Here is a 144,179-nt window from a genome sequence, read left to right as displayed (position 1 = left end):
GACTCCTCAGTCCACAAGTAGCTCGATGGCTGAAGGAGGGGATCTTAAACCCCCTACACCAGCATCCACCCCACACAGCCAGATGCCTCCTATGCCAGGCATGAGGTGAGCTTTGTCAATAATATATTAAAAGGTATTCCCATTTCAGCAAGTAAATGTAATTGTTTGAATAATGAAAAGTTATACAATTTTCCAATATACTTTCTGTATCAATTCCTTCAGATCTTTTCTAGATCTGTTTGCTGTCCTTCTATAGAAAGCTTCATTGTTTATTTCAAAACAAATCTGACCATGGTCATAAAGGTGCACGGCTTGTTATTTGTCCACTTGATTAACAATGATGCTTTCTATAGAAGGACAGCAAGCAGAGATGTACAAAACTAAAACGAAAGTAGATTGAATTTGCGTATAACTTTTCATTTTACAAACCATATCTATTGATGAAATGGGAATACCCCTTTAAGTCTGTTCACAAAAAACAAGAGGAACTCCATTACTTGAAGGTAGGTTAACAAAATCTACCTCAACATGTTTTTTTTTTTTATCTGCTGATGGAACCAATTACAGGCATACGATAGGTTCTGCAGGTTTGTTCTTAAGTTGAATTTTTATGCAAGTCGGAACTGTAAATTTTATAATTGTAACCCCAGACAATTATTTTGGTCTCAGTAAATTACCAATATCCAGGGGCCGTCTGCAAGTCGGGGTTTTAAGTAGGGGACCGCCTGTACTATAAAGGCAACAAATACTGCAGAAGTTAATGGATGACGTTAAAGATTTATCCATTCACCATCATGAACACCTGATGGGGATACCTTTTGGTTTTAACTTCACAGAACACCAACTTTATCCCACACACATAAGATTGAAACTAAAACATTGGAAGCTCATTTTTTAAGTTGCTGTTAAAGAAATCCAAGTTTTTCTTTGTTTTCAAGTTTCATACAATGCATATCTGTGACCCATCTGGTACTGTCCAAAAAAAGCCAATAGAAACTGAAGTTGTAGGTTGCAGTGCACAATCTCATTAGGTTAACTAATATTTATATTGCCAGTGAAGAGTTTGTCACATTTGGACCTCTGGTGTTCACATGTCTTTTGCTTATTTCATGTCTCTACAAAAGGAATAACTCTGTGGGTCTCCAAGATGCATATGACGGTTCAGATCCTTCCTACCAGAAACGGAATTCCATGACGCCAAATCCTGGTTACCAATCAGACATGATGGGCAGAATGCCTTACGATACTAGTAAGGATCCTTATGGTGGTATGAGGAAAAGTTAGTATCAGTTTCTTGGATTAGATGCTGAAATGTGAATAAAATGGGTAAATTGTAGTGGGTTAATTTACATCCTTGTCTCATTCAGGCGATCCTTTCATGTCTTCAGGTCAGGGACCCAGTGGGACCATGGGAGATCCTTATAGTAGGGGTACAGGCCCAGGTATGCCAAATATGGCTCAGCGTCAGCATTATTATGGTGGTTATGACAGAGTGAGGTAAGAATATTGCAGTGTCATAATATTCTTATATATTTAATGTTACATTGCCTAAATAAAGCATACATTTTTTTTCCTTGTGTTCTGCTAAAGGTCTGAACCCGGACTTGGTCCAGAAGGGAGCATGGGAAGTGGGGGCACTCAGCCAAATATGATGCCTTCCAACACAGATAGCGGCATGTACTCGCCAGGGCGCTACCCACAGCAAAGGTATGATGAATTGCAAAATCTTGGTTCCACTTCATACTTGCTACAATGTAGCCATGGTGACCCTTAGAAACAAGATTGTTGTCCTTGGATATGACGTTTGCTGGAAAGGTTTTGCAAAAAACAGATTTGTTTGTTCATGTGTTATGGCGGGAAGTTACTGCATGTCCTAAAGGTGGCCTGTGCTAATGAACCAGGTGGTCAGTCAGGTTTCAATGGTGGATACCTACCTGTGAAGAAATATATATGAGGGTACTGTCAAACCCTCATGTTCTTGGACCGTTCTTGGTGGGTTCTAACCCCTTATCAGCACCGCTTGTTTTTAGCTAAGTGACCACACTTGACTTTTAGAATCTGACATGTCATGATATTTGGTTATAACTTTGGAACACTTCCAGTTGATTTTGAGATTTTCTCATGACACATTGTACTTCATTTTTATTGTGAAAAAAATCTGAAAAATTCTTTATTTTATGTTTTGCCACTTGGAAGACGGCAATGCAAAAATGAGGGGTTTTTTTTCCACTTTAGGGTTTTATTTGACAAATTTAGTAAAACGTAAGAAAAAATATTCTTCATGTATGGTATCCCCGTAATCATACTGACCCATAGAATAAAGATAAACATGATTATTATGCTAAACGGTGAACACCAAAAGAAGGTAAAAAATCCAGTACAGAATTGATGCTTTTCTACTTCTGCTCTCAAAAAAAAGTTTCTAAATTTTCAACAATAGGGGGCCAACCCCAAAATGGTAACACTGGAAAAGGCATCTCAAATCTCAAAAAGAAATTCCGTCACATGGCCCCAATAACGAAAATTTTATAGCCTACAAAAGGAGGCAATGAGGAGACTAAAATCCTGGCAGCTGCAGGGCGCTCCTTCCCTTCTGCGCCTCGCTGTGCGCCCCTACAACAAGTAACGGCCACATGAGGGGGGGTCTCTGTATTCAGGAGGATTTTTTTTTTTTTTTTGGAAATGTGTAAATTTTAGGGCTAATTGAACGTATAACCATCAAAATTTGACCATTCTAAATTTCCCCTCTATTTTGATGCAATTACTATGAAGATCTCAAGGGGTTAACAATCTTCCTAAAAGCTGTTTCTGATAGTTTGAGGGGTGCAGATTTGAAAATGGATTGATTATATGGGGGGGGGGGGGGGTTGATGCTAAATATGTAATATTTCATTCAAAACAGTATTTATCCCCAAAATATAAATTCTGAAAATACGGAAAAGCGATATTCGATTTGTAATGGCATGTGACGTCAAAATATATTATCCAGAGATTTCAAAAATGATGAAAATGTAAAGTAGACATATGGGAAATATTATTCAGCAACTTATTCAGGTGGTAAATCTGCCTGAAAACACTATCATTTCGAAATTGGCAAATTTTTTAAAACAATCTCAGAATCGCTTTGATAAGTGTTCAAAAGTTATAACCCTATAAAGCGACAGAATCCAAAAAATGGGTCTGAGCCTTAAGCTACAAACTGGCTGCGTCCTTAAGAGGTTAAAAGCCTCTTTGTTTAAAAGCAAGGCAATAAGAAGATAAACAAAGAGCAGAGAGGGTGCACACCAGTATGTTGGTTCACAATCCTTCCTAATGGTAGATGTACTTTAAATGTTTGTTCCCAGATGAGAATACCCTTTAAAGCCAACCAGGTTATTTGAACATGGAGTGTTTTAATAATTTTCCATTTTTCTCTACTTTTGCACCTACTTTCTAGACATGACTCCTACAGCAATCAATACCCCACACAAGGAACATCAGGTAGTCCCTATCAAGGTCAACAGAATACAATGTATCAACAGGTAAGCCAAGTGTAAACACTTTCTTCATTGACAGACGTTACGATATGCATTTTTTACCCTTTGAGGTTCCTAAACTCTTCTTGCCAAGAAGTATTTTTCTATTATTTAATGCTTGTTTGTTGTTATGCATTCTTAAAAATAATCTGTTTATTTATTTTATTTATTTTTAGAACTACAAACGTCCCCTGGATGGTAGTTATGGCCCATCATCTAAACGACATGAAGGGGAAATGTACAATGCTCCTTATGGTGGGGCTCAGAGTGGACAAAGTCAACAACAGCCACAACCTCAACCGCAACAGACACCTGGGTCAGGTGTGCAACCTCCTACTGGACAGCCTTCTCCAGCTCCAAGTTCACAGCCTACTCAAGACCCATACAGTCAATATGGCAGTAGTTATCCACAGAATGCTGGGGAGCGCAGGCCTACACCTACAGGGCAGAATCAGTTTCCGTTTCAATTTGGACGAGAACGGGTGTCATCAACTCCAGGGAGCACCACACAGCCACCTCTACCGCCTAGTGGAATTGGAAGCTCTACTGAAGGAACCCAACCTGCAGCCATGTGGCAAGGTCGAGGAGATATGGGCTACAGTTATCAGGGGAGACCTGGTCCTCCTCCAGCCAGCACACAAGGACCTAGTTATCATTCTGGGCCGCCTCGTGGAGATGATTTGGTGCATTCAGACCAGAGACTTAGCCATGAGGGTCAGTGGCCGCCCCATGTTAACAGGCAACAGCCTCCCTATGTGCCTGCCCCTGGCCCACCCATGAGTAGAGCTCCACCACAGTCTGGATACCAAGCCTCCTCAAGCATGCCTAACCATCTGCCTCAGGTAGCTAGTCCAGCCACCCCTCGGCCACTGGAAGCCCACACCTCACCCAGCAAGTCCCCATTCCTGAAGATGCAGAAAGCTGGACCCCCTGTGCCTGCATCACATATTGTGCCCACCCCAGCCCAGCCACCTCTTATTCGCAGGGATATAACTTTCCCTCCAGGTTCGGTGGAAGCTACACAGCCTATACTGAAGCCACGGAGGCGCCTAACGGCAAAGGAAATTGGTATGTTTCTTGGGAAAAAATACTGAAACTAAACTATGATGCACACTTTATTTCATAAATTTATGAGATGCCTATCTTTGGATATCAGCATATCAACCAAAATTTTGTAAGATGTGGGGTCCCCCCCCCCCTCCCGACGTTGAAAGTATAACCAATAGATCCAGATTCTTGGACATGTATTCTTTACATTTTAACTTCAAAAACTTTAAAGTGGCATAACTTGTTACAAGCTGGCCACCCTTACTCAAAATTTGAGAATTGCACATTTGATTTTATTAGTTATACATTCATTTAAGATGGCAGGGTGCAGTATTCTTGATTTGTTTTAGGCTATTTGTGAACATCTGAGGGTGGATTGTACATGGCATCGGGCAAGAAGCTGTCTTTTACTGACCTAAGGTCAATACAGCTTAACCCCAGGGGGATAATAGGCAAGCAGTTTTATACACTTCTCATTTGGCCCTATGTTATCTGAGGAGCTTTACTCTGCTCTGGTGATATTGTATAATTCTGACAATTTTCTTTGATTTATCAATTTTAATTTTATCAAAGTTCCGATTAGCAAATGTTAACTAAATGGTAAGAGAGGTTTAAGTAGCATTTTTGTCACAATATATTGATGTCGAGTGGTTTTTCCTGAAAACTTGTTAATGTATGACTCCTCAATCCACTATTTTGTTAGGGACTCCTGAGGCTTGGCGTGTGATGATGTCATTGAAGTCTGGCCTCCTTGCTGAGAGCACCTGGGCACTGGACACCATTAACATTCTCCTTTATGATGACAACAGTATCATGACTTTCAACCTCAGTCAGGTATGGCTTTACATTTAACAATATTCTGTGGATTTTTTTCCTTTTGTCAACTGCAAGCTCAGAATTATCTCTTTGTTCATACAGCTGCCTGGGTTACTGGAGTTGTTGGTGGAATATTTCCGACGATGCTTGATTGAAATCTTTGGGATTCTCCGGGAGTATGAAGTTGGAGAGCCTGCACAAAAGACCCTTCTTAACCCTTCCACTCATGGCTCTCACAGCCCACTTATATGTGATGCGGAGTCCAGTGATGAGGATTTCCAACCATTTACAGATGGTGATACCCAAAGTGAGGATGAGGGTGAAGAGGAAAGGAAAGCCTATTCGGCTCCCTGCAATCCAAGTGAAGATACTCCGCGGCATGCCAGCAAATTCGACAAACTCCCTGTAAAAATAGTTCAACGCGAAGACGCCTTTGTATTGGACTGCTCGCATCAGTTGGGTCGTCGACAAGAATTTGATAGTGGCCTCTTGCACTGGCAAATAGGTGGGGGTGACACAACTGAGCATATCCAGACTCACTTTGAAAGGCGTCTAGAGCTCTCTTGTCGTAAACGTCCCCAAACAAAGCGCCGTTCGAAGGAGCTGCAAGTTTCTGCTGCAGAGGATACATCTGCCACCATAGATGATGTCTTGTGTTCCAGGTCCAGTTCTTTGCCACCAGATTCAGGAGAAATTGCAGAAGAGGACTCTGAATTTCAATTAGGGGGTGGTCCCCCACCATGCAGCAGACACGGGCTTAAAATTCTTGAGGATGAACCACGCAGCAAAGATGAAACCCCATTGTGCACACTGGAAGATTGGCAAGATGCTCTCTCTCGACGTTGTGTGTGCATATCAAATATCTTGCGGAGCTTGTCTTTTGTGCCAGGCAATGACCTGGAAATGTCAAAGCACCCAGGACTGTTACTTCTCCTTGGGAAACTTGTGCTTCTTCACCATAAGCATCCAGAAAGGAAGCAAGCGCCCCTCACCTATGAGAAAGAGGAGGATAGAGACCAGGGGGTCAGTAGCAATAAGGCTGAATGGTGGTGGGACTGCTTGGAAATGTTGCGAGAGAACACACTGGTCACCCTTGCCAATATATCTGGTCAGCTTGATCTTTCCCCATACCCTGAAAGCATTTGTTTGCCCATCCTTGACGGTCTGCTACACTGGGCGGTGTGTCCATCAGCTGAAGCTCAGGATCCGTTTGTAACATTGGGGCCCAATGCAGTACTTTCTCCCCAGAGACTGGTTTTGGAAGCCCTTAGCAAACTGAGCATTCAAGATAGCAATGTGGACCTAATACTCGCCACCCCACCTTTCAGTCGTCTCGAAAAGCTGTATGGGACCCTGGTGAGGTTCCTAAGTGACAGAAAAAACCATGTGTGCAGGGAAATGGCAGTGGTGCTCCTAGCAAACTTGGCACAGGGTGATAGTTTAGCAGCAAGGGCTATTGCCCTTCAGAAAGGCAGCATTGGTAACCTGTTAGGTTTTCTTGAGGATAGTCTGGCAGCAACTCAATTTCAGCAAAGTCAGGCTGCCCACTTACATGGACCCTCTGCGCCCTTTGAACCCACAAGTACGGACATGATGCGACGGGCTTCTCGTGCCCTGCTTGCTTTGGCAAAAGTTGAGGAGAACCATTCTGAGTTCACACTGTATGAGGCCCGTCTACTGGACATCTCAGTGTCTCCACTAATGAACTGCTCCGTGTCACAGGTCATCTGCGATGTTCTCTTCTTGATTGGCCAGTCATGACAGCTGCAGTGGAAAAATTCCCAGAATGGTTTGCTCCTCCCTTCTCCGTAGAAAGGAATTCTCCCTGACTGTTGATTCCATACCCTCTTCCTTTTCTCCCTTTTTATTTATGCAAAAACTACGTCTCAATCCACTGTCCGCCCCAGAGAGGAAACCTGGTCACCCTTGTGGATTTTCCCACCCACTCTTCCTCTCTGTGTTTTGGTATTAACCAAAGCTACTGTATTTCAGTGATTTATTATTTTTTTTAATCTAGGGGAAGGGGCTCCACTGTAACTACACTTCCCTCCCCAAAGTCTACTGTTTTGTTAGGCCCACAACAGCCAAGGGATGGGCTCTGTATTCTAAGGAGATAAAGACTTCTGAATCCTAAAGGATGGAGAAGGTTTCCCTTCTTTATCCTAATATTAACTTGCCCTACTCTTCACCTTGCAATCTTTAGACTAGAATTTGTGTGCCCTGAACCTTTAAACAGAAGAGAAACAAAAAAAAAACAAAAAAAAAAAACCCTGAAGAGACATTACCTTTTTAACTGTGCTGAGAAACCCCGCAGAATCCAATCGGAGCTGGAAAAACCCACAACCTCAGAGACTCCAGATGTAGGTTTTTAAATGGAGAGCGGAAAAGATTGCTTTTAGTTTCCGGAGGAGAGAAAGACGCAGAGAAGTCGCTTTTCCCCCAAAGTTTCATGTGAAGCAACACCCTTACCTCTTTAAACTTAGATTGTAATAATCGGAGATCGCCTCTTATAACTGGTTTTAACCTTTAGCTTGTAGGTTGCAAGCTGCGATGTCTGTATATATATGATGATGTACATTAAAGACACACCTCTTGTATTCCCCTCAATATTTCCTCACTTAACCCTCACCACCCTCACAAGCTCGCTCTTGGATATATGGAAAATACATGGAAGAAGGGTCACGGTTACTTATCCCAAAGGCCCTTCCAGCCACCTTCCCAAAGGAGGAACATCTTATAGATGGTTTGACCCACAGAGCATCAACCCCACCAATCACCTCTTCCCTCTTTCACCCTTTGTATATCCAGCAATCCTATCAACTTTTACTTTTTTCCATTTCCAATCAAGGTGTGAGTTTGTTTTTGTTTTTTTTTTGTTTTTTTTTTAGTTTCAGTTCCAACAATTTGACAATTTTTTTCCAGCGATTTCTGCATATTTGTAGCTCTGAAAAAATGTAAATTTCAGCCTATTCCTCCTTTTATTTTATTTTTATTTTTTTGCTTAATGATATATCATTTATTCAGTATGAAATCTTTATACTCTATGTTCCCGTGTTAAGAATAAATGTACATTAAATCTTGTTAACAGAGTTGTGAAGAGCTTTTGTGTGAGGCATCGCAAATCCTGCACAATACCAACTACTGATGTGTTGCAATGATCGCTTAGGATGGTGGAAATACTAAACTACACTTTCAATTTATTTACTTGTGTTGTGTAACCATCCTTTCCCATGCAAGTCCTAACCTCGATGTCCGTGTTTTGTTTTGTTTTTTTAAATATAAAACACACAAATCTGACTATGAAGGATACATGGTAGTATTTGCAGCCGATGGTCACTGAAGAATAGTGTAAATAGAAGTTAGAGATGCAGTAATAACTTGGTGCTCTGTTATCGGCACAATAGTATGTGGCATCATTGGCAAGGACATTTACCATCAGAAATCTGAATATAGACAGAAATGGCCTCATAGAAGAAAGATTTTTTTTAAATATTCAAATGAGCCTGAAGTTCCCTGCAGAGCACCTATGAGCTTGTCTGTTTTTTCTTTTTATTTTATTCACTGCCCTCGTGTTGCCTCCCACCCGATTATGTCACCTGTTCTCTGCACTAGTGTGGACAGGGCAGGAGGCAAGACGAAAGCAGTGAATACATTTAGACAAGCTAGGGGTGTTCAGCAGAGCACCTCAGGCTCATTTGAATATTTTTTAAAAAAATTATTATTCAGCTTTTCCTGTCTATATTGAAATTGGATCACTGTAAAGTGGGCCTGGACGGCGAGTAACCTACCATCAGGAAATCTAATCGTAGATGTCCTTTAAGTTTCTACAAAAGGAAGGAAGGAAGGGAAAGTGTCTAATGGTCTTCACAAGACACATGCCAAAAAGTTTGATCCCCTGCTGTACCTCATGACTTGCTAAACCTTGCAGTAACTGATATTACTAACGTGACAATTTTTATAACTTTTTTGGTTGTGTTGGTTTAGGCTGTGTTCCCACCAAGTGTTTGCATTTTCAATCTCTTTACAATGTAAACTCATTGGGAGAAATTGTGATCAAAACTTGTCTTCTGTATTTCCCAATGTATTTTGTGGGAACACATACTGAAGGATTTTTCTACAGCCCTAAATCACTTGTGAATCTAGTTGTGTGTCCAATGAGGTCAATGGTAACCAATTGCCAAATTTAATGTCTGGGGCTAAGGTTACAGTTTGTAAAGTGGTTGTTTATATAATGCAGTTTTAAAACTTGGTGCACTGCCTGTAGTGGGGTTGCAGATTTGTAGGATCAACTCCTAATCCAAACTTCTATTGTAAGATTGAATTTTTATTCACTGTTAATGCACAACAGCTGCATAATGGCAGAAGTCTGTCCTTCACCCGGTGTGCATAGGGATAACACCCGGTTGTCAATTAGAAAAGGGACATTGTTACCTAGAAATTTAAATTTATGCTGCAGATTTTTATATTGAGGAGATGCAAACAACTTCATCAGATCTTTTAAAATTGTTACCGTGAAATGCAGTCTTGACATTTTCATTCCACTGGTCCCTCATCATTGGCCTGATGTACAGTGATTTACACTGATCCAGTATGACGTATGAGCGGTCATGTTTCCATGCCTAGATGATCACTTCTATCTATGAAGTTATATTGAATGAAAAAAAATTATATATAACTTTTTATGATATGGAACAGCTTACATTGTATTTTTATACATGTTAATACAAAGCTGCTTTTAAAAAGCCACAGAACGGTGATGGTAAAATATAAATTTTCGTAACAAATGTCTTCAAGCTATTGGTAAACTAGGAAGTACTGGTTTATTGCCACGTGGCTTTCTCCAAAATGATATGTTACTTCTGTTGTGGAAATACACCCTAGTAACTTTAAAATTAATTTTGGCCAAGATTGTGCCTGGATAGCCTTGAGTTATTAGAGTGCACCAAAGTCCATGTCCTAAAATAGGCATTAGGGGTACATGACCTTGATGTGTACCAGTACGCAAATTCTGCATCAATTCCACAGATTTTTGATGGCGTTTTATTACCATGTACCGGTTTTTCAATCACATGATCAGGGCTGTTGCAGCCACTCTCAGTTAACATTTCTACAGAGAAGATCTTTAATGTAAGGCATGTTTAACCCATTCCCACCAATACCCTTTTTGTTGTTGAGCTTCCACTTTTTGCTGCCCTCCTTTAAAATACGGGATTTTTAAAATCCGTGTACAGGGCTTGTTTTTTTTGTAACAAATAGGTCTTCCTAATGACAGTATTTAATCGTCCAGGCAGTGTACAGGAAAGTGGGGGTGGGGAATTCTAAATGTTGTGAAGTTTAATTAGATTAAAAAATAATATATATATATATATATATATATATATATATATATATATATATATATATGAAAACCTTTTCTACAAAATTCTTTTCTGATGCCAGTAAGTTTTTCATACCTTTTGTATATAGAGCTGTTTTAAGGTGCACATTTTTGCATGATTAGCTGACTTTAAATTGCTATAATTTTCAATTGTTCAACCTTTTGATCTTTTTATCACAATTTTTGAATTTCAAAAGGGTGGAAAAATGGCACCTGAATGTTAGAATCGCCATTATCATCTTTTCTGTTCATTGCCGGCGTTGCATCTGTCTCTGTTTTTGGATTTTTTTTTTTTTTCCTTACGGATTTGTAGACCCATTGGCTACTTTTTAACCTTACGTTCTCTGATTCCTCCTACCCTATACTGCAGTACAGTGTGCTACCAGCACATTCTTACAGATCTTCAGAAATGGCAGTTTCTGAAGTCTCATACTCCAGACTGCCAACAGATTGTCACACCCCGACAAAATGGCAACGCATACTGCTGGAATTTAAAGGAAATGTACCATCAAAATCAAGCACGTACATTCCATGGAAACGGGCCTCAATGTTGCACTGATCCCACAGGCTGTACATATAATGAAATATAATTCAAGGATGTGCTTGTAGATCCAGTCACTGTGACAATCTTCTATTCATTATCCAGGGCCTCTTTACTTCTAAAATCACCTTTTTAAATTCTACTAATGAGCCTTTGTAGTCTTACTCCCTCAGCACTGATAATACAGCATAAAGTGCTCACTGCACAAGTGCTGGTGGAGTAGGGTTAAAAGTGAGGGGGCTACATAGTGCCTCTGATCTGGCTTTTTAAAGACTCATTAGTGTGATTTCAAAAGTTTATTTTAGAGGAAGGAGGCCATGAGTAACAAATATAACAAGTTTACTCATAGAGCCAGGTGAAGTGCCCCTGGTTTATCCATCTCAGAAGGGCCACAGGCTGCCCTATTCTCTTCTCTTTATTTACCCTCCAGCAATGAGTTTTCTGAGGAAGGTCATATTTTGACTAGCAGATCAAAATGATGTGGATTGCTTTCAATGTAAATAAACATGCATTTCTCATTATTATGGGAGACTTGGTAGACTCCTAGCTGAAACATCAACCGATCGCGGCTCCCCCAATGACATCACGGGTGTTGATCTAGACCAAGATGGCTGCACCCATGTGCTGCCAGCAGTATTTAAATAGTTAACACCAATCATGGGTATAAGCTGCCGTATGCCGCAAAGCCTGTGCCATGCACTTGCACAATGACTTTGGGGAATGTCATGTAGCGGCAAGGGATTAATGACCCTGCAAACAAATGTTTTGTGTGCTACCCATTAATCAAAGGAATGGCACATGGACAAATGCATTTCAATGTTTCTTATGTATGCCTATGGTTTTAACAGCTCTGTGTGATCCAACTGGGCATTGCCTTGTTAAAGGACCTCAGGTGCAGTCAAGACAAACGTTCCAAGCAGATTAGTTTCATGCAAGTGGGAGAAATTGTTAGCATCTGTGTGGGGACACAACGGTATTAAGTTTTATTGTCCCTATCAACAAACTGGGATGTAATTTGATCAGTGGAGGTCCAAATGCTGGGACCTCTTAAAAATAACGAACAGGGATCCTGTTCTTGGCAATTTCCAGTACTCAACCTGCTGCTCCATCAATTCATCAGAATAACACTTGGTTACCTCTGGCACTATACACTGATATAAATACCCTTGAGCAAAGTGGCATCACTTAGTGAGAATGGGACCCCTTTTTTTTTTTTGATTAGTGAGGGTGCTGCACCCCAGATCCTATTCTCTTTCCACAACAAGCTTTTGTTTAGTAAGAGGTAACTAATACAGGATGCTTAAGACGGTATTGTGAAACAAAAAAACCAGTGTGAAGGGTTTTAACTAGGAGACTCTGCCCCACCCCTCCAGACAATCTTCATATTGAGGACATGTGTCTGTCCTAGTAACTGCAGACCACATGGCAGGAAGCTGGAGATGAGATTCCTAGTCGTGCCATCCCTTCCCTGAAATTTGTTATCTGAGTTCCCGGTGCTGTAGTGTAGATGATTTCACGGTTCTATACATATGTATGGTAACTAATGGTGCACATTCGCCATTGTTTAGTGTATCGGATCAGATGCCATAGCATGGCTGTAGTTACATCCAGTGTCAGTGTGCTTATCTGTGAAGTGGCCTCTGAACAGGACTGCTTATACAGTAGTTGGTCTGATGAATGATGGACTCCACAGGTGGCTAGTGGATCCCATTGACTTAGAACTATGAAACCTTTGGAACTACTTCCACAACGTGGGTTTCCAGCCCGCAGCCTGATGGATAATGCTGCAGTTACAGCGCTGCTTTCCACCTTCCCAATGGTAAGTAAATCGTGCAGGTTTAAAGACGCACAGACTGCCTAATGACCTAGTGACTAGGACCCGTGCGGTTACGCTGTAGAGAGTGGTGGTTACGCGGTAGGTGTACAGCAATCTCCCCGGCTGTAATACCTCACACGTTATGGTAGTGACGCTGGCGGCCGGATGTGACGCAGCAGGAAGTGCGCCCTACACCTCGGTGGGGAGGTTAATGCTGCAGTTTCGATGCTGTGTGCTCCTATACTCCCCATTAAAGCAGCAGCTGGGATTTTCTCACTGGGAAAAAATATGCGAATGGTCGGAGCTTGTACACGAAATCTTTCCATTTTTATGACTGGAGCCCCATCTAGTGGTGAACAGTAGGTAAGGACGCATCCATTGATCCCACATCGCAGTACTGTCACACAGCACATGTGTACATGGGCGTCTCCTAGGCAGCACATGTCAAAGGAAATCAACCACTTGCCTTTCCTAGTTTTTAGCTGAACATAGGGGCACATCAGGGTCTTAATGCATCTGCAGGATCATATTTTCGTTCGGCGTAAAACTTTATTATTGCTGAGAGAACTTAGTTTTAAAGTTATTCTAATTGGCATCTGGCACACCTACTTTCCATAATTATTTATGCATCCTTCTTCCACCTATCACCTCCCATTGATTTCCCCTTCCTGAGAGCTAGTGACATCCACAGCCTTTCTGAAAGGTGGTAGTGTCACTCACAGTAGGAGGTGTGAATAATTCCGGTAAGTAGGAGCAGCAAACTGTGTTGTTTACACCGCAAAAGATAATTGGTGTAAAACTAAGTTTCCTCTTCAATAAAGTTTTAATGCCTAACAAAAAGAAGATCCTGCAGCTGCGTCATGTGTCAATGCCAATGTCAATGCCTGCAATGTGTCAATGCCTTTGGTTAAAAACTAGAAAAGGCAAGTGGGTGATTTCCTTTAAAGACTAGATCTCGCTGTACCATTGAGTATTGGCCAATTTACATATTATGTATATCCATTTAGCCAACTTATAACAGAAAGGTGTAGCTATATTCATTCTGGTATTCCTAAACATAGCCAAGGCTGCCTGCTATCATCTGCATTCCTGAACACCTGACTGCACGGTGGTGTGAACCTCTCATGCAAATTAAACCACCCAAAATAAAAGCTTTCAATAAAAACTTTAATTAAAAAGCATTGCGCTTATCCCTAAATTGTTCCTTCATGGCTGCAAGGTTACAAATGTCTGTTTGTAAACATATATGCAACTCGCTCATGTGAGTCATGCATATTAAAATTTACTTGCAATGCCCTGCCTCATTCTTGATTGACAGGCTATGATATTCTGCTGTATGGAGTGCTATTTTACATCATTTGCCACTTAGTCATGTGACCAGGATGGCGGCATCCTGGCCTGTTGTATCTGCAATGTCTAATCCATGAATGTATCTGATCACATGAAATCACAGCAGCCTCCTTGGAGGAGTCTAATTCAATGCAGGCTGCTGTGATTTCATGTGATCATATGTATGCATGGTGTACAGTTTGCTAATGTTAGCAGGCTAAAGAATCTGAGATGATATCACCCTGGTCACATGACGTGCTGAGCAGTATATGTGAGGGACCAGCTGGACAGGACCAGCCTTCTATGATGCCAGGGAATATAGGGTACAGTTGATTTGTGGATGTAACAGACACTATTTTTAGCTAAAGGAAGGGTGTCGGTGAATTAACTGGTTTCCTCCCTACTTGCAGGGGGTAGACCAGCTCCAACGACCCAGGTCCCTATCTCCTCACTGAATCCTCTCCTCCACAATCGTACCCCTCCCTCCGGCTTTCTATTGTAGCGGTGAGATGACTTAAGAGTCCACCTCGGGACTGTCCAGCGGATAAAAACTTGTCCATGTGATGGACAGGCGTGTGCATGAGCCGTTCTTATCACATAGCTCCTATTACTCTCCGTGATAATAATGGCTCGTGCACCTGTATGTCCATCACATCACCATTGACAGATTTCTATCCACTGGAAGTAAACAAAGAAGCTTCCTATAGAATGACAGCAAGCAGAGATCTAAAAAACTGATGAATTGATACAGAAATTGTATTGGAAAATTGTATAACTTTTCCTTAAACCATACCAATTATTTGCTGAAAGTGGACAACCCCTTAAGAGGGTATTTCACTTAAGAGGGTTTTCTAGAAAGGACATTTCTAAAACTAATTGAGTTTTTTGAACAGGTAAAATCTGGTGACATTCTCCTCCCAGCTAAATACTGCTGGAGTGCCAATGAGGATGGCGTGGCTTTTCAAGTGATGCATGTAAAAGCCTGATTTGTTTGTGTTTTTATGCACTGGACCTGTGTTTCTACATTAAAATGAGTTAGTGGGTCTTATTTTTGACATGTCTTGTATAGAGCATAGAGGAAGGTGACTAATTGTCTATACAATACATGATGGCAGATGAAGGATGTTTTTTCTTCTTTGCAAGTTCCTAGTCTGTCCATGGTCTCTCCTCCTAAATACTGACATGGGATGGTCCTGGAGCAACTGGAAAATGTGGTGGAGCCATGACCCTTTTTTGCAGGAGGTTGTACGCTTTTCTCTTTGGTGTCGTGGCATAACTTTTTTCATGCAGGTAAGTGTGTCCACTAGGAGAATTGAGATGGAAAATACACATGCCATGTAATTAACTCTCTCTGGTTTTCTTCTCAAGGTTGCCTTCAATCAATTGATACCAGACCACAATGCTGACGCCTTTTCTCCACCAAGACTTGGGCCAAATACTCTTGGAGACAACATTGTTGAGTTGCTTTTTGGTGGTTTAGGACGGTGGGATGCGGAACACTTTCTTTTCATAGCGGAGCATGGATATGTCTACGAGCATAATATGGCTTTTTTCCCTTTACTCCCACTTCTAATTGGAGGTCTAGCACAAGGACCTCTCCTGCCGCTGGCAGGGCTGTTAAGATTACGTAGCCGATTGTTGATTTCCTCTGCCTTCCTAAACTGTGTGTGTTCTACCCTGGCAGCAGTGTCATTGTACCTACTTGGGTGTGTGACTTTACAGTCACGTCGCTCAGCGTTCCTTAGTGCCCTTCTTTTTTGTATGAGCCCAGTTTCTATCTTTATGGCATCCACCTACTCTGAGAGTCTGTATGTGCTGGCAACGTTCGCTGGCTTATGGCAGCTACAGAAGCACAGAACGATATGTAGCTCTGCATTTTTATCTCTTGCTACCGCAGCACGATCCAATGGGCTGGTTAATGCTGGCTTCTTGCTGCATTCAACAGTAAAGGAAGCGATTCAGAGGAAAAATTATAGTGGAAAGTTGTTGCAGACAATATTTGGGATTGTTTTGATTATTTTACCATTTGTTCTTTTCCAGTGTTTTTGTTTTGTCAGGTCTTGCCTTGAGTCCGATGAAAATCAACAAATACCTCAAGAACTTGTGCAGCTAGCAATAGAAAAGGGATACCGGGTGCACAAGACACATATTCCTGCTTGGTGTTCATTAAGGTTTCCTCTAGCATATTCACATATACAAAGTGAATATTGGGACGTTGGACTTTTTCGATATTTTAAGCTACAGCAGTTGCCCAACTTTCTGCTGGCTTCACCTGTTATGATATTGAGTATATGCACAATATTGGAATATACATCTTCCAATCTAGAGCTTTGTAGGACACTGGGCCTGTGGAAAGTGCAGAGTAAATACACGAATGGATTCTATGGACCTCACGTGTTTGTCTATGTGGCACATCTTGCAGCACTTACAGGCTTTGGATTCCTGTGTATGCATGTGCAGGTAAATAGGTTTCATATTTTAAAATACCTTTTGCTATGATTCAGGCCCATGTAAATCCTGTTAAAAGGCTTTCCTTGTAAAAAAAAAAAAAATAAAAATCTAAAAATAGAAAATTCTATTTACATGAAACCTATAAAATATTACTCTGATGTACTCCACACTACATTAAAAAAACTAAGAGTCTTCTAAGAACCTATGGCAACACAAACCACCGACCAAATTCACCCATGAAATTCTCGTACATGTGTTTCTGCTCTCAATACTTGTGTACACAAGAGTCATTTCAGGACCTTGGAAGGTCCTCCAAAGGTCCTGTGAAAAAAAAAAATAAAAGACAGTAAGGACACATCCTCAATTCCCCAATAAACTGATTCTAGTACCATAGGTAGGAAGAGATTTGTAGGAACTATAATATCTATACATGGCAGTCCTAATCTGAGCCCTCTCCATATAAAGTGGGCATTTGCTGCAATTTGCACCCATGGTCAGTGATTGCCGATCACAGGTGTTAACCCTGTAAAAGCAGGACGCATTTAAATCCCAGTGGCGCGTGAGCACTGCCATCTTGGATTTGATCAGGTACTATGACAACCTCCATTGTTACAAAAACCTGAGGCTGTCTGATTTTAACTCATTCATTACAATGTGCGATTTTATATAAATTTGGTATCCCCCTGATCATACCGACTCAATGAATAAAGCAGACATGTCAATAGTGAAAGCCATAAAATCCAAGCCCACAGGAACACGGCGAAATGTTTTTTTTTTTTACCAATTTCACTGCATGTTGAATTTTTTTCCCGCTTCCAAGTACATGGCATGGAATATTAAGTACCATTACTATAAAGTACAATTTGATATGCAGAAAATAAGCCCTCATACAGCTCTCTACATGAAAATAAAAAGGAATAAAAAAAAGTCATGGATTTTTGAAGGTGGGGAGTGAATAATAAAAACAAACTAAAAAGGGTCTGGTCCGTTGAAGGGGTATTCTCGTCTGGACATTCACATTCAATTTCATTAATCTACATTCAATTTCATTCCAATATTGGCATATATATATTTTTTTTTTCAATTAGATGTTATTAAAAAAGATTTACCTGTGTGAAGATAATTTCTCATAAATGAAGTCATATGGTCTCTTAGAAACCAGACTGTGTCCCTGGATACGACCACCTCTGCTGGAGGTATTGCAGAAAGAAACAAAACGTTTTTGTATATGAAATGTCCGGGAGTTACTGTATGTCCCACAGCTGTCCTGTGGTAAAGAATGATGAATCCATGTGGTCAGGCAGGACTCAATACTGCATGTCTGGCCACCACTGCCAAAATGTGAGGTGGTCGTAACCGAGGAAGCCATCTAGTTTCTAAGGGACGACATGGCCACATTTATGGGAAATTATCTTCACAAAAGAACATGTGTATATATATATATTTTTTTTTTTAATATCCAATTGAAGAAATGTTTACATATGGAAAATGAATTAAATAAATGTGAATGCCCAGAAGGGAATACCCCTTTAACCCCTTTCCGACATTTGACGTAATAGTACTGCATGGCGGGAGGTGCGTTCCCGCAAAATGCAGTATTATTACATCAAGCTTCTATATATTATAGCCGACACCCACGATCAGAGATTTCTCCGATCGCGGGTGTTAACCCCTAACACGCTGTGTTAGCGCTGACCGCGACGTGTTAGGGGCATTTCACAAGAATCGGATAAAACGCCGGATATGGGGTTTTACTTTTATTTAGGCCTCTCAAAGTGACTTGAAACCTGAGCCGGTTTTTGCGTTTTTTATGAAAATGTGAAAAATCGCAGCTAATGTTCAAAGCCCCATACCATCCTACAATAAGAGTATGCATAAAAAACCACGGAGGTATAAAGTAGACATCCGGTTAATGTTAGTTATTAAGTTTTTTGCTGTTATGACTATGTGTGGAAAAAGTAGAACATTTTTCAACTAACATGAAGTACAATGTGTCACGAGAAAACAATTTTAAAATCACTTGGATGTGTTAAAGCATTCAAAAGTTATAACCATTTATAGTGACACAGGGCAGATTTGAAAAAATTGGCCGTGTCAGGAAGGTGAAAAGTGGCTTAGGCGTAAAGGGGTGAATCCAATGCATGGTAGCTTTGTGCCATTACTTCAGCTATGCTCTTTGTGGAAGCTAAAACGCTATCCTGGTGCATCGCCACTACACATGGCATGGAGCCATCTGCTTTGAACTCCGAAAAAAGTTTTGTAAATGTCTTTTAAATACATCTAGACATGAACAATCTCATCAAAGTCAGTAACACAATGGCTGAAAAATAAATGAATTCTGATACACAGAACATAGCCAATGGAAGGGTGCGGTCACACGCCGCGTTTAACAACGCAATGCAACTGCTGAAGATAGATTAACCTAATTAAACAGCTTGTGTTTACTTGTGTTTACAATATGGAAATGTTAACACGTGTTAACAATCACATGTGTTAATGCACTGTTAATGCATGTGTTAACAATGCGTTAATGGTTGTGTTTTTTAAACATAGGTGTTAACAGCTGTTTAATTAGGCTAATCTCTCTGCAGATGTTTTTAAACACACGTGTTAAACACTACGTGTGACCGCACCCAAAATGCCATGGCCAGACTTGACAGTTTTTCATTTTAATAAAAGGGAATTCAAGCTAAGCGTCAATGAATTAAAGCAAAATTGTAAGGAGGAGTGGGATAAAAATTTCTCCACAATCATGGGAGAGGCTAATTGTTACAAGTTACCTATTCATGGAGGATTATTTCTTTTTCAGACATGATTATTTTTAGTAAAAAAGAATAATAGAGCGGATAAACAAAAATAGGCAAATTTATCAACATAGTGCATGTTCATGTAGCCTCAGAGTGATAATCTGAAGATGCAAATCATATCATTTTTCAATACACGTGGTGACATTTATTTAATGTTAGAATGCCACTAGGTTTTCCCAGAGCTAGGGACCACATGTATGGATACCGTTTCCATGATTCTTTAGGGTTAATTTGCACATAAGGGTGATAATTTTAGCACGTCCACTGCACCTCTGCTTCAAAATCTGCATGTAAAATACACGATTGAATGCTGCAGAGAAATCTGCATCACTTATGAATCAACTCTAAAAATACTAAATATAATTTTTTATCTTACTTTTGTAGGTGCTAACAAGGCTACTTTTTTCTTCTTGCCCCGTTCTCTATTGGTTCTGCTCCCATGTGATACACAAGAATGAACCATGGATATTGGGTCTCAAGAGGGGTAAAACTGTCTCCAATCCAGCCCTACAGTTACTTTTGGCCTGGACCTCACTTCAACAAGGGACACGGATTATTCTTGCTTATTTCTTTGGATACTGGGTAATTGGGACAGCCTTACATGTGAATTTTCTCCCATGGACATAAAGGACCAGAGCAGGTTTTTTTGGAAATGTATACATTGTGAAAACATACTCTGTAATTGAACTGTAAATAAAGGTGTATAGATTTGCTTAACCCCTTAAGGACGCAGCCATTTTATAGCTTAAGGCTCAGCCTTATTTGTATTCTGACTTGTGTCGCTTTATATGGTTATAACTTTTGAACACTGTTACTTATCAAAGTGATTCTGAGAGTTTTTTTGAATGTTGGCAGATAAGTTTTGCGTTTATTTACAAAAATAAAAGAAAAAATTATGAATTTTTTTGGAAAAATTTGCCATTTTCAAAATCATCACATTTTCAGGTAGATAGATTTACCACCTAAATTAGTTGAGTTGAGCTGAATAACATTATCCATATGTCTACTTTACATTTTCATCATTTTTGAAATGTCTGGATAATATATTTTCATGTCACGCGGCTTACAAATCGAATAGCGATTTTTTTTATTTTTTTTTTTATTTTATTTTTTCCGTATTTTCAGAATTGACTATTTTGGGGATAAATACTGTTTTGAATGAAATTTTAAATATTTAGCATTGGTTTTAACCACCATACATAATCAAACCATTTTCAAATCTGCACCCCACCAAATCAGAGACCGCTTTTAGATTGTTAACCCCTTGAGATCTTCATAGTAATTGAATCAAAATGGAGGTGAAATTTAGAATGGTCAAATTGCGTCGGTTATGCGTTCATTTAGTCCTAAAATTTACACATTTCCAAAAGATAAAAAGAGAAAACCCATCTTAAAATTTGTTATGCCATTTCTCCCGAGTACAGAGACCCCCCCACATGTGGCCGTTACTTGTTTTATGGGTGCACAGCGAGGCGCAGAAGGGAAGGAGGGACCTGCAGCTGCCAGGATTTTAGTTTTTTCATTGGCTTCTTTTGCAGGCTATAAAATTTTAGCTTTTTCGTTATTGCGTTATAGCATTTCTTTTTTTTTTTAAATCAGAACTTTTTTATTAAGGCAGAGAAAAAAACAAAGCCTTACATTTTTTAACATTTTGAGTTAAAGGCACAGAAAATAAAGAGAAAAAAAAAAAAAAACAGCTGGAGTATGTCATGTAACATCAATTTCCCGGAAGCAGCCGGATTCCATATCTTATTTTCTGGGCACAGCCGGTATTCATATTGATTACAGGAGAAATCACAAAATTTCCATCCTAACAAGGTAAAGGCAAACAGGGATAATGGAGTTACCCCAAAGGGGGTAGAGGGTTCAGTGCCACCCAAGGTAACCAACCCACCCCTGGCAAAAAACAATGAGTCCAGGGTGGTGGGAAGACTATCATTTTTCCTCCCAATGGAATCGTCACACAAAAAATGCTTGGATTGTAGGAATACTGGATACAAGATGGAGCTGAATTCTCTACCTCATCATTTGTGACAACAAAAATTTCCTCACCCCAACTCCATCTCATGTGGGAAGAAGTACAGTCTCTTCTAGCAAAGAATGTAATCTCTCCTGTACCATCTCATCAATTAAAGAAGGGATTCTACGCCCCCCCCCCCTCTTCCTAATCCAGAAGCCAAATGGATCATACAGGATGATCATAAACTTAAAGAACCTAAACAGACACATCAAGTAAAAAAAAAGTTCAAGATTGAGTCTACAACACCTTTTAATTCCTCACAATGCAGCCCTTTGTACCATAGACTTCAAAGTTGCATACTACAACGTTCCAATCCACCCCAACTATCAAAAATACCTAAGGTTTGCGGTTTAATCTCCAGAAAAAAAAGTGCTGCATTATCAATTCAGAAGTCTACCATTCGGGATCTCCTCACGCCCAGGCTATTTTCCAAGATAATGGCAGAGGTAGTATCCAGCTATACTAAGACTAAAGGACATCCTGCTAATTCCTTACCTGGACATCCTTCTATTGGTAGCCAATTCAGAAGAGAATCTAATATCCCAAAGGGACACAACTATAGGAATCCTGGAACATCTGGGCTGGCTCATAAACCACGAAAAATCAAATCCCCAACGCAGCACCAAACTAAAATTTTTGGGCATTCTTCTGGACTCCGTACATTAGTATTTACTCCTTCCAGAGGAGAAAGCTCTCAATCTTATGACCCATATAAAGACCTTTCAAAGAGAACAGGCCTGCTCAGTCAGAGAAGAATGTATAGTTTCTGTCCCTTGGTCCCAAAGCCTCACAAGGGATTTACAGAATTGGATACTCATATCCTGGAACAGGGATTTGAAACCGTTGGAGAAGAAAGTAAAAATGCCTTCCTATGAAAGTTTCTCTGAACTGGTGGGCTGCAAAGGAGAAGCTAGTCAAGGGCTATAAGTGGAACAACTGGCAAATAACTACTATCTTGACAGATGCAAGTAAGACAGGTTGTGGTGCAAAGTTACCAGGGAAATTGGTACAAGTCTTGGAAAACTTAAAGGCCAAGGTCAGAACCTCAAGATACTATCTCAGATACTATCTCAGACGTCCAGGAGGTACATGTTCTCCCATCCTATCCCATCAATCTATCAAAAAATTCCTATGGGCAGAAGAAAATGCATTATCTTTGACTGCAATCCAAATGAACAGGCGTTCTCTCAACTAACCCAGAAACGGCAGACCCCCTAATAGGCTAATTCGCCACCAGGGAGAACAAGAAAGTGGACTGTTTTTCTGTAGAGAGAAATAGTGGTCCAGACTATCTCCTGGATGCCTTCAGCCACAGTTGGGAAGTAAAACAAGCCTATGCCTTCCCCCCATTTCCTTTAATCTCAAGAACAGTTCAAAAGATCACACAGGAAGATCATTCTAGTTGTGCCCCTCTGGCCAAAGAAGGCACTGGCCGATCCGAATCTTCTTCCTCAAAAGAAAGATCTCCTGTACCAAACGGCAGTATATCATTCCAGCCCAGAGATATTTCAACTATCCGCATGGATCCTAAGAAACAGATGCTGAGAGCCAAAGAACTTTTGGACAAAGTTATTACGACTTTACAAGCAAGTAGGCAACTGGTAACCTCGGCTATTTACTTAAAAATATGGAAAAGATTCTTTTCCTTTTGCCACCCTAGGTTCCTAATCAATCTTCTCCCAACATACAGCAGATACTGGAATTACTGCAAGCAGGTCTATCCAAAGGACCAAAGCACATTGAAAGTCCAGGTCTCGGCCCTCAGTGTCTTCTTTGATGTCTCTCTGGCTGAACATAGTTGGGTAAAAAGATTTTTTAAAGCATCATCTAGACTTGAACCTAATATTCCCATCAAAAAACTCCTCCTGGGAGTTATCGATAGTCTTGAGCGGTCTTATGAAAAACCTCTTTGAACACTGCCTTCATTGTTGCTGTAACAACAGCAAGGAGATTAGAAGAAGTTCAAGCACTATCTATAAATGAACCTTATCCTAAAAATTTCTAAAATTTGTAAGGGCTTCATAAGAACCTACTAAGGCCCCTGTCAGTGCAGTAGTCGCATTGCCTCTGTCTTTGTCTATCCACCATTGGGCATACACTAGTTTGGAAGCCAGATAGTAAAAATACAGATCAGGGGTCGCCAGCCCACCCCTAGACTTGGGAGCCTGAAGCAGCACTAAACTAAAGAGTGGAGAGCCAGTAGAAGGACCTGAGAATGCTGTCTATGCGCTTAACCAAGCTCTTGGGGTGTAATATAGACAAGCATGGAATAAGTACAGAGATTTGGGAAGGAAGATCATCTTAAATATGTTGATATGACCGTACAAGGACAAGGGGAGAGCGGACTAGGCTTTTAAGCCCGATTCATTAACAGAAATATTTAATTCCGTATATATCTGAATCTTGCATGATACCTGGACTCCTAGATATTTAAAAATGGACACAACCGAGACAGGAAGAGGGAGGGTGTTCACCCCTTCCTGCGAGAGGGGAAAAAGGGCCAATTTGTCCCAATTGACTCGTAGACCCGAAAACCCCCCATAACATTCTATCAGGGATAATAGTGATACCAGAGATTGGCCCACATCCCCAAGGTATAGGAGTGCATCATCAGCATACAAGGATACTTTTTCCATAATAGTACCTCTAGTAATGCCTTTAATACCATCAGAATGACGGATCGCCACAAATAGGGCCATTCCACAGAGTCAAACGCCTTGCAATTATCTAAGGATAATATAAACCCAGGATCCGATTACCCCTCCACAATATTTAAGTGTAATCTTTGTATGTTTATGTTGGTGCTTAAAACCTGTTTGGTCTGGTTGCACAAGGGACAATTTAACCTTAATGAGCCTTGTTGCCAGAATTTTTGCTAGTATTTTGATATCGGAATTTAGGAGGGAAATTGGGCGGTATGAGTCGGGAAGTAGAGGGTCCTTACCAGGCTTGGAAAGAACTACAATAAAGTGCCTCTCGCAGGGAGTCAGATAGAGAGCCACTTTCCAGCGCAGCAGAGTACAGGCATAGGAGACGGGGGACCAGGCTCCCAACAGCTGTCCCTATACCACTCACCTCCCAACCCCTCAAGTCCAGTTGTCTTACCGGGGGGGGGGGGGGGGATGGTAACAATTGGATGGCCAGTTCCACCTCCGCTGGGAGCAGGGCGTCAAGCTCAAATGACTGCGCCAGTGTAAATCTCCATAGTGGAAGACCAACAAGGTATCGAGATATCTCAACGGAAGAGGTGGACAGTCTGGAGCTGTAAAGAGAAGAGTAGAATTTGTGAAATATGGTGTTTATAGCCTGGGGTTCTGTGATCAAGGCTCCATTACCGTCAAGGCTGGAAGGAACAGAGGCGCAGGGGCACTCAGCCCGCGAGAAATACGCTACCAGTTTCCTATTTTTATCTTCAAATTCGAAGATGGACGCTTCCCTGGCTAGCAAACGCTTACTGGTGCACTCTTTCACTACAGCTAGGTGGTTACTTTGCGCCTGCGCTAAAGTCCTTTTTCTCCCCTGAAGTAGGCTTCTCAAGGTATTCCTTTTCTGCAGTAACCAGTGCAGCATACAGCCTTTCCTCTTGCGTATTTAATGACTTTCTATGCCCTGCTACACCTGAAATAAATGCACCCCTCAATGAAGACTTGTATGAGTCCCAAACTAGGAGAGGGTCAGGGTGAGTTGAGTGTGTGTCCCAGAATTCACCATGCGCTGCCTTAACTGGGGATAGGAGCCAGGCCAGGTGCAGGCACCACAGGCGGGAGTCCCTGAGATGAGCATAGCGGAGTGGTCTGATGCACTGTACGAGCAATACAATACTTGATCAACATGCGGCAACAAATCTGGGGAGACAAAGGCCAAATCATTCCGAGAGAAGCTCTTGTGCATAGAGGAATAGAAGGTCCTGAGGGTGCTTACTACACCAAGCATCAGCGAGGTCTAGATAAAGACCTCATTCAGACGAACTTAGCCCATATCTAGGCCGCTTGTGCAATTCAGGGACGAGTTAGGGACCACATTAAAGTCTCCGATGCAGAGTACTAAGACTAGGAGGCATAGCTGCCAGTTTACTGGATATTAGGTGCAGCACAGCTGGATCAAAGGGAGGGAGGACATAGATTGCGACTACTGTAAAAGTAAAGCCCCACAGGGCACAATGCAGGATCACATACCGGCCAAAATGATCCAGAGATACTTGTATAACCTCTATGGGAAGTGCTTTGGAAATAAGTATAGATACTCCCCTGGCATAAACAGAATAAGAGGAATGAAAACCTCTAGCCACCCATGCCCGATTCATAGACAGGACTTACTCTCCGGTCAGGTGAGTTTCTTGGATACAAACAATCTGAGGGGCCTGTCGTTTTATAACATCTAAGATCAGGGCCCTCTTGAATTTGGAGTTGAGTCCCCTTATGTTCCAACTCATAATTTTGATAGAAGTCATATTAGTGGAAGGGAAATGGATGAGGGGAAGGAGACATGAGCAACCAGACATTCCTCCTTTCATACTATAGAGACATAGACAGACAACAAAAATGATAACAAGTATAACCAGAACCAATTAAACAATCCCAAAAGACCCACTAACAATCAAATAATAGAACAGTTGTCCCTAACTCAAGACAAACCTGCCCCATTTGTCCGGGATCCCAACCCTCAATGTATATATGAACAGGAAATTGTTAGACAGCCGTATTTAGAGAGACCAAAAGAGGAGGGAGGGAGAGGAAGAGGAGGCAGGGAGCAGGAGGAGAGGGGGTTATTCTGGAGAGAGAGGGTAGGAGCAGGGGGGGAGGGGGGTAAACGCGATATGAGGCACAGCAGGCCAAGTTCACCAAAAGAGGAAGCAAATCAGACAAAGGAGGAGTGCGAGAGGCATGAACCCCGGTGAAAACCATTAGCAGAAAAACCAGTGATAGTGAGCCCCTTGACATCTATTCAAGGCAGAGTCCGAGCAGTATCAGAGCAAATAAAAAAAAAGGATATCATTCCAGTCACTCAGGAGGTGCGGGCCTTCCAGCAGTTGCCCGAGGTGCTGCATCGGCCCAATGATGGGCTTCAGTTGGATAAGTGAAGAATCAAGTCTTTTGGCCATCCACAATACGCAGCATGGATGGATACATCATGGAGTATTTATATCTCCCTTGGTACGAACCACTCTGAGAATGGAGTCTCTGTCCCTAAAATGCAGCAGCCGGGCCAGAAAGGGTCTTGGATTGCCCACTGAGGGGCCAGGGAGTGATGGAACTTTTCCACTGTAAAGAACAGGGAGAAGGTATCTGCTGGCAGCATATCAGACATTTGGCGCTGTAACTCACTGATCTGCGTTGGCATAGGCCTCTCGACATCCTCCACCTCAGATATTTTGCGTTCAGTTTCCGTAATTCGCTCTTTGGCTCTATGGAAGTCATGCCTCAGTATAACAAAGTCCTGCCTCAGCTCATCCACTTTCGCAACAAGTTTAGACTGGCACGTTTATGGCCGCCAGCACCTCCGCAGATTTACGGTCCAGAGCTGTGGCCGAGTCATCGTCATCCTCATAGCTCGCAAGTTGTGGCAGGCTCCATCAAAGAGGGAGGGAGAGGAGTTTGGGGACCCCTGAGGATAGCAGGGTTGTGTATGGGAGAATTTCCCCAACTTTTTTGCAGCATTCGACTGTATCTGTGCAAGAACAGCTTGGAATGTGGAGCATTCCTGCGCATCTGGCGGTTCCAGAGACTGGATAGGGGGATCTTCAGGGACGGATTCATTGTCAAAGGGAGGCGCAGATGCCCCAGACGCTGCTTTGATCAATTTAACCGTCTTCCTCCGGTTACCCATGTTGTTAGTCCGGGCAGAGAGAACTGGTGATAAAAAATCGAGGGGCCCAGCAATTGGCAGAGATAAAGTCCAAGCCCACGTGGAAAGGTGCAGCGGCACTGTAATGGGTTAATATAAAGCTGGACCCAGGAACAGAAGGGATCACTGGGAGTGTGGAGGAGGGCTCATAAAGTGCCTGCTTAGCTGCACAACTTGGGGTCCGAAAAAGGTGGGTAGCAGCAGTAGAATATGTCCCTACCTCAGTTCAGACTTCAGTCCAGGGAGGAGGAGGTTAATCCTGTGTGTCCAGGCCTCAGCGCAGAGGAGTCCAGCAAGATGACGCCTCTGGCAGGATGCAGGGCCGACTGGATTATAGCCGCAGTCCGTCCGGTGGTGTGGCGGCTCGGGCTGCTGTGCCGACTGGCTATCGGGGCAGTTAGGATCCGGCCTCCGCGCGGGACACGTGGCGGGCTGCAGGAGATGGAGTGCGGGGGAGCGGCCACATAGCTCAAATTTAATGTATTCTGATTTTTAAAAAAATATGCAAAACTTTGAGTAGATTGACCATTTCTAATGAAGACATATGTCCATATTTTGGTGATATTTTCTTTATATGAAAAAAAAAAATACATTTATGTTCAAATCTTTCTCCAAACAATTACATTTACCACTACATATACAAAATAGAGAGTACTCAAATTTAACACCACGCTGCAGAGTTTTTAAACATGTTTTAAAGCATGGCAGTGTATTGTGAGACCAGACAGCCTTAAACTGCTACAGGTTTACCTCTGAGTGATAGGAGGAATTGTGGCACAGAAAAAACATCCCATCTCAGGCAGTTTTTTCCCCAGTAGAGTTTGCAAGGACAAACCAATCTCTATTGTATATTCTGTATGAGAATTGTAACTGAAGACTAAATGCAGAAAGGGATATGAGGGTAAGCTATTATACAGAAGGCAGACCAAGTTTTATTTCCATTCCAATTAAATTCCTTGTAGGAGTTATGCAGAAATGTATACACTTGTAAGACCTGTGATCACAAGTCCAAAGCTTCTTCTTCAACTGTTCTTTTCTCTTCTTCAACATACTTCTCCTGAAACGCTAGTGTTCTGTCATGTGGGTTAAGGTTTATTTGAAAATAAATCTTTAAGACTTTGGCTTTATGTACATGGAATGACTACAGTTCAGTGTAACCCCAACAAAAGTCTCAGAGACCAGTATTAGAGCTCCATAGAACTTGGAAGTTGCTGATACACGTATGAAACACTGGTTCATACACAATTAAAGAAAAAAAAAAAAAAAAAAAAAAAACCAACCATAATGTACTGGAGAAATCCCAGTTACTGAAGTGAACATAAAGAAAAGCTAATTTAGGTAATGCGATTTGATACAATTTTTAGGAAGTTTTAATCCATCAGAGACCTCATTTACCCATATCAAAATCATATATGTTGGTCAAGGGAGGACCACAAAGTCCTAGAAAACTATACTAGATTACCCACTATTTGCTATACAGCACACAAAAATTAGAAGGCTAAAATAATCAGCTGTAACAGTTATCAGAGGTGCCTGTAATTAAGGTTTATTATTAATCCTGGTTCTTGTGACAATCCAACATTTTTAAATCCAATTGTCACAGAGACTAAAAATATTTTGCCTGGGGTTGCAATGATAAAGTATACAGTTCCAACTTACATACAAATTCAACTTAAGAACAAACCTAGAGAACCTATCCTGTTAGTAACCCGGGGACTGCCTGTATTTGCAACTATTCTGGGCACAGTGGTAGATTTGCACAATGTTGTGTCCGAATTACCTTTGGAATCCAAATCGTATCACTACCCTCCTCCAGTTTTAGAATAGAGTTATTATCCTTCATTCAATACAATAACTACTTCCTTTTCCAGTATGCATTTTACTTATAGGTGTGAGGATCCACAATTCAGTCCACTGTGACCCTCAATATGCAAATTGTTACATGATGGACATCAATGTACAATTTGCCCTAATCACAATTTCCAAAACAATGTTGGAAAAGCTATATTGAAAAATGTATATGCATATAAAAGGTGTGGGGTGGTGTTGTACTCCCTTCTAAATTTCACAAATATTTAAATGGGATATGGCCTGAGCTACAATTAACTCTGAATCACAATTTTCAGAAACTTTTTTGAATACCATGCTAATCAAAGATAATTCCAGTAGATTCCCCACTAATCTCTTCAGTCTTGCCTTATTTCTCCATGTTTGGAGGAGTACAATAGGTTACATATCGTATGGTTTTGTGGGGCAGTAGACTAGGTGTTTTCAACCCATGTGGAAATAGGCTATGCCCTCCCCTGCTTTCCCCTGTTTTTTCTGTTCCTATTTGTTGACATCATAGCAGGGAAGAAAGTTGTTTAAACTCTGGGATATAAGTGTCCGCCAAATCTTAGGGACAAGAGCTTTCTGGGCCCACCAAAAAAAGGGCACATATCCATACCTCAATTGTGCCCAGTGCAATAATGATCAACAGGGGGGCCATATCCAGCATCCTCAAACTGGCAAACACATTCCAATCAAAGGATATTTCAGCTGGGAAAGTACTTATGTTGTGTATCGTATTAAATGCCTGTGTGTCTAACATACGTAGGAGAAACCTCTCAACATGTGAGGTATCGCATATCTCAACATAAATCAGATATACGATGCAGGAATTTTAAAGCTCCTACCATATCACTTCATTAAGGCCAATCATGCGATCTCACAACTTAGATTTTAAGTCCTAGATCAGGTTCCTGTGTCAAGGAGGAGAGGTGGTTGTGTACAGTGTTTAATTTTGAGATAAGCCAATTGGATACACAAGCTCAATTCCCTGACACCTTTGGGTCTAAATAGGTACTTTGATATACAGAGCTTTTGTGATAAAACGGACCGACTAAAACATAATAAATTATAAAAATGTTGACATTGTTTATTTTTGATCTAAGGATTTAGGGCAGGGGCGAGTAACTTTAAGGGTCCACATCAGTAACCAGCACCCTAAATGCACCAAACAACCACAGTATAGTACAAAATGACAACTCAGAAATAATAAATGCAATAAATGAGAGCAACAAAAAAAACTGCAGTACAGCAATAAATAACACCCCAGAAACCAAATACTGTACAAAGAGCAGACAATACTGGAAACTCCCAAAGCAGACAAATACTACAAATCAATTTCCTTTTCTGGCTCCTCTTCTCCTCCATGCACCACACTGCAGCTTCTTCTCTCCTCCATGTGCCGCTCTGTTCTTTGTCTTGTGCTGGTTGTATGTGGCAGCATTGCATCAGAAGCAGGAGAGGATCAGGGAGCAGTACAGTACAGCTGATGAGTACTTACCACTCCTGGTCTTCTTCTGTGGGGATCGCTCTGCTCTGGGTCCTGACCTTGACGTATACAGTGTCAGTGCCAGGACACAGAGCGGAGCAGCAGGGGAGTACCCAGTACCAGTAAGGACTTCACAGTGGCACTCGCTGCTACCGGGCCTCCTGCACTAATGAACCCTTCCATCAGTTATGGATTTGCTCATTGGACCGTCAGCAGGGTGCAGAACGCATTGCTTGACAGGCTGCATGTGGTCTGTTGGCGTGGTTTGTGCAAGCCTAATCCCCCTTTTAGTTGAGATGAATGTGGCTGCACTTTATATACATGCTAAAGAGTTATGCTCCTCTGCTACAGATTAGAGGAATAAGGCACTGAGAAGGAAATCCCGAATGCATCTCACACACTGCTAGAGTGACAAGGAATACAGGATTGTGGAGTTTGAGTCAGTGACTATTGCGGTGGAGCTTTTGTCTGAGGTTGGGAAATTAAGGAGTGGGAAGTTTGGCTGCCGCACACCTGATGCAAGTAGTCGGATGGGAGTGACGGCTTCGGTAGACAAACAGAGGCATGGCAGAGACAGCAGCGCTCTGCGACTACATGAGCTCCAGAGGAGAAAAGAATAAAAATGTTATTGTTTTTATAGCATCCCAGAACTGTTATACATAGTGTACAGCCTAGACTACCCCTTTAACCCAGATAACTCGTCACAGGGCCCAGACATTGTGGAGAGAGAGGAGGAAAGGACCAGTCTTTGCTGTCTTTACCCAGGAAAAACGTCATGGTAGCATGGATCCTGTCAGTGGCATATGTTTGTTTCATAGATTTAGTTTTTTGTCTAAGTACAAACTACTTGTTATAGCAAAATTGTGCATGGTTCATTAAATCAGTTATGGTGTAAATTCTATATTTAATGTTGCTTGGTTAACCAGTAAAATAGACACCAGGCAGTAGGGAACAATACAGTGCTTTCAAAAAAAAATCAGTGATCCTTTGATCATAAAGGAAAGTCATCATGGGGGTAAGGCTATGCAAAATGGATCCAAACAACTGCAAAAAAAAAAAAAAAAAAAGTAGTTAATTAAAAATAAAATCTGAAAATGTAGCAGGGTCCCTTATCAGTATTTAAGACGCAAATCCATCAAGTTAAACCTTTAAAGAATTAAATAAATGTTTTTCCCCTATTTCTCGTGATATTTTTGTTTTCCAGAAAGTCATCCAGAACATGTACAATAGTAGCCGCCATAACAACCTCCTGCGGCAGAGAGTTCCATAGTCTCACTGCTCTTACAGTAAAGAACCTTTGTCTATGGTGATGGTAGAATCGCCTCTCCTCTAGGCGTAGAGGATGCCCCCTTGTCCTGGTCACAGGCCTAGGTATAAAAAGATCTTTGGAGAGATCCTTGTACTGTCCGTTCAGGTATTTGTACATTGTAATGAGGTCTCCCCTCAGCCGTCTTTTTTTTCTAAATTGAATAACCCCAAATTGTATTGCATTATATTCTAGTCACCCCATTCCCCTAATAATCTATGTCCTTTTTATACACTGGTGCCCAAAACTGCTCCTACCATATCCTACCAATGTGTACACTCCATGTGTGGTCTCATTCAAGATAGTTGAGAAGGCAACAGATTGGCCCTTGTATGACATAAAAAAAAAAATTTACAGAAGCATTTGATTCTTCCATTTTCTGTAAAACCAAGTGAAACATAAAGCCACTATTACTTGTGATCAAAGGATACGATGAGAAATGAAAATCTGCTCCCATTGCAACAGACATAAGATTTCCAAGTGATCTATTGTCCTCCCCAAAACAAAAGCCACTGGCTTTATCCACAGCTGTCAAAACCTTCTTCAGACTTTCTTCATCCTAAGCAAAAGAAATCAAGTACATTAATTTGAAATGACAGGTTCCTAGGCTACTCCAGACTACAAAAGGGTACTCCTAAAAAGACAAAATTCTTAAATATGCAGAGTAAGGCAAAATAACATTCTGTTATTTGTTCCCAGTAGCTGTCACCCAGGCCCCACAGTAATGTACTTTTACATGAAGCACAGAAATTCCCTGTCCTGCCCTCCCTAGTAATGGGTGGCCGGGCTGCAGATGGCAGAAGATACTCCTGCTATGCTGCTGTGTGCTGCCCGCTCCTCTGAATGACTCCTCTCATCATTACATATATGATTAGAGGTAACAAACAACCGCAGCATCAGCTCCTCTTTATGACAGCCTTTCCACGGTAGCATTTAAAAATAAAGAATATGCCCACATTTTCCATCTACTGGCCACCCACAGTGCTGACTTTTACACCGAGGAGAGGCAAAAGAGATAAGAGCCAAAGAAGCTAGAACCAGGAACGGATTATAAATGGTTAAAAAGTTATCTTTATCCTGTTAGGATCACTTGGGGATTGAGCTACGAGTTTGTTACAAATGTAATCAAAAGCGATACGAATTCTTTTAGAAGACTATATACAAACCATGTTAAAATGAACATGAAGCTTGACATATGAGAACATGCCATTCAAGAGGTTAAATGGAAATATGCAAATACATATTTGCAGGGTTGGATAAAGAAAGGTTTTTCCTGAGTGCTTTCTTTTAAGGCAGCTCCCTATATATGAAGCATTACTTTTAGGAAACTTAACAACATGATGTTATGTATATCTATTCCAAAATTATCAGATTTACAACTGTGGACACTGATTCCAAGCAGCACATCTCAGCAGATCAGAGAAGAAACTAAACACAAAGGGGGAGAATTTGCTATTTAACCCCTACGGGACTCAGCCTCTTTTGGCCTTAAGGACGCGGCCCCATTCTTCAAATCTGTCCTGAGTCACCATAAGTGGTTATAGCTTTGGAACGCTATGAGATATCCAGGGGATTTTGTGATTGTTTTCTCGTGACACATTGTACTTCAAATTAGTTTAAAAATTTGGATGAAATATTTTGCTATGAAAAAAAACAAAATTTGGAAAAATTCTTTATTTTCAATGTTCTAAATGCTCTACTTTTGATGCAGATGCAGATAGTCAAAGCACCCAAATAAATTCATAACTTACATTTCCCAAATGTCTGCTTTATGTTGGATGGTTTTTTATGATTCCAAATACTTTACTAGAATGTTATGAGGCTCAGAATTTAGGTATCATTTTTCACATTTTTTGTAAAATCACCAAAACCCGTATTTAGATGGACCTGCTCAACTTCTAATTGACACAGAGGCCTAAATAATAGCGAGACTCATAAATTACCCCATTATGGAAACTACACCCCTCAACGTAGGAAAAACCACTTTTAAGAAGTTTGTTAACCCTTTAGGTGTTTTATAGGGGTTAAAACTAAATGGAGGTGCATTTTGGGTGGAAAATTAAACATTTGTAATGGATTAAATGAAAAAAGGCCCCACAAAGTTTAATACCCAATTCCTCCCGAGTACACCGATACCCCATATGTGGTGGTAACCTGCTGTATGGGCGCACGGCCGGGCATAGAAGGGAATGAGGTGCCACCCAGATCAGATTTGCTAAGTCACATTGTACAGGCTATAATTTTTTTTTCTTTTTTTAATGTGGACCTATAGGGGCTTATTTCTTTTTCCACATAAGATGCCCCAAAATTACGTACCAGAAAATTGCATCTATAGCTAATTGGTGAGATTTTATTAACTCTTTGTTAGTGGAGGAAATGAAAATCATCAATTTTTTGGAAAATTTTTATGTTTTTTTTTTTTGGCCGTTAACCATACCATAAAAATAGTATATTATTTTTATTCTATGGGTCGCCATGATTACGAAAAGACCTCATTTATATAGGATTTTTTATTTTTTCCCATTTTTACTGAATAAAAAGTAATTTGGCAAAAGTGTTGTTAATTTTAGCATCACTGACTGTCATATGCATAACTTTTTTATTTTTCGCCTCACAAATCTGTTTAAGGGCTTATTTTTTGCGAGAAGGATTGCTTTTATTAGTGGTCTTATTTTAGAGTGCATAACATTTGTAAATCACTTTTTAGAGCATTTTTTATAGGGTATTAATTGAAAATGATCCTTTTTTGGAGGTTTTTTTTACACAGGGTTCACTTTGCGGTTCTAATAATGATTCTGTTTTATTATGCAGATTGTTACGGACGCAGGGATACCAAATATGTGGGGGTTTTGTGTATTTTATTCAATTGTACTGAATAAAAACTCATTTGGAGAAAATCCTGTTCATTTTTGCATCACCATCTTTTCATGTGCATAACTTTATTTTTTGGCTGACTAATCTGGTTAAGGTCTTATTTTTTGCGAGAAGAGTTGTTCTTTTGAGTGGGCTTATTTTAGGGTTTATTTCACATTTTTAAATCACTTTTTAGAGCATAATTGAACCTTGGAATAAAAAAAACCCAAAACACACATATTTGGTATTGCCGCATCCGTAACAATCTGTACAATAAAACAGAAACATAATTGCACCGGCTCAATGAGCATCGTTTAAAAAAAAAACAAAAAAACACCTGAACTTTTAAAAAAATGTAAATTTTTCATAAAATCCCTTTACAAAAATTCCAAAAAGTGATCAAAAATAAGTTATGTGCACCACAACGGTACCACTGAAAAACAACAAAACGTAAAAAAATAAACCCTAAATCAGCTGTCAACCAAAAAATATAAGTTATGTCTCTGAAAAGATGGAGATACGAAAACATGAGATTTTCTTTATCAGTTTTTCTTCAATAAAATTGTAAAAATATATAAATGAGGTACACCGTAATCCTAGCGATCCATAGAATAAAGATAACATTTCTATGTTATGGTAAGAGGCCCCAAAAAGATGCATGTGCCCATCCAGCAGGTTACCACCACATATAAGGTCGTGTCAGGAAGGTGAAAAGTGGCTTTGGTGGCAAGGGTTAACATCAAGTTCAGGAATATATTCTATACTAATTAGATTATTGAGATATGGATTAATTCTATATCCTTACAAGTTTGTATTTTATATAGATTCTACAATGAATATAATTATATGCTATATAGTGCTAACAGCATCTTATATTTTTTAGATTACTTAGGAAAAACAAAAAACACTTTTCTGGTACTCTCAATTGGTGCTTTACATTTATTTATTTGATCAAGTTAGAAATAACAGGAAGACGACCGCCTGGCCAGAACCTTTGCTCGTAACCTAATATCTATTGGCAAAAGTGAAATAGGGCGATGTAAACTTGGATCCTCAGCATTTTTACCCCACTTCAGAATTTCTATTACTATTACTGCCCCTCTCGTGAATTTGGGCAAACAGCCAGAAGAGTATGCCTCCTGAAATGCCTTAAGCAGGGCGGAATCAACCTACCCATCTGCAATTTGTACAGTTCAGCAGGTAGGCCGCCACAGCCTGACGCCTTGTCATTGGCCCGCTCTGCCAAGGCATCCTCCAACTCCTCAATAGTGATCTGTCCCTTCAGTTGATCCCAGCCCTTGTCAATAAGGCATGGCATGGAGACAGACGAAACAATCTTCCACCGCACTTCTGGGGACAGCCAAATGGGATAGAGGTCAGTATAGTAGTTATAGAAGCAATCTATAATTTTCTCATACATAGTGAGAATAGTCTCATCAATGTTTGCAACACATGCTATATGTGAAGGGCCAATCTGTTATTGGATTCTAGTGGCCAACAAGTGACCAGCACTCTCTCCTTCCATAAAGAACTTGTAAAGAATCCGTTATCAGAAATCAAACTAATATGGTCAGCGTAGAGAATGTGTGCAACCACACACAATTGTTCATTGTCAGTTGTAGGCATGGAGATACACGTCGCCTCTGCAAAGGCAAAGGTGTGTGCTGGAGATTTAACCAGACACCTAGGACTGCTGTTAAGTAGTACCCGTATGATATTCATCCCAATAGGAATGCATGCAGAGGTCGCACTAACATTTTTCCAGAAGGGTAAAAATACTCCTCACACCATTTTTGAGGAGTATTTTTACCCGAGGAGGAGTATGAAAATTTTGGTAATACACCGCACACCCTCGCCGCTCACACAGAACACCGCACACCCTCGCCGCTCACACAGAACACCGCACACCCTCGCCACTCACACAGAACACCGCACACCCTCGCCACTCACACAGAACACCGCACACCCTCGCCACTCACACAGAACACCGCACACCCTCGCCACTCACACAGAACACCGCACACCCTCGCCACTCACACAGAACACCGCACACCCTCGCCACTCACACAGAACACCGCACACCCTCGCCACTCACACAGAACACCGCACACCCTCGCCACTCACACAGAACACCGCACACCCTCGCCACTCACACAGAACACCGCACACCCTCGCCACTCACACAGAACACCGCACACCCTCGCCACTCACACAGAACACCGCACACCCTCGCCACTCACACAGAACACCGCACACCCTCGCCACTCACACAGAACACCGCACACCCTCGCCACTCACACAGAACACCGCACACCCTCGCCACTCACACAGAACACCGCACACCCTCGCCACTCACACAGAACACCGCACACCCTCGCCACTCACACAGAACACCGCACACCCTCGCCACTCACACAGAACACTGCACACACTCACCCGGCACTGCGTCGATCACAAACGTAGGCAGCTGTGGGCAGGGAGAGTTGGAGCAGGACGGGGAGCAGCAACTTCGCGGCCCACGTGTCTTCCCCCGGGGCTGGTGCTCTCACTCCAGGTCTCTCTGTAGCGCGCAGGCTGAGCGGTTCAGCGCGCGCTGCAAATGAGGGAAATGAGGGATCACAGCGCGATCCCGCATTTCCCTCATTTGCAGCGCGCGCTGAACCGCTCAGCCTGCGCGCTACAGGGAATAATTGCCAAGCGTAACTTTACGCATGGCAATTATTTTGGGGGGTAATGGCGCCTCATCACGCGTCTGACGCGTGGTGAGGCGTTAATGCGACCTCTGGATGCATGTAATTATTTTAATCCCCAACCGGGCCGGTTTAGACCAGATCGGAACTGGTGGAGTTAGGGTGGAGTTTTCCGGCAAAGACTAAAGTAAATGTGACGTTCACATAATATCTGCAGGGCCTACAGCCTTTTTTTTATATCAACATATTGTACATACGGAAACACAGAAATACAACTTCCACCGAGTGCCAGGAGATTCCTCTGGATGCACATCGAATTATACCCTAAAGATTCAGGACTCAGTAGTACTGTATAGGAAGTAGGTGTCCCCCTCAACATAGGTGCTCCGAGCGGAAAGCAGTGCAATGTCTCAATGGCAAAGAGAGGAGTCAGCTTATCTTTGCCAAACTGCTTTGTGAAAAAGTTCTCGAAGAACTACGCTGGGTGCTGTCCTTCTACATCCTCCAGTACCCGGATCACTCGCAAATAAATTCTTCGAATAGACGATTCCTACATCATCCGAGTTGAACAATAAGTTGTTAACTTACACACCACTCTACCTATATCACAAAGCATAAATTGTATTTTGTCTTCCAGGGTGCCCACACGGTCTTTAACCTCATGGACCCTTTCATTCACCTTTCACAAATCATGCCTAATGAGGCCAATTTCTTCAGTTAAGCTGTCCACCTGTGCAATTAGTCACAGTAACTATTTCAAAAATATCTTGCAGAGTTGGACCCTCAAGCTGCGTTCACATGATACAATGCGTTTTTGATGAATTTGGAAAAATGCAACAGAAAGCGCAACACTTCATGTGAACATGTCCTCATGTATAACAGTGAACACAGAAGCCTCTGCACCAGAGGGAGATGAGGGGGACTTCCCTGCAGGCACAGACCTGGCCAATTTCTCCAGCCGCGCCTCTACAGCTTTCAGTTCATCCGCAGGACCATGTTGTTTAGCTGACATGGCCGGCGCACTCTCCTCCCTTACTTTCCTGGTGGCTCAACACGGTGTCGCAAGGTACCCATCGGAGGCAGGACACTGGCTTATTTCAGATGCAAAAAATTCACAGGCCTTGAATATTTCAATGGCCACAAGGCATTTCCAAACAGTACACAAAGGGGATTGTTCACACCTTGCGGTAACCGCCATGGAAAAAGTTAAAAAACCAACATGCGGTGGAGATCATAGGCGTAAGCTTATGAACAGGGAATCCTACTGGATCTTTGTACTATAAACTAGATTTCCACTAGGTCTTAATAAAAGACATGACATGATTTTTCAATTGTAAATTTCCTTGATAAATCTTCTATTGTTTGCTTTCTCTATTTAGTGTTTGATGCTTATATCGTGCGTTTTGCCTATTCACACATGACCGGGCACACATGATTAAAACTTTTTAAACATGTAATGTTCCTTTAACGTGATCACATGACCGCAGTTGCGGGTTATTTAAGAATCACCTGTTCATGCCTCACGATATGCCATGATGAAGGATTTACTCGCAGGCATTTACGCTGTGTATGTCTGTGTTCTCCTATATTTTCATCTGCCTCTGTGAATTTTTAGAGAATATGAAATAAATTGCTGCATTTTTACTGACCCTGGATGGTTGTGTGAAGCTGGATCCGCTACATGTTTTTGCCAGGACACTGGCTGGTTCGAGATGTCGGAGGTAGGTGCAAGTGGCCTGAACAGAATAGATGGCAGGAGCCCAGGGAAGATGCATTTGCTCACATCACTCGTCAGGCTCTTCCCTGGTCACTTACATTGTCTCCTCTTATTCCTAATATTGCAAGTTATAGACGAAGCACCCAACAAATGAAAATTTTCATAACTGTTAAAGCACTAAGTGCCACTATAACTGGCAATCAACGAGATTCAATGGCATATTAATATCCAGAGTATTCAGCATGTAACATAGCAGTCAGAAGAAGTTATTTGGGATTGCAGCAGCCAGACTTTAAGCACTAGAAATCTATGAGGCAGCTGACAGATGCTACAGGGATATAAAAGCAAGGACAAAATGTTTATATGAGGATAATAAACCTACAAGTATACTGAAAGGCAAAATAAACAGCAATATCTCATTTTCTTCTGACTGTACATAAATACAATTGCCATTATAGAAGGAATATTTCAACATAGTAGTCTTTCCTAACCTTGACACTAAGTGGCATGAATGAGACCAGCCCATAATCCTCAATGACCTCTGCCAATTTCTCATGAAGACTTCTGTGGCGTCGGAAAAACGGGTCAGATGTTAAATGTTCCACTAAGTAAGAAAGGTCCATAACCTCAGTGTAGTAGTCCATGTTAAAAGCTGCAATGGAAAGAGACAGTTATATTTCTTCAACACCAACACAGCCCAGATCAAATCTGAATGATCCAACTTTACTGGGACACCGATAATGGATGATCTGATTACAAACGTGATGAGAGGATGCAATATTAAGAATGGCCGCAACAGAGAGATTGTTGCATATAGGCAAGAGGGGCCGATGAAGAAGAAAGAAGGGGCATAGGGAAATGCAGGAGTGTTTTTTTTTTTTTTTTTTTTAAGGCGGAGGGGGAGCCACAACAGAGAGAGATGTCCCCATACCCATTATCCAAAGATATTTAGCTTCCTGGGACAGAATTGGCTTCTGGTTTTAAATAAAATAACAAGTTTACCGTATATATACACACCTCAGTATAAGCTGACTCGAGAGTAAGCCAAGGGCCACTAATTTTACCACAAAAAACTGGGAAAACCGAGTACAAACCAAGGGTGGGAAATGCATTGGTCACAGCCTCCCAAGTATATAGCCTGCCAGCCCCGGCGCCAGTGTCTATAGCCAGTATGCAGCCAGCTCCCTGCCCCGTCGTGCAGCAAGTTGATGAATAAGTCAAAACTAACCTTTCCGGCGGCCCCTGCAGGTCTTCAGTGCGATCCATCCATCAGCGGCAGGTCCGTGCGGTGCACAGTTATGACATCAGCCACCACCACAGGCCGGCTGCCAGCACACACAATACCGCCGCTGCTGGACGAATCACACAGAAGACCTACGGAGGCCGGCGGAAAGGTGAGTTTTGATTTCTTTTTTTGACTCCAGTGTAAGCCGCGTTTGAGTTTTTCAGCATTTTTTGTGCTGAAAAACTCGGCTTATACTCGATTATATACGGTATATACTACATAACTGTTTCCTCCCACAGAAAGGTCCTCTAATTTATAAATCAAATTCAGCTGTACTTTAGATATACAAACAAAAGAAGATTTATTTCATAAAAGTTAATTATTAGAGGTTGGTGCCAAAGTCCATGGAAAAAAAACAAAAAAACAACTTAAATAGGAAAAATTAAACAGCAGTATAGTGGTGAAAAAAAAAAATCTAATAAAAATGGTTAACTACAGATCTGAAACCTTTCTGTACTACCCTCTTGAAAAAGTTTGAAATAAACTAGAACCATAATATATTGAAATAGAAAATATTTATAAAAATAGTTTATTGAAGAAAAAAAAAAAAAAAGTCATAAAACAGCCAAGATATATCAAACACATAGCTTTGTATGGAGATATTAGGCGGACATTCTGCAACTTACCGTAATACATTGCCATTAAAGTGAATGTTATGAAAAAGTAATGTAGACAATGCATTTTTTTCCTGCACGCAAATTGTTGCTCAATGCAGGAAAAAAAAAAAATTGATCAAGTCCCTTTTCTTGTGCGCCCTCATGGAAATTTGCATGTGTTTTTTTACATTGAAGTGTATGGGAATGTAAAAATAAGCATCATGATTCAGATTTGATGCACAATTTTACTCTAAATAATGTCAGATGTGGTAAAACAAAAGAAGTAAAAACCGTATGTAATTCTACATCAACAATGCAATACAAAACATGTGTGTATTTGATGCAGATTTGAATGTGGATTTTCTGCGATATGTGCAGATAGCATAAGACTTGGCAATGGGTCGTTTTAGTGGGGAGATTAAATAGCTTGACATGAGTTTTGCCATAGGAATGTGAAATTCAAAGCAAGGTTTCTAGTCCCCCAACTTAAACCATACATGATCATCATTAAGGGTATGTGCTGATCGTACACATTATTCCATATGTACAAATATTGAGTATTTTGTAGGTTTTGGGTCCAATACTTCAATAGATGCATCTTTAGAAAACAAACATGTATCCTCACCCAGTCTACCATACTGCTCAATGAGGTCCACCTTAGATAGGATGTTGACGTGAGGCAGCTCTATGTGAAGCATGGTGCTCAGTGATGTACACAGGACAGAGATGAACTTGGCTGGGTCAGTGCAATAATGGGAATCCACAAGATGTACAGCACACAACTAAAAGAGAAGGTAGAAATGTGATACAAAAGACACCCAAACCTGTAGCCACCTCCCTCTGATCAGGTGTTATAGTAAGTGTAGGATTGTCACTGGCACTATGGTGCAGAATGGAGCAGCCATTTAATAACCAAAAATCAGTTTGACTCTTTCATTGCAAGCGCAGACTTTGGCTGAGTAGATAGTTACTGACAGTACCATCTATGACATCTCCAGGCCATGGCAGTCACAGATGGGTGACCATCACACCCGGCCTTGTACTTCCCTATGACAGCCGCTCCACTCACCCGGAGCCCCCAGCTCTGCAGCTGGCGCAGGATGCTGGGAAGGGCAGGGTGGTGGGTGTAGAGCTCCACTTGTCCCGGGCAGTCAAACAGCAGGTACGACCCCCGTAGACTGAGAAGGCGATCCTTTAACCAGTCCAAGTTCCCCTGTAAGTACTCCATGCAGTACAACAGGGCGCCATTGGGTCCTAGGTGCAGCTCCGACATCACCTCTGTGAGAGCCAGCAGCTCCTGTAGCGTCACCGCTGCCCCGGGCTCGTCCTCCCCGGCAGGGTCCAGATTAATGATGGAAGCCCGGCGGCCCATGCTGGTGAGGAGAGCATGCATGGCGCGGACATACGTGCTCTTTCCGGAGCCTGGGGGTCCGATTACAGCCTGGCCGAAACCAAGAAGTGGCGGCTTAGTACCACCGCTCGCTGCCTCCATGTTGTCGGCGGCTGGAGATGACTTCCTACGCGGCGCCCATTGATGTCGTCATGGATATGATGACGTGCAGCCGTCATCTCCTCGCCTTGTCATATGAGCTGAAGCAAAGGCGGAAATGATATTTAGGCAGTAGTGATGCTGGAGCATCATAAATACTGGACCGTCTGTATATATATCACTACTGCATATAGATCAGACAGTAGGTGTTCTCCTTAAGGAGACAATGCCCATTAAGGCCACCTTAAAGGCATGTGGAGACTTAAAGCCATTAATGCTCCACCAGGGAATTCTGGGAAAAATGCAAATAAGTTTTCCAAGGTGTTAAATGGAAAACAATACCTCCTTTTGCTACCTTGAAAGGCAGCCCCCTTAACATCAAGTATGACCTACAAGAAGTCTAAAAACATGATGTGGGATTAAGCCAAACCAGTATATCTATTCCATAAGGAACAGACTCCCAACTGTAGACAGCACTGTTTCGACCTGGTTGGGTCTCCTCAGTACAGTGTAGGGAACTGATTTGGCTATGTGAGAGGCTATTGACTAGGATCAGACAGTAGGTGTTCTCCTTAAGGAGACAATGCCAATTAAGGCCACCTTAAAGGCATGTGGAGACTTAAAGCCATTAATGCTCCACCAGGGAATTCTGGGAAAAATGCAAATAAGTTTTCCAAGGTGTTAAATGGAAAACAATACCTCCTTTTGCTACCTTGAAAGGCAGCCCCCTTAACATCAAGTATGACCTACAAGAAGTCTAAAAACATGATGTGGGATTAAGCCAAACCAGTATATCTATTCCATAAGGAACAGACTCCCAACTGTAGACAGCACTGTTTCGACCTGGTTGGGTCTCCTCAGTACAGTGTAGGGAACTGATTTGGCTATGTGAGAGGCTATTGACTAGGATCAGACAGTAGGTGTTCTCCTTAAGGAGACAATGCCAATTAAGGCCACCTTAAAGGCATGTGGAGACTTAAAGCCATTAATGCTCCACCAGGGAATTCTGGGAAAAATGCAAATAAGTTTTCCAAGGTGTTAAATGGAAAACAATACCTCCTTTTGCTACCTTGAAAGGCAGCCCCCTTAACATCAAGTATGACCTACAAGAAGTCTAAAAACATGATGTGGGATTAAGCCAAACCAGTATATCTATTCCATAAGGAACAGACTCCCAACTGTAGACAGCACTGTTTCGACCTGGTTGGGTCTCCTCAGTACAGTGTAGGGAACTGATTTGGCTATGTGAGAGGCTATTGACTAGGATCAGACAGTAGGTGTTCTCCTTAAGGAGACAATGCCAATTAAGGCCACCTTAAAGGCATGTGGAGACTTAAAGCCATTAATGCTCCACCAGGGAATTCTGGGAAAAATGCAAATAAGTTTTCCAAGGTGTTAAATGGAAAACAATACCTCCTTTTGCTACCTTGAAAGGCAGCCCCCTTAACATCAAGTATGACCTACAAGAAGTCTAAAAACATGATGTGGGATTAAGCCAAACCAGTATATCTATTCCATAAGGAACAGACTCCCAACTGTACTGCATATAGACAGACACACACCCACTCTCTCCAGGATTTATGATTGTCGAGTACCACCACTACACGACCCAGTTGCTGTCACAGGCTTCTTCTGGGGCTCGTCTCCGGACCAGAAGGCTGAATTTCCTTTAAAGATATCGAACAAAGACGCAGTAATGTGCTTCTGAAGACAGTGTGAATCAATCCCAAAGAAAGTGAAGGATCGAGAGAATGCGTCTTTGCTTTTTATGAACATTTCTCCAGTAATTTCAAGTGTGGTGAGCAACCTATAGCTAAAGCCTACAAACGAGGCAAGAACACACAAATGGCTTCCCTCCTGTACCCACCTAAAAGGACCGGAAGCCTTAACCTTCAAGTTATGTGACATGAAATGTCAATCATTCCACACAAATATTGATCTTTATTAAGAACAGATCCCACTTTGAGACAAATACTCAACCCCCAACCTGCCATAAGTTCCCAATGTGGATGTTATTAGAAAAATTTACTTGTAATAAGTTATTTTAATCCTGAGCCTACCAAAACAATTTTTGGAGCACCCAAACCAAAATGGATCTGGATCCCCCATTGCAAAATGTATAGCATCTCTGAATACAGAGAGAAGTGCAATATTTACTGACTCTAAGGATGCATTCCCCCGTTGGGGGATGTATATACGGCTACCGTATATACATCCCCCATTGGCCGGCAATGGGCGCACGGAGCCTTACGGAGCAGTAAGCGGCACCGTACCGTCATGTCATATTTTTCCCTGTGTTATGTCGCCCTGCACCATGTATGGCTATGGAGAGGGATGGGATGATTCCCTTCTCTCCCATGCGCCACCGGCTGTGTGAATTCTCCAGCGCCGTATGTGCCCGTTTATACGTGGCGTTTTTTCAGCAGTATGTGCACATATTGCACTGTATGTCATCGTATTTTATCTATATAAAATACAGTAGGCTGCCACCTGACCACCCATTTGCATATTAAATCCGGCCTCCCAGCGTGTGTATCATACCGCCTGAGGAAGCATGATTGAAACACGCATTGGGGAGTCCATGGGGGAATCTCATTGTACGGGGAAAAAAACATGGGTAAGACACTGATCTTTGAGATATAAGCTTACTATTCATGTACATGCCGGTGATAATATATTGTGATAAAAAATTGAAATGATATTGTTCTGTTGGTATATTCATTGATAGCTGCTAATCATACCCCTCATTGTGCGTGAGTGATTAAGCCCTGTCGGACCTGTTTATTGGGTTCTCTTATTTGCACCAATTGTATATATTGTAATTTTTAATTGTGTATAATAAAGTTTGCATTGTTTTATAGTAAGATCTGTTTTTCTGTATTAGTATATTTGATATTTTGGAGTAGTTCTATGATTTGAAGGTGGAGGGCTATATGCCTAGTCCCGTAATGTAACAATCATGGAGATTTAGTATTTGATTCTATTATATATTTAATAGGGAGCTGTTCAGGAGCCAGAAGAGCCATCTCACTAAGAAGAGCTGGAATTCCCATCAGTACATTCTAGGAGGTCTCTAAATAGTGTAGAACTTTGTAATTTCAGCTAAAGCTATTGCCTGCTAAGGCAAGAGTTAAGCATGCCAAATGTTATTGTCCAATGATATTCTTTGTAATATTGTAAAGCAATATGGCACTGGGAGCACAGGGTCTGAGGTTTCAGTGAGAGAGCAGAGACTCCATCTTGGAGCACATTGTCAGCAAAGCAAGCAGAGGAGAGTGCAGTTCCCACAGAGCCAGCCAGTTTCATAATACCAGAAAGCAGAGGTGCCAAAGGCCACTGCCTAGCACCCAGGGCAAGTCAGAGAAGACTAAGTCCCAGAGCAGAGGTTCATCATCTGGACTTGGGCTTCATTTTTACCAGCCCAGCCTGAAGCTATTACCAGGCTGTGAGCTAACTTTCCTGCGGACCAGCTTTATTGTATTCTGAAGTTAAGGCCATTGCTGTGTGAAGTTGAATAAAGAACCGTAAATTGATTTGCACAACGTGCCTCCATGTAATCCCTGGATCAGGCTGCTTCACCATCACGGGCCCCCCATCCTCCATCATCCAGGGACTCCCATATACACCTCAGGGGTTGCCCCAGGGAGAAACCTGTTGCATCAGCCTCTCCCTCCATCTTTTCTTGCACACACCACCAGCTGGAGACCTACCACGCTGTGGGCCCCAGCCTCCGGTCCCAATACTAAGCACTGTGACCATAGCGTACCCAATGCCGCATAAGCCAGCCACTTCGGTATTCTGGGACCCAACTGTCTACAGCCACCTAGAAAAGGCTAGGCCCCGGAGGGGGTGTTGCAATTCATATCAACCCCCTTTCCTTAGAACTGATATAAAAATAAATAAACAGTAAAAATCATAAACATGTTGAGTATCACTGGTCCCAAAAGTAACAGGGATACAGGCAGCAGCAAAAGTAAAGGAACCAGCTGTCCTGTGCAGAGCGAAGATATGGTCTGTGGAGACTGAAGCTGACACTTTGAGGGATTGTTAGAGGGAATACAACTTTATGGGAAGAACTGCAGGATTCGTATGGGGATGACAATGACAGCTTAATACACTGCATAATGGGCTATGTTAACTTTTGTACAGAGAATAAGGTACCCACAACAATGGTGAGGTGCTTCTCTAACAACAAATCTAGATTAACCTTGATAATAAAAGCTCTTCTTTAAAAGAAAAAAATGAGGAAAACATGAGGATTGGTCAAAAAGGGAGGGGAAATCCAGATACAAGAGGATGATAGAGGAGCAGATGAAACAGAAATACATCAGAGAGGTCTGGAAAAGTCTCAAATCAATATCTGTTCACAGACAGCCTGTCTCTCAGGTTACAGCAAATAAAGGAGTGGGTTAATGAACTTAATCTATTCTTCAATAGTTTTGATCACACGCCTGCCCCCTCCTACCTTAAAGGAAACCCGTCACCACATTTTTCACAAATACAGGTAATGACAGGTTCTCATCATTACAGATGCCATTTTGAACCTAGCGGACGCCATCTTGTCTTAGCCGGAGGTCATGTTTCCACTCAGAAGCCATATTGTAAAATGCCTATTCAAGTCATGATTCAAACATAATTTTCTGATAAGAGGCAAGTCTGTCCTTGACTCTTGTCCTATATTTTTGCTTCAGCACCTTCTTATCTTATGTTTTGGCTTCACTGAGGAGCCATAGGAGTCTTCTTCTCAGGACTTTTAGTAAAAATATTCTGTCTCCCTGGAGTCTGTGTGAGAAATTATATGTAAAGTTCATCTGCATGTTTTGGGAAAGTAAATTTTTGGGGAGATATTCGATATGGCCAATAGCATTGCAGTATTCTATTACCTTTTCAAGCCCCTATGAAAATTATTTTCTGTGTTTTATATATTCGTCTGCGTGTTAATAGAGGATTGTGATTCTGCATTTTCTAAGAGACTGGTGTGTCTTGGTTTCTGCTCTCATCCCAGTACCGGGAGCCATAAAAGGGTTAATTCGAAAGTCACCTTGCAACTGCAGTTAGGGCAATTTAAGCCCTAGATAAAAATCTCTTACATTGATATTGTCTGGGTCAGCATACTAAAATGGACATTTGACCATCAGGGTGACCTCTGCGGGAGTCCAGGCAGCCAGTCACCAGAATTGACAAAGAGTGCTCAGGGTAAGTTTCCTTTATTGTCTTCCTTGACTGTCACTTCTGTTTCACTGGCTGGATGGACAGGGTAAGGTCATTTAATTGTGTGATATTTAAATGTCCATATAAAACAGTATGCTCACTATAATTGTGGCAAAGAACCACTTTTAAGGTGACTGGACAGTGACAGACAATCAGACAGTCTGTGATGTTAGCTGAAGCTGTGAGACGGGAAGGAGTAACCCATGCTAGAGTGGGAGGTACTCTGTTGGTGATTGTCAGGTTATCATAGTCTCTATAGTACTCTTTGACTAGTGCCAATAGAGTTGCCCATAGAGGTATAGAGCTCAATTTGTGCATGTGCATCGTGGCCAGGTGTGCACGTGCACCTGGCCAGGTGTGCATTCCACTCCCTTCTGGGAGTCTGAATGGCCTTGTGGGACTGTAAGAACTAGTAGTGACTTGGTAAAGAGTCAGTAAGAGAGTAGTGGCTTGGTAAAGAGTCAGTAAGAGAGTTGACTTGGTAAAGAGTCCTCTGTGAAAGTCTGGTATTTAGTTTCTTTGTGGTTGGGAAATCGAGGTGTTAGCATTCGCTGTGTCAGTGGGGACAAGTTTGGCAGTGTTGCAGTTGTAGACATTTATGATGGGTAGTGAACAGAGTAAATTGATTCAAGCGCATTGCGGACAACGCACATGAAGGGAAAGACGCACAGACAGAAGGTTGGCCAGATGTAAGTAGGACTGATGGAAAATTGCAAAGTTAATATAATGGAACAAAAGGACTTGTAGCATTTTGGTGAAAAGAAAAGTAGTAGTGAAGTTTGGAAGGTTTTGGACGTGTCAGATGATCTCTTGAATGTACAAGTAAGAAAACTATCAGATTTCCAAACAGACACTGGCTTTGACGGACGGACCCGGAATGAGTGACAGGAGTCCAGAAAGAGTGCCCGCTGAAGAGAGAGATGGGCAATATGGGACATTTCAAGGTTTTTCATGTGGAGAGAATTTAAGTAAAAAAAGATTTTTTATATTTTCCTCCCTGGAAAAAGGAACAAAAAATATGGTGTCTAGTATCCAGGACAGCACCCTCTTCGACTCCACCCCTGTACCTGGTGGTTAGAGAAGATGACACACCCTACCAGCCTTCAGTGGCGGCCATCTTAGAACAGTTTATTTTCTTAAAGGGGTTGTACGGTCCCTGAACCTCCAAAATAAACTCCTGGGTGTGATAAATACACCCACTACACCATCTATTACAACAACTTATACTTAAATTTTGTGTTAATAGCTATTTTTGCAAAGAATTACCTCTTTATTCCTGCAGGCAGGAACCGAGGAAACAACATGGGCGCCGCACTCTGCATTGAGACTAAAAGTCCCATGATGCTTTGCGTGTGCTCGTGCACAGAATACACAGCACAGCAGCGATTGGCTGCTAGTGCTGTGGGCTTCTGCTTGTAGAGGAGGCGGAGGCAGGCACAGTGCTAGATGCTGTATTGCAGCACTGACTGAAGGCACGTGCACTGTATACTGAGTCGGCTGCTACAAACAAGCGTTACCTCTTGTGGTGCACACAGGAGGAGGGAGTGTGGAACTGGCTGCAGATCACAGGCAGCTGAACACGCATGCGCGGCCAGCGGAGGGTACAGTCTACATGTCGTTTCCCAGGAGATCAGGTAGTATAAACAAAAGCTAACCTTATAAGTTCAGATTTCATTATCTCTAAAAGTACCTAAAATCGCTGATAACATTGTATTTATGTATTGAGGTACTTTTGTTTGTCTGCAACATGCAGGTCAATGTCTCCCACCTTACAACCCCTTTAAGTCCCTCAAGTTAATTGCCTATAACTCTACTCTGTTGGCAGCCATAAAGGCTGGTTGAGGATAATTGTTGTAGAAAACAACTAGTTTTTGTTGTAGTTTAGCAGTTGAGGGTCCTTGGAGAATCTTGATAGATGTCTGGAATAAAAGCTGGCAAAGGTGAATATTTTCACTGATTCCAGATTTCTGCTGATTGGAGTGGGAAGTTGTTTGTTTTATTATGGTCCAGTTAAAACTTATTTGATCCTGATGATTAGAGAAAAATGGCTATAAAAAAATGCTGCAATATCTCTGGTACCTGCTTTTTGGAGTTTGTAGCGTAAATGAGGGAGAGCGAGGGGGCATGAATCTGTGTTTTGTTATCTCATCTCAAAGAACTCACAGGCTGACCTTGTTAATGGTCATTTAAGTGTACTTGACTTTTGATGAGATGTTGGAGTCTGGCCAGAACTTTATAGAAAGCAAGGAACACAGGGCTAGAAATAGTTAAGGGAGAATCCCAGATGTCTAGATGAGATGAAGCAGAGACCTAAACAGTTAGTGGAACAGTTTCTACGAGGAACCGTTTACAGCTTTTGGACACATGGGGAATGACCTGACGGTGTAGTGTACATCTAGTGCATTTTGCCAGCTGTTTTGTAACGGGTTGTTACCAAAGGTGTTAACAGACTAGAGACATCTCTGCCAGACTGTTGAACGGAGGGACCGACGAGACTGTGACAGAAAGCCAGGGGGAATAGAGACCAGGATCGACAGTTTCACAGACCACTGCCAAAGTGAGAGTGAGAGAAGTTCCGGTCCCGTGAGAGCCCAGCTCAAGGGGGCATGTTTCAACTTGTGGGGGGGAGACAATACCAAAGTGACTGAAGTGAGTGGCCACATTCTAGGAAACGAAGATTCCCCCAACAGGGTGGGACTAGGGGGGTTGGTAACAGACGACGTCATCAAGCACACCCTCCCCTGTTAGCCCAGTGATGATTAACCTGGTCAAGAAAAAGACCCAGAAAGGACAGCCAGATACATGTAGGATGGTCCATGACCTCTGAGCTGCCAATGACTGTAATGAAGCTAATCAACACATCTCACTGGCAGCAGTCCATAGAGAATGCCATATTCTTCACTGTTATTTGATTTGGCAAACGTTCTCCTCTCTGTGCCCTTACATGGAGATTTCCAGTACTTTACTAATTTAGTATTCCAGTACACCTGGTGCAGATTCCCACAAGAAGGGGGGGGATAAAACTCACCCAGCCAGTACTCCACGGCCCTACAGGGAGTAGACTGGCAGACTGGCCCCTTACTGCAGTGATTTTCAACCTGTGTGCCGCGACACATGGTTGAGTGTGCCGCGGGGAAAGTTCCCCGAACTATGGTGCCCCGGTGTAGTGCTGCCGCCGCGCCCCCGTGTTTCTGCCCCTTACTTACCTACAAGCCCCGCGTCGGCGATCCGCCCATCTTCTGTAGCTCCTGCACCGCGCGCCTCTGGTCACGTGACTGACGCAACCTGACGTCAGGTTGCGTAAGTCACGTGACCAGAGGCGCGCGGTGCAGGAGCTACAGAAGGTGGGCGGATCACCATTAGGAGTGAAGGTACGCGGAAGAAGACATCAAGGGTAAGTATATAAGGTTATTATTTAACCCCTAGAGGCACCTAGACGTTATAGTACGTCCTGGTGAGAGCTTCATTAGCGCACCAGGACGCACTATAACGTCCTCTCTCCCGGGGCGCACTGTAGCTATACACAGTGCCTGGGACCTGGGAGGTCAGCTGGGACGTATAGCTGACCTCCCAGGCTTGCCGACAATGGACCGTTCCTATTGGTCCATTGTCCACGATTGCTGTGACAGCCGGTTCTATACAGAACCGGCTGTCACAGCATCGGAGCCGGCATCGGAGGTTCCCGGTCTCACTGTCTGTACAGTGTCACATGCTGATTGCCGGTGCCTAGGATCGCTGTCTGCATAGACAGCGACCGGGCACCGGAGATTCTTGACCCCAGACATGTGACCAGCGATGGACCAATAGATGTGGTCCATCGCTGCCTATCACTGTGATTGGTGGATCAGATCGAACCCACCAATCACAGTGAAGCAGGGTCACAGGCGGGCACAGTATCTGTGCTGACAGGCTCTGATCTCTCTGTTGGTTGAGAGAATTTGGAGAGATCAGAGCCTGTCAGCTAGCTAGCTTAGGTGTTAGTGCGTCATCGTCAATTCGTCGCGTTAGTTACTTAGTGTCAGTGCGGCGTCAATTCGTCGCGTTAGTTACTTAGTGTCAGTGTGCCGTCAATTCGTTGCGTTAGTTACTTAGTGTTAGTGCGCCGTCAGTCCGTCGCATTAGTTACTTAGTGTCAGTGCGCCGTCAATTCGTCGCATTAGTTACTTAGTGTCAGTGCGCCGTCAATTCGTCGCGTTAGTTACTTAGTGTTAGTGCGCCGTCAGTCCGTCGCATTAGTTACTTAGTGTCAGTGCGTCGTCAATTCGTCGCGTTAGTTACTTAGTGTTAGTGCGCCGTCAGTCCGTCGCATTAGTTACTTAGTGTCAGTGCGCCGTGAATTTGTCGCATTAGTTACTTAGTGTCAGTGCGCCGTGAATTCGTTGCGTTAGTTACTTAGTGTCAGTGCGCCGTGAATTCGTCGCATTAGTTACTTAGTGTCAGTGCGCTGTCAGTCCGTCACATTAGTTACTTAGTGTCGCTTTAGGTAGATTATCTCTGTTACTGACAGTGGTAGTCATTGTCCGTTAGCTGTATTATTTGTTAGTTACCGTCAGTTTGTCAGTGGTTTAGTGGGTTAGTCAGTGTCTGTAAGTGTAAAAAAAACTTAAAAAAATTTTAAAAAAAAGGTTGTTCGTTCATTAGTGTCAGTCACCGTCTGTCATTGTCATTTGTCATTCCGTCCCTGTCAGTCCATTAGTTAGTCAGCGTCAGTGTTAAAAAAAAAAATAATAATAAAAAAATAATTGTTGTGTCGTGTTTCGTAGTTTATAAAATGGCAGTGAGGATGTACTCCGCTGAGGAAGCGTACGCCATGCTTGCCTCAGATACTGAAAGTGCCAGTGAGGGAGAACCTGAGTTTTTTCGTGATTCCTCCTCCAGCGATTCAGGAGAACCCCCTCGTAGTCGTAGGAGAGTTAGTGCTCAGGTTCTGCCTGAGGATTTAGATTGGGAACCCCTAACAGATTACACCCCCCAAATTCCGGCATTTACTGCAGTAGCAGGGATTAAGGTCCCTACTGAAGGGCTCTCTGCCCTCGGTTTTTTCAAATTAATTTTTACGGACAATTTGGTCCAATTAATGGTAGAACAAACCAATATATATGCTGAAGAATTTATACGGGCAAATCCATCTTCTTTTTATGCCAGGCCTTATAGGTGGCACCCTACAAACTGTGGGGAAATGTTAAAGTATTGGGGCCTTGTTTTAAATATGGGCCTTACAAAAAAAGCCTAAAATAAGATCCTATTGGTCCACGGATATTCTGTACTACTGCCCGCTGTACCACACAATAATGTCCAGGTCCCGATTCGAAGCTATACAAAAATTTCTTCATTTTGTGGATAATTCCTTATGCCTACCCCAGGATGACCCAAACTATGATCGACTTTTTAAAATACGCCCCGTTCTAACATTTTTACAAGAAAAATTTTCAGCTGTCTACACCCCTCAAAGGGAAATCTCAGTAGATGAGTCCCTAATGAGCTTCAAGGGGAGAGTTAAATTCCGACAGTATCTGCCTAATAAGCGAGCCAGATACGGAATAAAATTATATGCCAGGCCTTATAGGTGGCACCCTACAAACTGTGGGGAAATGTTAAAGTATTGGGGCCTTGTTTTAAATATGGGCCTTACAAAAAAGCCTAAAATAAGATCCTATTGGTCCACGGATGTTCTGTACTACTGCCCGCTGTACCACACAATAATGTCCAGGTCCCGATTCGAAGCTATACAAAAATTTCTTCATTTTGCGGATAATTCCTTATGCCTACCCCAGGATGACCCAAACTATGATCGACTTTTTAAAATACGCCCCGTTCTAACATTTTTACAAGAAAAATTTTCAGCTGTCTACACCCCTCAAAGGGAAATCTCAGTAGATGAGTCCCTAATGAGCTTCAAGGGGAGAGTTAAATTCCGACAGTATCTGCCTAATAAGCGAGCCAGATACAGAATAAAATTATATAAATTGTGTGAGGCAGACACAGGATACACATTTTCATTCCGTGTATATGAGGGCAAAGACAGGACAATACAGCCCCCAGAATGTCCACCACACATTGGCACAAATGGAAAAATTGTGTGGGACCTTATATTCCCACTACTTAATCAGGGGTACCACTTATATACCGACAATTGGTATTCAAGCGTTCCCCTGTTTAAATGCCTCATGGACAAAAGTACAATGGCCTGTGGGACAGTGCGAAAAAATCATAAACCCCTTCCCAAAACTTTTGTTAGTCAAACGCTGAGAGCTGGCGAAAGCAGAGCAGTGCAAAATGAGGGGGTGCTGTGCTTAAAATTTAAAGATAAAAAAGAGGTGATGATGCTGACAACAGTTCATGATGCCAGCTGTACCCCTGTCACCCTGCGTGGCACTTCCACCACCATCCAGAAGCCTGTATGTATACAGGATTATAATAAATTTATGGGGGGGGTTGATTTAAATGACCAGATTTTGAAGCCCTACACAGCGACTAGAAGAAACCGAATCTGGTACAAAAAACTAGCAATCCACCTTTTACAGATGGCAATGTACAACTCATTTGTCCTTTTCAGACAGGCCGGCCACCAGGGTAAATACTTAGAGTACCAGGAGAATATCATCAAATCACTCCTCCTGGGTGAAGGGGAAGGGGAAAGCTCTGCCTCATCTATAAATGTTCCCCGAATAGTACCAGGGCAACATTTTCCGTCTGTGGTGCCACCAACGGAGAAAAAGCAAAAACCCCAAAAAAGATGCCGTGTGTGCACAAAGAATGGTATCCGCAAGGATACCATATACCAATGTGACACATGTCCTTCCAAACCTGGGCTGTGTATGAAGGATTGCTTCCGAATCTACCACACAGCCCTGGAAGTGTAATTTGGAAAAATCCCATCAGTGCCATTCTGTTATTTGCCCATTTTTTTTATTTTGCCCATTTTTTAATTTTTATAACAAAACTAAAAGCATCATTATACCCTTAGATGAATACCTAATGATGTTATCTGCACATTTATAGGCCTATGCCAGTGCTGCCCAAAAATTACAAATCCGATGCCACACATAAGATACAGCCTGATAAATGTTACAAAGTATTGTTTCATTTTTATGCGCAGGTCAGTGTCTGAAAAAGTGTCTTATGAATGTAACATTTGTGGAAAAATTAAAAGCTAAAATTTAACCTCAGCTTTTCACTAAATTCTACATAAGTGACCAAGATCAAATTTTATCACTTTCAAAAAGGGATCACATGTTGGGGGCTTTCACTGTACCTTTGGGTATGTGCAAAAATAACATGACTCCGAGATATTTCAGCCAAAACTAAACTTCAAAAATAGCATTCCCTCCATTCTGAACCTTGCTATTTCACTAAAAAAGCAATTTACAACCACATTTGGAGTATTGCCATACTCAGGAGAAATTGTGTGGCATAATTCAGGGTTCTCTTCTACCTTTAACTGCTTTTAAAAATGACATTTAGCTACTTCACCCCTTGTAAAAATGGAATTTCAGGAGCTAAAGTGACATTTGCTTGAACAAATTCTAATTCTTCATTTCCACAGTCATATGCTAATGAATACTGTAAAACTTGACCTGTAGAGTCAAACCATTAACCAAACGCCTTGATATATTCCTTGAGGGGTGTAGTTTCCAGAATGGGGTCACTTTTGGGGATTTATCACTGTTACAGTACTCCAGGAGCTATTCGAACAGGACATGGGGCATGAAAATGATTTCATCAAAATCTGCTCTCCAAAAGCCTTGTTCTCTTTCCAACTCCTGCCATATACCCCTACAGCTATTTACAACCACATGTGGGGTATTGCCGTATTCAGAAGAAATTGTGTGACAAAATTTGGGGTGCTTTTCTACCTCAAACTGCTTTTAAAAATGACATTTTGGGGGATAAAACGAGATTTTCTTGAAAAAAATGTAAATTTTCATTTTCACAGTCTTATGTTCATAAATACGGTGAAACGCCTGTAGGGTCAAACCTTCCACTTTACCACTTGATATATTCCCTGAGGGGTGTAGTTTCCAGAATGGGGTCACTTTTGGGGGTTTATCACTGTTACAGTACTCCAGGAGCTATTCAAACATGATATAGGGCATGAAAATTATTTCATCAAAATCTGTTCTCTAAAAGCCTTGTTCTCTTTCCAACTCCTGCCATATACCCCTACAGCAACTTACAACCACATATGGGGTATTGCCATATTCAGAAGAAATTGTGTGACAAAATTTGGGGTGCTTTTCTACCTCAAACTGCTTTTAAAAATGACATTTTGGAGGCTAAAATGAGATTTTCTTGAAAAAAATGTAAATTTTCATTTTCACAGTCTTATGTTCATAAATACGGTGAAACGCCTGTAGGGTAAAACCTTCCACTTTACCACTTGATATATTCCTTGAGGGGTGTAGTTTCCAGAATGGGGTCACTTTGGGGATTTATCACTGTTACAGTACTCCAGGAGCTATTCAAACATGATATAGGGCATGAAAATTATTTCATCAAAATCTGTTCTCTAAAAGCCTTGTTCTCTTTCCAACTCCTGCCATATACCCCTACAGCAACTTACAACCACATATGGGGTATTGCCATATTCAGAAGAAATTGTGTGACAAAATTTGGGGTGCTTTTCTACCTCAAACTGCTTTTAAAAATGACATTTTGGGGGCTAAAATGAGATTTTCTTGAAAAAAATGTAAATTTTCATTTTCACAGTCTTATGTTCATAAATACCGTGAAACGCCTGTAGGGTCAAACCTTCCACTTTACCCCTTGATATATTCCTTGAGGGGTGTAGTTTCGAAAATGGGGTCACTTTGGGGGTTTATCGCTGTTACAGTACTCCAGGAGCTATTCAAACATGACATGGGGCATGAAAATAATTTCATCAAAATCTGCTCTCCAAAGGCCCAAAAGCCTTGTTCTCTTTCCAACTCCTGCCATATACCCCTACAGCAACTTACAACCACATATGGGGTATTGCCGTATTCAGAAGAAATTGTGTGACAAAAATTGGGGTGCTTTTCTACCTAAACTGCTTTTAAAAATGACATTTTGGGGGCTAAAATGAGATTTTCTTGAAAAAAATGTAAATTTTCATTTTCACAGTCTTATGTTCATAAATACCGTGAAACACCTGTAGGGTCAAACCTTCCACTTTACCCCTTGATATATTCCTTGAGGGGTGTAGTTTCCAAAATGGGGTCACTTTTGGGGTTTATCACTGTTACAGTACTCCAGGAGCTATTCAAACATGACATGGGGCATGAAAATAATTTCATCAAAATCTGCTCTCCAAAGGCCCTAAAGCCTTGTTCTCTTTCCAACTCCTGCCATATACCCATACAGCAACTTACAACCACATATGGGGTATTGCCGTATTCAGAAGAAATTGTGTGACAAAATTTGGGGTGCTTTTCAACCTAAACTGCTTTTAAAAATGACATTTTGGGGGCTAAAATGAGATTTTCTTGAAAAAATTGTAAATTTTCATTTTCACAGTCCTATGTTAATAAATTCTGTGAAACGCCTGTAGGGTCAAGCCATTCACTTTACCCCTTGATATATTCCTTGAGGGGTGTAGTTTCCAAAATGGGGTCACTTTGGGGGGTTTATCACTGTTACAGTACTCCAGGAGCTATTCAAACATGACATGGGGCATGAAAATTATTTCATCAAAATTTGCTCTCCAAAGGCCCTAAAGCCTTGTTCTCTTTCCAACTCCTGCCATATACCCCTACAGCAACTTACAACCACATATGGGGTATTGCCGTATTCAGAAGAAATTTTGTGACAAAATTTGGGGTGCTTTTCAACCTAAACTGCTTTTAAAAATGACATTTTGGGGGCTAAAATGAGATTTTCTTGAAAAAATTGTAAATTTTCATTTTCACAGTCCTATGTTAATAAATTCTGTGAAACCCCTGTAGGGTCAAGCCATTCACTTTAATCCTTGATATATTCCTTGAGGGGTGTAGTTTCCAAAATGGGTCATTTTGTCAGGGGTTTCTACTGTTCTGACACCTCAGGGGATCTACAAAAGCAACATGACACGTGAATGCTTTTTCATAAAATGCTGCTCTTCAAAAGCCCAGTGGCCCTCCTTCTGCTTTGTGCCCTGGCATGTGCCCAAAAACCAGTTCACATCTACATGTGGGATATTTTCTTACTCAGGAGAAATCACATAACATAATTTAGGATGCATTTACTCTTTTACTCTTGTAAATTTAAATTTTTTTGAACTAATTAAACCTGTTATAGAAAAAATATTATAATTTCTTAACTTTACCTCTTTTTTATTTGAATTCCTGTGAGATGCTTAAAGGGTTAACAGACAACCTTATACCCGTTTTGAGTTGTTGAAGAGGTGCAGTTTATAAATGGGGTGAATTATAGGGGTTTCTAATGTATATGCCTTCAAAAAACACTTTAGATATGTACTGGTCCCAGAAAAACTTGGTTTTGGAAATTTTCTCTTATTTTGGAAAATTGCTGTTATATTTTTAAGCCTTCTCAAATCCTAAAAAAGTGAAAGAACTCTGTCAAAATGATGAAAACATAAATTAGAGATATGGTAAATGTTGGATATAAACTTTTTTGTGAAGTAAAATGATTTATCTGGCAAGCCAAAAATTTCAAACTATGAAAATTGAAAATTTTTCTAATTTTTTGCCAAATTTTGTTTTTTTTTTTAAAAAACTACAATACATATTGGCAGACAAACACCACTATCATGATGTACAATATGTCACAAAAAAACAATCTCAAAATCACATAGATAAGTTGAAGTGTTCCAATTTTATAACCATATAAACTGACACAGGGCATATTTGAAAAATGGGTCTGCGTCCTTAAGGCCAAAATAGGATGTGTCCCCTAGGGGTTAATAATAATAAAAATAATCTTTATTTATATAGCGCCATCAAATTACGTAGCGCTTTACAAATTATTTGTATAGGGAAGGCAGCTAGGGTCTTTTTTTTATTAGTAAAGGGAGGCTGGGGCTTTTTATTAGTTAAGGGGGGCCTCTAGGGCCTTTTAATTAGTAAAGGGGGGCCTCTAGGGCCTTTTAATTAGTAAAGGGGGGCCTCTAGGGCCTTTTAATTAGTAAAGGGAGGCCGCTAGGGCCTTTTAATTAGTAAAGGGAGGCCGCTAGGGCCTTTTAATTAGTAAAGGGAGGCCGCTAGGGCCTTTTAATTAGTAAAGGGAGGCCGCTAGGGCCTTTTCATTAGTAAAGGGGGGCCGCTAGGGTTTCTTAATTAGTAAAGGGAGGCCGCTAGGGTCTTTTAATTAGTAAAGGGAGGCCTCTAGGGTCTTTTAATTAGTAAAGGGAGGCCGCTAGGGGCTCTTAATTAGTAAAGGGAGGTCGCTAGGGGCTCTTAATTAGTAAAGGGAGGCCGCTAGGGGCTCTTAATTAGTAAAGGGAGGCCGCTAGGGGCTTTTAATTAGTAAAGGGAGGCCGCTAGGGGCTCTTAATTAATAAAGGGAGGCCGCTAGGGGCTCTTAATTAGTAAAGGGAGGCCGCTAGGGGCTCTTAATTAGTAAAGGGAGGCCGCTAGGGTCTTTTAATTAGTAAAGGGAGGCCGCTAGGGGCTCTTAATTAGTAAAGGGAGGCCGCTAGGGGCTCTTAATTAGTAAAGGGAGGTTGCTAGGGGCTCTTAATTAGTAAAGGGAGGTCGCTAGGGGCTCTTAATTAGTAAAGGGAGGCCGCTAGGGGCTTTTAATTAGTAAAGGGAGGCCACTAGGATCTTTTAATTAGTAAAGGGAGGCTACTAGGGGCTCTTAATTAATAAAGGGAGGCCGCTAGGGGCTCTTAATTAGTAAAGGGAGGCCGCTAGGGGCTCTTAATTAGTAAAGGGAGGCCGCTAGGGTCTTTTAATTAGTAAAGGGAGGCCGCTAGAGGTTTTTATTAGTAAAGGGAGGCCGCTAGGGGTTTTTTATTAGTAAAGGGAGGCCTTTTATGACTGTTTTAGTGTCATTTTGTGCTATTTTGGTTGGTGGTGTGCCCCAGGATTTTCTAAGTATAAAAAGTGTGCCGCGGCTCAAAAAAGGTTGAGAATCACTGCCTTACTGGATGTTCTCCTTTTACAATATGTGGATGACCTACAGTTTTGTGCCTCCATTTTACAGATTTGCCACAATGCATTTATGGACCTTATGTTTTCTGTTCCAGAAGGGTTGCAAAGTTTCTAGAGACAAACTCCAGTACAGCCAGGAGAAGGTGGTCTTCCTATGCCACTGCTTCTCAGCCACTGGAAGGCACCTGACAGAGGAAAGATAGCTGGCAGTCCAGAATATGCCCCTGTCCCGAGGCCCTAAGCCTCTTCACATGTTTCTAGGACTGGCCAGCTCCTGCAGGCCTGGGATAAGGTCTGCTGCCTCCAGCCTGATGCTGCCCCTTTTATGACTGCATTGCCTCTCCCCCATTTGCCCTACATCTGGAGGCAATTGATGCATTCCACAGCCTTAAGCTGGCAATCCTGTCCGCCCCTGCCCTAGGCACACCCCACTAAATCAAACCTTTTGTTTTGTTTTCTAGGCCATGCCACAGGTGTCCTAGCCCAGGAACGTGGTGGCCTCCCCATTGGCCCACTATTAATTCCGGTTAGACTACGTCGTGAGGGAGCCCCTCATGTATCAGTGGCTGGAGCCGGCAATCTGCTCAGCAAGGTCAGTGAGTTGATCCTAGATCACTCAGTTACTGTGCAAACCCCACATGACAGTCCAAGGATCTGAGCAATGGCCACACAGCTCAGACTCCAGTGTGCACTTCTGATGCCCCAGAATGCTCTGAATCCTGTCATTCTGTCATTAGTCTTACAGGATTCAGAAAAAGGGGAGTGCTTAACCCAGAGGTTGAGATTTTTTTCTTGTAGATGGCTCAAGGTCTGCAGGAGAAGACAGACGGTCCTACACTGGATATGCAGTGATCAGTGGCGCACATGAGATAGTAAAAGCAGAACCAATCCCTCCACACAAGTCAGCGCAGGAGTTGGAGTTGATGGCACTCAAGGAAGCGCTACAGGTTACGGAAGGTAAAAGGGCAAGGTATAGTTCTGGGGTCTAAACACGATCATGAAGGCTAGAGATTTCCTCACCTCTGCAGTGACCCGCTCTAAGCATGGCATGCTGATTACAGAGCTCTTGGATGCTCTCTTAATTCCACAAGAGGTGGGGATAATAAAAGTAAAAGCACACACAATTGGTAACTCCACAAGTCAAGGGCAAGTATGTGGCTGACGGGATGGTGAAGGCGGCTGCACAGATGGAACCCAGAGACTGTCCGGTAGTCTCAACGGTGAGTACTGAGTCAAAAAGTTTGATCCACGGGTGTTCCAGTCCCTGGTGGCCCGAGTGTAATCAGAAGAGAAGGAAGTGTGGAGGAAAGCTGGAGCCCAGATGTTGATGGGACCTGGATGCTGGGAGAGAGGGTGTGCCTGCCCAGAGCCCTGCACCCCCATGGACACACACACCCATCCAAAATTGCCATGCTGGCGCTCATAAACTGCCAGTGGTTTGCCCGGGCATTACTTCCCCTGTCACTAGACTAGTGAAAGCCTGTATAGTCTGTACCGGCCACAACGGGTAGGGTGGTAAATACTCCACAGAAGGTAACACCCAAGCTGCCACCCAAGATTTTATCCAGCTACCAAAAAGTGGTACGTAGGAATACATGCTTGTGTGCATTGATTTCTTTCCAGGGGGGCCAGAAGTTTATCCCACGACCAAGGCTACTGGCAGAGCTGCAGCCAAGAAGGTGGTGAATGAGATTTTCTGCAGTTCAGAACCCACTTCACTGGACAGGTAAAGACTGAAACCTTGTCCCTCCTGCGTGTAGAGCAGGTCCTACACACCCCTTACAGTCCCCAATCTAGTGGTAGGGTTCAGAGACAAAAACGGCACTCTTAATTTAGAGATCCAGAAGGCCATGGAAGTAACAGGGAAACCACGGCCCGAGTGCCTTCCTGCTGCCCTTTATTCAGTTAGTACCACCCTTAACAGAAAGACAGGATTGTCTCCTTTTTGAGATACCTTTTGGCTGTGTACCCACACTAGGCCTCTACTTCCAACAGAACCTATAGCTGATGGCAGGAAACCATGTGGAATATGACATACAGTTGAGACAGGCCTTGGAAAATTCTGCGAAAGTGTTTCTCATTCTTTTGTAGATCCAGACAGAGACCTCAGGACACATACCCGGAAGCCTGGAGACTACGTGGTGGTAAAGAGACACACCAGCGAAAGAGTCTAGAGCCTCCATGCTTCCATGCTTCCTATTGCAAACTTACTTATTCTTCTTGCTAGCTGGTCTCTTCTGATGCTCAGGGACACCCCAACCATGATTATCACTGTAGCTATAGGGCTGACCAGGATGCCACCAGGGTAGGAGACTTTACCTACGTTTGGTGCAACAAGACAATGGCCTTCTTTAACATTGACAGCACAGGTAACAATGTATTAGCAGTGTCTGACGTGTACAGGATTTGTGTGGCTAGAAGAGTCAGGTCATGCCTAGAGGCTGGGAAGGTGAGTGTACTGTGATAAAATTTGTGCATTCCTTCTCGTCTTCCCCAAGGATAAAATTGATGAGACACATAAAGAAAAGGTAAAGAATACCAAGGAATTCTGGAGGTCTAAGGGAGAAGCACCTAGATGACAACATTTTTATAGATACAGTTGGAGCACCAAGGGGGGTCCCAGATGAATTCACGGCCCACAGTCAGATATGGGCAGGTGGAGAGTCCATTATTTCCCAGATAGCTATGAGTAAAAATGTTGATTGGATTAACTGTTTTTATTGTAATCAACAGAGATTTGTGAATTATATCCAAGATGCTTTCCAGAACCACATGGCTTTGGACATGACCCTTCCTGAGAAGGGAGGAGTCTGTAACATACTTGTTGCATGTACATCCCAGTTGACATCGCCCCCTATGGATTCATTACCCATGCCCTTGAAAAGATTGAAGGACTGTCCAGGAAACTCAAGAGAAACTCTGGGGTGGACACTTTGTCCTTCACTTTATGGTTGGGGAATTAAAAGGATTTCTTGACTTAAGTGGGGGTGATATTGGGGATTGTGATTTTACTCTTGTCACTTATTGCGTGTTGTATGGTCCCCTTTATCAAGTCAACCATGTCCCAGATGGCTTTTCGGGTGGAAAGACCCACGACAGGAGAAGTGCCCGGATTGGAGGGTGATGTCCTGTTGGAGAACCAGTCTGTTAACAAACCTGTGAACTATGGAAACTCAGTTATGTGATTTGAGTATGCAGACCTTGTAACCCTTTTAGCAACCGGCCTCTGGGGAATCTGGTGAAGCCATAAAAAGTCCAACAGGTGAGAGTTTAGCCCACCTGAAGGTACCTGGAGTTTGAGGAGGTTGCTTGGGGAGGTTACAGGTCCGCAAGCTCAAAAAGGGAGGAGATGTAAGAGATATATCCCTCTACAGATGCCATTTTGGACCAAGTGGACGCCATTGTCTTAGCCGATGGGGGCACGTTGCACACTCAGACCTCATCTTGTAAAATGTCTATTCACCTCATGATTCAAACATAATTTGAAGTTTAAGTCTGATGACTTGTGACCAGGGTAACATCATCGCAGGTCCAGGATGCATTTATGGACCTTATGTTTTCTGTTCCAGAAGGGTTGCAAAGTTTCCAGAGACAAACTCCAGTACTGCCAGGAGAAGGTTGTCTTCCTAGGCCACTGCTTCTTAGCCACAGGAAGGCACATGACAGAGGAAAAATAGCTGGCAGTCCAGAATGTGCCCCTGTCCCGAGGCCCTAAGCCTCTTCACGTGTTTCTAGGACTGGCCAGCTCCTGCAGGCCTGGGATAAGGTCTGCTGCCTCCAGCCTGATGCTGCCCCTTTTATGACTGCATTGTCTCTCCCCCATTTGCCCTACATCTGCAGGCAATTGATGCATTCCAGAGCCTTAAGCTGGCAATCCTGTCCGCCCCTGCCCTAGGATGTACACCAAGCATATATCTCATGAAATCACAGCATATTTTATCACTGAAATAACTGCAGCCTGCATGGACCGATTGTTTTGTGGTCAGATATGTACATAGGTATAGTTTGCTAATATTAAGTAGCACCCTGGTCACTCTCTCCAGAGATGCATAGATAGATACCAGGCAAGATTATAACGCTGATTTTATGGGGATCTGATGGAAACTACTTTTAACAGGGAGTCAGATAGCTACTAGAGCTCTATAGGAATCTGCCACTACCTGTATTTGTAAAAAAAAAAGGTGGTGGCGGGTTACCTTTAAAGGCATTCCTGCTGAGACAACATGAGTCCATGTCATCAGAAAACCATTTTATTTGTTCCTCCACTCTCAATGTGACCTCCCCCACAGTGAACCCTGATCTCCAGATCAGTCAAAACAGCTGTCAGTCATCAGGTTACAACATGATCTTTACAAGTGCCCAGGTGAGAAGAGAACCGAAAAGGCTCAAAGTGGGCAAGGCTGCAGGTCCAGATGGTATGAGTGCAAGACTACTCAAGACCTGTGGTGATCAGCTTTGAGGTATCATTGCACATATCTTCAATATGACCCTGAAGTTGGGAAGGGTGCCACAACTGTGGAAAACATTTTGTGTTGTACCAGTTCCAAAGACACTTCACCTATCAGACATACAGACCTACACGCATTGACATCCCATTTAATGAAGGCCTTCGAGAGGTTGGTTCTCACACATCTCTTCCCTCAAGTGAGCTCATCTATAGACACCCTAGAGTTTGCTTATCAGCCAGGCATTTGGGTGGATGATGCCATCAGTCACCTTCTAAACTCTTTCACACCTGGAGAAACTGGGGAACACTGTAATGTTATTTGATTTCTCCAGTGCTTTCCATACTATACAGCCAGGGCTAATATGAGACAAACTGGATCTGGCTTGAGTGGACCACTACCTCTGTAGCTGAATCCTAGACTATCTCACAAACCGACCTCAGGATGTGAGAGTCCTGGACTGTTTGTCAGACACTGTAATTAGTAGTGCAGGTGCACCTCAAGGTACAGTCCTGGCTCCCTTCCTCTTGACATTGTACACAGCAGACTCCAGGTATGTCAGGGCTCAGGGTCAGTGGACCCCTGGACCACCGTGGGAGATGGTACTAGCAGACACCTGGGACCGGAATCTAAGTGGCACCTGGTCTTTACCAGAGCCCGCTGGGGCGCCACCAGGTCGTTCGACAGGTGCATAGCCCAATTCAGGTCTCGTAGTCAGGTTCAGGCTGGCGGCAGAGATGCAGAGTCAGGGCTCAACATGGGTCAGCAACAGGAGATCAAGGCAGGAACAGCTCAAAGCTCACCATAAAGCTCAAAGATCTGGAGGGGAATGATGGGAACAGCCGAGGGAGCATGGACGCGCACAAGACCTAGCCTGGACGGAAGCAGGAGTGTGGAGAGGTGAGTGCGGGCTGGGTGGCGCAGCGCCATGGAGAGGAGCACAGGTGGGCCCACGATCCGTGATATGGATCGCGGGGGGACCCATGTCAGTACCCGCTGTAGGAGACTTCGATCCAAGATATTCTCTTCAGGCTCCCAGGATCTCTCCTCAGGCCCGAACCCCTTCCAGTCTACAAGGAAGAACTGCTTACCTCTCACAGTCTTCATGTCCAACACCTCCTTAACCTCGTAGACATCTGTGGAGTCAGCCTCAGGAGCAGGAGATTTCTGAGAGAAGCGGTTCAAGATGACAGGCTTCAGGAGAAGACACAGAAGGAGTTCGGGACGTGCATTGAAGAAGGGAGGCTAGCTTGTACGCCACCGGATTGATGCGTTTGATGCCTTCAAAAGAACCAAGGAAGCGGGGACGAGCTTGTAGCTAGGTATCTTCAGCTGGAAGATAACCACCCTTTGTCACCCAGAGAGAAGACAGGAGGAGTTTGAAGCTTGTTATCAGCCTGGGTCATGGTGGGGTCTGTGGCTCGGAGAAGAGACTGACAAGTCTGGTCCCAAATAGATTTGAGGTCCTGCACCAGATCCTTTACTGCAGGGACATCAATGGAAGTAGACAACGGAAGAGGAGGACGAGGGATTTGTCCGTATACCACAAAGAAAGGAGCTGCCCAAGCAGACCGAGAGTCCAGGGAGTTATAGGAAAACTGAGCCCATGGTAGCAGACAACATGGTGTAGGTAACAGCCCAATGTCTGGTTCACCCTTTCTAATTGACCATTCGATTAAGGGTGGTAAGCAGAAGAAAAGTCCAGATTCACTTGCAGCTGGTTACACAAGGAACCCAGAACTTGGACACAAACTGGACCCCACGGACACGATTTAGAAACGCAATGCAATTCCAACAATGAGGACATGTGCAAGTGCTAGTGCTCGGGGTCGGGCCTTGGCAAGTGTTTGCAGTGAACCGCATGCGATCGGTAACCAGCATCTGGTATCTTATATTGTGCTGGTTGCCGTTTGCATGCGTTTGAAAATACATATACGCTCGGGACAAAGCCCATCCCAGGCGTAAATGCAAAGCTAACACCATGTGTGAACTTGCCAAATTTGTCAGTAATATTTTCATTCATTCAGCCCTAAAATTTGCACATTCACAAAAGATAAAGAGAAACCCCACCTTTAAATTTGTCATGCAATTTCTCCTGAGTACGGACTGTGGACATTACTTGTTGTTTGGGTGTGCAGAAGGGAAGGAGGGTCATGCATTACCCAGTTTTGCCCTACAGAATTAAGTGGTTTTTATTTAGTTCATGGGCGCACTTTAGTGAGCTATACATTTTTTTTTTTTTGCGTTAATGTTACCATGTGAGGGTTTATTTTTTTTGTGGGATTAGATACATTTTTGATAATTACTATTTTTGGGGTGGCTTTGCCCTGATGCTGGAAATGTATTAATTCTTTTTGTGCAGTGAAAAAGCATGGAATCGGTACCTAGCATCCAGGTAATGCTGGTTAATCATCACATGCATTTCACTGAAAACACACTTACATTCGGGCCGAAGACCATCCTGGGCACTAACATTGCATTTGTAAATGCAACGCTAGCGCTACGTGTGAACGCACTCTCAGGCTGCATTCACACGTTGCGTTAGCATTGCACGCAGCCAGCGTCAGGAAACAGAGCTGTATGTAACCCCTTTTCAAGGCTTTTAAATGAGATTAATGAGCATGTACATAAAGTGCAGTCACAGCAGCGTAGCTCCTCCACTACAAATAAACAAAGTCAATGAAAGGGACTGGGAAGGAACGCCTGCACTAACCTTAGAACTTCCACAGTGACAAGGAAAACAGGGCCCTGATGTCATGGCATAAACGAACAAATACAGTTTGCTTATTAGACACCGCTTCAAGCTATAACTTAAAGGCATCAGACCTCATAGGCATTGCTCTGCCATATCAGGGAAATGCAGGAAATTGTCAATTACTTTAGGAAGTGGACATTTTTAATATGAGTATTTAGATTTCAGAATAAAAAAAAAAAAAAAAAAAAAGAACATGTAAATTGCATATAATATGTACAAAAAACAAAAATAAATTGTAGTCATAAAACTATTAATACCCTGAGTACACAATGAATATCTTAGTTAACATGGATAAAAATCAGGCAGCAGTGAATTGGCCAGGCTGAAGGACGGCTGGTTGCAGCATGCCCGCATGACTGCTACTTCTCTTAGAGAAGGGTTCAAGGAATTCTCATTGTTTGAATTGTGAGAACCGTAAGGCCAAACTAAAGTTTTCAGTCTGCATTGCACGATCATCCTGTATAAATATCTAAGGAAAGTTTATTGGATTGTTCCTGTGTTTTAGAGTTGTGGGAGGTTGACGACGTAGTAACGTGTCCCCCAGGTCTTCTTCTCTTGGCTTATCATATACTGTAGAAATGAATGGTTTTGGATTCTTCCGTTTTGGGCAGTAAGTGGACAGTTTTTCTCCATGATACCTAGAGGAAAAATACCTCATAAGTGAAATAATTCCGAGGAGCAAAACAGTGAACAGTTAAATGTTATTTTACTTAACTAGACTCTTACCCTAAGCCATATTTGCACTTTGGATGTTGACCTTCATTCTCCAAGGCCTCTGGCATGCCCGCTCTACTTGAGCCAAGTCCTGTCCCATCAGTCCAGCCTTGGCGCTCCATTAACTTTCTTCCAACACCCTGGAAACAAATACATAAAACAGCAATATAAACTAAGAAAATTCCGTTGTGCCATTCACCACATCTGAAATTTGTTTTAAATAGTCACAGTGCTGGAATGAGGAATTTTAGAGTAAAAGCATTCCAAACTCATCTCAATGAAAATGAAGCAACTTTTTAATGGGACTCAGTGAATAATATAAGCTATTATTATAAAGATTTTAGGTCCCGTTTGGATGTATGGTAAGCGACAACCATCATCTGCTAGGTTCATTTACACCCTTCATAATGGAAGCCCCGACCTCATCATAGTGCACCCATACATGGACAAGTTGTATAAAAACCAAACTTTAGTAGTTTTTAATGTGAGATTTAATAACCATTTTGTTTAGGTGATCCTTGTCTAGCACAGGGTTGCACAGCGCACCACCAATTCACAAAGTGTTGGGTTGCAGCCTGATCCAGTATGGGAGAAGGTTTTAGAGGAGAATATTTACTTTTTTCTGACTGGCAGGTCACCAGTAATAGTCATGTGGCCTTGAAGAGTTTAATGGGAACCTGTCACCACATTTTTCACAAATGCAGGTAGTGGCAGGTTCCTATAGAGCCCTAGTAACTATCTGAAACTCTTCTTTTAGCTAAAAATAGTTTCTTTCAGATCCCCATAAAATCAGAGTTATAATTTTGCCTGGTATCTATGCATCTTTGGAGAGAGTCTAGGGGTGTGGCCTAATGTCATGTGACATCACAGGTTCTTTAGCAACTTAACACTAGCAAACTGTACCCCATGCACATATCTGACCACATAAAACAATCACAGCAGCCTGCGTGGACTTCTGCTCTTCTCCATGGATGCTGCTGTGATTTCATGTGATACAATATGCTGTGATTTCATGAGATATATGCTTGGTGTACAGTTTTCTAATGCTGAAAAGCTAAAGGACCTGCAATGATGTATTCCAGCATTATTCATTACAAAGTGGATCTATATTTACCTTTGTATACCGTTCAAAACCACCCAGTACACATTTCTCTCTATCTGCGTCCAGTCCTTCTCGTCGCATTTTCTCTTGTCGCATCTTCAAAAAATCTTTAGCATCCTTATCTCCAGAACCAGGCTCATAATATTCACTCATGTCCACATCCCAATCATCAGCAGTTTGTTCATCAAAATCTAGATAAAAGTAAATGAAAAAGGGGACAATATTTCTGTTACATTTGCCACAAAACTGTAATGCCACCAGTTAATTATTAACTCTTTTCAGTGAAAAATAAAAATTCCCTTAAAAAGGGCTGTTCTCATTTTTTTAAGATTCAAAATATCCTTTGTAATTATACAACATAAACATAGTTAAACAAGAAAGAAAAATCTTTCAATCATGTACTTCTCCAACTATCTAAATACCTAAATAGCACTTTACTAGGGGAAGAGGGAGCGGTAAGACTTAAGACTATCTTAAGGGGAGGGGAGGGGGAGGGCCCAGTACAACCAACATGTAAGGAACGAAGAGAGAGGAAAATGTAGAGGGAAATACATAGACCGGGAGAAGGGAACAGAGTGAACATAGCGTGGCTGCGTCGTACTCTCCCAGGCGTCCCAGAGGGGGGTGTTTATCAGCTAAGCAGAACATACCCTGGGTAAGGCTTCAGCTATTAATATTCAAATACCAACTTCAGCCAACCATTCCAGTTTCGTTTAAAATTCTTGTTGTTGATTAGACCTTGCTCCCACATAGAGCTCTCATAGCTATAGCACTCTCATATTTTCCCTTATTGTATTCTAGATAAAAGTTAAGGATTTCCACTGTTCCACATCTCCCCACCCCACATAACCTACTAATTAACCATCTTTCTTTTTCGCAGAAAGTACTGGTATAAATATCCAAAAGGGCGACAACCGGACATGGGGGGGGGGGGGGGGGATGGTCCTATTGCATATTTTCGGAATGAGCTCAAAAATGTAATTCCAAATGCTAGACGCCTGGACACAATCCCACCACATATGTACAGTTGTCGCAGTGGCCATACAGCCCCTCCAGCAGAGATCACTACAATCTGAGTTAATTCTGGCTAATTTTTGGGGAATCAAGTACCATCTGGTGCGCAGTTTAAACAGATTAATTATATAATTCGTACAGAGCAGATTTCTATTTGAGTCAGAGATTGCCTTTAGCCATTGCTCAGCTGATAAGGTCAGATTTTACTCTCCCATTTCAGCATATATGGCTGTTTACCCCTGCAATAACAAGTTATAATATCCTTATAAGCTGCTGAAGTCCCCCCCCCCCCATGCCTCTGACCGGATCTAAAAATGTCAGAAATCTAGGCCTAGGACATACCCGCTCCACTAGAAAATCCTTTAGCAAATGCGTTAAAGTACTCAACCTATGATAAGTAAACCATTCTGAGGTCGTTAAGTTGCATTTCTGCCTCAATTCCTTAAAAGATAGGTATCTACCATTCTTCCTCATACATTCCAAATTATGGATACCAGCCCTGATCCAATCTGTCAGATCAAAATTTTCAGAAAGGGTTTGTAGTGTTTCTAAGTCTATAGTCTTGGGGGAAAATTTTACCTTATCCCCCATTAGTTTACAATATTTTCTCCATGCATGTACTGTTGAGCGTGTTGTTTCCAAGGTATCCATGGATATAGTCCCTAATCTTTTTTTCTCTTTAAACTCCAGGAATTCCCATACCAGCAGGGACTTAAGTGTCAATACCTTAGCAATTTCTGACTCAATAATCATCCACCTATCTTGAATCTCACCTCCCAGCCACCACTTCAGGATAGGATCTAACAGAGCGGCTTCTTGGTAACACGCTATGTTGGGGAGACCTGCGCCTCCCAGATTTTTGGGACAATACATAACCCGCCTAGAAATTCTAGATTTTTTATAAGACCTAGCCCGGAGGGCTATATAGGTCTCGATATCCTTAATTACTTGTCTGGGTAAGGGAGCAGGTATACTTCTAAGAAAATAAAGAATTACCGGAAGGATATTTTGTTTAATATAGAAAATTCTATCGAGTAGAGATGTCACTATCGGGGAGCTCCTTTTACAAAGAATTTTAACCCTCTCCAATAACTGTTGACCATTCAGTCTCTTAGTCTCGTCTAAGGTCCGTCCTATTTGAATGTCCAAGTATAAAAAACTTCTTTCCATTAAAAAGGAGAAAATGACTTTTACTGGCATTCACTTTGTAATATGCCATAGACGAGAACTCCTCAATCGTGGTCTCTAAAGCACTGAGAAAACCTAAAGCAGTGATGGCAAACCTTTTAAAGACAGAGTGCCCAAGCTACAACCAAAACCCACTTATATGTCACAAAGTGCCAACAAGACAATTTAAGTGGTAACTTATTGATCCCTGCTGTATCACAGGTTTAATCGTATTGGCGTCCTGAGTTCATCAATACAATAGAAAGATGATGGAAAAATTTGGATTGTATCTTCCCTCCAGGGTTCCCTGAAGAGGAAGAATCAGGCGATCCAGAGTGGGAGCTCCAATGACAATCCATCTATCCTCACCTTCTTGCTCCTTATGTAGTCCTGGCAGCCAAATAGCGCTGAGCATGGCACGTCCTGGGCTGTATTGGATCACAGGAGAAAGCCTTAAAGGAAACCTACCACTTGAAGTGGCAGGTATAAGAAGGAAATACCGAGCACCAGCTCAGGGTGAGCTGGTGCCGGAGCTTATTTTTGTTAGTGTTAAAACACTTTTTAAACTTTATAGCCGAAGCTGCTTCGGCGCAGGGAGGTACGCGCTCGGCGCTTACCACGCGCGCGGCTCTCCTTCACTTCCTATGTAGCCGCGCGCATGGTAAGCGCCGAGCGCGTACCTCCCTGCGCCGAAGCAGCTTCGGCTATAAAGTTTAAAAAGTGTTTTAAACCGCGATACAGCGGTTTAAAACACTAACAAAAATAAGCTCCGGCACCAGCTCACCCTGAGCTGGTGCTCGGTATTTCCTTCTTATACCTGCCACTTCAAGTGGTAGGTTTCCTTTAAGTAATAGCTGGCAAACTCTGTGTTGGAGTGAAGGCCTGAGTGCCCATAGAAAGGGCTCCGAATGCCACCTCTGGCACCAGTGCCATAGGTTCGCCACCACTGACCTAAAGGGTCTGTGCTACGTCATCTGCATATAGACTAATTTTATATTCCGAAGTATTCATTTTAATACCCTTTATCTCTTTATTCTGGCTTATGGAATGTGCCAATGGTTCGATAAAGAGATTAAAGAGCAGGGGTGACAGTGGGCACCCCTGTACTGTGCCGTTACTTAACTCGAAACTGAAAAAGGCTTCAGAAATACACCCATTACACCAGTGATTGGTGCTTGCAAAGTTGCCGGCAGCAGTAAAAAGTTGGCTGTGCACGGACAATCTGTTACTATGAGAGCCTCAGGTCTTTGTAACAAATGATCAGAAAATATACAGCCTCATGTCTTACAATGTGCCAGTGTAACAAATGATCAGTAAACTGTAGTATGGCAGTATATAGAAGGATCATAACCCCTAGGGTTAAAGTACCCTAGGGGTCCTGAAAAATAGTAAAAAAAAAATAAATAAAAACTTTCTATACAACCGATATATAAAAATATACAGTAAAAATCATAAACATGTTGGGTATAGTCTCCCAAAATGTCTGATCAAAATATAATAACAGTAATTCCCGGCGTTTAAGTCCAATGGAAAATGTCATAAACAGCACTTTTCCACCATTTTGGAACATATAAAACATTTTTATAAAAAGCAATCAAAAGGCTATTTAGTCCTCAAAATGGTACCAATAGTCTCCCAAAAAAATGTCACACAGCTCTGTACACTGAAGTATGAAAAACTTTTAAGTGAAAGAAGATGGTGAAATGACATTTTTATTTTTTGTACAGAAGGTTTTAATTTATTAAAACTAACATATAGAAATCTGAGGTTTTTTATTTTTACAATAAGTGCGTTGGAAGAGGGGTACTCTTGTACAGTGTGTGTATCCCAAACTCTATAGTTTAACTGGAAAAGTTGGGGGTTGTCTTACATGCCTTGAAAATAAGATCTATTATAAAACCACAAACTGAAAAATGTGGGCCCTCTGCAAATAACCCGGGGGTCATAGTGGAGGAAGATGAGGAAAGGGCTAACCTATTGAATGTCACCTGTCATTACCCAGGAAAATACTAAGGTGGATAACTTTATTTGTAAAGAGCATTGAAATACGATGCTGTAATAGAACTAAAGATTATGCTTTTGCATCATTTTCTTGTGGGCTTAGTTTTTACGGCTTTCACTGGGTACCCCAAATGACACTTCTCCTTTATTCTTTCAGTTGGTATGTTCACAGGGATACTAAATTTATATAGGTTTTATAGTGTTTTAATACATTTAAAAAAGTTAAAAACCTTCTCTACAAGAAAAACAAATATCTTCATTTTACCATCTTCTGACACTAATAATTTTTTCATACTTTGGCATACAGAGCTGTTTTAGATGTCAATTTTTGCAAGATGTGCTGACTTATTTTTGCTACCGACTGTACGCCCTCTTGATCGCTTTTTATAAAAAAAATTGTACATGTTGGAAATGGCAAAAAAGTGGCCTTTTGGACATTTGGGTACCATTTTCCATTATGGGGTTCAAAGCCAGGAATAACCGTTATTTTAATATATCTGACATTTTGGGACAGGGGAATACCTAACATGTTGATTTCCGATGTTTATTTTTATATCCATTCTAAGGAAAAAGGCACAAATTGAATTTTTAGTTTTTTTCACTTTATTTTTGTAACTTTTTTTTACTAATTTTACTATCAGACCCACTAAGATACTTTAACCATAGGTTGTCCTCAGCGTCCAACTGGGCACCCTTCATGTAATGAGAAAGACTACCAAATTGAAGTGTAAAACACGTTCCGGCAGATTTATTAGAATCATGTAACATTAGATACAGGGCCAGAACCAAGCTCTGTACATAACTGCAGCATTCAGCCATGCTCACTATATACATCAGAATTACAGAAATACAGATGGTTGTAAATTACATGAGAACAGATGGTTGTAAATCCAGAACAAAATCTAAAAGGGTGCTAAAAAGAAAGTGTCCACAGCAGCAAACCGTGACTACATAGCGGTCATAGTCTACAAAGGGGCTCTGCAGAGTATTATCACACTAATGACTATATTGGTGGATAAAGCTCTGTGCAGCAATAGCCACAGGACAATACAGATATGACATTACTCCTGACATGTCTGTCTGTGCATGTCAGTCTATGTATTGCTGTGTACAGTGGCTGTAGCTCTTTAACCCCTTCCTGACCTGCACTATAACAGTACGGTGCACATTGGGAGCAAGAGGAAAGAGAACGCTGAGACCACACACATGCCGTATTTTTTGGACTACAAGGCGCACTAAAAATCATTTGATTTTCTCAGAAATCAAAGGTGCACCTTATAGCCCTTTGCGCCTTATATATGAACCGTACTTACAGACAACAGCTGCCTTGAACTGTGCACAGATCTGCCACCTGCTGGCCATTCATCCTTATAACCAGGTGCGCCTTATACTCCGGTGCGCCTTATATATGAACCTAGACATTTTAGTAGGCATTTATTGATGGTGCCAACCCAAAGAATAATGTAGACCTGTCATTTTGGGGCGCACCGTGAAAGCCGTAAAATCCAAGCCCACAAGAAAACAGCACAAATGCATTTTTTCACCAATTTCACAGCATTTGGAATTTTTTTCCCCGCTTCCCAGTGCAAATCATGGAATATTCAATACCATCATTATGAAGTGCAATTTGTTATGCAGAAAACAAGCCATCATACAGCTCTGTACATGGAAAAATAAAAAAAGAGAAAAACAGAAACACAAAAACCAAAAAGAACAAAGTCGTTGAGGGGTTAAGTAAAATTCTTATTTTCTCCTCAAGGGAGTCACAGCGCATGAGAGATGCTGCAGAATTGTGAGTTTAGTGGTAATACCAGCACTTACTTTAAATCTTACTTTCATCTTCTTCTATGACTAAGCCCTCCATGGCATCTTTGTAAAGACACAGTGCCTCCCCCCACCCCAGTATAGTCATAGGGCTCCCCCAAGTACAGTCACAGACCCTGCTCCCCACCCAAGTACAGTCACAGACCCTGCCCCCCAGTATAGTTACAGTGCTCCCCTTAAAAATATATATACATGTATATATATTATGTCACACACATATACACTTAGCATATGCAGGCAGGTTCCGTGCGCCAGCATTCAGCGACTCAATGACTGAGTGCCGGCGCAATGGTGTCAGCGAGCAGGAAATCAATAACCTAAAGGCCCAGCGTGACCAGGGAGAGGTATTTCGTGCTCTGGCACCAGTGGACTGTCGTGCCGGAGCAAAGGGCGATGGGGCCCCAAGCGGAGGCTGGAGCGGAGGCTGAAGCGGGCATCCAGGAGCGGAGGCTAGAGCAGAGCTGGCATCCAGGAGCGGGCACCAAGGTGCGGATCGGGCATCTAGGACCAGCAGGCGTTGGTGCCCACCGGAGGATTCTCCGTCGCTGGTTGTCCTATTGATCCTACCATTATACTGGAATACTACAATACAGCAGTATATAGGCAATTTAAACATGATCTTTTGGGAATTTTGGCTTTGCCGTTGGCAATCAAAGTGTTAACAAGGATCACGGTGTTACCGGTGGGTGTTTGCTGCAGTATGCAGTGCATACGATGTGTCATGTACTAATTCATCACATGTTGGTAAGGGAGTCCAAGTAGTGCTCTACTATTTTAAAGTGACCCATCCTGTGCTGATTGGTCCTGTCCGAAGAGTGAAAAGGTGTGGACAGGGTCGGATTGGAGCTCCAAAATTCTGGTAGCAATACGTTTGTTACTGCCTAAATTGCCATGTTGGCACTTTGGGAAAAGCTAGTGTTTTTTGGGTCTCAGTTTGGGCACTCGATCTATAAAAGGGTCACCATCTCTGCCATAGAAGGTTTACACAATAGTTTCAATATTTGCAGATGATACTAAGCTGTATCTGTAAACTGTAAAGTAACTAAAGTAATTAGGACACAGGAGGATAGTGTAAATATTACAGAGGGATTTGTAGAAACTGAAGGCATGTGCTGATAAATTAAAGTTAAACCCTTAAAACCAAAGCCAGGTTTTGCCTTCTTTACAAGGCCCCAGATATTAGAATCTACATAAATCACAAGTGTTTACAATTTTGGAACACTTTAACATATGCAAGTGATTTTGAGATTGTTTTTTCGTCACACATGAAGAGAACCTGTTTAGAGACCGGTTTAGTGTCCCAATTTGTCCTTTAGCAAGTCCCACGGCTACTAAACTAAAGAAAACTTGTATGGATATGTGGGTACAGAGCTTGCACAATGAAGTGGGATGTACTGCTCTGGCTTCTTGGCATTACTGTACAGGCAGGGGAAGCACCAGAGATGGGTCTGATGCACATCATATGACTCATCTCTATGCAAGTTTTTTTTTTTTTTTATAGCAGGCACAGACTGACTTGCTAAAAGGCGATTTTGGACACCAAAGCACCGGTCCATAAGGACATGTTGGTGGTTTAGTGTCCCAAATTGCCCTAACGGATTCTCTTTAACCCCTTCAGCCTTAAAGCCATTTTAGGGCTTTAGGCCCAAGACTGATTTTTAAAAAACTGCCTTGTGTCATAAGAGACTATAGCTTTGGAACGTTATAACATATCCAGGCTATTTTGAGATTGTAAAATTTTGATGATATCTTTTGTGTTTAATAATGAAAAAAAAACAAACAAACAAACTGAAATCTTTCTTCATTTTCAAAGTTCTAAAATTTGTGAGTGTCATAGCACCCAAACAACTTCAGAACTAACATTTCCCAAATGTCTGCTTTATATTGATGTGGATCTTTATGCATCCTCTCTTTTCTAGGTTGTTAGGAGGTTCAGAATTTTGTTTGCAATTTTTATGAAATTCGCCAAAACCCATATTTAGAAGCACATGCTTAGCTTTATGTGACTTTGAAAGGCCTAAATAACAGTAAAACCCCGTTAATTATGGCATTTTAGAGACGAAACGCCTCAATGTATAAAAATTTTAAAAATCAACTATTCAATGAGCAAAACCTCCACAAAGTTTGATACCCAATTTCACCCCATGTGTGCTAATAAACTGACGTATTGGCACACAGCCGGGCGTAGAATGGAAACCGTGCCATTCAGAGCAGATTTGCATTGTCACATTTTACAGGACATAAGATGTTTATTTTTGTTGGAGGAGATCCACTTTTCAGGAACATCATTTAAGGGGATTCAGTAGCTAATTGACAAGCTTTTATTTACATTTTCTTTGTGGGACTTAAGTAAACAATTAATTTTGGTCTACCATGGCCGTTCACCATAGCACGGGGATACCCATTACTATAGCTGTTTTTATTGGTGAGAAATTTGCTTGTTTTTGCATCACCATGTATCAATGGGCATAACAATTTTATTTACTTTTTTTGAAGAGCTGTTTTAGGGTTTGTTTTTTGCTGGACAAGCTGTACTTTTTCTTGATAACATGTTGGGGTAGATGTTACTTTTTGATCACTTTTTATCCTGTCAGATGTGTCAATTTCTTTCTTTTTACAGCGTTCATCATATGGGTTCAGTGTTAATTTTATTTTGTTGTTAAAGGTTGTTAAACATTTTATTTTCTCCCAGTGTGGGAGACCAATACTAGTGACCAATACTAATGTATTGCAGCATATATTCATAGTCAGCTTATGCATTTTGCATATGCTGACAGCAGCACTGATCTAACTGCTTTCTACTCTAGGCAGCCATGGGGGACTTCATTGGCTGCCATAGCAACTATCGGCACCTAAACTTGCCCGTCGTCCATGTAATGCCCTATATGACCACAGCATATATCGGGCTAAACGGCTGGGATCGTGATAGTCGTGATCCCGGCTGTTACTGAGAGAACCCGGCTTTCACATACTGCCGGGAAGCCGCTTCAACGTAACTATACAAACCAAAGGTGGACACCACCCGACACTTGTTTGGCCTTTCTTCATCAGGGAAGTGTGTGTATGTAAACCTGTGTTTGTGTCCATTATACTCTGATATTCCTCTGGCCAATGTGCAATACTTTTTAGGCAAATACATTGACTGGTACTAGACCTTCTATACAAACTGTGATCTATTTATCATTTATATAGTTATTTGAACATTGGAGGACTTTTTCTTTGTAGGTTGTCTTTATAAATTGATTTGTTTTAGTTGATCTAATAAAGTGTTAATTTATTCTTTGGGTCGATGCGATTATGGGGATATCAAATTTGTATAGGTTTTATACTGTTTTCATACATTTACAAAAATTAAAACCTCCCGTGCAAATTTTTTGTTTTCAGATTTTGCCACCCTATGGTGCTAATAACTTTTCATATTTTGGTGTAGGAGCTGTGGGTGGTGTCATTTTTTGCAACTTCTGATGAAGTTTTTAATGCTAGCATTTTTAGGGCTGTACGACCTTTTGATCACTTTTTGACGAATATATATTTATTTTTATGTTTTTCAAAGTGGCATTTTCAAATTTGGGCGCCATTTTCCGTTACAGGGTTAAACGCAGTGAATAACCGTTAATATATTTTGATAGATCGGGCATTTTTGGATGCGGCGACATCTGATGTGTTTAAGATTTTTACTATTTATTAATATTTATATTGCCGGCGGCAATGTGAGGGTATTATCAGTAAGTCTTTGCCCCGATATGCAGCACAGACTTACCATATATGGAGAGGGCTCAGCCTGTGAGCCCTCTCCATGCACCCGACTCGTGAAAGGGTTAAAGTAATGGGGGAAATGGGGGGGGGGGGGGGGTGTGTGTTAGAAGATAATGACAAATGATCACATTTTAGGTTATCTAGTTTAGAAAAGGACAACTAAGGGGAGACCTTATTACAATGTACAAATTACTCAATGGGTACTAAAAGATCTTTTTATACCCAGGACTGTGACCGGGACAAGGGGCATCCTCTACGCCTAAAGGAGAGGTCGATTCCACCATCGCCATAAACAGGGATTCTTTCCTGTGAGACTATGGAACTCTCAGCCACAAGGTGTTGTTATAGCTGTTAATTTGAACATGTTCAAGGGTGGCCTGGATGTGGATACACATCGTATGGGAGTAAAGCTTTTTGTAAAAAGTCTGTGCTGATCCAGGTAGTTCTTCTGACTGCCACATTATGGGGTCAGGAAGGAATTTTCCCCTACTTTGGGCAAATTGTTTTTAGCAGACTTCTTTTCTTTCCCAAGATTAACACTGTATGATTTACGTTTAATAGGTTGGATTTTTTGGAATGACGTCTACTTCTAACCTTATTTACCATGATACTAAGTTTCCGTTTTGATTTGTGATGAAAGTGTGGGACCTGTGCCAGATTGCCAGTGTGCACATCATTCAGGAATCATTACATAAATATATGTAAAGGATTCAGGAGGCTTTCAGATACAGTGTATATTAAATTTGAAATTTAACCATTAAATAATGGCTTTTACATCTTGCGGAGTTACCAAACTTACCCCCTTCCTGCTCCTGCCATAGCTGGGCATCTGTGTAAAACACCAATCCCGAGCCACCCTTCTCCCACTTTAGCTCTATTTCCTCCTCATACAAACGCTCCTTAGACCGTTCTTGTGAAGTGACATCTTCATGTAAAGCTTCATGTCGCTCCCATTCTTCACAAGTGTCATTGTCCTTTAAATGAGAGAAAAAAAAAAAAAAAAAAGAATAACCTTCGCCAGTCTCCAGAATAAATGGATGTTCTAAAAATAAGACAAACCCTCTTTGATGTTAAATAGTAAAAGTGTGTGAAACATAAAACATAGTTATGCTTTAAAGGAAACCTACCATTTGATTTGATGTATTATGAACCAAACATACCTTAAGAATGCTGTAGCTACACTGATGCAGAAATACATCTTTAATCCCTGAGCTGAGTGATTTTGCTGAAAAACTATTAGAAAATTCAGGATACCGAGTCTGTCGCTCCTTTGCTTGGCTCAGCGCTTCTCTTCTAACACTGCTCAGGATAATGATGTAATCACTGACAGGCAGAGGTTATCAATCAAGGCACCCCAGCTGCTGTGTATGAGTAATCCAGCTAAGGTTGATTAGTCCTGTCTGGAACAGTGCAGACAGCTTGTGTAATGTTCATGTACTGCAAGACACATTCAATCGAGCTTTCCCAATGTCCTGAACGTCATTATTGTTTTTTCAGCAAAACCACTCAACTCAGGTATTAAACAAGATATGATGCTGCATCAGTGAAGCTACAGTATTCTCAAGGTATGTTTGGTTGAAAATGCATGAAATCAAAATGGTAGATTTCCTTTAAGAGGGAATATTACAACAAAATATAAGTATTACACACATAACATTTCTTGCAAACAGGTTTAGAAAAGGTTAGAATATGGAATCTTATAGCAGGAGATTTATCAGAAGTGTCGGACAGCAGAACTGTTCAGAGCTCAGCTTTAATTTAAAGGGAACCGGTCACCAGAAGTCAGACTTTCACTGGTGATAGACTGCAATAGGCACTGTCTAGTACATTACATAACTGTTAGTTTCAGCTCTCTCCTCCCTTTGTTCCTGAAATATCCCCATAAAGCTATCCTGGCTCCCTGCCAACAAGTCCTAAATCAATACTGATTTAGAACTATTGTACAGATTACCGTATATACTCGAGTATAAGCCGAGACCCCTAATTTTACCACAAAAACCTGGGAAAACCTATTGACTTGAGTATAAGCCGAGGAAGGGAAATGGAAATTGGTCACAGCCCCCCAGAAGTATATAGCCAGCCAGCCCCCAGTAGTATATAGCCAGCCCCCGCGCCCCGGTATACAGCCTGCGAGTCCCCGCGCCCCGGTATACAGCCTGCCAGCCCCTGCGCCCCGGAATACAGCCTGCCAGCCCCTGCGCCCCGGAATACAGCCTGCCAGCTGCCACCTTTCCGTCGGGCCCATCGGGTCTTCTTTGCTGTCCGTTGGTCAGTGGCAGGTCCGTGCGGCGCTCGGCCGCTGACATCACACTGTGTGCGGGCACACACAATACTATTGCAGCGGCTGACTTCAGTGCCTGAGTTATTTTTTTTTTTCTTTGTCTTTTTTTTTTAAACTTCAGTATAAGCCGAGTTTGTGTTTTTCAGCACATTTTTGGTGCTGAAAAACTTGGCTTATACTCGAGTATATACGGTAATATGGACGCGGTGATACCAAATATGTATTTTTTTTTGTACTTTTCTGTTTTAAATATTTTATTAGGATTTTATATGTAATTGGGCTAATTAGGGGACTTTATTTAATTATTATAAAATGATTTTTACTCTTCGTTTAACTTTCATCCGCTCGTGTGTTCAAGCCCTTACACTACAATACATTTGTATTGCATGCTGACGCATGCTCAGTTAGTTACAGCAGGGTCCTGCAAGGAGCCAGCAGCCTCGTGGCACTCGCTGGACCCCGGGCTGCCGTGGGATGGATTGGATCCAATCCACAGGGGACAAACTTACACGGCGTGATGTCACAGCCCGACATGATGTCCTGCAATCTTCTTCTGACGCGCCAATGTAGAAAGGCGGCGCGTCAGAAGAAGTACAGGCATTCCTCAGGTTAAAAAAAAAAAAGTGCTTACCTTGGTTCAGAGCTCTCTGCATTAGTGCAGTGATGCCACTGTAGTATACCATGGCTTCACTGTGGATGGGATTGTAGATAGGGCGCAAGCGTATCATCTATTAGCAAGTATAAGTTTTCGGGGTTTTTTTTTACGTGGCCACGGAGAAACCGCGGGATTTGGAACACTTAACCACATTCCTGTAAGGACCTGTAGTTGGTTTATTGACCCAAATTGCCCTGACAGGTTCTATAAATGTATTTCTCACTAAATAGGACATGTTGCATGTGTGGCCCGAGACATTCCAAACTTACTTGTTCCGAGTCTGATTGCTCCTCTGGGTCATCCTCGTCTTCATTCACGTTTATAGCACAGCTGCCTCCTCCATTTATCTCATGCCCACTAGCAGTGTAAACTCCCTCTTCTATTTCTATAGTCTCTGTTCCAGCATAAGCATAGGGAACACTACTGTAACGCCGCCCTGAACGCCGAAACTTTAGACCAAGTCGCGTTATAAGCTTGGGTGGTAAGCGGCACGATCTAATTAGCTGCAAGAATACAGCTACAGGTGTACCAACATTTCCTTGCGGCATTAGCGCTGGCGGATTAAGCTCTGACATTCGGAGCAAATCTGCAGACGTCACATGCTTTTCTGAATCTTCTGAACATCGGCCTCCAAACAATTCACGTCGAGTCTTGTAAGGGAAATCCTGGGAGTCTAAAGAAGAGGAAGAATACAATACAGTGTAAGATGGAAATATATAAAGGACATTTCAATCAAGTTTTACCCCAATATTCACTGTATTGCTTTTGTGTGTAAGATTTTAGCTGCCCATTCAAGATGGATAAGTCAGCTGAACTAGCTGAATGTGGCTGACTATTATAAGAAAATTGTTTTGCAAATTCAACTACTGTCTCCCATTTATCAGGCTACAGGACTTCAGCTGTAGCCACAATTACATTTGTATGGCATGATCTCCTGCCTAATATGGTGAGATTTTACTGTCGCCGAACTGTAATCATGATGATAGTGAGGGTTCTGCTGACAAACAGGGACTCCTTGCATATTTCACTATGATGTAAGTGGTCCTGTTCGCAGCACTTGGTCCTTGAAAACCAGCCAGCACACAGACAAAGAACAGTCTAACCACATTTCCCTTGGTGATTTAGTTTTGGGACACAAATCAATCCAACTACAAGTCCTTGTGCCCTAGTGTCCAGAATTGGTCCGTTACAGCTCTGCCCTGGAGAGGAGCTTGATGAGACATAATAGGACTCAACTTTGGTGCTACTGTTACCCATACTACCCATTGCATCACTGCGCAGGCACAAGAGCTCTGGACCAATGTAAGTATACAATTTTTTTTCTTTTTTGCAGGCCCAGAGGGAAAAAAATACATGGCAATATGTGGGTCATTTAGTGTCCCACTTTACCCTAAAATGATCCTTTAAAGTAAGGAAGAAGGAAAAAGAAGGACAGAGGAGCCTATTTTTTTTAATTAAAATTGTATAAGATTGTTATCGAGGGCTCAAACAGTCCTTATCAGTTGTAAGGTGATTTTCGAATTAACTGTTTTATAGCCAAAACAAATGGCTACCGTTATCGGGATGAGAGCAGACTAAGACACACCAGTCTTTTAGAAAATGCAGACTCACAATCCACAGCCACATATATAAAACAGAGAGGATCATCTGAATAGGGGCGTGAAAAGGTAATAAAATACTGCAATGCTATAGGCCTGGTGAATATACCAGAACACATTCTTTCAAAATGTTGATGACCTTTGTGGCTTCTTGAGGCCTTGTTCTCATATAAACAGAATGTTTGTACTAATTGTCCTTGTGTTAGCCAAGTCACATCTTGGCCTTCAAACAGAGAAGCTGCTGAGAGGAGCAGGGAAACAGTCATTTCTAAACAGTTCACACAAAATGAAGTTTGAATCATGACATGGCTGGACAGTGGTCAGCATGAACCCCGGCTAACAAAAAATGGTGTCCGCTTAGACCAAAGATGGCGTCTGTAGAGAAATATATCTCTCATGATGTATATCACAAAGTTTACTTTTATCATCTGTACTACCGATTTATAAAAAATGTTTGTTATCTATGCTATGCTAATTTTGAAAAGACCCACTCCGCCTGGAACTCATCACCTTCTGCTGTCAGGGAGCCAGGTAATGCAAAATAAACTAAATTATTGAATTTTGACAAAGGCATTTTTAAGATCTATTTAAAAGGCTATTGGAACCGGTCACTAGCTAAAAATAACATTTCTGGTTAAAGGTAATAAACTAGAAATACTATTTGTGACACGCCGGGATCACATATAAAAGAAAGTTATAATTATCAGCATGGGGACTAGATGGGAGGTGGCCGTACATCTTTTCCTCTTGCTGCCAATTCTAACTTTCTTTTCTAGGTGATCCCGGCGTGTAAAGACCAGCCACGGACAGCACTGGGATCAAGGTGAAATTCCACTCTTTTTTGAGTGGAAGATTACATTAAAATGCTTCACAATAAGCAGAGTCACTTCATATTTATTATCTCGTAGACATACTGGAGATTCACGATTATTCTAGAATTATCCTACATAGAATCGAGGGGTCTGCCTGCTACAAGCATAGGAGATAGAGGTTGTATTCAGCACCTTATACAACTCATATGCTTGTTGGAGGGGCTTGACCATCTTTCTATCCAGGAGAAGATTTGGTATGAGTGATATCGAGGGATGGAACATAAATCATGAGCCCCAGTACACACAATGGACATTGCAGAAAGTGAAGCATTACCCTCCTCTGGAGTGTCCCGCACTCTGTGGACGAGGCATCTCCCCGGCACCTGGTTCCCTGCAGGGTCCAGCCACGGTTTCCCGTGATACATCTTCATGAAGCTTTCGGCCCTCTCTGGTCTGACTGTAACCGGACAGCAGAAGGTGGCACATCTTTCCGCCGTCGGTCCCCGTCGCTCCGGTCTGTGGCGGTAATGGAAACAGGCGAAGCCATCACTTTCTGTGAACTGACTGAAATATTGGCGCAAATGAGCAGCGCGAAACATACGCGGTATTCCACTAACTAGAAATAAGGTTGGAGCACCCGGTTCCGCCATCTTTCCAGAAGCAGTCATGTGACTAACCGCCATCTTTGTGATAGTAAGAAAATGTCGCCATGTTGGGTGGGGAAGATACTAAAATTCAACCATTTTAATGGAAAGGACTGACTGCGGTCACGTGATAATCCGCCATCTCACAGAGTTACAGGCTCCTTACTCGCTGCTTAGATCGATGTGAAATGGGAATTAGTGTAACGACCCCTGATGGCACAATACGCAATGTCTTCCATTCAGGACACACTTTGACATATAGAGTGCAATTCCTAGCTGCAATCCACGGAACTTTGCAGATCCGCTTTCCGATTCGGCAGAGTATGTCCTAATTAGCCAATCCCGTCTAACCTAAAACCATAGAGCTCGCCTCCAAGCGCTTCCTTATAGGCTCTGGTACAGAGCGCCGTTACCTTCGGTTAGGTCGCTATAGCAATGATGTCAGTGTAGCCTGAGTGTACGCTGATTGGCCGATCTCTGGGAGCTTTCAGGCTACACGGAAACGGCGCAGCAGCGTGTGCTGGACGGCGCAATATGGCGGCAGCGGCGGATGATGAGAAATTTGACGGTGTGCTGCTGGCTATGGCGCAGCAGCATGAGGGGGGCGTGCAGGAGGTGAGCGGCTGTGTACCTGGGCTCATGTATGACTGGGTGACTGGGCTCTTGTATAGCGCAGGAGATGGCCATGCTGCCTCATCCCCCGTACTACACATGGAGGACTGGTCTGCCTACTTCACCATATAACATCAGTAAATCCATGCACCCCTGGCAGATGACTAGGTCACTCCTGCGTCACTGGTTTCCTTCACGCTCCTCATTTTAGGAGAGTGTAACGGAAACTAAGCACACCCAGGTGAACGGAAAGGCTCAGTGACAGTGAACGGGATACAACCTTCCATTACAATTCTTTTATTCTTTTAAAATAGCAGAAAAAAAATGCATTATTTTATTTTTTTGTTGCTCTTTCAAAATGGAAGGATGAATAAAACCTGTCATTCACAGGTATAAACTAAACCCAATATGTATGATAGACCCAGGGTTGCACCGATACCAGAATTTTGAGTGCAATACGATACCTGGAAACCGATGCAATATTTTAAAGAAAAACAAAAAAGTATCTGACAGTTTAGGGTGTGGTCACATGGTGCCTTTATATTGCAGTTAGAAATGCAATGCAAACGTCTGGGGGCGGGGCTCAATCTGATCACATTTGCATTTCCTTTGAAACGCATGCGATCAGTACCGGTCACCAGGGATTTGCCAGGAGAAGCTTTAGTGCTTTATGACAGTGCAGTATATGTGTTGTAAAGGTTATCCTGGTAATGTTAATATAAAATACTATACTAAGCATAATTAAGGGCTCATGTAGACAAGTGTTTTTGATATCCATACACTATCTTTTTTTTGCTGATGGCAAATGGACCCACTGTTTCCTATGGGTCTGTCCACATATGCATTTTTTTCATGGACAGGCAGTAGGGAAAAAATAGAAGCATGCATTATTTTGTCTCGCTTGTCAATCGATCCGCAAAAATATGGAAGGCACATGCATAACATCCGTATGGAGACTTTTTTTTCTCAAATGTTGCTAGGCAACCAACTGGGCAGGGCAAGAAGTAGATCAGGAACCCATCAGCTTTTTTTGCATTTGTGAAAATAACGGATGGCGTACGGATACAATATGGACTGATCACCGAGATCACGTCCGCATTTTTTTGCAGATGCGGAGCAGACACGCCTGTCTGAATGACCCCCTATTATTTGTCTTATAAATTTTTATTCATTTAATTTAGCTACATTATATGTAAATAATAATAATTTGGTTATCGCTGAGAAAATCCCGCTCTATATACCAGTGCATGGAGCCTGTGTAACAGGGAAGCTCTTAGTTACATAACCTCCCATTGACAGCCAATAAGTCCATAGCTAGTGGATAGAGATTCTGTCCTGTACCTCTGGCAGGTGGAGTGGGGAGGTTTTGGGTTCAAATCTGGGATTGGGCATAAAATTATTTAATTGCATAGTTTAGAGCCTTGTGTCTGGGTAAGCCCTGGGAGATGTAGAGACCATATATGGACAGTTATGTTTCCCTGCTCATGTCTGCTCTATGGGAATCCTCTGCAGACAGAAACAAGAAGTCTGTAGAACAGTAGAAGTCAGACAGTACCGTTCTCACTTTGAAAGTATGGTACAAGTACTGAGATTTTGATGCATCGTGCAACCCTAGATAGCCCTGCTTTCCCCTAATTACAGATATTATGCAAAGAGTTTGTATGTTCTCTCCATGTTGTTTCCTCCGGTTTCCTTCCACACTCCAAAACATACAGAACCCCCTGTGAACGCCAGTAGTTCTGCCCTTGATGGGCCTTCATCAGCTCCACCTCCCGCTGACAATTATACCTGGCGTCATGGAGTCACTTTGTCATTCTTTTTTGTGCTGTGGTAATATACGCTCTACCCGATGCTCATTTTTATTACAACTTTTTTAAAAATTTACGCCAGAGAAGTTGAACGTCAGTATCCAGATGTTACTCTGCCGCTGTTTTATGGAGAAGCCGCAGGACGGCTGATTAGATTGTGAGCCCCATCGGGGACAGGGACTGATTTGGCTAGCTCTGTGCAGAGCTGCGTAATCTGTGTGCTATATAAATAAAGGAATTATTATTATATTGTTTTGTAAATTCTCAGATCTGCTTCAGCAGAGTTGTGTCCTATGCTGTTATCCTTTCACTGTGTAAAAATATTAATGTTTGGGTAATGAAGTTTTACAATTTTCCAATGTACTTACTGTATCAATTCCTCTAAAAAAAATAATAATAATTTGCTGAAAGTGTTAGGGTTAATGGGATGTAAACACAATGTTTATCTAGGTGTAAATGCAAATGAATTGTGTTTACAATGTGTTAACTAATGCTCCAACACAGCCTGTAATAACACTCCTCATTTCATTTATGCACTTTGGCCTTCTGATTTTCCCACTCTGTCATTTAAATATACAGAATAGGGCATGTGATGCAACCATTGGAAACATAAAATATTCAGGCACTGCTTTGCCATAGAGACTTGGAGAGATTAATAGTTATAATGCCAAATTTAAAAGTGTTACTTAAAACAGTGATACAATTGGTATATTGTGCCTAAAGAGAACTAGATCCTTGAAATATTTAATATTTGTATCTTGGTTGTCATTTAAATGAGCTGCTGGTAATGCCATTTAGAGAGATGCTTTACAGCAGCCACATGGACCATAGGTAGCAAACATCTGGCAATGGAATCTATGCATTTTTTTTTTGGGAAAAATATTTTTATTAGAGCCAATAGCGATACATTTACAGGTGAGGTAAGTCATTTTCCATGTTAACTAGTAACATACATTTTAGGCTCAGATTTTTCATTTTTAACTAACAAACAAAGAAACAAAAAAACAAAAAAAAACAAAAACAATAACATACAACTTATTCAGTAATCCCTGGGTACAATTTTTCATGAATTTGCGCTATGATAAATGTTCTGATCCATACTTTGCTGTAATATAGACCTTATGAGTCCAAAAACACATATTGAGGTGATGCTTTGTAATATATTGAATCTAGCCATAGATCCCAATTTTTATAAAATTTTTGTTGTTGGCCTTCATTGAAGGCTATTGATCTTTCCAGCACGCAGTTATTGTTAACCCTCCTAGTTAGCTCTTTAAAATTCGGGATTTTTTCAGTTTTCCATAGAGTAGCGATTAGTGTGATCGCTGTGACTGTAATATGGAATATAATTTGTCTTTCATTTGCTGCTAGTACTGCCAGCCCCACACCTAACAGTGCCAACTCTGGTGTGAGGACCACTGAAATTTTTAATATTACATTTAGTAAGATTTCAATCTGATGCCAAAATTCTTTTATAGTCGGGCACTCCCAAAAAACATGTAGCATCGTTCCTTTGGATTTATGACACCTCCAACATTCACTAGATGTATTAGGAAACATTCGTGCTAGGCGATCGGGAGTAAAATACCATCTATATAGTATCTTACGTCTGGCTTCTAAATGCATTACACAGCGAGATAGTTTGCTAGGAGTACGAAATATGTATTCCCACTCTTCTTTTTCTAAGTGAATATTTAGTTCTCTCTCCCAGTGTTTCACACATATTAAATCTCCCTCGTGGGAAAGCGTTTCTATCTCTTGATAGGCTATAGAAGTCCCTTTAGCTTTTTTCACTGGGTGAAAGAATTTTGATTCAAACATGCTTTTCTTTCCCAATAGTTCTTTGGGAACCTCTCCTAGGAAGTGTCTTATTCTTAAATATTTATATAAGTCCTGTCTTGGAATTTAAAATTTATCACAAATATCTGAGAATGCCATTAGATGGTCCTTTTCCCAAATTTCAGCAATTGTCGTTATCCCGAAATCTATGCATTTTTAAGCATGCTCTGTAGCTTGTACTGATTTGCACAGGATTTTGACACATTCATTGATCAGTTTTCTAGACCTGCTTTGACCTGTGCAGAGGTCAAGTTCCACGATGGCTGAGGTGGATAAGCTGTGTCCATCACCTAATAGTGGATCTTATGGTAGAGGTTTTGTCTTTTCATTGCAATTTTTTTTTTTTAATAGTTCCCCCTCAGTTGGCATAAAACTTGAAAAGTGCAGTGCAGGTGTCCCAGCTTAAATCTGTCACCACCCACCAGTAAAATCATTCCCCAAACCATTTCTGCCTGTCTGTGATGGGCCCCGCCCACTGGCATGTGGCTCTGCCTGCCACCACTTTGCCCCACCCATCGCGGGGCATGTGAAATGGTGAGAAGATCTGCAGTTTCCCACACAGTGCTCACTGTTTGCATATCAGAAGAAATGGCTGTAATTAATATAGTGGCTGTAACTAATAAAGTGCCATTATTTGTCAAATTATGGCTTCATGGTGTTACTGGCAAATGTGACCTGGGTAACAGATGAGTAGAACCTTAGTATATGACCCTTTTCTGCTTAACCTATTTTCTCTCTTTCTATTTCAGTTGATAAATACTTTTTTCAGTTTTCTAAGACGTAAAACGGATTTCTTTGTAGGCGGAGAAGCTGGAGCAGCTGAAAAGGTAAGGAAGCTAATTATAATTTGAGGCTTAAAGAACTTGGGTCTTTCAGTGGCAATAAATACAATGTTGTTTTTGCAGTTAATACACGAGGCTTTTAGCCAACACAACAAGCTAGCCTGTGCCGCTAGAGAACAGAAGGCAGCGGAGCAGCGAGAGCGCAATGCGGCAAAACGGGAGCAGGCGGCAAAAAGGGAGCAGGAGCAAGCAGCTAAACAGAAAGCAATGGAGCCTGGAGAGCCTCGAATCACAGAACTGACTGAGGAGGAGGCCGAAAAACTACAGAAAGAAATAGACCAGGTAGTGTGACTAAGGGGGCTGGGAAGAATTCTGGGTTACCTTCAAGGAACACAGCCTGTCAGACTGCAGTGTTGTCTACATTATAATATCTTTGACTAATGATGGACTTGAAGGGGTTCAGTTAGCCGTTACTTTTATTCCTATCATATTTATAAAGAGGTTAAAAGCACATTGCCAATAGGGATGTATTAGAAATTTCATACTGCTTGTAGCAGTTTGCACGTACGAGGGCAGTTCTATAAGTACCCGTGTTTGACGACAGAGGCCGTTCCTGAGGGAAGTTGGTGTTATCATTGTGTGCTGCCATCTATCAAACGACGGCAAAACATATTGCAGACTGATTGATTGGTTAGTTTGGATTTGGCAGCCATTTGAGTAAGACGTGTTTCGTGATTTTCGCTAAGATGGATCAAGAGCAGTATCGTTGGGTAATTCGCTTTTTGTTTTTGGATGGGAAAAAATGCGAGGAGATAAAAGCAAAGTTGGATGCTGTTTATGGGGACACTTCACCATCTAAGACCACAGTTAGATATTGGTTCAGCGAATATAAACGCGGGCGAACATCCGTTTTCCATGAGGAGTGACCAGGACGCCCGGCAGACGTGGTAACCGAGAAAAGCATTCAAAAAGTCCACGACATGATACTCGCTGATCAACAAACGAAAGTACGCAAAGTAACAGAGGGCGTAGGTGTGTTGACCGGAAAGGCAATTAATATTTTACATAAGTTGTCAATGATAAATTGTCGGCCTGATGGGTGCCGCGATTGCTCACAGTGGACAACAAGCCGATGCAGCTGTTCACTTCGAAGCAGTGTTTAGAGCAATTTGAGCGAGATCAAAAGGAGTTTTTGCGTCGAGTTATCACAGTTGATGAAACCTGGATTCATTATTACACACCAGAAACTAAGCAACAATCAAAACAATGGATTTCTCCTGGTGAATCGGTTCCAAAGAAGGTGAAAGACTGTCCCATCGGACAGAAAGGTCATGGCAACGATTTTTTGGGATACGAACAGCGTCATCCTCCATGGATTTTTTTTTTTTTTTTTTTTTTAGTAAAAGGAAGAACGATCACTGGACAATACTACAGTGAGTTATTGGACTGCTTCGACAAAAAACACGGTTGCAAGAGACATGGGCGCATTTGGAGAAAAAGAAGGTGCCGTTTCAACAAGGTAACACACCAGCACAATAATCTGGTGTTGTCGCCGCCAAACTGCATGAATTGCTGCCACACCCCTGTATTCACCCGATCTGGGGGAAAAAAAAATTAGCTCAAATGAGTAAGTCATCGCCAAGAGGCGTATTTTGGAGAGTTCAACAAATCCTATTTTTTGGAGGGGTTAAAAAAATGGCAGGAACGTTCGGAGAAGTGTATCTTTCTAAAAACAGACTATGTTGAAAATTTTTTTTTTAAAAAAATGGTGTCTTCATTTCTAACACGGGTATTATTGAACCGACCTCGTATGGCTATAAACAGCTTCCAGACATAAGATTCTGATTTACAATCCCTGGCATCTCACACCAGACAGCTATCTTGGTGTTTCTCTCACTCGGCTACCCATCCATGCGTAACACTCACAGCTCTCTCTGGCATCAAAAAGACCTTGTGATCAATCTTTTTTTATCTGTATATAAGTTTTTTTTTTTTTTTTTTTTGTGGATAGCAAAATTAATTTCAATGGACATGTGCACATGAATGTGTTTTTCACTGATGAGGCTGTAGAAAAGTCAGAGAATGTCCTATTCCTTGCCTGTGTTTACGGCCACTGATCCATTGTATGTGACCTGAGAGCAGCAGGGTTTGCAGGTAGCCTAACAGAGTATAAGGGAGGGGGTAGTGCCACAGTAGGGGACATGTTATCTTTGCTAGATAATGCCACTCGGCTAGAAGTCCAAATGTAGAAGAGGCTTCATTTTTCTAGTGATAATTTATTTATTTTCTATGTGGTTCCATTGTATTTGAGAAGAGATGCTGAGCATGTTAAATGGGTTGGCCATCTTTCTACTGAATATTTGAATACAGAAAGGTGCCAAGGTGGACGTGGCCAAGAGCTGCTCCTTTTCCCAGCACCTACACAGCTACACACACCACTTCCATCCTGACCACAGTGCACGTTCCCTATAAGGTTTATCTGGCCACTGGCATCTGTTTGATAATGGTGAGTAGCGGTCATCCCCTGTTATCATTCCAGTAACGACCATCCATTCCATCGTTCGCCTTCATCGGTGGTTAAAGATGGAATAACGAGGGAGAAGAGTAATATTGGGAGCTCCGGTCATAGTGAATAAAAACACTGTATCTCTATTGCATGGTAGAGAGTGGAGATTTTGAGTTCAAATCCCCAAAAAATAGAAGTTTTCTCATGATGTGGTTCTTGCTCTGCAGACAGCTTCTATTAAAAGGACTCCCTTTCTTCTGCCCCAGTTCTCCTCAGAGAATTCCCCTACACACAGCTACTATGGGATCTGTCCTCTGCAGGGGAGAGAATTCCCTGCTTGATTTCGGAGCAGGACGTATGCCAGGCTGTCAGCAGAGCCCATACCCCATTCTTACAGATAGAGTGCGTATCTAGGCCTTTTCACTTTCATAAAACATACAACAGAAACACTACAAAGTAAATTAATGTATGTGTGTGTATATTTTATGTTTTATACTCTTAAACTTTTTTTTTTTTTTTTGGGGCTGCTCTGAGAGACTTTTTGTATTAAAGCAAAAATAGGGGGGATTTTAAATTTTCTTAAAGGGGTTTTTTCACGAAGCAAGTTGGGCTTTCTCCACAGGATTGGATGGGGTCTCAGTAATGGTACCCAGCACTAGAATGGAGGTCCGATGCTCCCCTGGTGGCAGCACCGATATGGCCAAAGCACTCTAGGCGTCAAACTCTGTAAATATCCATCAACTCCATAGAGATGAACAGGGCAGCCTGGCCATGCACAACCAGCTGCTCTGGCCAGCTCGATGGCCCCCGTTCTAATGATCTGTGGCGGTTCCATCGCTGAGTTCCTAACCGATCAGCAAGTTGGGTCCTATCCTGTGGCATTGACAATTTATAAGGCTGTATTTGTTTACTGGTAATTTCAGTTCCCCAGGCTGCAGGAGACTTCGGCCGATAATCCTCCCCCCTTCATTTGTTTGACGGACTGTTGCCAGAAACTGGTCCCATCATTTGCAAATTCTCACCCTATGCAGTGCAATATGCTATTAAAGTGAGGACTGTAGAGGTACGCCCTGGCTGTATGGGACACAGATAAATAGATCTATAGATGTAGATCTATATATTGGTTGCAGGAGAGGGTTGAATGGATCCTCCAGTGACAAAGATTGACTTTGCTATAACTTATCTCCCCACACTTATCACTTTACTAATTCAGTGTCATTAAATCTTCTGCCCCTTTTCATGAAATCAAAGTCATTCCTGTGCACTGCCAGCTCCTGCTACACTCAGTTTCCACACAAACAACCTATATGCTCTCTCTGCTCTCCAGTCTGACATGAGCAGTCAGCTCAATGTTCCTCTGTATGGAGAAGCTGTGCTGACCAGGGGATTGTGGGAGATGTAGTCTTTTGGTAGAGGGAGGGGGCAACCATCTTGCAGTGATGCAGCAGTGAGCTGTGAAGGAAAACAAAGCATACATTGCAGGGTGGCGGTGTAAGATTGTTACTATAATATATGCAAAAGAACGGTTCCGTTTAAAAAAAACAAAAAAACATTTAGCGACTGGAGAGCCCCTTTAAGATAAGAATCTCATCTCTTCGGATTGTGGTTTTGTATTCTACAGAACCAGATATATTGGCATATAAAGAACAAGTTTGGAAAGGGATCGGTATAGAAGAGTCCAATTTCCATGTTTCTAGATACTAATGAGCTGGAAAAAAGTGACTTTCATAAGCCCATTTGCATGTCAATTTGAAGTGAATTTTGTAATGGGTATAAGAGCAAGTTTTAACATAAAAGAGGGAATTCTACAAAGGGTATTTCATACTCTACATGAGGGTGCTTGTAATTTGGTTGTGTAAAAGCTGGTGTCAGGTTCCTATTAACTTCTACCTTTTCAGTATAAGAAAATATTGTGAAAGATTAAGCAAAATTTTAATTCATTCTGGGTTGAATAACCACTATCATGGTCCTATTTGGTAAATTACCTATGTCTTCGAGTACACATTTATATAGGGAAGGCTGTCAGTAATTTTATTGGCTGCTCCTGCTCTGTAACAAGATTGGATTGCAAGTTTAAAGTGACAAGTTGCCTTCAAAGAAGGTATATGGCTACCGCATAAGTGGCAAAAGTCAGTGCAGTAAACGGTCATTATCACTATTTTCTATGTGTTTGCTTTTATTTCCAGAATAAAGCTAAAGAGAAAGAACTAGAGAAGATACAGAACGAAAAGGAAAAGCAGAAGGTAAAACTAAGAAGTTGCATAAAAACTAATTTTAAAAGTATGTATATAGGTGTATCCATTATCAACACATACTATAAAATGCCCGTAGTGGTAACAATGATGTAGTTAGCTAAAACATGGTGAGAGAAAATCAAATAATGAAAATAATATATGATGGGGGTTATTGCCTTCCTGACTTCGGACCATAGTACCGTATTTTCCGGACTATAAGGCGCACATAAAAGCCTTGGATTTCCTTAGAAATCCAAAGTGCGCCTTATAGTCCGGTGCGCCCTATGTATGGCGCAGGGCAGCGGACCCTACTTACATAGGTCCCTGCTACCGGAGACAGCAGATCTCCAGCGGGAACTGCAGACCACGCGGCACGAACAACTTCTGCCGCGTCGGTCTGCAGTTCCCGCTGGAGATCTGCTGTCTCGGGGACCTATGTAAGTATGGTCCGCTGCCATCCTCCCCCTCACCTTCCCCGCGTTCCGCATCTCGGCGTCGCGTCTCGTCCCGTCGGGTCTCCGTTCCGCCCCCGGACCTCCGCCACGCCCCCGACCCGCGCCTTATAGTCCGATGCGCCTTATATATGGAATTATTACATATATAAGGCGCATCGGACTAATGCGCCTTATATTCCGGTGCGCCTAATGGCCCGGAAAATACGGTAACTCATGATTCTGCCAGATATTTTCTGCAGTCACATGTCTCTAGGGTCAACCTATTTGTCTGTAGTAGTTATTTACCAGAAATGGGAGAAGTTGTGACAACCACTTGTCTCTACATCTACAGCTCACACATAATTTAGAAGGTGTTCTTGCTACTTTTTGCATTGCTCTCTTCCTCCTTTGATAGTGTACCTAGGATTGATCCTCATGACACATTACCTTTAAAAAAAAAAAATACAAAAAATTATTTTCAGTATTATGTGCCCTAAATGATGACATTAAAAATACAAATTGTCTTTAAAATTGCCTAATTTAATCTTTATACCTTACATGTTCTGTAGAATGGTGGTGATGAGGAGGACAATGAGGAGGAGGAAGATGAGAAAGACAAGGGGAAACTCAAGCCTAACTCGGGCAATGGAGCAGATCTTCCCAGCTATCGCTGGACACAGACCCTTTCTGAAGTGGATGTAAGTATGAGGGTTCTAGAGATATGCATCTAGCTAAAACAGTGATATACTGTATAGAGTCATTGTTTCTATAGGTCAATTTAATCATTTGCCTGGATTTTTCTCTTTCACCCTCCTCAGTTGGTTATCCCATTCCCAATTTCCTTCCGCCTAAAGAGTAAAGATGTTGTGGTGGATATTCGTAGGCGAAAGCTTTCTATTGGGCTTAAAGGTCAAAAGCCTGTGCTGGATGGTGAACTTTACAATGAGATCAAGGTTGAAGAATGTTCTTGGTTAATAGAAGATGGCAAGGTCGTGACCGTGCATCTAGAAAAGGTGACAATGAGAATTTTCGCTCTAAATTGTATCCTGTACTTGTGTATCTTCCTTGCTGATCTACACTGCTCAAAAAAATAAAGGGAACACACAAATAACACATCCTAGATCTGAGTGAATGAAATAGTCTCATTGAATACTTTGTTCTGTACAAAGTTGAATGTGCTGACAACAAAATCACAAATTATCAATGGAAATAAAATTATTAACCAATGGAGGCCTGGATTTGGAGTCGCCCACAAAATTAAAGTGGAAAAAAACACTACATGCTGATCTAACTTTGTTGGAATGTCCTTAAAACAAATCAAAATAAGGCTCAGTATTGTGTGTGGCCTCCACGTGCCTGTTTGACCTCTGTACAACGCCTCACCGTGCTCCTGATAAGGTTCCGGATGGTCTCCTGAGGGATCTCCTTCCCTACCTGGACTATAGTATCCACCAACTCCCGGACAGTCTGTGGTGCAACGTGACATTGGTGGATGGAGCGAGACATGATGTCGCAGATGTGCTCAATCGTATTCAGGTCTGGGGAATTAGCAGGCCAGTCCATAGCTTTAATGCCATAATCTTCAATGCCAACTGCTGACACACTCCAGCCACATGAGGTCTAGAATTGTCCTGCATTAGGAGGGGTCTGAGGATCTCCTCTCTCCACCTATTGGCAGTCAAGCTACCGCTGAGCACATGGAGGGTTGTGTGACCCTCAAAAGAATTGCCACCTCACACCATTACTGACCCACTGCCAAACTGGTCATACTGAAGGATGTTTTAGGCAGCAGATTGCTCTCAATGACCTTTCCAGACTGTCACAAAGGACAAATTGGCCAATCCTTATGTTTTCTGGCAAATGCTAGGTGTCCTGCATGATGTTGGGCTGTGAGCACAACCCTAATCTGTGGACGTCGGGTCATTCCATTCTCATGGAGTCGGTTATTAAATGCACATGCACATTTGTGGCGGCTGGAGGTCATTTTGCAGGACTGTGGCATTGCTCCTCCTGTTCCTCCTTGCACAAAGTCAGAGGTATATGTCCTGCTGCTTAGTCGTTGCCCTCCTACGGCCCCCTTTACATCTCCTGGTGTACTAGCCTGTGAAATGGATTGTCAATCAGTGAACAGTTACTTGGAGTAATATTGTGTTGTTTAAGTGTTCCTTTTATTTGAGCAGTGTATAAAACCGTTGCTAAAGGCTTGTTACAGCATTCCATTACTTCAAAGGAGCCGTCATAGAAACTTTATTTTTTCTGGGCCCCAAAGAACTTATACTTACCTCAGGCCTTGCGTCACTGCTGGTCCCTATTGATATACAGGGAATCAGCAGTGATTTCATGTTGATGTGGCCATTATTGGGCTGTAGGTGAGCATGCAATGCTAATGTGCAGTTACCAGTGAGCTTCTGTATGCTAACAGGTCACTAGTGACGAGAGGTGGTATGCTGGTCCGAGGTTTTTACATCACTTGGGGTCCATTAAAAAAAATCACAATCCCAGACAACCCCTTAGACGATACACAATTATTTTTTTATGTAATAAAACAGATACACTTAGGTTATGTCAGAAAATATACCTTATATACTCGAGTATAAGCCAAGTTTTTGTGCTGAAAATTCCCCACTTTGCTTATTCTCGGGTATATAAAAAAAATAAACTCCGTACTCATAATTCCGACGGCCCGGGCAGCTCTTCTTTATCTTCATGCCGCAGGTCCACGACAGCTCCGGCAAACTATACCCTTACAGGGGGCTGGCTATATACTACAGGGGGCTTGCTGGCTATATATACTGGGAGGCTGTGACTAGTGCATTTCCTACCCTCGGCTTATACTAGACTCAATAGGTTTTCCCAGTTTTTGGTGGTAAAATTAGGTGCCTCGGTTTATACTCGGGTTGGCTTATGGTACCGTATATATACTCGAGTATATCAACAATTTTATAATTAAACAATTAATTTATATTCACTGCATATGCTACATGTAGTAAAAATTAGCAAATTTCCTGTCGGTACATTTGGACGTGATAAGGTGAGGTGTTTCCTTGTTATGGGATCCAGTCTGAACTAGAGTAGTGAGCCATTGCAATTTACAAGTCATTGCATGGAAAAGCTCCACAATTTTAGGTGATATGAAATGCCATCCTTTATTTACTGTTTCACTATATAGCAATTTTGCAGATTCTTGGTCTACTTGCTGAACACAAATCTTTTGTAGATTAACACGATGGAATGGTGGAGTCGTGTTATCAAGACAGAGCCGGAAATTAATACTAAGAAAATAAATCCTGAAAACTCTAAGGTACACAGAAAATGTAAAACTTATGCTCATATCCACATATTTCTTTTGTCACATATTGCTACCTTAAAGATGTATCTGTATTCTAGCTCTCTGATTTAGATGGAGAAACTCGCAGTATGGTGGAGAAAATGATGTATGATCAGAGGCAGAAATCTATGGGTCTTCCCACTTCAGATGAACAGAAAAAACAGGACATCTTGAAAAAGTGAGTTGCATTGGAATATAAAACCAATGGTTTTACATTCCGGTTATTATTCAGAAGTGGTAAAATAGTTTGTTTGACAAAGATATATTAAAGCGGTTGTCTTGTTACTAGTTAAAAAAAAAAAAAAAAGCTTCTCCTGTTGGGGGGTGGAGACACTGGCTGTTGAGGGCTCCTTAGTTGTTCCTCAGGCTCACTCGCAGAAATGTTAGCCTTTTAGCTTTCATGCACAGTAAAAAACAAAAACAGATCCTGCTTGTGAAGATATGCACCAGCATGTCGGTGTGCTTGTTTTAAAATCCTTCATCCTGGTGCTAGATGACCTTTAAGTCTGATCACTCGGGAGCCACAGGTTTCTATGGACCAGTGGTTTAGAGTGTCAAATCGCCAAATATCTCTATCCGGTCCCACAATAAAAAGAACAAACACTTCTATTGATCCTGGATAGCTGCGGTCTCTGCTTGCATAGTTCTTCACTGAAGATGATGTTGTACACCCCAACTTCACTGCACATGTGCTGTGATATTGGCTTTACATAATTAATCTGGCACCCACTGGTGGTCTTAAGTTCCTGCAATGGAACATTGGATATTGTGGATCACATCTGGTTGGGGTGACTGCATGGCCAAGCATCTGTGACCGGGATTTAAAAAAAAAAAAAAAAGAAAAACTGTAGACTTTAGTAAAGATGTAGACTTTATTAACAAAAATTTCTCTTTCACTCACTGCGTTAATTGAATCTTAAATCATAACAGTTACATAGAGAACGATTTGACAAGCTCTGTGGAATCTGTGTGCGCTATATAAGGAATTATTATTAAGGTTTTTTTTTTTTTTTTTCTTAAGGTTCATGGAACAGCACCCAGAAATGGATTTTTCAAAAGCCAAATTTAGCTAACTCTTCAATAGAGAAATCCTCACGGTTTTGCGGATAAACCTACAGCACAGCAACAATTCACAATCTGTTGTCTGTGAAACGTTACTAGGGACATGTTGAAGCAGTGTTTTGAGGAACACCTTATCAAATGTCTGAACAAGGCCTTAAGTGTGATTCCTGCTTGGATAACATGAGAGAATGCAATATTGGCTTGTGCTTATCCATGTAATATCATGGCCCCAAGTATGACACATAGAGAGATTGGGCTGAGCTTAAAATAAAGAAATTTGTGTATGTGTTTCATTTATTATTCAATGTGGAGTCAGTTGGTCTTTGCAATCAATCATGACATGTAATTATAGTGTGTAAAAATACATACCCTCAGTTCAAACAAAAAGGTTGTTGTGGTGGAATAACTCGTGAAATACACATCTGGTCAAAAAAACTACAAATAGGTTAAACATATCAAAAATCAATCCAATGATACTAAATTTTACTCCTACCCCTGCCCACTGAGGGTCGGGGGTAGAGGTCATCTTTAAAATCTTGAATAGGAGCCTTTTTTTTTTTTTTCCTCCTTCAGGTTCCCCAGGAAAAAGTACGCTGATTGAAACCACGATTCAAGTCTTTTTGATTGACATATGGTGCTGTAATTGTCGAAAATAAACAATGGTTAAAAATGTAGATATCTTGAGAAATACTCATCGGATTGAAAAGAAATAAAATATATATTAATCTATCCAATGATTCTAAAGTTGACCCTGTATTTTCACTTCACTGTCTCACACATTGGAGAGCTTGATTAACTTACAGGAAATCTACCACTAGAATCAAGGACTTTAAACCAAGCACACATACATCTGTGTGTGCCCCCTCTGGATGGTTCCACTTTTTTAAAGCCTCTTAAGCTTTCAAAATTATGAGCCTGAGAGACTTCAGGCTTTGTTAACATCATTTGCATAATTAAATATTTTTTTTTTTTAAATCCAAGAAATAAGAATAGAGTAGATCTTACTGGTGGGGGCACACTCCAACATGTAAGTGTGCTTGGTTTACAATCCTTGATCCTGGTATTTTTCTTGTTGCTTAAAAAGTTTTCAAATATCTAAAGCTCTACAATAAGTGCTTGAATTTTAGAATTTGTTTGGATAATATTTTAGAAAAATAGTGCATACATCTATTTTTGGATCTGATGTGTATTTATTTCAATAACCCCTTTTTCAACATTTTTGCACACATTTTAATTTTTGGCAATTAAAGCACAGTCTGTCACCAAACTTATCCACACACTTGTATATTTCTATTTATATATTTGAGTAGCATGTTTATGCTTTGATCACTTTTGCAAGTCAGAGAAATCCACAGTAGTAGCACATCATATCCTTTTTATTATTGTATAGAGGTGGTTTCACAAGATAGGGTGCTCACCTTGACGCTATCTCTACCTGCTACCAAACGATTTGTAGATACTACACTTGAGTCGTGGCGCCCTGTGTCTCCCTATCCTTGTAGTGTGAACAAATATTGTCCATACCAGATCCTATGTTTATGCTTTGTAAGGATTATGAATAGCAGAGAAATTGAAATAGTGCCCCCTTTTGTTTTGGAGCTGTGAATAGTGATTGATTATTTCAGTTGAACACCAGACAGAGTACAAGACATTATTTTATTTTGTATACTTTTAACTATAACATTAACACATGGGAAGAAAAGCAACCTCTCAGCTCTCCAAATATCCTCTTATTTAGAATAATCTACAGCAGCATTTCTCAATTTAAGGCCAAGGAATCCTTAACTGTTGGATTTTATGCAGATATTCCTTAAAAAAAAAAAAAAAAAGTTGTACCGAGATGCAATACTTCACAAAGGCCAGAGGGAAGTGTGGCACTGTTAAAGTAGCCATGTCTGTCTGAGGAACTACCATCTATCCAACTTTGTAAGTTTTAGTAACTACCTGTATTCTTCAGTCTGTAAAAATTCTCGAACCTCTTATAACATAGGATCAACACAATGCCAAGTTCCAACTCCTAGAAGTTCCCTTTGTTAATATGTGTCCATGCCCAGTCTGATACTGTAATAATACATTACCCCCTGTCAACGCTTAAGGACTTTGTAAATTTACAACTAGTGGAAACAATTTCTTGGAAGAAAGGACAATGCAGGGGTTTTAGGAAATAATGCTTCAATTGCTGAATATCAGAGAATAGATTATAATACTCCCTCCAGTTTTGGCAATTGTGATAGTATATGTAATGAGCTGTTACATAATTCTATTATCAAAATTAGCTCTTATTTTACTAACCAACTAGAAGATAGAAACATGGAGGCCTACGCTGATATATCTTTGGTCAACCACATCTCTACCCTTCCATAGTTTATACAATTCTATACATGCAGATAATTCACAGCTTGACCTTCTGTTGTCTCATGTAACATCTTCAATGGTAAGCAATAAAGCATATAAATTCCTCCATTGAATATTAAAGTTTCACCACTTATAGAAGAAAGCAGAAATAGAAAACAAACTTTCATCTGTGAATTCACTTTAAATCTAAAATTGGGCAACAGGTCATTGTTCAATTTAGAAGTCTCTTATATGTAAAAAGTCTTAATGGGCCTGGATGACACTCCACCATCAGCTCGACTTGTAAGGTTCAATCTTGCATCAACAGTAAACCTTCAGTAATGGAGCGCCTGAAGAGTCCGTTTCTGTGTCTGGCAGGGAATCCTCTTTCTGGAAGGTAGATCCTGAAGGAATAGGAAATACAAGTTTGTATCAGATGTTAAAGGATATCTGTCAGGTAGGAGTCATGGAGATCTGTTTAATCAAGTGTTTTTTAAATTCCAGATCTGTTGCACAGCCCCTCCCTCTGCTGCAGCAGGCTTCTGTTTAGATACCACAGCAGGGACAGAGCTAGGGTGCAGTTTCAATGTAGAGATCTGAAAACAGCAATTTAAAATTAAACCTTCAGTGCTCCAGGTCCAGTAGCAAACCTGGAACCATGTTGTGCCCCCCCCCCCCTTTTTCTGACCTCTTCTTCCTAGTGACTCAATCTTTAAAATAGGCCATTGACTCCTTTCTCCCTCCAATTACTGGCAGCAACTCACTACCACATATGGTATGACAATCTGGATATAATTTTGAAAAGTAAAAAAATTTCTGCTTTCCAGGCAAATGTTTCTTCCATATTTTCTTTTGCATTCCCCATTAGTACAATGGTCTTCATAAGTGGCAAAGCCACACAGTGTACACCCTGTACCATGTAAGCTTTCTTTGAACAGCCGTTCGAGGGGGCATACTTCTTTGTGGGATGTGTGGAAATTGCTCAACTGGAAGCCCAGATTCTGGATCTAGATAAGCAAGGGTCAAGGCTGCGGGCAATTGACAATATGGAGCAAAGTTTGCTACTCCTGGAGCAGAAACTCTGAGGAAGATGGGTGTGGGGATGGAAGGATGGAGGTGCAGAGTGAGGGGGCAGCTAGTTGGGTAACATGTAGAAGGCGGGGTAGAGGGAAGAGTTGTAGGGAGTCCAGTCCTGATCTGGTGCACCCCAATAAATTTGCCAGGCTGGCGGATCAGGGGAATATAAAGCTGGAAAAAGACGCAAGTCTAACCTTTAACAATTAAATGTTTTATCCCCATAACCAGTGATATTCTTTGCTCTCCAGAAAGTCATCCAGGCCTCTCTTGAACATGTACATAGAGTCCGCCATAACAACCTCCTGTGTTCCATAGTCTCACTGCTCTTACAGTAAAGAACCATTGTCTATGGTGATGGTAGAACCTTCTCTCCTAGAAGATGCCCCATTGTTCTGATCATAGGCCTAGGTACAAAAAGATCTTTGGAGAGATCCTTGTACTGCTCGTTCAGGTATTTGTACATTGTAAAGAGGTCCACCCCTAAAGCAGTCTCTCTAAACTGAATAATCCCAAATTTTGGAATCTGCCGTATTCTAGTCCCCCCATTCCCCTTATAACCTTGGTTGCTCTCCTCTGCACCTATTCCAGTTAAAATATGTGTGTACAGTTTTGGGCACCAAAGGACATATTAGCTCAGGGGTAGCAAGACATGGCTTCTAGCAACCAGGGAACTGTCTGCTCCAGGGGGATGGGAGCACAGGCAATGTCAGACAGGTGCTGGTAGTGGGAAATTTCTATTAGGGAAACAGGCAGGGCAATTGGGGCAAGGCCCTCAAAAGTAGGTTTCTCTGTACCTGTACTACACTAGAAATGCAGTGGAGTAAAGTGCTCAAAAGTTGGTGTAGGAAGGAGGGCTTTGGGTTCATGGAGAACTGGGCCGCCTTTGACGTCGGCTACAGGCTTTACACAGCAGGGATGGGCTGCACCTCATTAGGGAAGGGTACAGCTGTTTTGGGGGACAAATGGCCAGAAGTTTGGAAGAGTGTTTAAACTAGAGACTTGTGGGCAACTAAAATTTGTGCAGAGCAAGAAGACAGTGTACATAGGGTTCTAGGAAGAGTCATAGTACATGAGGGAGGAAGGAGGGCTGGGAGAAGAATAGGGATAGGTAAAATATAAAGTCATGTACACAAATACCAGTAGCCTCACAAACAAAATGGAGGAACTGGATCTCTTAATGTTGGAAGGCAAATATGATATAGTGGGCATCAGTGAGAGATAGCCGGACAATAGCTATGACTGGGCTGTTAATATACCATATATACTTGAGTATACACTGACCCGTGTATAAGCCGAGGGTAGGAAATGCATTGGTCCCAGACTGCCCCCCCCCCAGAGTGCAGCCAGTGCATGCCCCCCAGTCTATAAAATGTGTACTCACTTCCCGACGCCCCCCCAGGAGGTCCTCTCCTGTCCAACGATGTTCCAGCTCCCTCCCCCCGTGCGGTCATTAGAGCCATTGTTCTAGTGTGTGCACCGCCTTCGGCATACACTGTGATGTCAGCGAGCCAGTGACGTCACCGCACAGAGAGGGAACCGGAGCATCGTTTACAGAAGAGGAACTCCTTGGGGGGGGGGGGGGGGGGGTTCCGTGTATGTCAAAAGGCGAGTACACTTTTTTTTTCTTATAGACCCGAGTATAAGCCGAGTTAGGGGTTTTCAGCACATTTTTTGCTTATACTCTAGAATATATACGGTAGGTGGTTGTAGTCTTTTCAGAAATTATCCTATAAATAAAAAAGGGGGAGGGGATTGTTTATATGTAAATTCTTGCCTCAAGCCTGTCCTGCAAGATGACATCAGTGACGCAAATGAAAATGTGGTGTCCCCATGGGTGAAGATAAGGAGAGGGAAAAACAAATCATAACTAGGAGTTTGTTATAAGGCTCCAAATGTAATAGAGGCAGCAGAGGAAATGCTGAAAAGTCAAATGGATGCGGCTTCAAAGCAAGGTGAAGTACTTATCATGGGGGACTTCTATAACCCTGATATTTACTGGGGGGCAGACACCTGTACGACCTTCAAAGGTAGGAGGGTTTTTCTCAACAAAAAAGACAATTACCTGTCGCAACTAGTCCTGGAGCCAACAAGAGGGGGGGGGGGCGCACTGCTGGACCTTATACTAACCAACAGACCTGACAGGGTATTAAAATTACTGGTTGGAAGGGATCCTGGGTAATAGTGACCACAATGATATTAAGCTTACTAAGATGGTTAGTAGAGAGGCAACAAACACTTTTAAACTTGAGGGCAAATTTTCAGCAACTAAGGGAAGACCTTACAGGCATAAACTGGGACAATGTTCTCAAAAAAACTCCCAAAAATTTTTTTCACAAATATTCTTAAAAAGGTCTGTTAGAAACACATGACATATGGGATAAAAAAAAAGGATAAGAGAAACAAGAAAAAGCCAATGTGGTTAACTAGTAATGTAGTGTTTAAGGTGGTAAAATGCGAAGGTAGCGATGAGGCATTACAGGTTTATAGAAAGAAAAATAAATTTCTGTGAAAAACAGATAAAGGCAGAAAAAAAATAGAGACTGAAAGAAATATTGGCAGGGAGAGCAAAAATAATCCCAAATTACTTTTCAAGTATATAAATGATAAGAAACTAAATATGAGCTAATTTGAATGTCGCAAATGCATTTTTTCACCGAAAATCAAAACGGGCCTGGTCGTTAAGGGGTTAAGACTGGGTACTTATTAACCAAACATTAAAGAGGGCATCCACCCAAATGTAATGACTGCCTATGCTTAGGTAAAAACCAAAATGGTGTCCCATGACTCAAAGACTGAACTTCTTAAGTTGGCAAACATGAATCCCATAATAGGGTCAAATGTTTCCTCCATTACAGTATGTTCAGGCATGTGCACTTACATAACTACTACTCATATTCCCGGAAAGGGCAAACAGGGAGGATTCCAAGGATGTTTGGCCCAGACAAGCCAGTTAACTAAGCTGGCTGGAATGCTACATACAAATTAATTGTGATGGCAGCATTTTCAATCTAATCACTTAACAGCTGCAGATCCTTAATTGTACTTTTAATCTGTTTGTAAGTCAGGAATGGGACCCAAATAGTAAAGAAAAATATGGTAATTGAAACGATCATTACAGCAGCGCTGTGTTTGAGCTGGCGCTCACCTCATCATTGACCACTGTAGGGAAAGATTTATCACAAGTGTCTGAGGGCAACACGGTTCTAGTTGCTAATAGCAACCAATTAATCAAAGTTCAGCTTTCATTTTCCCACAGCAGTTTTTAACCCCTTGGTGTCCAAGCCATTTTAGGAGACTGCTTTTTTAAATTTGCCCTGTGTTATTATAGGACAGTGGTGGCAGACCTATGGCAAGAGTCCTCTCTGTGGGCACCCAGCACAAAGGTCACCATTCAGGACTCAAGACCTCCTCCTGCAGTCACAGACAGCCAAGAACGTGCCACGTTCAGCACTATTTTAAAGTGACTTGAAGTGCAGTAGGAGCAAAGAGGCGTGGACAAAGATGGATGATCACTGTAGACCCTTCTGCGGACCTGTGATTCATCCTGTTGAAGGGACCTTAGAGGGAAACTACAATAATAATCCAAATTTCTTCTTCTTTCTACTGTTTTGGTGTCCTCAGGACACCAATGTGTTTGAAACCTTTACTTTAAATTGGCATTTGGCACTTTGTGAAAAATATGTAGCTTTTGCTTGTAGTTTTGGCACTCAGTCCCTAAAAAATTTGCCATCACTGTTAATTTGTAACGTTTTAACATAGCCAGGGTAGTTTGAGATTGTTTTCTCGTCACACATTGTACTTCAAATAAATAGAAACATTTTGAGGAGATCTTTTGTGTTTAGTTTTGAAAAAATAGAAATTTGGCAAAAATGTAAAATTTTTTGCTTTTTACGCAGGTAGTCATAGCACCCAAGTAACTTTATAACTAACATCTTCAAAACGTCCACTTTATATCGGCATAGCTTTTTATGCATCCTCTCCTTTTCTAGGTTGTTAGAAGGTTCCAAATTTTGGGTGCATTTTTATGAAAATCGCCAAAACCCATTATTTAGAGGCACCTGCTCAGCTTTAAAGGGGTATTCCCAGGAAGACAACATTCTTAAATATACTCAGGATAACAAAATAACATATTCTCCAATTCATGGGAAGACATATTGTTCTCCTATCTGATGCTGCACTGAACAGTAAAATGTTTTGCAGTGTTTTTTTTATGTTTGCACTCATTGGAATAGTAAAAAAAATAAATAAATATTCCATACATGCAAGTTTTTTTCCTCCACATGCAAAGATTTTTACAAATCAATGTCATGTCAGAAGATAAAGTAGGTAGGCTATGTTATCACTATACTTAGTTTTAACTGGATTTTAATTTAAAGGGAACCTGTCAGCAGGAATATACATAATAAACCACTACCAGTATGTTGTCAAGCAGTTAAACACATTCCAGATAATATTTCTTTTATGGCCCAGGGTGGTGGCGTCATCCATAAAATCAACTTTGAAGTGAGTGTAAATTTGTTGCATAAAGTCAAGGAAGTGGAGAGTTTAACACCGAATCCAAGCTTTCCCTCTCAGAAAGTGCACTTCACTGTAATTGATGATCCTGCATCCAGAGAACTCAGTACACAGACCTCCTAAAGGCATTCAGAGGCAGGGAGAGCTTGACTTCACTGTTAAACTCTCCGACCTTCTTGACTTTATACTACAAGCTTACATTTCACTTCAAAGTTGATTTTCTGGGTGATGGAACCATGCGGTGCTATGAAAGAAACATGCTAGGCAGTATACTGGTAGTAATTTTTTAGGCCAGTTTCTGATGACATGTTCCCTTTATGTGCTCTCTTTACCAGTGCACAATAACTGCTTGCTAAATGTGCAAACACACACCATTATATGACCTCACCAAGTGCCCCAGAAATGTGCCACCAAACTCCAAACACAGACACCTTGTGACAGAGGTGTTCCAATAAAAACTTTATATCACCTGTCTGTCTTATAGAACTCCCATCATAGCGAACACACATGGGACAGATGCCCGATCATCTCTTTGGGGGAAAAAACAAGTCACAAATTGACTTTTACAAAACACCTGCACCTAATAGAATAGGTACTCCATACCTTTTGGAGTAATTCTAATCTTACAAATTGGAAGGTAAACAAAAACCATTACTGTACTGCAGGAAACAGCATGCACAAAATAGAATTGTCCATCTCCTGTCTCTATCACTTCCTGGGAACTGGAACTCTTATTTTACTTTCAGCTGCCACAAAATGCATGCATAATACTGTACCATCTGAAAAGATAGCAGTAAAAGGAAGTGTCCGATGGGCACCCTCAGGCAAGTCATTAACATGATGGGACAAATTTCTATATAGTATTTTAAGATTAGGAAGCTTGGAAATGGCAACACAGCAGTTGCACTACCAGAGTTCCTAAGGTGTGCAACAATCCCCTTTGGATACTTACATTGTCTTTAGAAAAAAACTGAATACAAGAAATTTATTACATTGGCGCTATATTTATTTACCTGGTGCGCTGTACCGCCTCATGTTTCGAGCTATGAGGTCTGCAGTTGTCTCTTGTGAAATCTTTACATCTAAATCTGCTGAGAAAAACAAGTGTATAATAGAAAAAAATGACATTGTTAATTATATGAGATAATAGCAGGAAAACACCAGCTTACACACAAACGGAATAACGTATAAATCTACGAAATCCAGCAAGATTGTCGGAACATACTTGTTTGAGACTTGGCTAATTCGTGTCAACGAAGCTAAACTGCTATACTAGTCACAACCAATGAGATTAGTCCCCCTTGAGGCCATCTGTAGAAAACCCACATCTTATGCACAGCACTCTGGGAGTACTGTGTCACTCCAAAGCAGGACAAGCCAGAGCTACAGTGAATAGGTCATCTGGTCATGTCACTGCTAGGCTGAGTATATTATACAGACTCCTACTGTACTATATTACAACCCCTGACCACCATAAACGAGGTCAAAATAAGGGATTTGGAAACTAGTTGAAACTGATTATTAAGCATAATTTGAAATAAACATTAAAGCCGTTGAGAAAATTTTGAATATTTAAATATAGCATTTTCTCAGGTACAGTATATGGAAAATTTACCTTGATATTATACACATCATTACAGAAATGTTGACACCTGCCATGAACTAACATATTAAAATACAGCTCCTTTTACTGAAGAGGAGTGTGGAATTTCATATTTTTTTGTTTACTAAAGCCTTTTTGGTGCTCTATGACTATTAAAACAATTCAATAGTCAACCATTAAGCACAACTGACACATCCAGTAATATAACTGTTACATCAGGTTGTAAATACATTGTATTCAAGGAAATGTACTGGAAAGCTTCAGAAGGCAGGATTATTTTCATTGCAATTACACTTTAATGCTAGCTATTGTCATTGATGTTGGTGACTTGCTGTATTGCAGGCCTCCTTGATGTGGTTTGCATTGTAAGCAAATCTCAGTAAACAAAAAAAAATGGTAATACTTTTTGCCTTTGCAACCCTAATATCTTTCTGGGATGTTTTTTCCTGGTCATCTACCCCTCTACATTCTCAAGGTGCCAACCTATGTTGTGTGTTCCTGAGAAAACAGAAAGCACTGTGAATTATATGAGCATCCCCAAAAGAGAAAATCCACCAAGGAGTGCTTTTATGGCACAATTTAAACATGTAATCTATTTACATTTCCCAATTGTGAGGGTTTTGCATACAATTTTTTCTATGCACATATGCCCTGGGGTTCTAGAGGAGACTTAATTTGGGGAAATGACCATGTGGTTCTCCAGATGCAAGTATTAAAGTCTTCTGATAAGATTACCCCAGGGAACACAGAATTAGCAAAGGAAGGTTTGGGACACTAAACCACTGATGCAAAAGGGCATACTGGTGGTCCAGTGTCCTCAAGACATACTGAAATGCTCCCTTTTAATTATAGACCGCTTTCATGAAGCAAATTTTCATATACCTATTCCTTTCCAAAACAGGAAACTCTAATTTGAATCAGTTTCTATTTTAGTAATAAGAATGCAATGAGGTGAATAACTATATTCAAGACACATCCCACCCTCATCCCAATGATCCGCACCATCCTGGCTTGTCAGTCCAGATTCCTGCATGCTTTCATTTCCACTGTCTGGTGTTTTGCCACCATTCTGACTGATGTTTTGTTGTCCACTGCCTCCTTTTTCAACGCTGCGGTTGGGATGTCCACGTTTACGTTCCTTACGGGTGCTAATGCGTATAATGCCCCGCACTAGCCGACACTCTGCATCCTGCTCTTCCAGTTGGTAATCCTGTGTCAGGCTGCTGATTAACTCTGTAATTTTGCTGCTCTTTTCTAGGAAAACTGTCTCAGAGGTGCATCTTGCCAGTTCATCAATCTGATGGAGACTAAACAATTCTGTTAGCTTGTGCCAAATAAGTTCATCGATCTCTGCACTGGACATGGAGCCACTCAAACGGGGCAACTCTGGATCAGACTCCCGCAATGAATAGTAGTCCTTCGTAGTAGAGCTGCGGGACAGTGGTGGTTGCAGAGGAACAGGGGGCTCCTTAATGGGTTCTGTATCTATGGCTCCAGTTTGCCGATTATACACTGGCACACCCATCAATTTAAGATCTGGGTAACTAAAACTATTACCAAGGCCGGTTTTCTTGCCTCTGTCTGCAACACGGGTAGGACGGGGGCTACTGGCAGGATGACCATTCACAGGGGGACCAGCTGAGTTCTCTACAGGACAGGGAAGGTAAATGTCAGGGTCTTTCTGTGGGCAGCAACTGCAGGACACAACATAGCAAAGTACAGCCTTGTAAGTTGACCAGGCCCGGGAGAGGGTGGGACAGCATGGTGGTTCTTCCGGTGGGGCCTCAGCAGACCCTGAAATAAAAGTTATGTCTTCTGGGGCACTTCGAACCCGGGAATTTTGATGCCCTGAGGTCTCATGTGGGAAAGCATGACGTGTAGAAGGAGCGTGGGCTGGGGAGGATACCCGGCCAGTAGGAACAGACACAGGACGGGGTCGAGCCATTGCTTCATGAACAAGTCCTAAACAAAAACAAAAAACACTAATAACATATAATCATCAGATAAGAACAGTTTATTATTCCCCTTAGGCCCTTAAGATTACTTTTTTCATTGGAAAATACATATATAATAATATATCTGCCTGGCATATACACAGATGAGCCTCCACAACTCACATACAAAACATAAGAAGTATAGTGTAGGGAATGCAATGAAATCCAGAAGTATACGACCTGACCCTATGAACGAAACTGCACTATTCTCAGTTCTTTCACATGTAAAATAGTGCAGCAGACAATGGGCTGTGTGAACCTTGTCAAACCAGATCAGGTTTCTCTAGTGCATCCTACATGGCTACATCTTGTGCCCCCTTGTACACATACCCCGATGGCTACACTCACCCTTGGTCACTGGTTCCCCTGTGTGTGGTCCTGAGGTCCTTCCCTAGGTCACCTGTATGTATCCGCAGATAATGCAGCCCATACATTACATATGACCTCGCCCACAGCGGCCGCTGATGAAAACTTCCCACTAACCAGATGCAACAAGTGCCGTGCCCGATCTCCTGCCCCAATCATGCACTGCTGAGAGAACCTTACCTGCTTAGCAGTAAGTCACCTGCCCGCCTCTGCCCTCCTTGTCACTAGTGCTCCGCTCACTGAGCAGCGCAGCATTATGCGCCCTCTATACTTACATTGATCAACTTCAGAGTCAGGGGGTCGGTTCCGGTATTTTCCGGGTTCCCCGCAACGGACAGCTTCCGTTTCCGGCCACCACCGCCTCTACCTGTGGGCCAGGTGAGCCACTCGGCCACACCCCTACCTGTGTACCTACGTCATGCTTCCTGTGTACTCCCCCTGCCACTCCTATACAGGTGACTGGGACCAATAGGAAATTGATGAACAACTGGGTTTCTACAAAGCAAAGGGTTAAGAGCCTTGAGACTCCTCATTGTAGTCTGTGACTCGAAGCCACAATCATCAGTACCGTTCTTTACACGTTTTACATAAACTCTACATCCACAGGAAATATTATAATCTATATTATGTATGTGTAATATGATAGTCTCCGAAAATATGGCCGTTTGCTACACCTGTGTGCAGAGAAGCAGGAGTTATCAATAAACGCTGGCGCAATACGACCTCTAGTGGCTGAACGCATCACCTACTTTCCTCCGCCCCTTCTATTTGGGCAGTGACGTCACTTATCGCAAATAAAGAACTGCAGAGCCGCAGATGCTCAGAGAAGAAGAGACGGAGGATGGGGATGGAGATGGAGATGGATATTCAGAATGTACGATCACAGCCAGCAACTAATAACCAGCAGAAGGTGAAGGACTCCAAGTGACTGCTGCTCCATCATCCTGACAGAGAGCTGTCAGTGCAATATGCTTCTGGGACCACGAAGGTGACATCACAGTGGAAGCTTGCATTGCAACGGAATCATCCCTAATTTTTCCCTGTGATTTTCTCCGTCTTGCCTTTCTATACCTGTCTGTTCTTGCAATGCCGTTAGCGCAGGGCAGTGCTCTGTGGAGTCTGCAGAGGGTTTTCAACCATCCAAGGTCTTCCAAAGAGCCTCAGACCAAAGAAGCCAAATCTGTGCCGTCTCAATCCTCTTCATTCTGGAAGTCATCTAGTGGCCCCAGCATTTTCCTGAAAAGATTTTCATCTGCTCCTTGTGCTTCCCCCAGACGGTCAGCTTCTGCCCCCCATGGTATCCCTGATATATATGTAAAACCTTCCTCTGCTGATGTAAACAGTGATACTTCTCCTAAACCTTCATCTTCAAGGAGAGAGTACTGTCCACCAGAAAAGAGCATCAGTAAGTCAGTTTCTGTTCCCCACACATTTACTTTAAAGCCTAGTAGCCTTCAGATACATACGACTAACAATAAGACCCTCCACAATACAGTTTCTAGCAATACACTAGCTTCTTCATCCAGTGACGTTTCCCTTTCTCAACCTTCTCTTAAACCTCCAGTGTCCGATAGTACTGCACCAAAAGCTTCTGAACCCCTGACCACCCCAGAAGATTTTGATCTTTCTTATCTACAAGCTGCTTTTGACCATAAACCGTTACCTCCAGAACTTTCTTCTCCAGAACTAAACTGTAAGAGCCAGTCTGTTAATCCAGTCTCAGATGATAAAATCTGTAATACTGTGATTAAGGTATCTACTTTCAAATCATCATGCTTAAAAACAAATGGATCTCATACCACCCCTCGTAAGCGCTCATCATCATGTTCATCACATAACGCCTCTCCTGCTCAGTCCCCTCTAAAATCTCCACCCCCACCCTCGTCCCGAAGAGCCTCTACTCAAGGTGAACAGCTTCCAGTAACCCCAAGCCCCCCATGGTCTGAATTAATAGAGGCTCGACGAAGGTTATTGGCAGTAGAAGGTCGGAGAAGGGCACTCAGTGCTTTAGAGATGCGGGTACAACAGGTACATTGTGTATTTCTACAAGCTGAACTGCGAGTGGCAAGGCAAAGAGAAGGCTTGGCAAGGTTGGTGGAGGCTGCAGGCCGGGCCGAGGTACAGGCTGCAGTTCATGGACAGAGAATTAGAAGAGCCCTTAGGCGCCACAAACCACGACTCCTAGCTTGTGCACTGTGTGTGCCATGGCCTAGTAAACAGGAGCGATGTGGTGGACAACATCCTAGACATTCACGTTGTGCACTTTTTCAAGGTAGAAGTCAAGTCCTTAGAGCATGTGTAGGTGGAGATGAAATGGCAACAAGAGATTAAGAAAGAAATTTTCACTAGATGATTTGCAAACATGCTTCTTGTTATATTCTGGGGCGTCACCTTTGCTCACTGTAGACTAGAAAACTGACTGAAAATAACCTACTTGCGAGGATGGCTAGCAATTCTAATATTGCTTATTTGCTTCTGCGCTTGTTTTCGAGCGTCTGCCTTCTTCCAAGGAACTCTGGATTAGTTGTCTAAATTGTAACTTTCTAACCCAGAATCAACTCTGTAGATCCTTATAAGATCAGTGAAGTAGTCATATGGGGCACTAATAGTATTTTTTCTATACAAAAAAATCTACTCAATCCATATTACATATGCTACTAACAAAGCTGACGGCCCCTTATCTGGCTTATAAGCATAGTGGAAAAGTCAGTTTTGCAGGATCCTAATTCTGGATGCCTGCTTTAGCTCTCTGGGCACCCATGTGAAAAACAGAGAGTTCCTCAAGACAAGGCAATTTGCTGCAGAATTAAAAAAAAAAAAAAGAAATTTACAGCATGTTCTGCTCATAGCTGCAGTAATATCCATCCACTTTGGGTTGTATATCACAGTTTTGCTATTGTTGACACATTGATGTTACCTTCCGTGTGCACAGTCCACATGGCATGTAGTTTGCAACATAAAATATATATTGCAGTTTTTCTGCAGAATGAAATCATATCTCTGTGTGTTTAACATGTGGATTTACCATAGATATTACAATGTATTTGGGCATTCATAGCTGAGGTAAAAATTCATATTGTTGGGAATATTGAGCAGGAGTTACCTGTAGTCAAACTTAGATTTGTATTCAGTCAGGGTGTCGTGCAGTGTAGAAGAACATGCTAAGACTCTAAAATGTCAGAGGCTAAATGTCTCTGTCTTTTTTTTAACTTCATGTACTTTAGGTTGAAAAGCTTAACATTAATTATAATTGGGTTTAGCACCAGAAACAAATAAATTGGCAATTGAGCCCACTAGTAGTATCTTTGCAGACAACAAATGTGGAAAGTAGTTATAAGCTGCATTTCAGGCTTTAATTATTACTACATATATTTAGAAACGTTCAATATATTACATGAAAGGCAGAAATGCCTAGCTGCTATATCAACTGATATGTACTGAGTACTTTTACTTGACTCTATTTTTTTTATACAAGAATGAATATAACTATATAGCTATTATATATACTATACAAATCTTCCAAATATTTCATATTTTCAATAGCGGTTGATCTGATAGAATTGTAATACATGTTTATGTGGTGAAACCACTTCCATGGTGGCAAAATGGAAGAAGCCTAATGCATTTCCAGTTGCAGATTTTGCATTTGCTATTAGAGCCCAAAAGTCTAGTAGAGAAGCCAGACAAAGTGAGAGAAGAATATTGATCCTGATGGAGCAGACTGCAGCTGGTTGGTCACAAGCATAAGAGCAAGGACTTTTGAAGGATGTGAAAGCTGTATAATGTTTCCTAAGGGGCTTTATTTTGCTTCAACCATGGTCTCATTGGTTTGCCTGTTCCACTTTGCTGTAAACTAAATGCAGAATCAAGTAAAAACACATTTACATTTTTTAGGGGTTTGTGATCATCTAATGTAATTTGAATGTTTATCCATTGCATGATATGATTAGAATTAATTATTGATAATCCTGTATCTTATTGTTACTCATTGTACTCATTACTTGTGATTATACATAGGAACTCTGGCCTCCAGCTCAGTTAGACCTGACTAGATAGGAAAATAGGTTTATAATACATTTGGCTTTCATAAAAAAAGCAAGATTTTTAAAACCAAAAGGAGCTTGGAAGAATGATGCTCTTAATTATTAGACCACTTTCTCTTGGTAAGCCTCATGCATGCAAACATGTTTTATGGCCCATCTGCTAGACATGTTTTTCAGTGGCTAGCACTCCAACCCATTTCTCTTTATGGCCTTACGCAAATGGCTGTGGTTTTCAGTGCCCTGCGAGCAGTCTTTTTCTATAGTCATCGGCGTGAGACTGGTGCTCACACCAATTATAAATGGGCCACAACAAGGGATCATGGCTCCATGTTTGCAGTGGATGTGGCCTAATACTTAGGTCAGTGTTTTGGATTGTATTAGTCACCCAAAAACAAGATGGGGTTTAGAAGATTGTAAATATTTCCATTATACGTGTTCTAAGTTTATATTTCATTCTTCTTAGCGTTGTCAACATTCATCTTTTTTTCATGCTTACTTACTGTTACTGTTTTAGTTTTGGCTGGGATTTGCAGACTGTACACAGTGCAGAGGATGGGACTCCAAGCATCATAATGACTATAATCCTGATATATAAACTATAACGCTCCCATTCTTGGCACAGTGTTCAATCCATGAAATCCAGCCGGCACACGGTCCAGAATTTGTAGACCGACCATAGTTGTGTATCTCTGGCGTATTTGTAAGCCAAATCCTGAAGTGGTACTCAAAACAGACAGACCAGTTCATGCTTATGTTCATTGACTGTTTGAATTGATGCACAAATAGTGATAAATACAGTGCTAGTTCCAACAACTGTAATTTTTAAGAACCTGTAGCATTACAGATAAATATTTCAATTTGAGTTAGTAAATAAACTAAAAGAAGTGTTCCTTAAAGTTGACAGGGATTCTTTATTGTAAGAACAGTGAGACTATGGAACTCTCTGCACCAGGAGGTTGTTATAGCGGACTCTATGTACATGTTCAAGAGAGGCTTGGATGCCTTTCTGGAGACAAAAAATATCACTGGTTATGGGGATAAAACATTGTTTTAATTCTTAGAGGTTGGACTTGATGGACTTGCGTCTTTTTCCGGCCTTGTATTCTATGATACTATGATGTGTTTCCATTGGAAGCATGCGATCGGTAACCAGCACCTGGTGTCTTGTATTGTCTTGCACCCCCCTCATCCATTTGCTCTGGTATTACTAAATGTCCTCATATAAATGGCAATAGAACAAACAGATATAAACCAACATAAATACAATTTTTTTTCCCACAAAAACTAAAACTTTTGAAAAATGTTCAGCAGACACCATAGTATTTAGAATGACATCACTGTAATTTCTGTTCTTATGTTTCTCCATAGGACTAAAATTCCTTTATTTGATCAAAATTTATTTGAATGCCGTTTCACAGCATGTACACAAGCGGATAAAATTGTTGGTACCCCTCGTTTGATGAAATAAAAATCCACAAAAGTCACAGAAATAACTTGAATCTGACAAAAGTAAAAATAAATTGAACAAATGAAAGTCAGACATTGCATCAACAGATTAAAAAAAATAAAACTCAAGGAACAGACCTGGACAGAAATAATGGTACCCTTAACTTAATATTTTGTTGCACAACTTTTTGAGGCAATCGCTGCAATCAAACGATTTCTGTAATTGTAAATAAGACTTCTGCAACTCTCAACACATATTTTGTCCCACTCCTCATGAGCAAACTGCTCTAAGTTGTCTGGGGTTTGAAGGGTGCCTTTTCCAGAAGGCATGTTTCAGCTCCTTCCTAAGATGCTCAATAGGATTTTAGGTCCGTGCTCATAGAAAGCCACTTCAGAATAGTCCAATGTTTTCCTCCTAGCCCAGTGGTGGTGAACCTATGGCATGGGTGCCAGATGTGGCACTCAGAGCCCTCTTTTTGGGCACCCAAGCCATCAATATAGCACTTGATATAGAACTCAAAGAATCATCCTGCAGTCCCAGGAGATTCAAGAAATGCTGCTCTCAGTGTTATTTTAAAGCAACACATTCTTGATTGCTTGGGAATGCAGGAAGAGGTAGAACACGTGCAAAGGGGAATATAATCTTTATAACTCCTCTAGGCTTCTTTTTTTACAGGGGGACCATAGCGAGATGCTACAACATTAGTCCAAATTTTCCCTTCTTCTTTCAACTGTTTTGCTGTCCTCTAGAGGCCGATATGATTGAAAGTTGTGGTAGAACAGGTAGCAATAAATGACTAGTGAAATTGCCATGCTGGCACTTTGCAATAAATAAGTGTGTTTTGGTTGTAGTTTGGGCACCTGGTCTCTAAAAGGTTCGCCATCACTGTCTAAGACATTCTTGGGTGTTTATAGCTGCTGCAAGACCCATGACCTGCGACTGAGACCAAGCTTTCTGACACTGGGCAGCATATTTCTCTCTAGAATCCCTTGATGGTCTTGAGATTTCATTGTACCCTGTACAGATTCAAGACACACTGTGCCAGATGCAGAAAAGCAACCCCAGAACATAAGAGCCTCCTCCATGTTTCACAGTAAGGACAGTGTTCTTTTCAAGATATAATTATTTTTGTTCTGTGTACATAAAGCTAAAGTACCTTGACAAAAGTTTGATTTTAGCCTCATCTGTCCATAGGACATTCTCCCAGAAGCTTTGTGGCTTGTCAACATGTAGTTTTGCAAATTCCAGTCTTGCTTTTTTATGATTTGTTTTTATGATTTGTATTCTGTCTTTCTTGGTCATCTCCCTTTAACTTCAATTTCACTCAGACAACTATGAATGGTGCGATCTAATGTTCCTTGAGCTTGAAGTTCATCTTTAACCCCTTACTGACACGTGATATAGCACTACGCCACAGGCCAGCTGCGGGTGAAGGGAGAGGGCTCACTGGCTGAGCCCTCTCCATAATCGGTAAGTTGTTGCTGTATATTGCAGGAAACACTTACCAGTAACAAGTAGGTGCCAGAACCGATCGCAGGTGTTTACCCATCCATCGCCGCTGGCAAAGCTGCCAGTGGCTTCAAAATGATGGCGGAGCATTTTTGAAAAATATAAAAAATTCTATAAAAAGTTATCAAAAGGCAGTACAGTCCTAAAAATAGCATTGAAAACGTCATCAAAAGTCGCAAAAAATGATACCACCCACAACTCCGTACAACAAAGTATGAAAAGGTTATTAGCGCCACAAGATGGCAAAATGAAAAAAAACTTTCTTTGTACAGGAGGCTAAAATTTTTGTAAACGTATGAAAACATTATAAACCTATACAAATTTAGTATCCCCGTGATCGCACCAACCCAATGAATAAAGTAGATATGTCATTTGGGGCACACAATGAAATCTGTAAAATCCAAGCCCACAAGAAAATGGTTCAAATGCGTTTTTTCATGTACATGGCATTGAATATAAAATACCATCCCTATGAAGTGCAATTTGTTATGCAGAAAACGAGCCCTCACACAGCTCTTTACATGGAAAAATTTTAAAGTTATAGATTTTTGAAGGTGGAGAGTGAAAAATGGAAATGCAAAAACGAAAAAGGGCCTCAGCGTTTAAGGACATCTACCACCACATTTAGGGTTGGTAGACTGTCGCCAAATGCATTCTCGTTACCACAGAGGTTAATTGGGAGTCCCCCTGGCACTTATCAGCATGTCTGCTACCAAAAGATATCCACTTAATAACTATATGGAAGTGAGCTGGAGGCACGCACAGCTTTGTTAGGAAGATAATTTATTCACACCCCCTCATTAATATTCCCCTCAGGAAGGCCAGCCGCAAGTGCTGCAGGCTGCCGGTGATGTCACCCGCATAAATGTGGTGGTAGATTCCTTTAAGGGGTTAAAGGACATCTACTTCCAGATTACTGGTGGAAGAGTGTCCTAATTAGGCTGCTCATTTCATCTAGGGGATGAGGGGGGAGAAAGTTTTTTACAAGTTTTCTGGCATCTTTAATAATGAAATCCTGATATATCTGAATAATATGTGCAATGGTAGTCACAGTAACATCAAGGTATTTGGAGATAACCTTTACCTTTAACATGCTTGTTTTGTCATTTTCTTTTCTAAACTCCTTAGACAACTCTTTCCTTTACTTCCTGTAGACCATGTTGAATGTGGTACACGCCTTGTCACCAAACAGCACAGTGAGTAGCTGTAACCCTATATACAGGCCCACTGACTGATTACAAGATTGTAGACACCTGTTATGCTAATTAGTAGATACACCTTGATTTAACATGTCCCTTTGCTCACATTTCAGGGGTAGCATCATTTTTGTAAACTAGGGGTACCACTAATTGTGTCCACGTGTGTATATGAATGATTACAATTTCAGGGACTTGGTAGAGAATCTAACTGTGGAAACATCCTTTCTTTTCATTAACATTAATGCTGGGAAGGGACGCACAGTTTGGAACAACTCTATGACGGCAGAAAGTAGAATACAACAGTTTTAAACTGCACCAGAATTGCACTGGCAGAGCCTGTGCCTCATTTTTATATCTCCCTCATTGTGAATGTGGATAGAACATTGTGTAAGGGCTGGTTCGCATGTATCAGTTGCCACTAGTTGTTTTGCCTTATCCTCAAATCTGCACAACTGATGGTAAAACTGATTCAAAGATGCGGATTGGAATATACAAAACAGCAATTGATGTGTGAATTGGCTCCAACCCATTTGGCCATGGCTGAAGATGTAACGGTGCGGCTTTCCTCTTGTTATATAGCATTAGCATAGAGAAAATGATTAAATGTATCACTTTACTACTACATCTCTGACATCATATAAATTCTTATCTCCATGATTTTACTGAATTATGCTGCTAATGACTAATAACTGTTTGTCATCTGCAGAGATGTCAGAAGATCACGGTAAAAATAATGCAGTAGTACCGCAGTGTGTGATCAAGGCTACATGAAGTATGAGAGGAATTCACAATGTAGCTACCTGTTGTGTTCACAAACAATTGGCGTGGAACATGAGATATATTATCAAATTCAGGTTGTGCAGGTTTCTCTGAATTGTAATGAAATCCATAGCTTTGCCTGGTGTGGGTTGTTCCTGTGAGCCATTTATAATAATAGGATGTGGAATTGTATAGCTTTTTTTTTTTCAGCTTGTTCCTTTATTAAACCACCTGTGCTTTAGGTTAAGCCATTACAGTTGGGTTGGCCATCCTTTGGGATATTAATGCCTTCCTATTTCAATCTGTATACGAAATTATGTTAAATGAATGTATGTACAGATTATATTATAGTAATTGATATTCTAAATCATTGCTTTTTATTGTAGTCTTTTAAATAAAGTTTTATTTTGCTATTCAAAAGTGCCTTTTATTTATGTGTTTATAAGTAATTTTTGGGAAAAAGGAAATTGTGCTACCAGTATAGATTAACAATGTAAAATTGTGGCAATAATTCATAGCAAAATTATTATTTAGTGACAGTTTAATCTACTGTTAGCATGACAGTGTCACTAAATAATAAATGAGTTATGAATTATCGGCACAATTCCTTAAAGAGAACCTACCACCACGAATCTACCTATAAAGGTAGATCGGGTGGTAGGTGGATGTAAGGGACGTGAGGAGAGCTCTTTTTAGAGCTAATCCTCACGTCCCCGCTAACTTTTGGGAAACTTTATTAACCTGATATGTAAATTTAGTTATGCGGCTACTGGGGCGTGGAGTAGCCGGCACGAGGCTACACAGCGCGGCTACTCCACGCCCCGGTAGCCACATTACTCCTCCTACCCTGTTGTGTCCGGCGCGCAGCTACGAGGAGCTGCGCGCCCTCGTCCGATATGATGGCGTTCTGCGCGTGCGCAGAACGCCGGCTGAGCAGTCCCAGCTCCGAGGCCGGAGCTACTGCGCATGCGCAGTAGCCGGCTTGTCAGACGAGGGCGCGCAGCTCCTCGTAGCTGCGCGCCGGACACAACATGGTAGGAGGAGTAATGTGGCTACTGGGGCGTGGAGTAGCCGCGCTGTGTAGCCTCGTGCCGGCTACTCCACGCCCCAGTAGCCGCATAACTAAATTTACATATCAGGTTAATAAAGTTTCCCAAAAGTTAGCGGGGACGTGAGGATTAGCTCTAAAAAGAGCTCTCCTCACGTCCCTTACATCCACCTACCACCCGATCTACCTTTATAGGTAGATTCGTGGTGGTAGGTTCCCTTTAAAGGGGTTGTCCAGGTTTTTATATATGGCAAAGGATCTCTAAAAATATAAATATAGAGTGCCACCACTTCAGATCCTCCGCGTGTATACAGAGGCTGTAGGTGCCCGTTGCCGGTGGCCTCTGTAAATAAACAAATGACGGCAGTGATGGCTGCCAATGTGGGGGCTGAGGCAAGTTCTTTTTTCATTTTAGAGATTCCCCAACCATATATAAAAATTTTTTTTATAATCCTAGACAACAATTTTCTGAATTATAGGTTGGACCTGCATCTTACACCGAATCTACCAGGATACCTACCTTACCTTATCAGAATTATGCATAGTCGGTGGCAGCATGCACATATTTTCTTTTTTTTTTTCTTATGTATGCTTTTTCTTCCTGTGTGGCACCCACGTCGTTCATTATTCCTAACAGAACCACAGTTCTGGTGTCCACCCAGCCCTAGGCACATGTCAGCATGCTGAAGAGAAAGAGGGATAAATGCTGCTCACCACTCTGCTCTCCATAGAGCAGCAAAGGGCCGGCGCCGTAAGTGAATACAATGGGCCACATTTACCAAGGGTCCGAATCGCGCATTTCCGTCGGGTTTTCCGAATTTTACAGTTTTGTGCCGAATTGCCCCGGGATTTTGCCACAAGCGATAGGATTGTGTCGCATTGGCACTGGCTTTCATGCGACGGAAATCGGGGGCATGGCCATCGGAAAACCCGACGGATTCGGAAAAAAACGCAGTACAGGCGGTCCCCTACTTAAGAACACTCAACTTACATACGACCCCTAGTTACAAACGGACCTCTGGATATTGGTAATTTATTGCACTTTAGTCCTAGGATACAATAATCAGCTGTAACAGTTATCACAGGAGTCAGTAATGAAGCTGCATTGTTAATCCTGCTTCTAATGACAATCCAAAATTTTTAAAATCCAATTGTCACAGAGACCAAAAAAGTTCTGGCTGGAATTACAATGATAAAATATACAGTTCCGACTTACATACAAATTTAACTTAAGAACAAACCTGCAGACCCTATCTTGTATTTAACCCAGGGACTGCCTGTATTTAAAAAGAAAATTGTGTCGCTTGACACGCACTTACAAGCACCAGGAAGAAGATGGTGAACTCCGGCAGACCTCGGCGCAGCAGCAACACCTGGTGGACATTGGGCTCACGACCTTACTGAATCCAGCATCGCGGGATCGCGAAAGGACCGGGCAAGTAAATGAGCCCCAATGTGTGCGCACTGCACAGTGACCAAGTGCCATAGACTTCAATGGGGACCAATACAGTTCCTGTAAGCCCTTATTTGTTGAATACAATGGGGTTTTTTTAGTAGATAAACTTTACATATCATATATTGTATAGTGGTGTTCACCTCACATGGGAGCCAGCAATGCATCTGCCATGAGGTGGGATGAAGTGCATGCCTAAGGTGGCAGATTGTGGCCCCTGTGGGGTAGGCTCCAAATTGTCATCTTTACGGAATTGCCAAACGCTGGCAAGTCGGTAATACCTGAAATTCAATTACATCAGCACCATTAAGCTCTGCAGGACACAGACTGGCGTTCTTAGTGAGCTGGATCATTCGGCTCTGCTCACTAAGGCTCTTCTGGCTCCTGAATGGCTCCATATTAAATATATAATAAGGGGCCTCAGTCCAGCCAGTCACACGACTCCACTCCGCTTTTAACCCGATTTTATTGGGTTAAAGAGGGCATAGTGAGACAATTTGGAGGCAAAAGAGTCTTCTTGCTGGCTCATTTGGGAACTACCCATCACTATCACAGACTACGCGGTAGCTGGGAGAAGATGACAAGATAGAGCGGCGGGGGACCACTGGGGCTGGAGACTCAAAATAAGTATTATATATTTTTTTTTTGTGTGTGGGGGGGAGAGTTTTGGCTGTATATAATGTCTACTAGGAGTAGATGTTGTGTATAAATCTACTGGCGGAGCGGTGGGGGTTCTGTATAATACTACTGGTGGAGGGTTGGGGGCTATGTATAATGCTACTGGTGGAGGGGTGGTGGCTGTGTAGAATTCTACTGGGGGACAGGAGGGAGCTGAGTATAATACTACTGGGGAAGGGTGGGTGTTAGATGTTGCTGGTGAGAAACCATATCAGGAGAAAAAATCAAAATATCGTCTAGATACACCACCATAAACACACCGATGTAATCATGAAAAATAGAGTTCATAAAGCCTTGAAAAACCGCTGGGGCATTACTCAAACCAAAGGGCATAACCAGGTATTCAAAGTGCCCCAAAGGTGTATTAAATGCGGTTTTCCACTCATCCCCTTCTCGGACCCGAATAAGGTTATAAGCCCCTCTGAGATCTAATTTAGAGAAAACTTGGGCCCCAGAAACCTGATTTAAGAGATCCGGGATCAAGGGGAGGGGACCTGAGTTTTTTACCGTTATCTTATTTAATTCTCGATAGTCAATACACGGCCGTAAACCACCATCTTTTTTCTCAACAAAAAAGAACCCGGCCCCAGTGGGCGACTCAGAGGGACGAATATGTCCGATTGCCAAACTCTCATCAATATAACTCTTCAGTGCCTCCCGTTCTGGTACCGACAAGTTATATATACGACCCTTTGGCAATCTAGCATCAGGAAGAAGGTCAATTTTACAATCAAACTCCCTGTGAGGAGGAAGGACTTGGGACAAGGGTTTTGAAAACACATCTGAGTAGTCCGAGAGAAAACCTGGAAGACCCTGATCTTCCGTCACTACTGTACATAGTGAAACTCTGGTCAGGTGCTCCTTACAGAGAGGACCCCAATGAACCAGCTCCAGAGTTTCCCAATTAATTACCGGATTATGGATCCGGAGCCAGGGTAGACCAAGAATGACATTTTCAGACAGGTTTTCCATAACTAGAAAAGAACACCATTCTTCATGCATAGCTCCTACCATAAGCTTTATCTGCGGGGTTCGGAATTTGATCAACCCTGCCTGTAGAGGGGTCAAATCCGCACCCGACATCTGGATAGGAGTGGACAATGGAATCAATGACATGCAAAACTGAGAGACAAAATTATAATCGATTAAATTAGTCGCAGCACCTGAATCCAAAAAGGCGCGACCAGTGCAGGAAACAGACTGAAACTTAACCGTACAAGGTAAATACATTCTAGACACAATAGGGAGTACCTGAGCTCCTAAGCAGTCCCCCCGACTACTGCTTAGGAGCGGAAGTTTTCCTGCTGCTGCCTCTTGGAACAGGTGTTGATCTGATGATCAGGACTTCCACAGTAGAAACAAAGATGGCGTCTTATTCGATGTTGCTTCCGCTGTGCAGGAGAGATGCTATCCAGCTCCATGGATTCCAATTCTGGACTACCTGGAGACGGACTGGCCGCTGGCTGACAGTCCGAGGACACCCGAGGTGATCGCCTGGATCTTAGGCGACGATCAACTCGGATGACCAGAGTCATAGCATCATCTAATGTCTGAGGCTCGGCATAAGCTAAGACTAAGTCCTGTACTCGGTCTGACAGTCCGGACATAAATTGGTCTTTTAGGGCGCAGTCATTCCATTGAGAGTCAGTCACATACTGTCTGAACTGGGCACAATAATCTTCTGCTGTCCGTTTTCCCTGACACAGAGATCTAAGGTGGGAAACTGCAAGTGCTCGGCGGTCAGGTTCGTCATAAATCTGGCCTAAAGCAGAAAAAAAAGCGTCAAGAGAAGAACGGGATGGAGAGTCAGGTGGGAGAGAAAAAGCCTAATTTTGCGGATCCCCACGCAACAGGGAAATTACCACGCCCACCCTTTGAATCTCTGTGCCCGATGAACGAGGGCGTAAAGAAAAGTAAAGTTTACAGCCCTCCCGAAATGAAAAAAATTTCTTACGGTCACCAAAAAACACGTCAGGGAGAGGAACCTTAGGTTCAGGCGTGGGTGGCAGTGGATCCTGCGGTGATGTCTGCCGTGGAACCTGCATAGATTCCTGAATTTGGAGACGGGAAGCTAGATCCTGAACAAGCTGAGTTAGGGTCTGGACCTGAGCGACCACAGCTGACAAAGGCTCCATGGAAGGAGAGAATGTAGCAGGTCGGATACAGGATGCAGACCTATGTGTGGCCAGTGTTTCAAACGCTGAGCAAGCGGCAGGGGACCAGTTGTTTGGATCAGCACCCTTACGGGTTAGATCCGTGAGGGGTTTGGCGATCACAGAAAAGTTCTTTATAAAGTTCCGATAATAGTTAGCGAAACCTAAAAATCGTTGTAGGGCCTTAAGATTGGTAGGCCGAACCCAGTCCGTGAGCGCCTGAACCTTACTCGGATCCATCTGTACATCAGAGGGAGTCACAACATAACCTAAGAAGGAAACCTTCTGGACGCAAAAAACACACTTTTCCAGCTTAGCGAAGAGGTGGTTTTTGCGCAACCTGGTAAGTACTTGGCGGGTCATCCGGGAATGCGGAGTACCTTGAATCTCTTAAAGAGAAGTTACTGGTGGCCTCACATGACTAATGATGTGCACGCATTTGTCCAAGCCTGTCAGGTCTGTGCGCGAGGAAAGACTCCCAGGAGACGTCCTGAGGGGCCTCTTCTTCCGCTTCCAGTTCCCACCAGGCCATGGTCTAAAGTGTCAATGGATTTTGTCACTGATCTGCCAGCATCTCAAGGCTATACAGTGATTTGGGTGGTAGTGGACCGTTTCTCCAAGATGGGACACTTTGTTCCATTAAAAAAGTTACCTTCAGCTGAAGAATTGGCTGATTTGTTTATACAGAACATTGTACGCCTCCATGGTATACCAGATGATATTGTGTCTGATAGGGGCGTACAATTTGTTTCCAAATTTTGGCGAGCATTTTGTTCTAGACTGGAAGTTAATCTGTCGTTCTCCTCAGCGTTTCATCCTGAGTCTAATGGTCAGTCCGAGAGAATGAATCAGGAGATGATTCAATATCTGCGACTCTTTGTCTCGGACAGTCAGGACCAGTGGGTGAAATTCCTTCCGTTGGCAGAATTTGCTATTAATAACCACTGTAGTTCGTCCACACAGGTATCTCCGTTTTTCTGCAATTATGGTTTTCATCCACGTTTCTCTTTTTCATCTGTGCCTGTCTCTAATATTCCTCGAGCGGAAGCCATTACATCCAAGTTGCGCTCGCTCTGGTCACAAGTTCGGGAGAATATTCAGAGGGCACAAAATTCTATGGTCCAACAAACTGAAAGAAGGCGCACTAAATCTGATACGTTTGTGGTGGGGGATAAAGTGTGGTTATCAACAAAAAACCTTAAATTGAAGGTCCCCTCTTTGAAGTTTGCGCCCAGGTTTGTGGTTCCGTTTGTCGTTACTCATATTGTTAACCCGGTTTCCTTCAAGATTACACTTCCAGCAGGGTGGCGGGTCCATAACACCTTCCATAAGAGTCTTCTGAAGCGCTATGTTGAGCCTGTTTTGCCTCTTTCTGACCCTCCTTCTCCATCTATTGTGGAGGGGAATCTGGAATTTGAGGTGGAAAAGGTGGTGAATTCCAGATGGGTAGGTAACTCCCTGCAGTACCTGGTCCATTGGAAAGGTTTTGGTCCTGAGGATAGGTCTTGGGTTCCGGCTAGAGATGTTCATGCTCCACGGTTACTCAGGTTATTTCATCAGACCTACCCTCAGAAGCCATCTTTAAGATCTAGGGGTCCGAAGGCCCCCCGTCAGGGGGGGGGTACTGTCAGGTTCGCTAGGGAGATTGCTGGGACTTCTGGTTCTTCTGGTGGTACCAGCAGCGTTCTCCGAACCCCGGCGCGTATCCGCGCAAACTCCACCTCTCGTCCTGGGCAGCGGCTGCTAAGATCTCGCGCTGTCTAGGAGTGGCTGGGACTTTGAACCTCTGCTTGGTGCTTGGTTGTTTCTGCACCTTGAGGGGTTAATTCCCAGATGCTGTCCAGCACCTATCAGGTTCTGGAGGTGGAGTTCTGGCTGCATAAATTGCAGCTTCACTAGTCACCAGTGCCAGTGTTTGAAAATCCCTTTCTCCACCTGGTTGCTGCTAGTTTGTATTGCTCTGTATCTATATTGTTGCTAACTCGGCTAGTTTTGGACTTTGACTCTTGCTTACTGATTCTGCTTTTGACGTACCCTCTAGTTGTGACTCCGGCTTGTTTACGATTCTTTTATGTTTTATGTTTGTCAGTCTGTTTGTGTTCCCCTTCCCACACTTACCCAGAATATTTCGAGTCTTCAAGTAGTCGCCCCACGGTTTAGCGTGGGGGGGCTATAGGAAGGGACAGAGGTTGGGGCAAGCTCAGGGCACACTATCCCCTGTCTTTTGTGTACCAATCCTAACAGTGGGGGTGTGTATAATACTATTGGTGGTGGCTGTATATAATTCTACTACTACTACTACTGGGGCATGTATAGCAAAACTAGTTCAGTATTAACTTGTTTCCCCCATGTTTTATAGACCAGGAGAACTGCAAAGCTGGTCACCAGCCATCAGTGTGGACCGGCATTCTTGTTCATATCCTAGCCCTCTGAGAAGGGCTGAGGGAGTTATACTGCTAAATCCCCTGAGGAGTCAAAATATTGACGAAACGCGTAGGTATACACTCACCGGCCACTTTATTAGGTACACCTGTCCAACTGCTCGTTAACACTTAATTTCTAATCAGCCAATCACATGGCGGCAACTCAGTGCATTTAGGCATGTAGACATGGTCAAGACAATCTCCTGCAGTTCAAACCAAGCATCAGTATGGGGAAGAAAGGTGATTTGAGTGCCTTTGAACGTGGCATGGTTGTTGGTGCCAGAAGGGCTGGTCTGAGTATTTCAGAAACTGCTGATCTACTGGGATTTTCACGCACAACCATCTCTAGGGTTTACAGAGAATGGTCCGAAAAAGAAAAAAACATCCAGTGAGCGGCAGTTCTGTGGGTGGAAATGCCTTGTTGATGGAGAATGGGCAGACTGGTTCGATCTGATAGAAAGGCAACAGTGACTCAAATCGCCACCCGTTACAACCAAGGTAGGCAGAAGAGCATCTCTGAACGCACAGTACGTCGAACTTTGAGGCAGATGGGCTACAGCAGCAGAAGACCACACCAGGTGCCACTCCTTTCAGCTAAGAACAGGAAACTGAGGCTACAATTTGCACAAGCTCATCGAAATTGGACAGTAGAAGATTGGAAAAAACGTTGCCTGGTCTGATGAGTGTCCATTTCTGCTGCGACATTCGGATGGTAGGGTAAGAATTTGGCGTCAACAACAGGAAAGCATGGATCCATCCTGCCTTGTATCAACGGTTCAGGCTGGTGGTGGTGGTGTCATGGTGTGGGGAATATTTTCTTGGCACTCTTTGGCCCAATTGAGCATCGTTGCAACGCCACAGCCTACCTGAGTATTGTTACTGACCATGTCCATCCCTTTATGACCACAATGTACCCAACATCTGATGGCTACTTTCAGAAGGATAATGCGCCATGTCATAAAGCTGGAATCATCTCAGACTGGTTTCTTGAACATGACAATGAGTTCACTGTACTCAAATGACCTCCACAGTCACCAGATCTCAATCCATTAGAGCATCTTTGGGATGTGGTGGAACAGGAGATTCGCATCATGGATGTGCAGGCAACTGGCAGGCAATATGGACCAAGATCTCTGAGGAATGCTTCCAGCACCTTGTTGAATCTATGCCACGAAGAATTGAGGCAGTTCTGAAGGCAAAAGGGGGTCCAACCCGTTACTAGCATGGTGTACCTAATAAAGTGGCTGGTGAGTGTATGTGCTTTAGGGCCAGAATACCCACCGACAGGGACAGATTGTGGGTACTCTCCTTGTAAGGGCAGGAGTCATTGGGGTTGTGAGGGCATAGATCATAAGAAGAGACAGAGCTCCCTGGTCCACACCTTCTCCCTGAGACTCCTGACCAAGTGGCTTTTCGAGGCTGTGATAAGACAATTAATTTTTTACTGTGTCCAGGTACACAGTCTTTTTATGCCCATTTTGGTTTGTATGTGATGCATATGCAAAATTTTAATGATCAGAAGTAAACATTAAGTTTTATTAATGGAAGTACTGTGCTTCAGATACATTTGACTACCTCGGTATTATTATCTCCATTAGTATCTGGTAAGCAATAGTTTGGCTTTTTCCTTATATTTGGGGGATGTGTATAATGCTACTGGAGGATGGGGGGCTGTGTATACTATCTACTGGGACAGATTTTTTTATACACTCTACTGGGGGGCTGTGTGTACTGTTTACTGGGAGTGGCCTGCTTCTATATACTGTCTATGGGGAACTGTATACAGGGGTTTGATTTCAATTAAACTGGGTGGCCTTATATGGAGTATGGTATATACTTTTATTTGGGTGTATGTACACTCACCGGCCACTTTATTAGGTACACCTGTCCAACTGCTCGTTAACACTTAATTTCTAATCAGCCAATCACATGGCGGCAACTCAGTGCATTTAGGCATGTAGACATGGTCAAGACAATCTCCTGCATTTCAAACTGAGCATCAGTATGGGGAAGAAAGGTGATTTGAGTGCCTTTGAACGTGGCTTGTTGTTGGTGCCAGAAGGGCTGGTCTGAGTATTTCTGAAACTGCTGATCTACTGTGATTTTCACGCACAACCATCTCTAAGAAAAAGAAAAAACATCCAGAGAGCGGCAGTTCTGTGGGCGGAAATGCCTTGTTGATGCCAGAGGTCAGAGGAGAATGGGCAGACTGGTTCGAGCTGATAGAAAGGCAACAGTGACTCAAATCGCCACCCGTTACAACCAAAGTAGGCAGGAGAGCATCTCTGAATGCACAGTACGTCGAACTTTGAGGCAGATGGGCTACAGCAGCAGAAAACCACATCGGGGGCCACTCCTTTCAGCTAGGAACAGGAAACTGAGGCTACAATTTGCACAAGCTCATTGAAATTGGACAGTAGAAGATTGGAAAAACGTTGCCTGGTCTGATGAGTCTCGATTTCTGCTGCGACATTCGGATGGTAGGGTCAGAATTTGGCGTCAACAACATGAAAGCATGGATCCATATTGCCTTTTATCAACGGTTCAGGCTGGTGGTGGTGGTGTCATGGTGTGAATATTTTCTTGGCACTCTTTGGGCCCCTTGGTACCAATTAAGCATCGTTGCAATGCCACAGCCTACCTGAGTATTGTTGCTGACCATGTCCATCCCTTTATGACCACAATGTACCCAACATCTGATGGCTACTTTCAGCAGGATAATGCACCATGTCATAAAGCAGGAATCATCTCAGACTGGTTTCTTGAACATGACAATGAGTTCACTGTACTCAAATGGCCTCCACAGTCACCAGATCTCAATCCAATAGAGCATCTTTGGGATGTGGTGGAACGGGAGATTCGCATCATGTATGTGCAGCCGACAAATATGCGGCAACTGTGTGATGCCATCATGTCAATATGGACCAAAATCTCTGAGGAATGCTTCCAGCACCTTGATGAATCTATGCCACGAAGAATTGAGGCAGTTCTGAAGGCAAAAGTGGGTCCAACCCGTTACTAGCATGGTGTACCTAATAAAGTGGCCGGTGAGTGTATATGGGGTATGTTATAAATGCATTAGGGGAATTGTATATAAATAAAACTAGTGTGTATTTAAATAAGAAGGGTGCTGTAGTTCATGGGGTGTGGTATATAATAAATTTGGATGCTGAAGGTACTATAATTGATTTGTGGGATTATATCAGAGATGTGTTATGTGGGAAATAGTGTGTTCAGTCATGTTGTGAAGATAATATATAGTTAGGAACATGCTCTATTATACTTTACGTGACTTTTTAGGAGTGCTGTGTGGAGTTGTGCTGCATGGAGCCAAAGACGTTTGACTGAATTCAGCAGTGATAATCCATGACTGGGAGTAATCATAAAGAAGTCCTCTTCCAGATTGAGCAGACCGTCACCTGTAATGTACTAGATGTCACTAATGTCTGTGTCACTACTGGTGTGACGGACTACTGGTGTGGGATGGCATTTTCTATTTTCGCCTCAGCAAAAAAGCTAGAATCAACCCTGAAGGTTGTCCTTTGGAGAAACGCCAGGCAGCAGTTTTTCATATGAACTATAAAGGTGGTAATTTTTTTCGGCATATAGCAAAACTGCAAAAAGGAAAAGCCAAATGCTTGCGCCAGCCAGCAAAAAAAAAAAATACTACAGTGTTTATGATATAGCACAGTCCTTTATACCACCTAGTCTCCACTAGATTAGGCACAGCTTTTCTGTCCTCAGGTTTTCCAATACAACAAGGCCGAGCTCTGTTTTAAACATCCACACCATTCTACAGAGCTTCACTCACCCCAACCCCTTTTGTCTGACCCTTCTGCCTTTACATAGGGCTGGTAAGCCTTGGCCTGGAACATGGGAACAGCCATCCCACACAGCACTTTGCTCCAGAACAAACTCTCCTGGATTAGCTGCATTGCATCTAAAATGACAAATGTGTGTCAGTGACTGAATGCAGCTGACACCAGCAATAATGTTTTTACTTCATGAAGGCCACGTATCTTACCATCTACAACAACACCTTGTGCCTTCCTACTGTTTATTAGCACTCTTAACTATTTTGATGCATTTTTATCCTCTCTAGAATTGGACTGAGAAAGTAGCAGTCACACATCCTTTGGCAGTAGGAGAAAGTGGATGTGACATCCATATTTGTACTATAAATAAAAAAGAAATGTGCTTATGCACGTATATTTTACTTTAATAGCAAATCAATTCCTATAGACCTTTTAAATTCCATTAGATGTGGGGACATAGCCATTGAATAAGCAAATATAGATTTCCAAGAAGCCAGAGCGTCTGGAGACTCCTCAGTGGTGAACGCATATTAAGATTTAAGTTATTATTTTTTTTTTTATAACTAAACCTTGTAGATCATACTTTTTTATCAAGGGTGTATTTTCAACTGAGAGAACAGATTCAAGTAAAGAGACCAAAGGGGTAATGGGGATCTTCTGGATAACTGATAAACAGATCACTAGTTAACTACCGCACCTCACCCCAAAGAGTGCCACAGATGTGAAATAAAGAACTTATTGCAGCATGACAACACCAACACATTGGGTGAAAAGATGAATTCAGCGAGTGCAAGAGGGCAGGAGTATAATTCGCTGATTCTCCTTCAAAGTGGTACAGAAGGAAGACTTAGCCGCCTTGTGTCAAATTTCCTGCCACTGGAAGGGTACAATGGATACCATCTAACCATATGTCTACTGTAACTACCACCCCAGCAACTAAAAACTAAATACTGCATTACCGAGCATACAAAAAAACTCACATTTCCCTGTCCAGTGCATGGACATGTAAAAAATATGTAAATCCTTTATTGAACACAAAAACACAAGGATGGTAGAAAAGTAACAATTAAAAACTATTAAAATGCATGATGCAAAATAAACTGCGACTAAATCTTGCATAGTATCCCATCAAGATTATATGTTGGTATCGCAGTATGCCATAAAGCTCTTTACCATACAGGGTTAACAATAATGATTATCCATATATGTCCATGCATGCATTTCTTTTTTTGGTTTTTCATGTTGATCAATTACATACATGTGGGCGGGTGTAGATAGATACATTTTTGACCATTTTCACATATTTTTGGAGGTTGTGCACACTTTTCTTTGTTTGCATTAACACCACAGCTTCTTCTCTACTCCATGTGCTGGTCTTTTTGTTTCCCAACTCTGGTTGTATGAGCCATCATCAGGACCAAGGGCAGAGCTGCACCAGGAGCAGGTGAGGACCTGAGTGCAGTTCAGTACATCTGATAAATACTTGAAAAAACCAAGGAAAGAGATGTGTATGAATGACACAAATAAACTTTATTAATATAGCAATTAAAACATACTTAAAAACCCAAAAGGAAAATTGGGTACATATCACATCATTTCCCCAGAGGAATCACATATATGAATGGTGAAGACACCATGTAAAGCCGAATAAAGGTAAGTAGATATGAGTAATGCACAGACAATATATACACAGGACCAAAGAATAATAAAAACCCTACTATTTCAAGAGTAATCAGTAAGAGGCAAGGTCCGATATAGACAAATCACAACAGGATAGTGCAGAGCTACATTACCAAATAAAAGGGTTCAGTCTGGGGAGAGAGAAATGCCCCACGCGTATCGCCCGACTCGGCGGGCTTCGTCATGCCCTAGGTCAAATGGTCAAAAATGTATCTATCCTATGGCAGAGCCAGGGTACACACATCACTCACCGCGCTGGCACCATGACATCACACACTGCGCCGGCGCCTGCCAGCAGGCGCCTCCATCTTTGTACTCCTCCGTGCGCATCGGGGGAACGAAGGAAGGTGAAGTACAATTTTATTATTTTACCTTGGACTTTATATAGTTATTATGGGGGAGGGGTGTATGGTCAGTTATTATAGGAGGTGTTGTGTAAATAGTTATAATAGGGGAACTGTATATAGTTATAGGTGGATGCATATAGTTATTATAAGGGGTATATAGTTAGCTATTATAGCAGGTGTTGTGTATATAGTTATTATGGAGGTTATATATTAGTTATTATAGGAGGTGTTGTGTAAATAGGTTTAATTGGGGAACTGTATATAGTTAGTTATTATAGGGGGGTGCATATAGTTATGGGGGGTAAATTGGTATTACAGGAGGTGTTGTGTATATCGTTATAATAGGGGAACTGTATATCGTTAGTTAATATAGGGGGGTGTATATAGTTATTATGGAGGGGCATATAGTTAGTTATTATAGGAGGTGTTGTGTATATAGTTATTATAGAGGAACTGTGATTGCTGGGGGAGCTGTATACAGTGATTACTGGAACTGAGGACATGGGGTAACTTAGCCTTAGAGGTTTCCCATATCTGTTTGGTGAACAGTTTTGGACCAAGTGAAAAGAGAGAGTGGTTAGGTCAGAGCCATTTCTTCTCAATCTTTGCCCACTTTAAATAAGCCTAGTGAGATTCCCAAAATGGTATGTATATGTGAGTTGGTCACTACTAATGTAGACCATGTGGGTTTAACCTAATAATTCCTTAATCGAGAGCATAACAGACTCCTGTTTACCTTTCCAGATATAGTTAAAAATGCCCACCTACAGTGATTTCAACTTGCTCTTGGGCACTAAGACCGGAAAGGTTTTGAAAGGAGATAGAATACTGCAAAGCTATTGGCCATAATGAATTTTAATAAATCATAAACTACACCGGCCACTTTATTAGGTACACCTGTCCAACTGCTCGTTAACACTTAATTTCTAATCAGCCAATCACATGGCGGAAACTCAGTGCATTTAGGCATGTAGACATAGTCAAGACAATCTCCTGCAGTTCAAACCGAGCATCAGTATGGGGAAGAAAGGTGATTTGAGTGCCTTTGAACGTGGCATGGTTGTTGGTGCCAGAAGGGCTCGTCTGAGTATTTCAAAAACTGCTGATCTACTGGGATTTTCACGCACAACCATCTCTAGGGTTTACAGAGAATGGTCCGAAAAAGAAAAAACATCCAGTGAGCGGCAGTTCTGTGGGCAGAAATGCCTTGTTGATGCCAGAGGAGAATGGGCAGACTGGTTCGAGCTGATAGAAAGGCAACAGTGACTCAAATCACCACCCGTTACAACCAAGGTAGGCAGAAGAGCATCTCTGAATGCACAGTACGTCGAACTTTGAGGCAGATGGGCTACAGCAGCAGAAGACCACACCGGGTGCCACTCCTTTCAGCTAGGAACAGGAAACTGAGGCTACAATTTGCACAAGCTCATCGAAATTGGACAGTAGAAGATTGGAAAAACTTTGCCTGGTCTGATGAGTCTCGATTTCTGCTGCGACATTCGGATGGCAGGGTCAGAATTTGGCGTCAACAACATGAAAGCATGGATCCATCCTGCCTTGTATCAACGGTTCAGGCTGGTGGTGGTGGTGTCATGGTATGGGGAATATTTTCTTGGCACTCTTTGGGCCCCTTGGTACCAATTGAGCATCGTTGCAACGCCACAGCCTACCTGAGTATTGTTGCTGACCATGTCCATCCCTTTATGACCACAATGTACCCAACATCTGATGGCTACTTTCAGCAGGATAATGCGCCATGTCATAAAGCTGGAATCATCTCAGACTGGTTTCTTGAACATGACAATGAGTTCACTGTACTCAAATGGCCTCCACAGTCACCAGATCTCAATCCAATAGAGCATCTTTGGCATGTGGTGGAACGGGATATTCGCATCATGGATGTGCAGCTGACAAATCTGCGGCAACTGTGTGATGCCATCATGTCAATATGGACCAAAATCTCTGAGGAATGCTTCCAGCACCTTGTTTAATCTATGCCACGAAGAATTGAGGCAGTACTGAAGGCAAAAGGGGGTCCAACCCTTTACTAGCATGATGTACCTAATAAAGTGGCCGGTGAGTGTATGTCTTCTCAGAGGCCTTGTTTATATTAATTGCCCCGAGAAGAAGACTCGGGCAAGCCAAAACATAAGAAAGCAGGTGCTACAGCAAAAATATAGGACAAGAGTGAAGAACAGACTTGCTCTCATTAAATGTCAAGGAGAAGCTGGCTTGTGAGCAAGCAGGTTACATAAAAATGAAGTTTGAATCATGACATTAGCTGGATAGTGCTTGCCCCCTGGAATGACCCCTGGCTAGACTACAATGGCTGCTTGATCCAAAATGGCCGCTTTTTGGTTCTCTTGGTTCAAGATGGCTGCTGTAGAGGAATATATCACTAACATTGATAATGGCAATGTGGAAGTAAAGCATAACTTTCTCCTCAAAAAGGAATTAAATACAAAAGAGAGAGGCTAATTCCAGTTGGAACATTTCACAGTCCATGTAATCCATACATTTCATAGTCCAGTAATCCATTGTCCATGTAAATCTGTCTGAGAGGGGTTGTCAAAAGCTCCTCACCCAAAGGGCCCTCAGGGGTCATGGGGGAATTTGAAGAGTTTACAGCTGCATCAGAGAGGGAGAGGAAATTACAAGTAAGTAAATAGTTTCTAAGGAATCCGGACTGCAGTTCAGGCTGCTGGGAAGAGTGGAATGCAGATTATATAGTCCTCTGAGGTGGTACAGAAGGCAACCTGAGGTGTCCATCACCCCATAGGGTGGTCTTGGCCGCTGTCTTCTCCCTTAGAAACTTGGTCAAGCAGTGTACCTGTTGCCTCACTCATAGAATGATTGTTTATTGCAGAGGAGTAGACACTTTGCTGTGGATTGCCAGATCTCTCATGTAGTACTTTAAAGGACAACGGAACCGTAGGGTTAGAAACTAATTTGTCTATGTGTGACCTCACCCATGCAGCAAGTTCCATGGTTAGCTCCATTTTTTCCCTCTTAAAGATTACCTATCATTTAAAATTAAAGCCAATTTAATCAAATATCTATATTGGTCTAAAAATCACCTTTCCATACAGCTTTATATGTGACTTTTTTTGTTCTGAAACACTTTTAGGTTCAATAAAGATTTTATTGCAACAAATTAGCATCAGGTATAAGTACTGTAAGAACCAAGAGACATATACAATGAATGAATATTGCAGAAAAACACTCACAAACTAGGGAGTACAGAGAAGAGATGGGTTTAGCATCCTATCAAATAACTGCAGATTACAGACCTCTAATCCAAAGATCGAACGGTGGGGACTTTCTAACTGAGACCCACGGTAGCCATCCCAGATGGAATTGGTACACACCATCCGGCCGGAAATCATCCACTACAACACTTTTACAAATTATTATCCCATTTTGGCTGTTGAATATGCAAATTACCACTTCAATCCCAGTCTCCCTCTGGTGCACTTCTGTCCACCCATTCTGATCTCTCCCCTACTGTCTCCTACCCCTACTGTGCAAACGTCGCAGTATCTTCTGGTCGAGATGTTGGCAGCGGTGGGTGGTAGATAAAAAGCGGTGAGTGTAACCAACCTAAACAACAAGTAAAACATTAAATAAATGGGGGGAATCGTTCGAGGAACAATTCCGGGTGCTGGAAGATGCAGTTTAAAGACGGGGCACTAAGAAATAACTTGAGAGGACTGGCACAGTGGGTGTTTATTATACCTGTTCCTGATGACATGTGTCCTTCCCACAAAGTGGAAGTTGTGGAAAACAAACAATTATTCTCCATAAAGAAAGACTGCAAGTAGGTTCTAATAGTCTCCCTAAAGGTTGGTTTCTTAAGCAGGGACTTATTAAAACAGCAATGGCAGGAGTAAATGGACTGTGGGTCAGGGGATAAATAGAACACTACAGGAGCATGCTCAAGCCAGGCAATGGGTTCAATGTTAGCAACTGGTTGGTTAGCAACAACATTAAATACATAGAGACATAAACAAAGAAGTAGTTACTTTGGTCCCTTATGTTCAATTTGTGGGATCTACTGGCAATATAGAGTGTGTTTCGTTATCACACTCTTTAGTCCAAAAAATTGTCATGTCAGTGTTTAACTTTCCAACAAAGAAAGAAAGAAGAATAAGCCCCCTTTCACACTTGCGTTGCAGATCATGTCAGAGTCTGATCAGAGTGCAATCAGGGTTTGGTTTCATCAGTGTTCAATCAGTTTCTAGTCAGTTTGTTCAGTTTCTCAGTTTTTCATGCACATTTTTTCTGGTGTTTCACTGCATTTTCAATGCATTTTTCACACACAGACAACGTGCATAAAAAGACTCATGACTTTGGTCTATGTTTTCTATGGCAATTGATCAGTGAAAAACACATTGCATTTGCACGTGTCTTTGTGTGCAATAGGTCTTTGATGTGTCTCCATAGACTTCTATGGTGTGTTTTTCAGAGCATTCTGAGATCTTAATGCACGTTAAAAAAAAATGCATGTGTGTGTGTGAAAAAGATGCAAGTGTAACAAAACCCAGTGAATACAATGGGTCAAAGTGCAATGCAAGTTCTGCATGTCAAATACACGCAAGGAACATGCACATGAAAAAAGGAAGTGTGAAAGGGGCCTAAAGGTGCGGACACTTCAGAATGGTTTTTCCTTTCTCACTATACCGAAAAATATCCAATGTGCTACGGTAGTTGTGAGAGATATCATATTTCTCTCCAGACGCCATCTTGTTCACCCAGACACCATCTTGTTTAGGGCTAGTGATTAGGGCTGCTGAATATCTATAGTGATTAGGGTCACTGATTAAGGTTAGTGATCAGGGCTAGCGGTCAGGGATATATATATATACTGTATATACAAAAGCAGATCTTGTATGTTTTTATATATAGTTACACCTTCAGCGGTTGTATCCCTTCAAGCGCTGACGTTGCAGTTACTGTTTTTTGTTTTATCATAATACTAAAAAATACTAAGAAACTAAAAAAATATAGTTTCTAGCATGGCTTAAAGGGTGTATTCTGCGGATGAGGCCTATGCCTACATGTGTTCAGATACAGACACTGCAAGTGATGAAGAACACTTTCTAATGTCCTCCTCTAGTGACAGTGATGAACCCTCACAAAGGCGCAGTAGGCAGAGTGAAGAGTAGTCAAGTGACCCCAGTTGGGAGCCCCCAAATATGTTTTCTCCCCAAATTCCAGCATTCAATTCCAACCCGAAATTAAATATTAATACAGATGGGTACAAGGAACTTGATTTTTAAAAAAAAAATTTTACAGAGGAATTTGTAGACCTAATGGTTACACAGACAAATCTGTATGCAGAACAGTTTCTGGCCAGTCACCCCACATCTTATTATGCTAGAACCCAGAGTTGGCACCCCACTAATGCCACAGAATTAAAAAAAATTCTGGGGGCTCTTTCTCAATATGGGACTTGATAAAAAGCCTAGCATCCGATCATATTGGTCCAGTGACGTTTTATACCACACCGATGTACAGGGCTGTAATGACAAGACTACATTTTGAGGCGCTGTTAAAATTTCTGCATTACAGCGATAATAGTCAGTGTCCTGCTGCTGGTCCCCAAGACCATTTATACAAAATGAGAAATTTATGGAGACTTACACCCCACAAAAAAATATAGCCATCAATGAGTCACTTGTACTTTTTAGAGGTAGGCTTAAATTTCGGCAGTATTTGCCAAGCAAAAGAGCTAGATATGGGATCAAAGTTTACAAGCTCTGTGGAAGTGAAAGCGGATACACCTACAAATTCCGTATCTATGAGGGAAATTACTCCCAGATCTGTGTACCTGAATGCCCCCCTGTCCTAACCACAAGTGGTAAAATTGTGTGGGATCTTTTATTCCCCCTGTTGGGTAAAGTCTATCACCTTTACATAGATAATTTCTATATAAGTGTCCCTCTCTTGCAGTGCCTCCATGAAAAAGGAACAGTGGCCTGCTGAACAATAAGGAGGAATCAAAGAGCCCTCCCAAAAAATCTGGTGAACCTTAAATTGAGATGGGGTGAAAGCAAGTCCTTGTGTCAGAGTAACATCATGTTACTGCATTGTATAATTCCTTTATCAATTACAGCAAAACCTGACAACAGCGGAGCCATAGGCGAAGCAGGAACATGACGGTGGTAAGGGGGGACCTATAACGACTGAATTTAGATGATAGTATTGATGTAAGATGATGGTCCTTGTTAAAAGAACAGAGTGGGTGGGATAGTGTAGTGATGTAAGAACAGAGTGGGTGGGATAGTGTAGTGATATAAAAGAACAGAGTGGGTGGGATAGTGTAGTGATGTAAGAACAGAGTGGGTGGGATAGTGTGGTGATGTAAGAACATAGTGGGTGGGATAGTGTAGTGATGTAAGAGGGGAGGGGTTCAGGAGTAGATGTCACTCCCTGTCCTGTATCTCTCTTTCTCTTTCTCTCTCTAGAAGCACAGAAAGAAACATGTCTGACAGACTCAGAAGGTATAACACTGGGGTTACCACTTTATATCACTCTGCTGTCAGCACATACACCTCACACATCATGTACCAGGGTAGACTCAGCTTACACATCATATATGAGAGGATTTTACCTCAGGAATTAATCATTACCACAGGAGATCATGTCTCCTCATGTACCTGCTCCCAGCTACCTCACACATGGCAGCTATGGCTGTGATATATATGTGAGCTTATAACCCCACACACTGTGGATATGACTGGTTAATGTTACAGGGGAGCAGCATTACCTCATGTAATGTGCACATGGCTGTAGGTATGTAAGAAGCCGCCATGTCTCCTCAGCCATGTCTCCTCAGGAGTCTGCTCCTAGCTATAGTATACCCTGCAGTGATGTCTGTGATATGTGTATGATTATACTCACACACTGTAGATATGACTGGTTAATGTTACATGGGAGCAGCATTACCTCATGTAATGTGCACATGGCTGAAGGTATGTAAGAAGCCGCCATGTCTCCTCAGCCATGTCTCCTCAGGAGTCTGCTCCCTGCCATCTTATACCCTGCAGATATGGCGGCGATATCTGTCAGATTATACCTCACACTATAGATATGGCTTCTTTATGCTACATGGGAGCTTTATTTATTTACTAGTGTAATGTGGACATGATAGTCCAGGTCTCCTCATGTATCTGCTCCCAGCTATCTTACACATGGCAGCTGTGGCAGGATGGGAGTCCATGTGTCCTCATGTTCCTGCTCCTCACATGTGATGCTCCATGATTAGTACGGACAGACACTTATGTATAGGGGAGCAGGTGACCTCCGTGTATACAGCGCTGTATATGGGGAGATAACTAACCAAATATCTGCCCAGGTCACCTCACATTCTACATACATGGCTGATATGTCAGCTTATTGCTTAACATACTGCATAATGCCCTAATGTATATGAGGGTGTACTTACCTCACACACTTTACATATCACTGATTTATATGAGGGTGTACTTACCTCATACACTGTACATATCACTGATTTATATGAGGGTGTACTTACCTCATACACTGTACATATCACTGATATATATGAGGATGTAGTTACCTCATACACTGTACATATCACTGACATATATGAGGGTGTACTTACCTCAAAAACTGTACATATCACTGATATATATGAGGATATATTTACCTCATACTCTGTACATATCACTGATATATGAGGGGTAGTTACCTCATACACTGTACATATCACTAATATATATGAGGGTGTAGTTACCTCATACACTGTACATATCACTGGTATATATGAGGGTGTAGTTACCTCATACTCTGTACATATCACTGATATATATGAGGGTGTAGTTACCTCATACTCTGTACATATCACTGGTATATATGAGGGTGTAGTTACCTCATACTCTGTACATATCACTGATATATATGAGGGTGTAGTTACCTCATACTCTGTACATATCACTGATATATATGAGGGGTAGTTACCTCATACTCTGTACATATCACTGGTATATATGAGGGTGTAGTTACCTCATACTCTGTACATATCACTGATATATATGAGGATATAGTTACCTCATACTCTGTACATATCACTGATATATATGAGGATATAGTTACCTCATACTCTGTACATATCACTAATATATATGAGGGTGTAGTTACCTCATACACTGTACATATCACTGATATATATGAGGGTGTACTTACCTCAAACACTGTACATATCACTGATATATATGAGGATATAGTTACCTCATACACTGTACATATCACTGATATATATGAGGATATAGTTACCTCACTGTACATATCCATACCTCCCAACATTTGTGAAAAGGAAAGAGGGACAAAATGGCGGCACGCGTAGCGATCCCCCTAAGCCACACCCCCAATCACTCCCTGGCCACGCCCCAAATTTTAGCCATATTAAAATAATAAAAATCATCTCAATAAAAAAAAAAAATTATCCTCATTGGGATTTGAACCCAGAATCTGCAGTGTCCATGTACAATAATAACACAGCGCCTCAACCCACTGAGCTATAACCTCAGTGATTAACAAGGTGGAGAATTTTGGTAACTAAGAACTATGACTATATACTGCCTTGGTATATAGGGAGGGATCTTCTCAGATTATTGTAATTATTGAGACTATTATTATTATTATTATTGAGATGATTATTATTATTTTTACCATTATTAATAATCATCTCCATAATAATAAAAATAATAAAATTTATAATAATAATAATAATAGTCTCAATAATTACAATAATAATCTCTGAGAAGATCCCTCTCTATATATCAGTGCATTAGTCTGTATCACAATGTCTGGGGAAGCCCTGGAGACCATATATGGACAGATGCTGATCTGACCTGATGACGTGGTCCCTGCTCTCTCCACTAAGCCGACACTTCTCTGAAAAGGATTCCCTGCCCGATGTCTGCTCTGGGGAACCCTAGGAGATGCAGTGACCATATATGGACAGATGCTGATCTGAAGCTGATGACGTGGTCCCTGCTCTCTGCTAAGCCGACACTTCTCTGAAAAGGATTCCCTCCCGATGTCTGTAGAAGCCATTCTGTACTGTGAGTTCAGACTTTCAAAGTATTTACTATGCGGACACAGCGCCGGGACCTGGGGGGAAAATCCGTGACAATCTCATAGCTGCCCGTGACGCGGGGCAGAGGTACGAAAAACGGGAAAGTCCCGTCAAAATCGGGACGGTTGGGAGCTATGCATATCACTGATATATATGAGGGTGTACTTACCTCAAACACTGTACATATCACTGATATATATGAGGATATAGTTACCTCATACACTGTACATATCAATGATATATATGAGGGGTAGTTACCTCATACTCTGTACATATCACTGGTATATATGAGGATTTAGTTACCTCATACACTGTACATATCACTAATATATATGAGGGTGTAGTTACCTCATACACTGTACATACTACTGGTATATAGAAGGATGTAGTTACCTCATACACTGTACATATCACTGATTATATATGAGTGTGTACTTACCGCACACACTGTACAATATCACTGATCGATATGAGGGTGTACTTACCGCACATACTGTACTTATCCCTGATTTATATGAGGTCACTGAATTCCTTGAGGGTATACTTACCTCACATACTGTACATATCACTGATATATATGAGGGTGTACTTACCTCACATAATGTACATATCGCTGATTTATATGAGGGTGTACTTACCTCGCACACTGTACATATCATTAATTTATATGAGGGTGTACTTACCTCACACACTGTACATATCACTGATTTATATGAGGCTGAGTGATGAGGGTGTACTTACCTCACTCACTGCATATATCACTAATTTACATGGGGTAATGACCTCCTGTATACGGTTTAAGGTTACATTTATACCTTCATGACACAGGTACACATGGCTATTTTAGTACCAATCCTCGTGGCACAGATATGGCAAAGCAATCACAAGCTCCATACTGGAGCTTCTTCAGGAGTTCTGTCCTTATGGATAGAGACTGAGGGCAGATGTACACCATTACTCTGCTTGTTATGGGGAGGTTACAAGTATTATACACTAGGGAGAGAGGAGCTGCCCAGAGAGAGCACATGTACAGGATCACAGATGGAAGCTGCACTATTACTAGTCTCTTATAATCTCGGTTCTCTATAGTCTTGGTGGCCTACACCTTACTGTGATTTACTGACCATGATAGGTGCAGGTCCCCCACATTCCTGGTCTATATG

The 144,179-nt window shown here is 41.9% G+C and overlaps 6 protein-coding genes across 19 annotated transcripts in view; 3 read left to right on the top strand and 3 right to left on the bottom strand.

Annotated features, from left to right (window-relative positions):
• Positions 1-8,467, top strand: part of ARID1A (AT-rich interaction domain 1A) — a 35,550-nt gene extending 27,083 nt beyond the window's left edge. Inside the window, exons 13-20 of one of the 2 annotated variants that reach the window (XM_072137045.1) lie at positions 1-105; positions 1,125-1,279; positions 1,389-1,497; positions 1,591-1,707; positions 3,437-3,521; positions 3,692-4,583; positions 5,266-5,396; positions 5,481-8,467. The exon at positions 1-105 is cut by the window's left edge and continues 28 nt beyond it. In XM_072137045.1, the coding sequence (XP_071993146.1) occupies positions 1-105; positions 1,125-1,279; positions 1,389-1,497; positions 1,591-1,707; positions 3,437-3,521; positions 3,692-4,583; positions 5,266-5,396; positions 5,481-7,139 (3,253 nt within the window). In that variant the 3' untranslated portion in view covers positions 7,140-8,467. Of the gene's footprint in view, positions 106-1,124; positions 1,280-1,367; positions 1,498-1,590; positions 1,708-3,436; positions 3,522-3,691; positions 4,584-5,265; positions 5,397-5,480 lie in introns of both variants that reach the window. The other variant, XM_072137044.1, reaches the window with a different exon arrangement.
• A 4,211-nt stretch (positions 8,468-12,678) lies between these two features.
• PIGV (phosphatidylinositol glycan anchor biosynthesis class V) lies at positions 12,679-20,599 on the top strand. Of its 2 annotated transcripts, none has more exons than XM_072137042.1 (4): positions 12,679-13,115; positions 15,585-15,731; positions 15,810-16,901; positions 20,084-20,599. In XM_072137042.1, the coding sequence occupies exons 1-4, from the start codon at positions 13,020-13,022 to the stop codon at positions 20,324-20,326; spliced, it is 1,578 nt and encodes a 525-aa protein (XP_071993143.1). In that variant the 5' UTR covers positions 12,679-13,019; the 3' UTR covers positions 20,327-20,599. The 2 variants fall into 2 exon arrangements, with proteins under 2 accessions (XP_071993143.1, XP_071993144.1); XM_072137043.1 differs by lacking the exon at positions 12,679-13,115 and adding an exon at positions 13,250-13,475.
• Positions 20,600-28,001: 7,402 nt separating this feature from the next.
• GPN2 (GPN-loop GTPase 2) lies at positions 28,002-42,898 on the bottom strand. Of its 3 annotated transcripts, none has more exons than XM_072137039.1 (5): positions 42,396-42,890; positions 41,952-42,108; positions 39,937-40,097; positions 32,617-32,744; positions 28,002-28,636 (listed from the first exon to the last, which is right to left on the bottom strand). In XM_072137039.1, the coding sequence occupies exons 1-5, from the start codon at positions 42,816-42,818 to the stop codon at positions 28,564-28,566; spliced, it is 942 nt and encodes a 313-aa protein (XP_071993140.1). In that variant the 5' UTR covers positions 42,819-42,890; the 3' UTR covers positions 28,002-28,563. The 3 variants fall into 3 exon arrangements, 2 of the variants coding, with proteins under 2 accessions (XP_071993140.1, XP_071993141.1); XM_072137040.1 differs by lacking the exon at positions 28,002-28,636 and adding an exon at positions 31,804-31,923 and having other exon boundaries at positions 32,600-32,744; positions 42,396-42,893; XR_011853250.1 differs by lacking the exon at positions 28,002-28,636 and adding an exon at positions 36,212-36,388 and having other exon boundaries at positions 42,396-42,898.
• Positions 42,899-67,754: 24,856 nt separating this feature from the next.
• On the bottom strand, positions 67,755-85,210 carry GPATCH3 (G-patch domain containing 3). Its single transcript, XM_072137026.1, has 6 exons — positions 84,556-85,210; positions 82,081-82,484; positions 79,675-79,849; positions 69,126-69,304; positions 68,024-68,151; positions 67,755-67,935 (listed from the first exon to the last, which is right to left on the bottom strand). Exons 1-6 carry the CDS (start codon positions 84,902-84,904, stop codon positions 67,767-67,769), a joined length of 1,404 nt encoding a protein of 467 aa, XP_071993127.1. The 5' UTR covers positions 84,905-85,210; the 3' UTR covers positions 67,755-67,766.
• Positions 85,211-85,278: 68 nt separating this feature from the next.
• NUDC (nuclear distribution C, dynein complex regulator) lies at positions 85,279-99,763 on the top strand. The gene is made up of 9 exons (XM_072137038.1): positions 85,279-85,480; positions 89,874-89,951; positions 90,030-90,248; positions 94,599-94,655; positions 95,650-95,778; positions 95,899-96,093; positions 98,298-98,381; positions 98,468-98,586; positions 99,430-99,763. Exons 1-9 carry the CDS (start codon positions 85,400-85,402, stop codon positions 99,479-99,481), a joined length of 1,014 nt encoding a protein of 337 aa, XP_071993139.1. The 5' UTR covers positions 85,279-85,399; the 3' UTR covers positions 99,482-99,763.
• On the bottom strand, positions 99,472-119,466 carry KDF1 (keratinocyte differentiation factor 1). Of its 10 annotated transcripts, none has more exons than XM_072137035.1 (5): positions 111,635-111,917; positions 109,981-110,961; positions 108,410-108,484; positions 107,866-107,926; positions 99,472-102,208 (listed from the first exon to the last, which is right to left on the bottom strand). In XM_072137035.1, the coding sequence occupies exons 2-4, from the start codon at positions 110,942-110,944 to the stop codon at positions 107,889-107,891; spliced, it is 1,077 nt and encodes a 358-aa protein (XP_071993136.1). In that variant the 5' UTR covers positions 110,945-110,961; positions 111,635-111,917; the 3' UTR covers positions 99,472-102,208; positions 107,866-107,888. The 10 variants fall into 10 exon arrangements, with proteins under 10 accessions (XP_071993136.1, XP_071993137.1, XP_071993138.1 ...); XM_072137036.1 differs by having other exon boundaries at positions 108,410-108,487; positions 110,002-110,961; XM_072137037.1 differs by having other exon boundaries at positions 110,002-110,961.
• Positions 119,467-144,179: the final 24,713 nt, after the last annotated feature.

The sequence above is a fragment of the Engystomops pustulosus genome, chromosome 2 (assembly GCF_040894005.1).
Source record: "Engystomops pustulosus chromosome 2, aEngPut4.maternal, whole genome shotgun sequence".
In the NCBI taxonomy this organism is placed as follows: domain Eukaryota; kingdom Metazoa; phylum Chordata; class Amphibia; order Anura; family Leptodactylidae; genus Engystomops; species Engystomops pustulosus.
The sequence above is the reverse complement of the archived record's forward strand: the minus strand, read 5'-3'. Positions and strand labels throughout refer to the sequence as shown.

What these genes read in the sequence shown, in the direction of transcription:
- NUDC (XM_072137038.1), top strand. Translation starts at nt 85,400, where the DNA reads ATGGCGGCAGCGGCGGATGATGAGAAATTTGACGGTGTGCTGCTGGCT. An exon ending in ACGAAAAGGAAAAGCAGAAG is followed by an intron (nt 94,656 to 95,649) that starts GTAAAACTAAGA and finishes CATGTTCTGTAG; the next exon opens with AATGGTGGTGATGAGGAGGA. An exon ending in AGACCCTTTCTGAAGTGGAT is followed by an intron (nt 95,779 to 95,898) that starts GTAAGTATGAGG and finishes CACCCTCCTCAG; the next exon opens with TTGGTTATCCCATTCCCAAT.
- KDF1 (XM_072137030.1), bottom strand. Translation starts at nt 110,944, where the DNA reads ATGGCTCGACCCCGTCCTGTGTCTGTTCCTACTGGCCGGGTATCCTCC. An exon ending in TGCGGATCATTGGGATGAGG is followed by an intron (nt 108,485 to 109,980) that starts GTGGGATGTGTC and finishes TTTTCTCAGCAG; the next exon opens with ATTTAGATGTAAAGATTTCA. An exon ending in GAGGCGGTACAGCGCACCAG is followed by an intron (nt 102,209 to 108,409) that starts GTAAATAAATAT and finishes CTATTCCTTCAG; the next exon opens with GATCTACCTTCCAGAAAGAG.
- GPN2 (XM_072137039.1), bottom strand. Translation starts at nt 42,818, where the DNA reads ATGGAGGCAGCGAGCGGTGGTACTAAGCCGCCACTTCTTGGTTTCGGC. An exon ending in TGCAGAGCTGGGGGCTCCGG is followed by an intron (nt 42,109 to 42,395) that starts GTGAGTGGAGCG and finishes CTTCTCTTTTAG; the next exon opens with TTGTGTGCTGTACATCTTGT. An exon ending in TCATGCCACTTAGTGTCAAG is followed by an intron (nt 32,745 to 39,936) that starts GTTAGGAAAGAC and finishes TCTTTTGCTTAG; the next exon opens with GATGAAGAAAGTCTGAAGAA.
- GPATCH3 (XM_072137026.1), bottom strand. Translation starts at nt 84,904, where the DNA reads ATGGCGGTTAGTCACATGACTGCTTCTGGAAAGATGGCGGAACCGGGT. An exon ending in GCGGGACACTCCAGAGGAGG is followed by an intron (nt 82,485 to 84,555) that starts GTAATGCTTCAC and finishes CCTCTTCTTTAG; the next exon opens with ACTCCCAGGATTTCCCTTAC. An exon ending in AGCAATCAGACTCGGAACAA is followed by an intron (nt 79,850 to 82,080) that starts GTAAGTTTGGAA and finishes TCTCATTTAAAG; the next exon opens with GACAATGACACTTGTGAAGA.
- PIGV (XM_072137042.1), top strand. Translation starts at nt 13,020, where the DNA reads ATGAAACCTTTGGAACTACTTCCACAACGTGGGTTTCCAGCCCGCAGC. An exon ending in TGCTTTCCACCTTCCCAATG is followed by an intron (nt 13,116 to 15,584) that starts GTAAGTAAATCG and finishes CTTCTTTGCAAG; the next exon opens with TTCCTAGTCTGTCCATGGTC. An exon ending in GCATAACTTTTTTCATGCAG is followed by an intron (nt 15,732 to 15,809) that starts GTAAGTGTGTCC and finishes TTTCTTCTCAAG; the next exon opens with GTTGCCTTCAATCAATTGAT.